General features: G+C 43.8%; 2 protein-coding genes, 1 non-coding gene and 1 pseudogene across 4 annotated transcripts; 1 reads left to right on the top strand and 3 right to left on the bottom strand.

Annotated features, from left to right (window-relative positions):
- The first annotated feature begins 21,585 nt into the window (after positions 1-21,585).
- Positions 21,586-40,384, top strand: CSRP3 (cysteine and glycine rich protein 3). Its single transcript, XM_037040370.1, has 6 exons — positions 21,586-21,679; positions 31,172-31,311; positions 35,450-35,618; positions 37,221-37,353; positions 38,464-38,557; positions 40,231-40,384. The coding sequence occupies exons 2-6, from the start codon at positions 31,200-31,202 to the stop codon at positions 40,305-40,307; spliced, it is 585 nt and encodes a 194-aa protein (XP_036896265.1). The 5' UTR covers positions 21,586-21,679; positions 31,172-31,199; the 3' UTR covers positions 40,308-40,384.
- A 6,306-nt stretch (positions 40,385-46,690) lies between these two features.
- On the bottom strand, positions 46,691-92,484 carry ZDHHC13 (zDHHC palmitoyltransferase 13). 2 transcript variants are annotated; one of them, XM_037040368.1, is made up of 17 exons: positions 92,317-92,484; positions 81,348-81,493; positions 78,295-78,417; positions 77,003-77,080; positions 75,616-75,760; positions 73,899-73,963; positions 72,373-72,535; positions 71,996-72,121; positions 68,635-68,768; positions 65,489-65,589; positions 62,757-62,881; positions 61,569-61,631; positions 60,773-60,866; positions 59,772-59,855; positions 53,789-53,946; positions 51,279-51,376; positions 46,691-48,051 (listed from the first exon to the last, which is right to left on the bottom strand). In XM_037040368.1, the coding sequence occupies exons 1-17, from the start codon at positions 92,341-92,343 to the stop codon at positions 47,913-47,915; spliced, it is 1,869 nt and encodes a 622-aa protein (XP_036896263.1). In that variant the 5' UTR covers positions 92,344-92,484; the 3' UTR covers positions 46,691-47,912. The 2 variants fall into 2 exon arrangements, with proteins under 2 accessions (XP_036896263.1, XP_036896264.1); XM_037040369.1 differs by having other exon boundaries at positions 81,348-81,488; positions 92,317-92,462.
- On the bottom strand, positions 64,806-64,912 carry LOC118983227 (U6 spliceosomal RNA). Its single transcript, XR_005065666.1, has one exon. It is a non-coding gene; the product is annotated as a U6 spliceosomal RNA (small nuclear RNA).
- LOC118983096 (CD2 antigen cytoplasmic tail-binding protein 2-like) lies at positions 86,800-88,111 on the bottom strand (annotated as a pseudogene).
- Positions 92,485-120,179: the final 27,695 nt, after the last annotated feature.

The raw sequence follows: 120,179 nt of genomic DNA, 5'->3' as shown, positions 1-120,179 counted from the left end.
ATAAGCTTTCTGATTCCCCCCACCCTCAAGAAACTACAGTAAACCCCAGGAGCTCCAAGGCACGAGCTACGGTGTGTGTCAGGTGTGCGTCTCCTCGACCCCTCTTTGTTAGGGGATAAACTGCATCTGGAGAATTGACGTGCATCCTCCCTGGCCAGGGTCTTAAAGGATCGTCATTGTATCCATTTCCTGTATGTTCACTATATGCTAGGCACTGTGCTATTCACTTTAAAGGCATTACCTCTGTGAGCTAGGACTGTGAGGTCACTGAGGCTCTCAGAAATTAAAGTAGTATGTCCAGAGTCACACAGCTAGTATACGCAGGGACTCAGCCATGTCTACTGGCCCTCTTTATGCATTACCCACCTGCCTCTAGATGCAAGCCTAGCAGCTCTGGTAGAAGCAAGCACATTGTTTCAGGATATCTGAGCATTTGTAAGGTTACCTCTTTCGAATATACTTAAATATGCATGCTTTGTTTGCGTAACCAAGTACAGCTAAGAGGGGAGAGGTTTTCACATTAACCTAGAGGCCCCCTTCTTCCTTCACACTACTAGAGAACCAACATGTGCTATTCCAAAGCACCTCTGCCTTTTATACTACTAGAAGGACATGTGAATGGTTCCTGCCTTTAGAAGCTTATTTATAATCCAAGGGGTGGGCAAAGGTAGGCTTACAGTTGTAATACAAACAAATAATACAATAAGTAATACAAGAATGGAGTGTCACATACTCACAAATGGAAACCTACTTTTGCCCACCCGTATATAGTTGAAGAAGACATGTACATGTGAGGAAATGAAGAAAGAATTTCCATACAATAAAAACAAAAATGTACCAGATGGTAAATACAGAGAAAAGATACAGTTCAGTGGAGCCCACTGTGTTCAGCTGCACACAGATAGCTTCGAGGGGAACACCAACTAGAAAGACAATCACATTAGCTCAGAGGAGGTGAAGCTCCTTCCCCCCTCCCCTCCCCCACAGCTGAGCTGGAGAGATGGAGCCTGAGGTTTTGTTCAGACCCCTCACCAGGTCTCCACATGAAGTACCTCCCCAGGGCTGAGGTTTAGAGAAGTCAGATGCGCAGAAAGGTAGTTTAGACTTCAAGGCAGCTCTGGAGATGGTCCCACCCAGTTTTGCGGCTATGACAGATTTGTGGGTTTGCCCCTAAAACCTGGTATTCATTCCCCTGTGTGACCCCCTCCCCTTGTTTGTATGTGGGGCCTATAAACTCCTTCTAACCAACAGGATACAGTAAAGGAGATGGGATGTGTGTGGTTATATGTACACAATTATGTGCTTTCATGAGATTGTAGTGCCTGTCTTCCTGGAGTCTCTTCCTTGCTAGCTTGGAGGAGTCCAAGTGCCCATGTTGGGGAGCCCGACACAGCAAGGAACTGTATGCAGCCTCTCAGAGCCGAGGGTGTCCTGCAGCCAGCAAGCAGCAAGAAACTGAAATCCTCAGTCCTACCTAGAACCACAAGGAACTGAACTCTGCAGACAGCCTGAGTGAGCCTGCATGTGGCTCTTTCTCCAGTCAGGCCTCAGATAAGACCACAACCCTAACTGATACCCTCACTGCAGCCTGATGAGATCCTACACAGAGAGCCCGGCTAAGCTGTCCCTGGACTCCTGACCCTTAACTGTGAGATAATATGTTTGTGTTGTTTTAAGAAGCTAAGTTTGTGGTGATACTGCTGTGCAGCGGTAGAGAACAAATGCAATCACTATTACATAGTGGTACAGTCATCACCAGCAGGACAACTGGTAACACACTAGTGCTCATAACTGCCCTCCAGTTTGTCTTATTATTGTCCGATGGTTTTACAGGCATTTGTAGTTGCAAACACCATGGGGACATGGCAACTCCAAAAGCTTTCATGGGAGAAGTCCCACCCATTTTTAAAGCTGGAAGCAACTTTAAAGATGCCAGATAGCACAGTGGTGGACACAATTATCTGCCCAGCATGCAATTTGTTTCCAAACTGCTTTCTGATTTCCTCTTAAGAAATTACTTGATGGAGCCCACCCAGTGGGCTATAACTGGAGGTCCCACCCATATCTATAGCAAGGGTAGGCTTGTCATCCAGGTGAGGCCAGCCTCCCTGGAATCTGATCTTTTGTTTCATCGTAGCGATGACCTCACCATTTTGGTCCTGTTGCAACCTTGTTGCTGGGGCTCCTACTTCCCATTTTCTGGAAAGGCCTTTGTACCTGCCCATGTTCAAACCGATTTTCAGCCAGTGGGCCTTTGCTGTCCCTCCAGTAAGTTTCCTTTGCTTGAAGATGCCAATCATATCTAAGCCTACCAACCAAAGGACTCATACAAATCACAGAGGGAAACCCAGAGCCAAGGCTTCCCAATTCCTACACCAATCTGTATTCTGTCCCCTGGTGCTGGCGAAATCCAGCCAGAGTGAACAGAAAAAGGCTTAAGAAATGCTTATCACACCAGAAAATGCAAGTAAGTCACCTATGTTCAAATGAATGTAAAGTGTCATTTAAAATATCTGAAAGGGGCCCTGACTGGTGTAGCTCAGTGGATTGAGTGCGGGCCTGCGAACCACAGGATCGTGGTTCGATTCCCAGTCAGGGCACATGCCTCGGTTGCAGGCCAGTTCCCAGCAGGTGACTCACAAGAGGCAACCATACATTGATATTTCTCTCCTTCTCTCCTTCCCTTCCCCTCTAAAGATAAATAAATAAAATCTTAAAAAGTATATCTGAAAGGGAAATAGTTGAAATAAAACACACAAAGAACCCAGTAAACTTAAGCAATAGAATTTGATGTAAAAAAATAAATAAAAATTAAACCCAGCTTCAAAACAAGTTTCCTCAGCCTTGTTCTTTTCAAGTGATTAGCGTTCCTGCAGAGAAAGGATAGAGAGATTTCCAAAACTTAAGCAGATAAGCTGTCTGATCAATCCTATTAATACTGTGGAAGATTACAGGTTGGCTGTAGATTCTTTACAGTATTTATCACCACCTGGAAGTTTTCAAATCTTGAGGTCCTAAAATAAGATAAGCTGGAAGGAAAAGTGTCATTATTATATATTAAACATGTATCAACCTTTTATTTCACTTTTAAAGAAGCGGTTTTGCATCTCGGTTTTCTGTTTGAATGCATTCAGGTCAACTACTTGCTCCATCAGATAAGCAATTAAGTGCAGACTCATCACGAGTGTCAACACTTTGTAGGAAAAATACAGGTAGGGAATATACTACCAGTGTCTTCCAGCAGGCAAGTAATTTACTGCATTTCCAAAAGTCTACAAGAGACTCCTCCACACTCTGTGAGTTAGGCTCGGAGTCTGACTTGCCCCATGTATAGTGAATTCTATTTTTATTTTTTAAATTTATTTTTAATATTTTATTTATTTATCTTTAGAGGGGAAGGGAAGGAGAGAGGGAGAGAAATATCAATGTATGGTTGCCTCTGCCGAGGACACACAATGTATCGTGTGTCCCCTGCCGGGAACTGGCCTGCAACCCAGGCATGTGCCCTGACTGGGAATCGAACTGCGATCGAGTGGTTCGCAGGCCCATGCTCAATCCACTGAGCTACACCAGCCAGGGCCTGAATTCTATTTTTAAAATATTTATTCAACTATTGTCATATGCTCAGCACTGTGTTCTGCAAAACAATGCCTATTATTCGACTTCAGATAATAAAAGATCCTCTGTGTATGAATCTTCTGGAAGTTTATCCTGAATGGAAACATTTTTATTTTAGTTACTATTGATTAAAATCTTTCTAAAATGATAAAATGGCTCCCCAGATTCTTAAACAGCGTACTTTGAATATAATTTAACTTTTTCTTCATACTCTAACTCAAGAGCACTATTGTCAAGTTCAAAGTCAACAAACGATTTAGGCCATCTGTGATACAGTGATGCCCTTGGCAGCTATTAAATGTGTAGGTCTATATCCTCCTAAAATGAATGGCTCCAGAATACTATACTTTTCAAATTCTGATTTTGTGGTTCTCTATCTCCAACTGTTGACATCAGCTTCAACATTCCTCTGCCCTCTACATTCATGATTAGTCTCTGTCTTCTGACCCAGGAAAGACATGGTCTGACATCAGATTCCAGCAGAGCCGAGGCCGCCATCCTCACTTTTCCAAGCCATTGCGAGTCAGTAGATTTATAACTACCTAAGCAGCACTCTGCCGCTCTGCTTCTCTGCAGGGGTGGAGCAGAGGGTGGTAAAAGCAGTGAGCTTCCTCTCAGGTGTTTTCCTTGCCATTCAGTGGTTTTTCTAACTGTCCACATGAATCCCAACTTGTTGATCCTGGAAATCTGGGACCTCATGAAATGCCTGAAATGCTGAATATAAATTATATACCCATGTTCATTATCAAAATCCAACACTTAGGTGACAAGAACATTTCTACATAGAGGTACTCTGTGAAACATGACATGACCTAGATATATTAGGGGAAAGGGTGAGACTTGAGATATGAGTAATTTTTATTGAATATCTACCATTATACCTACTTCAAAATAATAGTACACAGTGGTTACTATTGGCTGCTAAGGAGCGCGTCCCAATCACACAGTGTGTGTGCAAAAGCCAGCCCTTGCTGGCTGCAGAACATCACGGTCCCGAATTTCATCCCACTAAAGCTGTCACGTGCTTTCAGACTGCGGTGAAACGGGCCGATTCCAGATCGTTCATGACTAATGAGAACAGAGCTTCAGGATCATCACTGCGAAGGTGTGACAGCTATTTCTATTTCAGGCTCGCCACCTATAGTGATTTATACCGTCCAGTTGTTTAAGCCGGAACAACCTTTCCCCCAAACCCCTCTGTGTATGAAGTTAGCCGAAAGAAGAAGGCTTGACTTTTCCGACTGCCTGCTTGGTGGCAGCTCTATTCTCCGACTCGCCCTTTCAGACTTTCAGAACCCATAGTTCTGCTTCCTTGACTAAACTGTGACTACACAATACCACGTGGAGAAGACATGGGGTGGGGGGAGTTCCAGAGGTGACCCAGGGCTATCTGCTTCCCCATGCAAAGAGGATGGGGTGGGCCACAAAACTGGCACTTTATAAGCTGTGGCCATTTTGGCTGCCAATATTTCTATAGCTGCAAATCCAGGAGCTCAAACATTTTTAGGCCAAAGAGTCCTTTGCAAATGCATTGTATGGAACTCAGCCACTACCCACTACAGCTTTCTGACTCACGTCAGTTACCAGGCCAGGAGACGCTGCATCCACGATCCCACCTGGCTCAGCTCAGATACAGATGCATGGCCTGGGAGTCCAAGTCTGGCCGCTCGGTCTAGCTCTGACCCCCTAAAGAAGGCACTTAACTGCCCAGAGCTGGTTTCTTCTGACTTTGTAGAAACGAGCTCAAATAATTTCTGAGGTCTCTCATAAATAAATTTTTATGAAAAGTAAATTTAAACTCATTAGTGATTCCTAGCACATAAGTAGAAATTGCACTCGGCCAGAAGAATTGTATCCAACATATGGAAAGGGCTAATCCTAGGGAGGAAAGGAGGCTCCTAATGAAACCACTAATCCTCAGGCTTCAGCATACCTGGCATTCCTCCTGGCTAACGCAGTCCACGTGAAGCCGATTTAGAATCGACTGCTGTGCTTATTGCAAGAAGTTGCAATTTCCACAAAACTCATCTGACAGGTTCTAAGTCCACTCGGTCAAGATACAAGTTTTCCTACCAGTTGCATTTTTTTTTTGTCTCTTCTCTGTTACATTACTTTTCCTACGTGTTCTCTCTGTGGGTTTTTTTTTGTTTTTGTTTTTTTTTTGTCTACTCTAGAACTATGTGATCTAGAGCTTCAGGGGAAAATTGGAAGGAAGGAAATAGACTGGCACCTCCCTTAGCAGGCAGCTTTATGAACGGGATATTCTGAATAGTATGGAGCCTGGGGAACTCAGGGTCAGAAAGGACCTCGGAGATCATCTCAACCAGGGATTCCCGAACTTCCAGCCTGGACCCTAACGCTGGGCCCCCCAGCCAGTGTCAGGCTGGCTATATGTGAGACCCAGAAGCATCTTTTACAGGTTATTAGGTTCCCATCCTCAGAGATGAGCCCCAAGGTGGAGCTCTGGAATCTATGTTTTTTGAGTTTCCCAGTTAATTCAAATGTGTTGCTAGGTCTGAGAATGAGGATCTGAAAGAAATATCATCCAGTATCTAAACCGTCATCACAAAACTTCTGATGTGCCCTGGCTGGTGTGGCTCAGTAGATTGAGTGCCTGCCTGTGAACAAAAGGGTCACCAGTTCCATTCGTAGTCAGGGCACATGCCTGGGTTGTGGGCCAGGTCCCCAGTTGAGGGTGTGAGAGACAATCATACATTGATGTTTTTCCTCCTCTCTTTCTTTCTCTCTCTCTAAAAATAAAATAAATCTTTAAAAAAAAAAACTTCTGGAACTAATCAAGACAGAGTAAGCCTGTCACAGCCCACCTCTCCCATCAATTATAAATAAAGCCCCTACACAGACCACATTGAGGACTCTGAAGAGTAAATGGGAATAAACAGATTTAGAAGTCAAAACTTGGTCCTGGCTGGTGTAGTTTAGTGCATTGACCGTGGACTTGGGAACCAAAAGGCTGACAGTTTGATTCCCAGTCAGGGCACATGCTTGGGTTGCAGGTCAGGTCCCCAGTAGCAAGGTGCGAAAGGCAACCACACATTGATGTTTCTCTCCCTCTCCCTCTCCCTTACTCTCTCTCTAAAAATAAATAAATAAAATCTTTAAAAGATTTTAAAAAGGAAGTCAAAACTTGAACAACTCGTGTGGCAGTGAGCTCATTTGGTCTTTCTCTTTCTTTCTTTCTTTCTTTCTTCCTTTCTTTCTCTCTTTCTTCCTTTCTTTTTATGCTGTTGGCTTTCATCTGAGGGTGGGCTAAGTCCTGGAACTATGTTACAGGTTTAGACAGCAAAGTATCTGGAAAAAAAAACTTTTCAAGCTAGAGGAATAGAAAAATAGGCCCCTGACACTGAAGAGTATAGGGGAATACCTTGAAGTTTTCTATTTTTATTCCTTTTTTCCTCCTGAAGTCAGCCTTACTCCTAAAACTTCTTACAATGACAGAAGCAATGGACCCCTAAAACCATGAGACAAGCCATCAGTTTGCAGGAATTGGTGACAGGAGTCTCAATGGTTTGAAAAGTATGGGAAGGATTCCCATTATTTTTTTCTCTTTTTTCTTTTGAGTTGCCCTAAAGGCACCCCACGTGTTCAGTTATGTGAAAGCACATGGGCTAGAATTCTGAAACAAACACTGGTGTTGGGAACCATCCTGCCTGGTTTCAGAAGCTGTTACCCACCAAGGCTAAGGCTGAGTGAGCGACCTTGGGACCATAAGCCACTAATTAGGGAGACAAAGCTTATCTCCCTGGCAGGGGCAACGCCTCTGCTCCTTTTACTTCACCCTGTCTGGCCCCCAATGCATGACTGGTTAGCCAATGACAGGTAAGATTCCTCAAGGGAGGGACAACCTAAGACAGGCATGATCATGGGGGGACCCAGGGAAGAACTTTGGGGGCTATAGAAAAAGTGGGGGATGGAGCCTTGTCCCTCTGTTTTGACATAGTCTGAGTCCTCATTCTGTCTGCAAGAAGTCTCCTAATCTCTGGGCTGCCTTATTTCCCCTACCTGACTTAAGCCTGAAACAATGCTGGAGGTGGGTGCAGCCCTGGGCTGGAAAGGGCAGGTTCCCCTGGGTGACCAGGCCTAAGAAAGAATGTATAAAATTCTATGAAACCTACTTTGCTAATACCCTCAGTTTAAATGATAAGGGTCCAAGCCTGAAATGAGTTTGTTCCCCAAAGTTTTATGGTCCTTTAACTATCTGACCCTGACTGAGAATAAACCTCAGAGTTCTCTGAATGCTATTGTTTAATCATTTCTGCCTGACAATGATTGATGAGCTTTATGTATATACCCTTTATTCCTGTGCAAACTCAACCCAGTAAAAGCCTGTCAAAACAAGGGGTGGGGTGCTCTCCCCTTGAGAGAGTGGCCAAGATGCTCCAAGGCTTTTTCTCCTCTTGAGAGAGAAGCCATGCTGTCCCTGTTCTTCCGCAGGACTCCACAGTTCATGTGAATATCTCTAGTCTCATCCACAATGTGCCAGACCCCATGAGCCAGGGTCCGCATCACACTGGCTTTCTAGCCAGAAGGCTGGGAAAAAAGACCCTGGGAGCCAGAAAGTGCTGGGGTTATTTCAACGATGAGAAAGCTGCAGAAGGGAATCCCTTGATTCTGTCTGGACACAGTGTCAGATGCTCCTCTGAGTTATGCATGCACAGCAGACCCAAAAAAGAATAGAAAAACCTTAGTGAACTGAACTATGAGGTAAACCACTGCCCAAGCAACAGATTAACACCCGAGTGGTCCATGTGTTGGGCAGACACACCTGCTTGGTGTTCTGAGTGTCCCAGACCTGTGGTTTGGTGTCTGACGTGAATTTGGGGAAATTCTCAGTCAATATTGCTTCAAACATTTCTTCTCTTCCTTTTATCTCCTAGTATTCCTGTTATATGTATGTTACAATTTTTGTAGTTGTCCCACAGTTCTTCTATATTTTATTTCACTTTTCTCAGTAGTTTTTCTCTTTTCAGTTTTTGACCTTTCCATTGACATATCCTCAGACTCACTAATTCTTTCCTCAGTTGCATCCAGCCTACTAAGGAACCCATCAAAGTCATTCTTTGTTCCTATTACACTATCTTTTAATTCTGGCATTTCTTCTTGATTCTTTTTTAGGATATCCATTTCTCTGCTTACATTACCTATCTGTTATTGCATATTGTCTACTTTTCCATTAAAGCTTTTAGCATATTAACCAGAGTTGTTTTAAATTCCTGTACCAATAGTTCTAACATCCTTGCTGTATCTAAATCTGGCTGTGTGGCTAAACATGATGTATCATTTAGTACATCACGATAAACATGAGGTACTAAAGAAACCTAGTACTGGTTCCCGAAGAGTTTTATACTTGTGGGTTTCTGCTCCTAACTTGTGATTCTCTGTATCTACCAGTTTGTCTCTCCTGTTTGGGGGGCAGCTCTTTGTCCTGTGATCTCAGTTTTTTCTGACAGATCTAAGAAAAGTTGTTGATTATCAGTTTGCTCAGCTTTTACTTGTTAGAATGGAGTGATGGCCTCCAAGCACCTCCTCACATGCCACCATGAAAACTAGAACTGTCTGCAATATTTATTCTTCAGGTGTTGAGTGGATGGGCACTGTGGTAGATCTATACAGTGGAACATAACCCAGCGATAAAAAGCAACAAGCCATGGGTGAGTTAACATCGAGGGTGAATCTCAGTACATTTTGCTGAGTGAAAGAAACTTGGGTCAAAAGGCTGAATACTGTGTGGTTCCATTTGTATGCCATTCTGGAAAAATCAAAACTATGGATTTAGAGTACAGATCAGTGGTTAGCAGTGGTTAGGGGTGGGGTATATTTGACTACAAAGGGTAAGTACAAAATAATTTGGAGGAGATGGTAGAATCATTCTGTGTCTTGACTGTGGTGGTAGTTATGATTGTGCATTTCTCAGAATTCATAAAACTGTACATAAAAAGTAGATAAATTTTAAAAATTTGCCCTGTCTGGTGTGGCTCAGTGGATTGAGTGCCAGTCTGCAAACCAAAAGGTTGCTGGTTTAATCGACAGTTAGGGCACATGCCTGGGTTGCTGGCCAGATCCCTAGTTGGGGGCATGTAAGGGCCAACCAATTGATGTCTCTCTTGCACATCAATGTTTCTCTCCCTCTCTCTCTCCCTCTGTCTCTAAAAGAGTAAATAAATACATAGCATAGATAAACAAATAAACTTTAAAAATATAAATAAAAAATAAAAATTAATTACCATTATAACAACTCATCTGGGTTATTTTCAAACTCTGCTGGAAGGTTTCCTATGAAGAGGAATTAATCTTTTCAGAGACCACTGATGCTACTAATACAGAGCTTCCCAACGTCATGCATGGGTTACAGATTCCCAAGATATTAAACATGTCAGTTCCCAGGCAGCCAGGATTCATTTGGACTACTCTTTTCCACGGTGAGCTCTAAAAATTCTGTCATTTCCTATTATTGCCACAAAGTAAAAAAGGATTCACTAAGTTATTAGATAGCTCAAAGATTTTTTTTTCCACATGGAAACAATGTCAGCCTATCAGCAGCATCTACCCTCATTGGTCCTAGGTTTTGCCTTCCTTGGAGCCAATTTTCTTCCTCCTTATGTATATGACAATTCATCAGATATTTGGAGATTTGCTACATGTTTTCATATTCCCACTACCACCAATTTTTCTCTGAGTAAATGTATCTGGTTTCTTAGGCTATTCCTCACAGGGCATGCTTTTAAGATTCATCATTTCCCAGAACATGATCTTTATTGTCAATATTTCTTCCCAATTTCTAGAATAAAACATGATATTTAACTTTCTATTAGCATAGAATCTATAAGGAAACATTTTTGTTTATTGAAAACAGCCCCATGACATCTGCCTCCACACACACAGCAGAGAATGCATAATACAATCTTCCTTTGCAGACTACAAATACTACAGGTTCCCATGGATACCAAGCTTTGTGGTCTACATGCACGGGCTCTATAACCTTTGAGTTTTTGCAACACTTTCAAATCCTAGCATTTGGGAAGAACTCAGTAGAAGAAATTCAGACACTTGAAACATCACCAAACAAGTCAACAATAACTATAACATAGCCACCAGTACCATCTTCAGCATCTATAAAAGGATCTGCATCTATGAAAATATCCCTAGTTGTCATACCACATACTTGGCCACCCTCCAGCACTATGGGATTCTGTTAAGAGAGTTCCTTACTACGCTGACCACCTTCTCTCAAATACTCATGTGGCAAGTTCTTCCCATCTCCGAGTAAACAGGAGATCTTTCCTGGGTTCCAGCTAATCCTCTCAGGAAATTGTTTTTCACTCACAAAGCTCTTACCATCTGTTCACATCCCAGTGGACAGACATCGTCATTACAGTATGTATAGTCATTGAGAAATAAATTTTATCTCCTGCATGTTTATGGAGCAACTCCCCTGGTCTATGACTTCAGATATAGCAAAAGTTGGGTTAAGAAATTGGGTTGAGGCCTGCCAACCCTTGACATCCTCTAAATGGATATTTTGAAACACATATTACAAGTTACAACTCAGATTTGACCACAGATGATTTTTCTAACTTCTATTTCTATTAATTCCTAGGTCAAGGAAATACAAATAAAATGAAGCCTATTTCTAAATGCTAGCAAGACATTTATGGATAAGTGGATTTCTGCTAACATGACCTCATGAGTAGACTTTGCTTTAATGGGTTTATTAAAAACGAGAAGAACAGCTCTGCAAAAGACAGTGACAAAAGACTGAGAAGATAAACCATAGACAGAGAGGAAGCATTTGTAAAACAGAATCTGGTAAAGGACTGTTACCAAAATACACAAAGAACTCTTGAAACTCAACAATTAGAAAATAAACAATCTGATTAAAAATGGGCAAAAGACCTGAACAGACACCTCACCCAATAAGACATACAGACAACAAATAACATATGAAAATATGTTCGATATATATCTCATTAGGGAACTGAAAATTAAAACAATGAGCTACCTTCCTGACTGCCAGCCAAGATGGAGGCATAAGTAGATACATAACCAAAAAGACAACAACAAATTTAAAAACAAAAAAGAACCAGAATTGACAGAAAATCAAACTGTATGGACAATCAACAACCAAAAAGTTAAAGGAGAAACATTCTTTAGTAGAAGGGGTGGAGATGGGCAGCTGGGCAGAGAGGACTCACGGCAAGGTGGTGGCTGGAGGACCAGGGTGGGCAAGGTGGCAGCTGGCAGAGTCAGTGGTCCCACATTTGTGTGCGGATAAACTGGGAGGAGCAACTGGGGAGCGAGACAGACCATGCAACCCAGGGTTCCAGCATGGGGAAATAAAGCCTCCAAACCTCTGACTGAAAACACCTGTGGGGATTGAGACAACAGGAGAAACTCCCAGCCTCATAGGAGAGCTCATTGGAGATACCCACTGGGTCCTAAAACATCCCCTAAATGGATGTTTAGGGGATGTACACAAACCCACTCACCTGGGAATCAGCACCAGAAGGGCCCAATTTGCTTGTGGGTAGTAGAGGAGGTGATTGGAAGCCAGTTGAGAGGCAAGCAAGAGGCATTGTTCTCTCTTTGACCCCTACCCCACATACAGCATCACAACGCAGCTACATGGATTGCCTCACCCTGGCAAATGCCTAAGGTTCTGCCCCTTACTACATAACCGATGTGCTGAAACAAATAAACAAAAAGGCCCAAGTGGAAGAACAGATCAAAACTCCAGAATAAAATACAACTAAGTGATGAAGAGATAGCCAACCTATCAGATGCAGAGTTGGAAACACTGGTAATTAGGATGCTCACAGGAATGGTTGAGTATGGTCACAAAGTTGAGGAAAAAGTGAAGGGATGCAAAGTGAAGTAAAGGGAACCAACAGTGAAAGGAAGAAAAGTGGGGCTCAAATCAATGGTTTGGAGCAGAAGAAAGAAATAAACATTCAACCAAACAGAATGAAGAAACAAGAACTCAAAAAAATGAGGAGAGACTTAGGAACCTTTGGGAAAACTTTAAAAATTCCAACATCTGAATAATAAGGGTGCCAGAAGAAAAAGAAAAAGAACAAGAAATTGAGAACCTATTTGAAAACATAATGAAGGACAACTTCCCTAATCTGGCAAAGGAAATAGACTTCCAGGAAGTCCAGGAAGCTCAGAGAGTCCCAAAAAAGTTGCACCCAAGGAAGCACACACCAAGGTACAACATAGTTACATTCCCCAAGATTAAAGATAAGGAGAGAATATTAAAAGCAGCAAGAGAAAAGGAGATAGTTACCTACAAAGGAGTTCCCATGAGACTCTCAGCTGATTTCTCAAAAGAAACCTCACAGGCAAGAAGGGGCTGGAAAGAAGTATGCAACGTCATGAAAGGCAAGGACCTAGATCCAAGATTGCTCTATCCAGCAAAGCTATCATTTAGAATGTAGGGGCAGATAAAGTGCTTTCCAGATGAGGTCAAGTTAAAGGAGTTCATCATCACCAATCCCTTATTACATAAAATATTAAGGAGACTTATCTAAGAAATAGAAGAAGATCAAAAATGTGAACAATAAAATGACAACAAACACAACTATCAACAACCAAACCTAAAACAAACAAACAAACAAACAAAAAACTAAGCAAATAACTAGAACAGGAACAGAATCACAGAAATGGAGATCACATGGAAGGTTATCAACAGGGAGGGGGAGGGAGGAGAATGAGGGATAAGATACAGGGAATAAGAAGCATAAATGGTAGGTACAAAATAGACAGGGAGATTAAGAATAGTATGGGAAATGGGGAAGCCAAAGAACTTTTATGTACAACCCATGGACATGAACTGAGGTGGGGGAATAATGTTGGGAGGCAGGGTACAGGGAGGAGGGAAATAAAGGGGAGAAAAAGTGGGACAACTGTAATAGCATAATCAATAAGACATATTTTAAAAAACAAATAGCCCTAGCTGGTGGATTGAGCGTGGGCCTGTGAACCACATGATTGTGGTTCGATTCCCAGTCAGGTCACATGTCTGGGGTGGCAGGCCAGTTCCCAGCAGGGGACTCACGAGAGGCAACCATACATTGATGTTTCTCTCCTTCTCTCCTTTCCTTCCCCTCTAAAGATAAATAAATAAAATCTTTTAAAAAAGTGGAGAAGTCCTACTTAAGCCCCATTTATAAATAAATAAATAAATAAATAAATAAATAAATAAAAATAAAGCTGTACTGAAATAAATAAATAAAAGTATACCACCCTTTGTGGAAAAAAAAAAACAAAAACAAAAGAAAACAATGAAATACCATTACACACATTTGCTGTCAAGAATGTGGAGCAACAGGAATTCTTATTCATTGCTGGTGGGAATGCAAAATGGTACAGCCTCTTGGAAAGACCATTTGGTGGTTTCTTACAACACTAAACAAACTGTTAGCATACAATCCAGCCATTGCACCCCTTGGTATCTACCCAAAGGAGTTGAAAAGTTACATTCACACAAACACTTGTACACAGTTGTTCATCTGAGTTTTACTCAAAATTGCCAAAACTTGGAAGCAACCAAGATGTCCTTCTGGCTAATTTAGATGGCTAACTAAACTATAATACATCCAGACAATGCAATATTATTCAGCACTAAAAAGAAATAAACTGTCAAACTATGAAGAGAAATGAGGAACCTCAAATGCATATTACTAAGTGAAAGAAGCCAATCAGAAAAGGCTACATACTATGTGATGCAACTTTATGAAATGCTGGAGAATGTACAACTACAGGTACAATAAAAAGATCAGTTTTCATAATGGGGGAAAATTGGGGGAGGGTCAAGCCAGGGAGCAAGTATAAACGCCCCATAGACAAGGACAATGGAGGGGAGGATTGAATGTGGGAGGTAGGGGGTGGGCAGGACAGTGCAGCATAATGGGGGAAATAGGGACAACTGTAATTAAACAACAATGAGAAAAGAAAAGAATAACACCTATTGGGAAAAAAAGATCAGTTTTCCAGAGGTTGGGGTGAGGGAGGAGTGAATAGACAGAACACAGAGGGTTTTTAGGGCATTGAAACTGTTCTGTATGATACGATGATTATGGATACATGTCATTACACATTTGTCCAGACTCATAGGATATCAAACACCAAGAGTGAGCTGTGAGTTTGGATGATAATGCTGTATCAGTGCAGGCTCACTGACTGAACACCCCTCACGGGCACAGCACACTGAGGTTTGGGGAGCCTGTGTGTGTCGGGCAGAGGGTACGTGAAAATTCTTTGTGCCTTCCATTCAATTTTGCTGTGAACCTAAAAATGCTCTAAAAAATAAAGCCAATTTTTAAAAAAATGGGTAGAAGAGCATTTCAGAATATTGGGAGGCCGCTATCAGGTTTCTTGTTATACTGAAGGAAATTATCACAGCACCCAGTGGGAGCCAGTGACACAGGTCCCATCTTGAGGATTTCCAATTTTCTTTGCATCTGTGACATATTGTAAGAATGCCTTCCCTAAGGATCTGAGTATAAAACACCACCCAAGCATCTCTCCAAACTGTCTTCATGAATGACCTGACCTCTTTATTCTCTCTTTCATCGTGATGAACACAACAGATCAACTATTATTTCTGAGGTCTTTTTCTTACCTTAATGTGTAGCTTTTCAACTTTAAAGGGACAGAACCCTGATGTATTTTAGGAGGAAGGAGTTTTTTCTTAGGGTATTTTTTGTTTGTTTTTTCCCTGTATCGGGATCTCTCACATCATAAACATTTTGTACTCTTTCTCATGGCCACATTTTATGTAGTGGGGCCACAGTAAGACACACGTGTTTTTACGACAAGACAGAATGTCTGCTCTTATTCCTAAGGGATCATCACACCAAAAGGGAAATAAAGACTTAGTTTTTGTAGCTAGAAAAGAAGAAACATCAACTTTTAGAATTAGAAGGTACCTTCAAAGTTGTTTTACCCAGCATGGACCTTTGTAAATCAAGAATCAGAATTGACTTGGCAAAGGGTAGACAGTTAAGTGAGTAACAGAGCTAGAAAACCACATCTGCCCCTTCTAGCCCGGTGCTCCTTCCACTTTGGGCACAGCACAGAGTTTTGGGGAAAGCCGATGAAAATCTTTTAAGTATTCTAAATGGACACCCAATTCATACTTTAATAGTTTATGTGGAGTGACTCTAGGCTTAAATAAGTGATTTTTCCTTGCTAAATTTGTGCTTTCTCTCTTGCTGTTTCTCTCAGATCTGGTAGGAATTTAGTCCTTTCAAGACCTCTCAAAACCACTCAATTATATGAATAACTGCAACCCCAAATTTTCAAATGTCCACAAGGTGCCAACTCCAAAACCAGGAAGATAAACAAGATGCTCTCTATTCCCTAAAAGCCCTCTATCTCTTGAGTCAAAATAACATGTGAACAACCAGCCCAAGTCCCTTGCGTTGACGACAGAGGAGAGTGTTCCAGGGCCTGGCACAGAGAGGGGCACATCCGGTGGGGGCGGGGGTGTGTGCGGAAGGGGCAGCATCTGAGCTGCTTATGGAAAGATGAAGAAGATTCCACCAGAGGTGGGGGCAGGTTAAGGAGGCGAAGGACATTCCAGGCAGAGGATGGATCATGAGCAAAGCAGAGAGGCATGAAATTGCTCGCTATTTTTAGAGAACAGCGATTAGACTGGAGAGGTTGAAAGATAGGATAAGGGAAGGTGGGGCGGTGGGAGAAGAAGTGGGAAAGTTAATTTGGGGCAAGATGAAGAAACCCGAGTGCCATGTCAAAGACTTTGAACATGACCTCACGGTAATGGGGTGTCAGTGGCGCTCCTCAAGCTGGAGGGTGCCATCATCACATCTGTGTTTCGAGAGGATTTGGGTGACAGTGTGAGGCATGGAGAGGGGTGGGGAAACTGCCTGGGAGGCTTCAGAAAATGTCTAGGCAGACACTTGAAGCAGAGCAGTAAGAGGAGCAGGGCTAAAGGCAGGGGCTGGACTCTAAGAATTGTTTAAGTATCTATTGCTGATACAGGCAAACAGTCATGGACTCTACTCAATCCATGGAAATATCTTCTAAGAAAATAGTCTCACTGATCCACTTCTGAACCTCTGTGAGTTGATTTGCATTTGTCCATCTGCTGGCCTAGCCCACCCGTCAGGGGCTTGTACGTCTCTGGGCGTCTCCTGGAGGCTTCATACTGGCTGCGTAAGGAAGGTAGGAACAGCCTCTAGTGGACCCATGGGACCACCGACGTAAAGCTCTGCTAATGTCTCCATGCAAGAGGAAGCTGAGTGGGTACTCTGGCCGCGGAGGTGCTCAGACCTGCAGTGATTCCGGGTTTACAGTGTCCTCTCTCCCGACTGCATAATGCTGACCAGACCCTTAGCCTTTCCCACAGAGCATCGGCTCTGGAACAGAGACCCTGGTTCAAGCCCTGACTTCGCTGTTTCCCCAGCTGTGTGACCTAACCTCTCAAGTCAGGTCCTTTCATCTGTAAAAAGGAGCGAAGAACACCTATGTCCTCCCACTGCTTGAGCAAAAGACAGAAAGGGACACAGAGGGACAGAGAAAGAGAGGAAAGAGATCATACCCGAGAGGGAAACACGTGGTAGTGCTGGGAGGCTGAAAGCGCTACGTGAAGAACGCGGTTATCACTATAATCGGCAAGTGACGAATAGTCATGGAAACAAGGAGAACAATAGCAAAATCTGGATGATGCAAGTAAATCAACTGTTTGTTTCTGCAGGGCTCACTTCATTTCAATGAAGACGACATTATTTATTTTTACCTCTTGGGAGAAGGAACCACGATGATACATGGAAGTGTTGCTTTGCCCATTTCCCTGTCCTTCGTGGCTGGGACACATGGCCAGGAGCGCCCTTTGAATGAGAGTTTTAAATTAATTCTCTGAAATAGAATCAATGACAAATGTCACACTTTGGAGAAGGACTGAAAAGCCCTAGTAACTGGGAGGATGTGGCTGATTTTGAATACATTAAGGTCCAATCATGCTCCTTTTCAGAGTGGTTTGGATGAGCAGACGGAAGCCGAGGTGTCCAGGCCTCTAAGTTGGGCAGCCTGTTCCTTCTGGGTGCGGCCTGGTTACGGCAGTGGTTTCCGAAGTCCAAGGGAACCAGCCCCTGAGGGAGCATGTAAAACAGCACTGGGGTACGGGAAAACGAATGAGAGCTTTTATTACATTGACTTTTATATTTTTGGAATATAGTTTTGAGTATGTTTCATAATGTACATAATACTACAGTCGTTTTTATAATTTACAAATAAATATACTTTTACAATTTATAAATATATTTTATAACAAATATACACATGTACATAGAGGAAATGTACATGCGTACATGTGTGTATGTGTATACGGTGCTCAAACACGTCTACTTAGGGACCACGATCGAACAATTTGGGGAACCACTGCTGTAGAAGGGGTTTGGACTTCAATCTGGGTTTAAAATTTTCTGTCACCCTAGTGATCTGTGTTACCAAATGACTTACCAGTGTCTAGCTATTTTAGGGGGATGAAGAGAAAGCAGTGGATTTGAGGCCTTACATCGTTACTGACTCACAGCTGACTCTCTGTGTGGCCTTGGAGAAGTTACTCAGCCTCCCTGAGCTGCATCTATTTCATTTCTCATTCAGACAATGGCCATAATAATACTTCTTTACAAAGCTTTTATGGGGATTAAATAGAATAACGCTTATTCTGATTTGGGGTATGAAAGTAGTGTTTTAAGGCACGTGTTTACAATTGCCATCCTTGTCCGCCCTCACTCTCTTGCCTGATCTTCCTCCTGTCCTGTATTTCTCCATGGCTCACTCTCTGGGGGTTGTTCTGGGGAAACAATGGGACAGGAAGTGCGGGTTCTGGTCCAAGATCACCATTCACTTACTGCTGAGTCAACATTCAGCAACCTTGATTGAACACCCTGCTATGCACGTAACACATGCCTGATATTATCCATTCTTCATAGAATCGAAAAGGGATTGGCTTCGTTGTTCAGAGGAAGAGGACCTAGAGCAGTGTTGCCCGGGAGGACATCTGCAATGAGGGAAACACGCTACATCCATGCTGTTCGGGTGTGGGCCCCAGCCAAGGGTGGATATGAAGAAGCTGGAATGTGGCTACTGTGACGGAGGAACTGAATCTTTCACTTTATTCCATTGTAAACAACTCCATTGTGAGTAGTTACACGTGACTACTGGCTGCTGTACTGGACAGAACCACTCTAGAGACGACAGACCAGCCCTCGAGTGTAAGGCAAGATGAGGACAGTTGTGGGCTGACTTGTGTCTCCCCCAAACTCGTATGTTGAAATCCTAACCCCTAGGACCTCAGAACATGACCGCCGTATTTGGAGATAATCCTTTAAAAGTAAACTGAGGTCATGTGAGTGGACCACAATCCAACATGACTGGTGTCCTTATAAGAAGAGGTGACTAGGACACGGACACACACGGGGAAAGACCTTCTGATAACATATGGAGCATATGGCCATTACAAGCCAAGGAGAGAGGCTTCAGAAAAAAACAACCCTGCTGACACCTTGATCTTGGACTTCTAGCCTCCAGAACTGTGAGAAAATAAATTTTTGTTATTTAAGCCACCTAGTGTACGGTGTCTGTTACAGCAGTCTGGCAAACTAATAGAAAAACCTTTTGAATTACGTGAGAAAGTTCATTTACAGCAGAGTCTTTCGATGAATTCATAAAAAATGTATTCTCTCTCCCTCAGAAAATTTAAAATGTAAAATATAAAAAGTATACAAGGAACAGCAGCTGGATGAAGAAAGCAGTTCAAATAACCATTGATGCATAATGAACACAATTAATTACAACCTGAAACCAAAATCCCAGATGCTCTGCACATGGGGGTGGTGGGCAGCTGTGTAATTCCAAGGTCAAGGTGAAGGAAGAGGGCAATGTGGTGATGGTGAAAGTGTGCTGAGGTTATTATAAGTTTCTCATCCCCTGGAAGAAACAGAATATAGCTACCAATTAAATCTAGGTTTAAATAAAATATATATTTATTGTAGCATTAGTTTTTAAATTAGAGGAACAAAATCATTTCTAATTCATCAGAGAAAAACATGGCACAATAAAGACTATTGTTAAAAGGCAAACAAAAAGAAAAGAAACATTATAAAAATAGACCAAAACTAGATGAAAGGAATAATTCCTTGTGTATCCAAAATCATAATAAATGTGAATGCACTAAAATCCCCTTTAAAAAGATGATTCGATTTAGTAAAACCCAAACTATTTTCAGTTATTAACTCTAGGATGAATAGGATTATGAGTGGAAACTTTTACATTTTACCCTAAACACATCCTTATTGTTTATTCTTTCGAAATAAAAATGCATTCCTGTGTTGTAGAGTTGGAAACATTTTTTAAGAGTCAGGGACATTATAGTCAAACCCAGATTTTCTGACTCCAGAAATAATTCTACTATATACATTGTATCTTCCCCTTAAGCGAGTCAGATCCCTTATTTGGACCTGAATAGCTATATATCTGTAAAATAAAAGTGATGGGACACATTTGTGACTTTTAAATTTTGTCCCCCAAAAGTAATTTAGAAGCTACTTTGGGGGTTCAGGAAAAGGCTATGTGAATTGGACCATTAGAACATCTACTTATTTAAAGCAGGGAACTCCCTCTCCTACCTGCTTTATATACTGATGTTCCATTGAATATTATCTATGGTTAAAAGTTTATTATTATTCTAAAACATCCCACCAAATTTGAAATCTGCTATTCTAGGAGACTTCTAAAGTCCCTTATAAGTTTAACATCCTGGAGTACTCACCGTTCCCTGTTTCTATGATGGATAGACATTTGCATGAAAACAAGGACCAAGAATATCTCATAGGCTGTGCTGTGTTCATATTTGTGAAATTAACCCAACCTTTTTTACAGTGAAATATTCTATCACTCAATCAATTGTGTGTATGTGTGGTGGGGGGGCATGTAACTAAAGGGCAGGTATGGCTGATCTGAAGGCTGGATTTTATACACCCCTCAGTTAGGTACCACCTACATCTAACCTCAACATCCAGGTCAACACTAGTGGAAAGTGCCTGCGCCTCAGAGACAAATGACCTGAATTTCCATCTGGAACCTGCCAGGGACTCATTGCTTGGCCTCGAGCCTGTTAGGTGTCTCAGGTACCTCAGCCATAATGTGAAGAATTAGTGTATTAAATCTCTGAACTTCTTGTCAGCTATCAAATTCTGTAATTCATATGAGTCCTTGGTGCTTGATCAAAGCCAAAATACGTGCATACTGGGCAAAAAGGAATGAGATCTCCAAAGAAAATGTTTTACAGGGACTTACGAAGACTGGGCATAAATATCATGTGCTGTCGTGTTACATTCTTAAGTGGAAAAAGATGATGAATAAAGTAATGGAAGATCGTTGAGAGGGAACTTTTTGCCCGAGGATGGTGGGCCATGGAGTGACGGGTTGACGGCTTGATGATTACTGACCTTTCTTCCCCAAGCTTCTTTGAAGAGCTTAGCTAAGTATCGTGTCAGACACCCATCACTCTTATTTTTAGCTCTGAGTTCTCTTCACGAGTGCACTGACCTATGTCTCGGAGTTCAAGAGGGCTCCCAGATATGGCTCATGATTCATTTGCAGGTACCTCGCCTTGATTTCCAGAAAGGTCAGGGAAGTAGGAACCTGGAATAAATGAGTTCAGACATAAAACCCTTCTTTGCTCTTTTATTCCTGGTCCAACCACTTGATCAGAAATTTACACTCCACACATGGATCCCTTGGGGCCATAGGTGCTTGGCAATTAGAACAGAACCCAAAAGATATTGTTCTCCAAGGGCCCCACAGCTGGCGTGGGGGGAACAAAACTCAGGGCTTCAGTCACAGGCTATTTTCAGCCTCTGATAGCAGTTGTGTTACTCATGTCTATTCCCCCTCTCCCCTCAGCCTCCCTCCCACCCTTCCCTCTGCAGGCCAAGGCTGGTGACGGCCTCCATATATTTAAAAAGGACGATAGCCCCCCCTGACTCAGTTGAGCTGACAGAGACCTCACAGGCGGGTAAGTGGAGCAAAACACGTGCTTGGGGTGGGGATAGGCTGTGGGTTTGGTGGCTGGTCGGGACTGTGACAGGTCCCCTAGAGAAGAATGTGTTTTCTGACCCAAGCACTAGACACGCTGGGTCTGTGTGAGGAGACACTCGACTCTGGTGTGAATCTAACAGTTGTCCAGAAAATTCCTAAAAAGGGCAATTAACATTTGGGGGCTTAAGAGAACCTCATAGACAGAGAAATGGGTGAGGTATTATTTTTGGTCTAAAACTGTTTTCATGGTGGAAATGTGTTTCCTATTGTCCTTGACAAAAGCCCTGAATTCTAGTCCTAGAACCACCTAATGAATGGATGTGTGCCTTTGAGAAGTTCCTGCCCTCAGGGCCTCGGTTCCCTCTGCAAGGGTCAATATGGATGTGGTGACATTTTTCTAAACTGTCAGGCACTGTGCAGTTAGAAAGTGGTGTGACAGGTATGATACAGTGGGAGCCAGCTTTCCAGTGTGCAAAAGGCAAGGAACGGTGTGGTCCCCAAGCTGTGGGTGAGGGACTGCGATTTCCGTACTTCACCACACCCTGTCTCGAATATAGGAAAGAGTGACACTTGTTGGTTTAATACAGATTTCATATCCCAAGGATGTTTAGCAACAGGCTGGCCTTTAAACATTTTAAATAAACCAAAACAGTATCTGAAACAGACCCTGGTATGTTGAAAATCCATTAAAAGCTCTGCTTAGTTGGGGGATAATTCCTTGCCAGGGGTGAGGGGCTGATGCCCAGTGTCATCTCTGGGCTTCAGTCAAGAATATTTTCATTTCCTTTCTTTCCTTCTCTTTTCTTTCCTCTCTCTCTCTCCCTCCCACCTCCTTTTAAATTCCAGTGAATGGCAGGCACGAGTGTGACTGAGAATTGAGAATGGTTCTAAGTGGTGGTCTGAGTGGAAACGCTCCCCAAGGAACAGAACCGCCCTCGCCAGGTTCTGTTTCCATCCCTGAGCTGGGGCAGCGACTCCCCCGGGAGGGAGAAGTTGGTGAATCAGTCAGGAGAAACCTTGTGTCTCTGTGGTACGATTCAGCGCAATTGTAGCGGAGCTGCTGCCGACCATGTCCTGTGCCAGGGCTGGGGAGGGACACGTAGCACTGGTGCAGGGAAGGGTGGGCACGAGCAGCAGGAAGGGGGGAGAAATGGGGAGAGCCTGTGTCCTCAGTTTACTTTTGGGGCTGAATCTCAGTGTTGGGTGCATCCAATACACCACGATGTATGTAAAATGGGTTTATGGCCCAGGAAACGTAAGGACTCCTCTGGCTTGGCTTTGGTTCCCTTCTGATCAACTTTGTCGTTAAATGGACCCTGGCTGTTGGCAGGGCGGACAGCTGGTTCCCAGGGCTTGGTGTCCTCTCCAGCCCAGGCAGACAGGTGCGGCCCCTACACACACGCCATTCATTAGAGAGAAGGGAGGCAAGCCTGACCATCACTTCTCTGAGTTTTCATTTTCTGGGCAGTAAAATTAAGGTGAGGCCATCTATCCCAAAGGGATTTGTGAAAATCAAATGAGAGAGGGTACAGTAAAGCACTTTGCAAAGCTTAAGCCTTTGAGAAAAGGCACAGGGCCAACCCTGATGGGCCACAGGAGGATGTCCCGCTAGGCACACGTATGATGACAAGTCCAGAGGTCAGAGCAGATGACAAGCTGACCGGGAGTGAGAAGATGAATTTGGTTACAGAAGGACCCAGACTAGGAATACAGTACACAGGAAATACAACTCCTGAGGCAGGCAGGTTTCCAACTACAATCCAATCCAACCGCTCAGACGCTCAGATCTCCGGGAACTGAACGGGGCATTCAGGGTGGGGCCTCCTGGCCAAAGAGAAATGCGACACCTTCACCGTGAAAAGTACAGTGACTCACTGCAGTGAAGAAAAGCAGGGAGGCAAGGGCTGCCTTACGGGCCATGGAGAATGGAAGACTTTTCTGAGCCTCCTCGTGGGAAAGGGTTGATCATGATTTGGTGGCTGTTTCTGCCCTGTTTACTGTGCGCGCAGGACAATATTAGCTTGTTTAACTGTCCCAAAGAGTCCTGCGAGAACTTCAGAGGAAGAACCAAAAGGTCAAGGAAGCAAAGGAATTACTCAGGGTCGCACGGCCAGAAAGTGGCAGAGCCAATGTGACCTGGTCTTTAAAAACAAACCACAAACGTCCACACAGAACACAGTGAGTTTCTGAGAGTAAACATTGGCCACACTTCAGAGACAATTTCAGAAAAGGTGTAATACAACCCGCATGTTGCAGCCTAAGTGTAATGCACAGGCATGTCTTTCGTGTCTAAGTTTTAAAGGGACGCCCGCCAACACTCGGGTTTATTTTTGTGCTGGGAACAAGAGACCCGTGCTTCCCAGGCTTTGTGAAAGGGCCTCTTCACAAGGGACTTCATGTATCTGTTCAGAAGCTCAGGAGGGAGCTATTGACCTTGAGTGTCCTACGAATGGGAGCTGAAGGGCACTGTCTCCCTGGGCCGCAGGGAGGGATTCTGCCTGGGTTCCCCGCTTCCCTTCAAAGCACAGGTCACCGGGGAGATCAGCTGGTGTTAGCCATCAGAGCTGACAAAGTAAGAAAGTGGCTGTCCCAGGGCACAGGCTTAGGACCTTGCCTGATATGCCGTCTCTGGAACCAGGCACTCTGGGCCCCCCAAGGGGGCTAACTCTTCCCCTGGCTTGGCTGTGTCTGTTCCTGGGTGCAGCGCACTCTGAAGGCTGAGAACCAAAACTGGTTCAGCATTTGAATCAGAAGGGCCATGGAGATGAAGCAAGAAGAAACTTGTTTTAAGAAAATGGATTTAAAAACTACAGATGTAATAATAATAATAATAATAATAATAATAGTGCAACACAAATTATCAAACACCTACTACATACTAAGGATTTGTACATAGCATCTTTGCTATTATTATCTTATTTAACCTGAAAACAGCTTTCTAAGACCAGGATTCTCATTTTATCTTTACATGCATGAGGACCCTGGGCTCAGGGATTCTGAGCAATTTGCCCAAGGTCCAACAGATAGTGTTGTTTGAACTCAGGCCCCGTTCTTTCCAAAGCCCACATTTTCCCACCATGCAACGTCATCTTCCTCATCACCATCAGATTAGGAGCACACAGAAAAGGCAGTTTTGAGAGGGGGTGCAACAGGGCAGCATTTATGCAAAGTGAGGCTCCAGTCACTCTTCAGATCCCTGAATCCGTCTCAGAGCTTGAAGGGCCCTTGAAGGGGCTTTACTGCACTGCAGCCTCGGCTGCCTGTCCCAGCCTCAGCGAAGCCCACAGCAAGAGCAACAACTCTTCAGCTCCGAAGGAGCCCTTTCCTTGTTTGAATAGCACTGACTCTTCGAACAGACCAAACATTATGACTCAAGAACAGCTCAAAGCTCCAGAGCCTACAATTCTAAGTGACCAAGAAATAGCCAGCCTTTCAGATGCACAGTTCAAAATACTGGTGATCAGGATGCTCACAGAATTGGTTGATTTCAGCCACAAATTAGAGGAACATATGAAGCCTCAATGGATTGAAATGAAGGGAAATGCACAGGAAACCAATAGTGATGGAAAGGAACTGGGACTCAAATCAAGGGAGTGGACCAGAAGGAAGAAAGAAACAACCAAACAGAAAAGAAGGAAGAAACAAGAATTCAAAAAAATGAGGAGAGGCTTAGGAACCTCCAGGATATCTTTAAACATTCCAACATCCGAATTAGAAAGTCCTTTATTTTCCTGAATTGAATTTAGTCTCCCCGTTACTCCCGCCCACAGGAACGCTGTCCCATGGAGAGACGATGGGCTGATCATATCCCAATTCCCATCAACTGGTGGGAGCTGCACCTTGTTCCCTCTCCAGCCCATTTGTAGGGGGGATACAGAACCAGCTTAACTGGGGTTTGAATTGCAGTTCTGCCACTTACCACCTGTGTGACCTCAGACAAGTCACTTAAGCTCTGAGTTTCCGTTTTATTTATCTGCATGATGAGGATAATAAAATTAGCTCTGTACGGCTGTTGTACCAAAGGTACTTTATATGAGACCACTGATACACCACTACTTAATAATAAGTAGTGGTTAAGGTAAGAATACAGCTTTGGGGTCAGAGAGGCCCAAGTTTCAGTTGGCCAGGTGACCTTGGGCAATGTAATTTCCCCATCTCTAAAGCATATTTTGTAACATCGCCTACCTTGAAGGGTTGCTGTGCAGGTTAAATGAGACACGACACAGTATCTGGCCCAAGGGCTGGTCTCCGGACACACATTAGCTTCAATAATAATGTTATTATGTTAGTAACAATTATAATTATCACTTAGATTCAAGATATAAGTTTCTATGATCCAAAATTTTTTATAACAGCCAATGTAAGCAATTTAACTCACCATAGGACGATCGGACATCTAATAGGACAACTAAATGGCATTTTCACTTGAGGACTCTGCTCAATCGGGGCCTACGTTTCCTACCCAGGTACTTTAATGGACAAAGGAGAAGCAGAATCACTTGGCATCCATCGTATCTACCGCACCGCTTTTCCCAGGGATCACCTTTCAGCTCTATAGCTGGTAGTTTGAAAACAAAACAAAGTGTTCAATTAGAAAGAATGTGCCAAAGATACACAGTTAGTTTTTCTTTCAAAAATTCACATGGATGCACGAAAACTTAGTGTTATTGCAGAACTGATGAGCACTTACATTTTACAATACTCTAGTTTGCAAAGTGGTTTGATGTATATTTGCATTGCTACAATCCTGCCAGCAATAGTGAAACAGAGGGGACTCTTATGCCCATTTTAGAGCAGGTCTTGAAGTTCCGAGAGCTTGAAGAGCCTTCCCACATCAGGCAGCTTCGAAGAGGCAAGACAGAACCAGGACTCGCTTTCACCTTCCACCCAGTGCTTTCCCCAGCCCCCACTACAATGCATTCCCCAGCATCATGTCTTCCATGGCGTTGTTCATTAGGCAGTCTGCACACGTCGTCTCTCCCTGGGACCTGGGTACCTGGAAGCCTGGAGTCCACCCTGCCCCTAGCTGATGTAGCAGGGCCCTGCATTTGGTCTCATCCTCATAAATCTCAGGCTGTCCTACATTTCACTCCTGAACAACGACTTTGTCTGTAATAATGCAGCCGTCTCCCAAATTGGTCCAGAAAATGTGATGGAGATTGTGACCCAGGGAACAAATGGGGCTGAGTGACAGGCAAGCCTATATTTGGCATCCCACCTTCAACGATCCTCCCCAGTGCCAGGCAACACTGATAAACAAACGGCCCATCCTTTGGTATCTCACCAGAATAAGCTCACATTGTGGGTCTGGCTGGGGCAGCGCTGAGGCACAGGGATTCCGAAGCAATGCGGGAGGCTAAAAAGGTTATGCGTGTAAGCCAGGACCTAAACGTGCTCTTGAATCATAGCAACTCACTGAGCAATATGCTTCTATTTGAACACCCTGATATAAAGGAGGTAATAATGCCTTGCCTTTAAAAAGCTTCTCAATAAGAGCTTCCTTACCCATGGTTCTGTTTTCCCTGGTTTTAGTTAGGGGCAGTCAACCTTGGTCCAACAATATTAAATGGAAAATTCCGGAAGTAAACAATTCGTACATTTTAAATGGCATGCCATTCTGAGTAGTGTGATAAAATTACACAGCTCTGAGTAGTACGGTGAAATGTCGAGTTATGTCTCACCCAGGACATGAATCTCACCTAGGATGTGAATCTCGTATTCACATGGTATATGTCCCCCACTCACTGCCAACCACCCACTTAGCAGCTGAGTTGGTTTTCAGATCAACTGTTGTGGTATCCCAGTGCTTGTGGTCACCCTTATTTTTACATGATAATGGCCCCAAAGAGCAAGAGTAGTGATGCTGGCGAACCAGATACGCCAAAGAGAAGCCCGAAGCGCTTCCTTGCGTGGATCTATAACCACGCAGCGCTTCCTCTGAGTGAAACTGCGTGTATAGGGTTCGCTACTACGTGTGGTTTCATGTTTCCCTGGGAGTCTCAGAACACATCCCCCGCAGATAAGTGCGGGGCACTGTACCACTTTACATTCCATCACGTTCCCATGACTTCCACAACGGGCCTGTGAGGAAAGTGCAGTCGATTGTATTATCGATATTTTTCACCCACATTCAAGGTCACAAGGTCAAGGTTAGAACCTGTGTCTTCCATTCAGGATGCTTCACTACACTCTTCGCCTTTTGGCTTTTGAGCATTGGAAGAAGAAAGAATCACAGCTATCTTTTGTGTTTGGCCTCCACAGCTACAAATCCATCTTTAGAAGTGGAACTGAGCACCTGTTTAATAGAATGTTCATGGATTTCTATTTTGGGTTTCAAGTCTCGATATACATGTGTCAGATATTTAAGATCACTTTAAAAAACCCGTGTAGGATATGTTACTTTGTGAAGACGTTATTATCTATAATCTTATCCTCACAACGAAAAATATCGTGTGTAGGCAGCTTCTGAATATACACACCCCTAAGAGGTATGTCTCTCTCCCACTCACTTGCAGGACACGCCCATGAAATCTCCACTGGAGATCTGAAATGAGAAATTTGACCTGGGGCTGTTTTCGTGAAAATTTCCACATCATTAATGTCATAAGTGTCACTGTCACATTCCTGGATATATATTGCATTTCTCCTCTATTTTATATTGTGTTGAAACTTTGGATCAAAATGAACACAAGTAAAATTATGTGATTCTATTCTTTTCTGGAGAACATGTCATTTTTAATAGGAGAAAGATGGCTCCTTAGAAAAGGGAATTGACCAAAAAAATACTCCTGAATGCTTACTTATGCCTCCCCTTGTTTGGAAATGAGGAGGTTGGTCAATCTTCAAAATCTATTCCAATGCTAAAAATCCTAAAAATTAATTTTGGCTCCTTTAGGAAATACTAAGTCCTCTCTGCCTTTCTGTAGGCAATTTTCTCTGCCTGAGTGTTCCTCCCACTTTTCTCTACCTGGTGAACTCCTAGTCACCCCTCAAAACCCCATCTGGATGTGCCNCTGAATGCTTACTTATGCCTCCCCTTGTTTGGAAATGAGGAGGTTGGTCAATCTTCAAAATCTATTCCAATGCTAAAAATCCTAAAAATTAATTTTGGCTCCTTTAGGAAATACTAAGTCCTCTCTGCCTTTCTGTAGGCAATTTTCTCTGCCTGAGTGTTCCTCCCACTTTTCTCTACCTGGTAAACTCCTAGTCACCCTTCAAAACCCCATCTGGATGTGCCACCTTTTGTGATCCTCCAACAACTCACTGCTTTCCTCTCCAGTGGAAATGTGGGTTTGCAATGTAAATGCAAACTCCCTCCTTTGAGTTTGCATGCGCTTCTCGCAAGACTGTTCCCTGGTGCAGAGAATTATGGTTCCTGCCCACCTTCCTCAGTAGAATGTGGGCTTTTCAATTCTAGAGGACACAAATCACTCATTTTTGTGTTTTCCTCCCCTGACCCCTCAACAGTGCCTGCTGCAGTGCTTGGCATAGTAAGGTAATAAATACATGATGAATGAATGAATTCATGGATGAATGGGTGAATGAATGAATGCAGATTTGATCTCAAAGATTTCAACTTCAAATTCCATCACTTGCTTCTGCTATAGTAAATGACTTGACTATACAAATAGAAACACTAAATGTTTCTTTTAAAAAAGTTATTTTTGTCCTGGCTGGTGTGGTTCAGTGGATGGAGCGCTGGCCTGCAAATCAAAGGGTTGCCGGTTCGATTCCCAGTCAGGGCACATGCCTGGGTTGCAGGCCATGTCCGCAGGAGGGGGTGCACAAAAGCGAACCACACAGTGATGTTTCTCTCCCTCACTTCCTCCCTTCCCTTCTCTGTAAAAATAAATAAAAAAAATTGTTTAAGTTATTTTATACAATTTTATCGAATAAAAAGAGCCTGCTTCTATGAGAGGAAGGGTAGGATGTTCCTGGCTAATTGCACACAGTTTTTGTAAGTGGGAAAAGCTCCTTGCAGGGACATTTAGATGGGAATGTTCCCTTTGGTCCTAGTATCAGGTTTAGTGGTCTGTTTGCTATTTACCTTCTGTTTCTTAGCAAAACTGTCTTTGTTGTGAGGCCGGGATACACATTCCTGGCCAGTGCCCAGGAGGGCTTAGTGGTAATCGCCAACTCTTATAAGAAGGCGAACTGCTTCCCAGAAGGGAAAAAGCAGGTCAGAAGCAGCTGCTTGGAATGACCTGATAGTGCTTGGTGTCCATGACAAGATGACACGCCAGGTTTCTTAGGAACCAAAGGATCCCAGTGAACTTTGCCCTCCACCCTCTGCCCCAGGGCTGGGGGAATTGCAGAAATTTTACGGAGAATTGATGACTTATTTTAGTTTTGCTCTGGGAAAACTGAAAACCGGATCCATACTTACACGCAGACACAGGAAGAAAGAGAAAATATTTTGATGCTCCCTCGTGTCTAGTATCTCTTGAACTTAACTCTCTAGTGAGGAGACAATGATGGGCCAGGGCCAAGGGCATCAGCAGCTCCTTGCAGCAAAATGTGCTCAAAGGTGTGAGAAGACACATGGTGCCATCACCTGGCTCCTGGGATCACACCGGGCACTGTGAGCTCTGTCCAGTACCTTCCTGCACCTCACACCATGCAGTCCTCTAAATAGCCCTGCGAAGCAGCAAGGAAAGAATGACTCTCTTTATAGTATAGCCGGGAAGGCTGAGGTAAGAGAAGCTCCACAGCTCATCTCGATGCACACAGCAGGCTGTGGGTAGCCCCAAACGCAGAAGGCAGGTTTCCAGACCACTGATCCGGAGTAGTGCCAATGTGGCTTACTGCCTGAGCAATAACATGTCTTAAAGAGGGAACTAACGAATAGAGGGAAGAAATCTGAGTTGAATACTTTATATACTATCTACTTCTATCAGCAAGATTAGCTAAGGCTCTGCTACCCAGAGGGTGGTCCACTACTAGTAGCATTAGCACTGCCGGGAGCCTGTTAGAAATGCAGAACTTCCTGCCTCCCTCCCGATCTACCAATCAGAGTCCGCATGTTATCAGCAAAAGTCAAGGTGCATCAGGAAGCACTGAACTAGATGAGAAGATAAAATCATTTCAATAGGTTATTGCCACTCTGGTGGAATATTTAAAACCCTAGATGGAAAAATAATAATATTTAGTATTTGTATATAATTTTACATGCACAAAATAAGCTCATCCACCCCTTCCAAGAACCCTGTGGAGTCCAGAGGGGCAGGGCCTTTGAAATTTAACAGAAGGTGAAACTGAGTCCCCAGGTAGTAAAGTAACTTGCTCAGAGCGTTATTCAATGCCTTGCAACTTGCACATAGTATTTGCTGAATGAACAAATGAATGAACGAATAAATGAATGACCGAACAAGCTGGGGCAGGATCCAGGTCTTCAGACCACTGCTCTGCCAGTAACTGGTTCACTGCTGAGGTCACCTAAATTTGCCGTATTTGCTTTATATCCTGTTAGGCTTGACCTTTGTCGGAAAGTCTTCGAGATGCCGAACTGGGGTGGAGGAGCAAAATGCGGAGCCTGTGAAAAGACAGTCTACCACGCAGAAGAAATCCAGTGCAATGGAAGGAGCTTCCACAAGACCTGCTTCCACTGCAGTGAGTTGGGTGAACAGCGTGAAGGCCCCTTGGCATCCAGAGGGCATTTCAAAGTTCACACTTAGCTGCAGACATCTGTCTGTCAGTGGCCCTCAGAGTGTGGTCTGAGACCAGCAGCATCAGCATCCCCTGGGAATGGGTGGGTCCCACCCTAGCTAGGGAGGGCGCTCTTAGGAGCACTCTCTCTCCAACCACTTGCCCAGCTCAGAGGCCATTTCCCTGCAGCTCAGTGTCACAACAAGCTGGCCCGCCACTGCTCTTGGTGGTGAAAACTTAAACCCGGAGGCAACATTTACAATGTGTGACTTGGCGAAGAAAGACACCATTACTTATCTGGAACCAGGATGGATCTGGCTCTTGGTGTCTTTTGCACTGGCCAGCTGTCACGGAAGTCAGCTGCAACAGGCTTTTTCCAAAGAAAGAACCTGTATCAGACAGAGAAAGGCTTGCCAATTCTGTTTAAGAGTCAGAAAATGAAGAGGTTCAGGTCCCGGGCACCAGTCATTTGACAAAGGGAATGTTTCCCATCACCTGCCAGGCACAGCTGCATGAGTGTTAAAATTGGGGCAATTTTAAGATGCTGTGGTTCACCTGGAGTCCAGCTCTGGCCAGCTCATGCGAATTGGGACAAGTTGTTTCTCATCTTTGAGCCCAGGTCCCACCCACCTGTAGCCGAGCCAGGAATAGAATCTGTTTTTTCAGACTCCCAGTCTAGCCTCTTCGACATGAGTGCATTCTGGAATTTCTTAGTAGGCAGCCCGTTTGTTTTTGGCCACTTACCTTCTTTGCTTCCCTCCAGTAGATCTGGCCCAAGGGTTGGCTTCACTGGACGTTCGGCAGAGGCTCTCCCCACAGAGTCCCCCACCCCACCGCCATGCCTCAGCCTGGTGACCACAAGGCATCACACGGCCCCAAACGGTTTCAAACAGAACTTCAAGGGCTGGGCTCCACCTCTTAGGGCAGGGGATGCTCCATCCTTTAACTGTCAGAAATAGTAACATTTTGTCTGCTGCAGGCTTACCCCTGACAGCAAACATAAATATCATCGAAAAACAGGGGAAAACACTGTTCCAAGTGATTGAGGTGGCAGGTTTACTAATGCTTTGGGTTTTAATAATGCATAATTGTTTTTAAGTCACTGGACACACCCGTCTGATTCATTATTATTATTACAGCTATCCACCCAGAAGCTATTGCTGAAGAGAGTTTATCCCACAACCCTCCAGCTTTTGTCCAAAAACAGCCAGTTTTCTTTATAAAGTGGGGGAGGGTGAGGAATATTGGCAAGAACCCTGGAATTGGAGTAAAAATGTTAGGGTTTGAGTCTGCTCTGCCATAGACTGTGAGACCTTGGGCAGGTCATTTCTCTGTCAAGCTTCTGTTTCCCCATCTATAAAATGTCGAGCAGGACATACCTACCACACAGGTGGTTAGGAAAAGAAGACTGGAGTTCTTGGTATGGAAATCCAGCCTTCTAGGCCTTTATTCTCCTTCGGTCGGCTTTGATGCCTGAGTGGGAACAGGAAACGGCAGTGAAGCTGTCTGTGGTTTAAGGGGCTTCCTGTCTTCCCCAGTCAGCAGGAGGACGGCGCCATGGCAGAAGGGCTCTGGGTGTTTGGTGGCACATTCCTTTGACCCTTTGATGTTTTCCTTAGAACTCGTAAGTGGGCCGGGGAAGTGAGCAGTACAAGTTTCCCATGTGGTAGACAGAAAGATCCTAGAGAAGAACACACTTTTTATATTATCATCGCAAGACCTGCCTATTCACAGGAGACCCTGTAATTGCCGGAGATGGGGTTCAGAGAGGCACAGCCTACCTCAGCGTGTCCCCCACAACACGTTTGCCTGACTTCTAGACAGACCCTAATTCTCCTTACTAGCACGTCCAAAAGAAACATAAGGCAAGCCACATGTGCAAATTTAAATTTTCCAGTAACCATATTTTAAAAAAGTACAAAGAATCAGGTGAAATCCATTTTAAAACATTTCATTTTATCTAATATATAAAAGTATAATTTTAATATACATCAATATACAAATTATTCACAAAGTATCGTATATTCTTATTTTGTCTGTATCGAGGACTTTAAACAGAGTGCATCTTGTGACCCTCACGTGGCAGGCGAGAGCTGACAGTACTGAATGGCACTGCTCTACTGAGCCTGCGCACGGGAGCTGGCCAGAGCCCCAGGGGTGGCCATTGACTTGGCTGGGGTGTGACAGGGCACAGGCAGTCCTGGAGAGACGGGAATGGCCAGCGGAGTAGGAGTCGACGGCTCTGAGGCCAGTCCTGGCCCCACAGGGTCCTGTCGTATAATCGTGGACAAGTCACTGGTTTTCATTCCCACATGCGTGTGCGCGTCCCTTCGTCCATCTGTTCATTGGACAAATGTTTACAGGGGACAAATTCAGGGCCAGACTCTACACTCTGCTCCGAGGACAGTAAGATAAAAATCTCGCCCTTGAGGAACTCGGACTCTAGGACACCAACACACACTTGAAAAGTTGTCCTGAAGGTTGGTGACTGAGAGCGACAAGAAAGGCAGAGGTGGGTGTCTACCTCCCCCTTCCCAAAATTACTCCTCGTGAAAAGGGGTTCCCTTGTTTTCAAGGCCTTGTAAAGTCCCATGCTATACGACAGTTTCTCAGTTCCTTTTTATTTATTTATTTCTTAAACATTCTTATAGAATGTTTAATACCCGTAACACTGACAGAACTGCTTCGTGAGCTTCCACACACCGGTGCCCCTGCCATACGGCCACCAGCCCGTGGCCAGTCCTCCTCATATGCATCCTTATAGTCTACTCCCACCCTCCTATCCAATTCCTTTCTTTTTTAGACTAAAATACTGTTTAAGGAAGGCCTATGAGCCTGAAACAAATTCATTCAAGGCTGACTGACTTGCTTCTAGAGGTCGCTTGATGGAACGGGTTAAAATTTAAAAAGGGAGGCAAACAAAACGAATGCACGTGTATTCTTATTCCTGGGGCTGTGACCTCGCTACAATAAGCACTGAGCACCACCATGAACAGCCTCCAAGGATTATTGTTAGCAAGCAAGTCAGCAAGTTATCACGCTGTGGAAATCCTACGTGTTCTTTCAAAGCTGCCCTAATATTAGGTTCATAGGGGCTTCTGATTGAGACACAATTTCTGGGTGACAGCTTCCAACTCAGGTGCCAACAGGCTGTAGCGAGCGGTGATGAGCTGCTCAGGAGCTGGGCCAGTGGCCTCAGAAAGACACTGGTGATGCTGAAGACACAGAGACAGAATTTGGATACAGTCATTTCCTGAATTTGTATGGGATTAGAAAAAATAACACCTCCAAGTTCATGTGCTTTATATTATTAAATTAAATATATACGTAGGGATTTGACACTGTCATATACATCTGTATGTGTTTCTTTTAAATTCAAAAAATAACTCTGGTCATACATCTTCTCTTTGGAAAAATGACGGCTTGTCCTACACACTGACATCAAGAGGGACACTTTAGGTAGCATATGGTGATGGGGGAGTTGAGCCAATGGGAGCCTGAGGTTCTCTGAGGCAGGACTACCCTCTTCACTACGTCCTGGCTTCCAGAACCGGATCAAAAGGAGCCTCAGAGGTAGGTAACTGCCTCCTTGAACAGCACAGTGCCCTTCCAAGGTCATGATAAGTACAGAAACTGCTCAGTCTTAAATCTGACATGACTGAGAAAAAAATGTGTTCCTCTCCTGCCTCAGCTCCTTGCCCTCGACTCTCTCTCTCTCAATCACACACACACACACACACACACACACACACACACACACACACACACAATTCCTTGATGTCCTTTAGGGTGAGTCCCGCGGGAATCCAGGTTCTTCCAATTCAGAGACAATATTCTTAGCTGGTCCGAGACCTGGCTCCATCCAGTTCTGCCCCTTTCTAGCTGGGCACCGCTGCATGACTTCCCTTCCCTGTGCCGCGGTTTCCTTATCTGAGCAATGAGCACTGCCTGGGAATCTACAGCCCAGGGCAGATGGATGCACGGGTCAGGAATCAAAGCAGTGTTCTTGGCCGAGGGCCTCTTGGCCCTGAGCATGGCCTTGGAGGGGCAGGGAATGGGGAGGAATGTAACCCCAACCTCCTAACCCTCCTTTCTTCGGCAGTGGCCTGCAGGAAGGCTCTGGACAGTACCACGGTCGCAGCTCACGAGTCGGAGATCTACTGTAAGGTCTGCTATGGGCGCAGGTACGGCCCCAAGGGCATTGGATTCGGACAAGGCGCTGGCTGCCTCAGCACGGACACGGGCGAACACCTGGGCCTCCAGTTCCAAGAGTGAGTCACTGTCCCGCTTCTCCCAGCCCCGCATGGCCCCAGTTATCAGGGCGGCCCCGTCTGTTCCCATAGCAACATTTTCTGGAAGCGCAAAGAATGGACTTTATTGTTGATGTGCCAACAATAGGAATATTCAGTCTGATCAAGTTTCAACAATGTGTCATCTCTCCAAAGTCTCTCTTTAAATTATCTGCCTTTCTAAAGGGCAATTACTATTACACCACGGCCCTCGGTCTGCATGTCAAGAGAAAACGCAGAAAGTACAGATGTTCCATTGTCTGACCTTTGCAAAACCCCATGGAGTCTCTTCTCTCCCCTTTGAGCTCTTCTGTGTAAATCACATGAATACGGCAGGGAAGCAGTGGCCATTTGCTTTGAACTAGCCACCAAAGGCTTTCTTCCCTTGGGTTCTAGGATGACTCATGTCCTCAGGGGGAGTGGCTCTGTGGGGATGGGCTGGATGTGTGTCAGGAGTAAACAAGTACAACTGTTCTGTGGGTCTCCCTGGATGCCCGTTGCCAACGCAGTGCCAAAGTTTTCCCCGGCATCATATAGGGAAGCCGGGAGATGGTGCTGTGCCTCCTCCGTTTACCAGGCTGTCCCACCAGCCTTGACGATCACACCGACTCCAGCCCAGAACTGAGCACAGACTGACACCCACTCACCTGCAGCTGCTGCCTGGCCAGCGGGCATCCAGCTGCGCTCCGCGGTGGGACTGGCCCTCCCAGGGAGGGCCTGCCCCAGGGAGCAGCTGCCAGAAGGGTCATCTGCTCCCTCCCAAAAGAGGAGCCCTGGAAAAGTGCAAGGATGTGTGATTAGCCATTTTAATTTTCCCCATGACCCAATCCCAGCTGCATACTCTGTTTAAAGAAGATGACACCGACCGCAGTCTCTGCCGTGCATTACCCGAAGCTCACTCCCGATGTTAGGGCTTTCTTAACGGTGCTGCACACGGACGGGCAGGAGTCTGGAGACCTCGGTTTCATCCCGTCTCCACTGGTTAGGAGCTGCTTGACCTTGGGAAGCTGCGCCTCCCACCCTCCCTTTTCCCCAACTAGTCCTGCCTACTTTAGAGGTTATGGTGAGACTTGAGCAGTAAATGGACAAGCAAACACTGAAAGATGCGGGAACACAGGGGTTGTTACTGTGCCTCTGTCTTGGACACGGCTCACAGGGGGCAAGGGATGTGTCAGCTCATGATCCGTTTAGTGAGCTGTCCAGATCCCACCTTGTCCTGTAACATTTCCACGGCTCATGTCAGGAAGCAGGCCAGTAGAGTACAGCGTGACGCAGAAACGCCTACCCAGTCACCACAACCACAACACAATGTCAGTCACACACGCTAACACACATGGACACGAGTGCTTTACGGTAGAAAGGGAGGGTTTACACCTTACTACATGCCAGGCAGGTACTGCTTTACTTCTGTCGCCTCCCTTATCCACCCCAACAACTCTGGGAGGAAGGTGCCATGGCAATCCCCCTTTTCCTGATGAGGCGTCTGCGGCACAGAGAAGTTAGGCAACTTGCTTAAGGCCACACAGCTAGTACGATCTGCCAAAGCAGGTCTATAGGTTTCATTCATTCATCTGTTCCACTCAGATCCCCAAAGACAGCACGTTCAGCCACCACCAGCAACCCTTCCAAGTTCACTGCAAAGTTCGGAGAGTCAGAGAAGTGCCCTCGATGTGGAAAGTCAGTCTACGCTGCAGAGAAGGTGATGGGAGGTGGCAAGGTAAGGACCTCTGTGTGAGCCAGGAGAGAGTTGCTTATCCCCACCCGGTCGGCTGGGAGCGGTGAGAGAAGGAAGTAGGGACTGCGGGTGGGAGCCAGAGTCTTCATTCTCTTTAGCTCCAAGGGATCACTTTAGGGGCCACCCATCCTCACCCACTTTCTCAGGCTGTCACTGTTGCCTCAGAGCCCTTGGAACCTAGAACTGGTGAATTCGAGCAACAAGCATTAGCCCACTAGCTATGCCTGGAGATAAAGAGGCGAAAGGCCCCTGACATTCAGAGTCCGCAGTCCTTTCAGAAAGGCGTCAGCCCTGAGAGCCTTCCAGAAAGGTGTCACCACTACACAACTCAGTCTGCTGCTGGCACCCCCACCAACGGGAGAGCAAACACCTCGCAGCAGCCAGGAGCGCCTCACATGTGTCCTGGCAATGGGGAGAGTCCTCAAACGTCTGCGACAGTCACGCGCGGGTGCTCCACAAGCCCCCTTCTCAGGCCCGAAGCCAGGGAATTCACCACAGGATGTGGGTCTGACGAAAAAAAAAATCCTGCTTATACTGAATGAGGGGCGGAGGGCCATGGCGAGTGGCACCAACCTCAAATATCAGGACGGCGTCCACCCCAGGACACGAGAGCCCCTGGGCCGTGCCTGGTAGACAGGCAGATGTGCTGGAGGCAGACGATCCCCTGGACGGTCCCAGCCATGCATTCTTTTCTACCGGAAATATGGAGCTAAAATGAGGGTGAGCTCATTGCATAACTGCCCCATTCACTTTTTTCTTCTTTAACTATGTATTCAACATGTTACCCACTGCCCCAAGTCCAAGTTCCCCTCTCCAGTTCATTCCTTGGTTTTCTAGTCTGTTCTGAAGGGATACATATGGAAATCACATTGATCAGTTTATTTTTTAGAGGTTCTGAGAATTGCTGGCCAAGTCCACAGCATCTTATTTTCTTGAACTCCCTGGAGGAATTATTCTGGGAGCCAATTAGGTACATGAATTGTGAAGCCAGGAGCATGCCTTTATATGTGGCTGGTCAGGGCAGTGACCATGGAAACAGCACGCCGCTGCCCCCGACGCTATGTAACTCTCCTGTTCTCCTGTGCCCCTCAGCCTTGGCACAAGACCTGTTTTCGCTGCGCCATCTGTGGGAAGAGTCTAGAGTCCACCAACGTCACTGACAAAGATGGTGAACTCTATTGCAAAGGTGAGCGGTCATCTCCGAGACTCTCTGGAGATGCTGTTTCCTGAGGAGGGTCCTTAGGAGAAGCTGTGTCCTTGTGGACAGGCTTGGGCCTGCCAGGAGGCACGGCTGCTCAGTTGAGGATGGTCTGAGCTCTCGGGATGGGGAGCAAAACCACCCTAGGAGAAGAAATTCCCTGCCTGACCCAGCTCTAAGCTTCTCCATCAGAGCATGTCAGGGAACGATGTTTGCAAATGCTCAGTGGTTCGGAGCAGCTGGGTGCCTCGTGGGGAGAGAAGATGAGGAGGAAGCAGTGTCTGATTCTGCTTCCGGAAGAGAGCACAGGCCTGGACAAACAGCATCGCATCTTCTTCTGAAAACCCAAAAGGCTTCTGTCCACCTGAGTGGCAGCGAGGGGTGACGGGGAGGATGAACTCAGCCTAGTTCAAGACATATCGCTCCTCCCCTTCTCCCTCCACTGCTCTCTCCCTCTTTTCTTCCTGACGTTACCTTACCGTTGCTGATGTTGCACACCCTTTACTAATAGAGACAGAGTCAGCAAGTGGGTTTTCCTCCTGGTCCTCCCAGCCCTGCCCTAGCTGCCCCCATGATCCCTTCATCTCGTGGAGAGGTAGCAGAGCCGTAGCACTTTCCTGATGCTACAAAAGGAAAGAGGCGATGCACCCTCAACCCCAGAGCCTCTCCTAGGCCTATTGTTTCTCGGAGGGGGGGCCCCTACCCTCCCACTTAATGGTGGTGTCTCAAGATCTCCAGGTGGGATGAGAGGAACACTGAGGGGGGCCAGAGGGAGGGGGGACATTCCTCATCAAGACTGGAGGTTGCCAAAGCTTTTCCCGTGATGAGTGAGACACAGTGGTTGCCTTCTCCCGGCAGCAGAAGACACAAGAGTGTCCCCAGCACTCAGAGGCCAAAAATGCCTGAAATGTTTCTGTAGCAACAGGGAGATCAACATTAGACCAATCACTGCATATCCAAGTGAAAAAAGCCCTAGTCACAGACCGTAGACAATGCAGTAGCGTATGAAGAGGCAAGTGACCGGCTTGGGGTGTTAGGGAAGACTTCCTAGAGGACAAGCTTCCCCTGGGCCTTGAAGGATGAATGGGAGTTGGGGAGGGGGCACTCGGGAACAGGAAAGAGTGAGTGCAAAGGCCCAAAGTTGGCGCATCCCGCCATGTGCCTGGACAGGCGGGAGGCAGACAAGGCTGGGCAGGCAATCAGGAGCCAGATTATGTGACTCAAATGGGAAAATGTCAGTGAACACAGTGAGGTGCACAGAACTCTACAGTGGTACCTTGGTACTTATTAATTCATTCTAGAACTCATTAGGAGTGCCAAATGACGAAGCATTTTCTCTTGCGGGGCAGCATAGCAACTCATACAAGTTATAGGCAGTGTGATGAGTCCCGAGTGAATGCCTAATGCTGAAACATTTTTTTTTCTCATCAAAATGCACCGAGTACAGGGTTTGACAAATGTTGAAGCCCACAAGTACTGAGGTATGACTGTAAACTACTTTTATGCTAAAATAAAGTGTTTCAATTACTTACAAATTATCTTATGAACACATTCATCAAAAGGATGCTTCTCAAGGTGAAGGAACTATATCCAGACAGAAGGACTGAAATAACGGTGCTAACCAATCCATTCTCTCTCCCCTCTCCTGTTTTCTTTCACAGTTTGCTATGCCAAAAACTTCGGCCCTACAGGCATTGGGTTCGGAGGCCTCACACAGCAAGCAGAGAAGAAAGAGTGAACAGTGCGCCCATTCTCAGATCTTCTCAGGAAAATGCCTGAGACATTTTCCACATGACCCTGCCCCGATGGACACCTGTCCCCAGGCATCCTCTCGTTGGTAGCTGGACAGTATTCCTCTTCAGAGGTGATCACGGTCCTTCTAACCCAAAGTTGGAAGAGACCTTTGGAAGAAAATGATTAAGAGTTTAATCTGTAGCAAGTGTTCTATTATTTACGATACCTAGGATGGGAGAGGCAATAAACGCTTTATTGGTACCTTGCGTGTCTGGATCTTTTCTTTCAAACAGAGGGAAGTTTTCAAAAATGGAAATGTAGTTTGAAACACTTGCTGCAAAGAATATAAGACATTTTGGTGTCGAGTGGGGAAGGAATGAGGACGTGGGAACAAAGGAAAGCAATCTTCCAGAATCCGTCAGCTGAGCAGACAGAAAAACGGGGGTCCCGGCGGAAACAGACAACATGATAGCACATTCAAGAAGGAAAATCAAAACGGACAAAACTGCTGAAGAGTAGATCCTTTTGTCCCACCACAGGCTTTTTGCAACGCGACACATCCTGTGGAAACTCAGAAAAGGCACTGAAGTGTGACGTTGACTCCTGTCGCAAATGATATGCGGATGATTTTCTTTTATTCTGGAACAATCCTGAGGGTTCAGCAATTTTCTGAAAACTTCCTTCTTACGCCAAATTGCCAGGCTGGCAAACGAAAGGCAGCCAATTAAAAATGTCTGTTCTGCCTCCAAGTTCCCTGGCCTCCACTTTAAACACCACAGCTTTTCTCCTACCACCACGCAATTCTGAATTATTTGAAGTAAACGGAAAACAAATGAAAATTTATTTGTTTAAAATAATTTGTTTTATTTGTTTAAAAACCATGAAGCACTCCACTAAACCCCCGGCTTTTCTAGGCCCCAAGTCCCGAGTACCCTTCCTTTCAAATGGGCATTTACTCAGGGCTGCGTCCAGCCCGTCATGGTCAAGGCCCTGCACCGACTTTATTAGTTATTTATTTTTTGATGTTCCAAATGCAGTAACGCCTGATCATTTTCTCTCTTGGATCGGCTTTAACAGATTGGTTCAAAGAGAAAAAGAACAGCCCCCAAAGGCTGTGCCCCATTCCACTTTCAAAGGGAAAATGCAGAGGTAAGCCTTACTTACCCACAGACTGCACCGGGTGACTCAGCCACGGGGCTCCGCTGGAGAATCCAGAGGGTGCACATCTTACATTCTCTGGGGACAGAAGCATAGGGCAATGTGTCTTTAATTTGTGCACTTGTTAACTTTTTTTTTTTATCAGAGTGGTATAAGAGATCCCATCATTGTCAATTGAATAATTAATACCAGGGATCAACTGAACTCACTAAATCTAGTCCCCTTCAACCTGCACTGACTTTGAAAGCAATATACGACCCTGGCTCTTCGGGAAGAAGTCCCTCCACTGGAGACTTCCAGGCTCACAAAGGGCTAAGGCACCTGTGGGATGGGACTGCCAGACGATGCCACCTTCTCCTCTGCCACCACATTTCAGGGACTAGCCCCACCAGTCATCCACCCAGGGGACTGAAGCTAGAACCTGCCGTCAGCCTTAGCTTTGACCTCTCCCTTACCCCTCCAGGCCTCACTCCCTGAGCTTCCCTGATTCTGATTCCACAGTGTCTCTAGAACACATCCTCCCTGTTCTTATTCTTTGGTATCTACTCATACACTACCCTGCTAGGGCTTCCGTAATGAAGTACAGGGATCAGATATCTCACACGACAGGAAATAACATTTTCGCGGTTCCAGCAGCCAGAGGTCTGAGATCAAGGTGGCGGCAGAGCTGGTTTCTTCTGAGGCCTCTCTCCTTGGTGTGTAATTGACTGCCTTCCCCCAGTGTCTTCCTGTAGTCTTCTCGGTGTGTCTGTGTGTCCTAATAGTGTTTTCTTCTAAGGACACCAGTCATTCTAATCCAATCACTTCTGTAAAAACCCTATCTCCCAACAGTCACATTTGAGGTCCTAGGAGTTAGGACTTCAACATATAAATTTGGGGGGATACATAACAGCCCATAACAGCATGTCATAGAAGGACCTTCATGAATTGGACTTGAACTTATCCCTTCGACTGAGTTTTAGACAATCTCTTCCATATACGCTCTACCTACACTCGAAGACTTGAAGCTTTCCAAATATGCCAAGTGCCCTCAGGCCGTCATGCTTTGTCACTGCTATTCTTTCTGCCTGGAAATGTCTGGAAGATGGAACCCCTCCATCCTGACCCTCTCACCCAGCGCCTTAGCCTGGGGAACTCGAGTCACAGGTCAAACGGCATTTCCTCTGCAAAATCTTTACTGAACGGCCTGAGAATCAATCCACGTCTGCGTTCCCACAGCCGGTGTAGAACACAGCACTCACTGCACTGGGATTTTGAATTCCCACCTGCCGCCTTGTTAGAACATGGCACACTTGCCTTCATGGTGCTCAACAAACAGCAGGCACTTAACAGACCTTTGCTGAGGGAGTGAAGCGGAAGAGAGTGTAGGCAGGACTAAATGCAAATTCTGCAAGGATTTCAAAGAAGAGTTTACTGTCTAGTGGACTGAAGGAGCTTGGGGAGGAAAAAACAAAACAAAGAAAGAACCTTAATATGGTCCAGCAGCCTTCATGTCTCTCCTCTGCCTCGGGGGCACCGCTCCACCATGTCTCCCATGCTCCCCGCCACAGACTGGGACGCGGGACTCAGTTAGCCAACAGAGGTCGGACCTCCAAGACCTCTGGGAGAGTCTCCATTCTCTCCACATCAGTGAATGTAGAAGGCCCAGGGGACACCGAGGCCCTAGGAAATGGTGGGGCCACCAGGTATGAAAGGAGCTTGGGACCCTGCATGGAAGAACACCTGCTGACAGCGAGATGGACTGACACAAGAGGAGAAACACGCCTTGTGCTGTGTGAAGCCACTGAGATTTAGGGGATGTGTACCACAGCGCTAACTCCCTAGGCCAACACTCACCTGAAACACTGGGTGTGTTACGTCTGAGATATTCCACTTCTCACTGTTTGGTGCCCGTCCATTTGGTCCAGTCCATTTACATCAAAATTTTGTAAAAATGATTCAGTTGTGTTATCTCCTAGGTGACTATACAGATATTTGGGGAAGGACATTAAGTCACAGCAAGAGAACCTAACAGTCGCATTCCTCTGGTCCCAAATAATGTGACTGGGTTTGTCTCAGCTTTAAAACAGAACAAAACCATTTCTCTGTTCACCTTCAAGCTATGGCCTTCTCCTCTCCTTTCAGAGCCAAACTGTATGTAAGACTAGAGTCCATTTATTCCTTAGTATCTCAGCCTCTGGCTTCTGAGTCCCTTCCTCCCTGCGGCCCCACCCCACCCCACCCCACCTCCTAAATCATAAGCCCTCCAGTCTTCCTTCAGTTGTTTTTCTCACCTCTCTTGCTCCGGACCACTGACTGCTTCCTCTTTGAAATGAATTCTTCTTCTTGAATCCCAGCACTGTAACTTCTTGATTATCCTCTTACCCAGCCTCCCCCCAGTCCTCTCCTCCTCCGGTTTCTTAAATCCATATTCCATAAGCTCGCATTCCTCTCTTTTCCTCTCTCTCACACTTTTCTTTAATCCTCACCTGAGGATGTCAGTTTTTATTGATTTTAGAGAGAAAGGGAGAGAAACATAGATGTGAGAAACACGGATTGACTGCCTTCCACGTGCACCCCGAGCAGGGACCAAACCCGAAACCTAGGCATGTGCCCTGACCGGGAATCAAACCCACAAACTTTCAGTGCACGGGACAACTTTCCAAGCAACTGCGCCACCCGGCCAGGGCTCTCACACTTCGTTGTTTTCACAGACTGTCCCCTTTGGTCTCTTTTTCAAAGCGATGTTTTCATTTCAGGAAGGAAGCTCCCCTCTGACTTTCATCTCATTTTTTTACCTCTCTCCTCCATCGACGATCTCATCCATCTGTGCAGGTGCCTCTCCGCTCTTTCCAGCTGCCTTCTCGACTTTCCCCCTGGCTATCATCTTACAAGTACCTCAAACCATAGGCCCCAACCACCAAGCTCATCCCCTGGCCTCTCCACTGTTTCCCTTACTTCCCTCCTTCACTGGGTTCAACACCTCAAAGTCATCTTTGACTCCTCCTCCTCTTCCCCACATTCAGTCGGTAATCCAGGCCCGCCAGACCGCACCTTGGCCTTCACTACTTCTTGCCTAGCCCATTATTAAAAGTTTATCTCTAACACCCTCTATCTGTCAGGGCCCAGTCAGAAAAACAGAAAGCACACCAATTTTTTTTTTACATAAAGAAAATAATAGAGGGAGTTGGCTAAACAGCTGCTAATATTTTGGGGAATGTAAAGAACACTCTGACTTAACGCAGATAAAGCAGGAAGCAGCGACCACCTCTGGGGCAGGGAGAGAGAGAGAGCAGATGGGGCACCCTAACTTGGATGCCCCACGAGAGGTCCCCCAGGGACTAGGAATCAGACCTCTGAGGAGAAAGCCTTGCCTGGTTACTGCTGGTGCTTCTACGGGGGCAAAATAAAGGTGCTCTGGGGCAAACGCTAGGCACTGATTCCAACTGTCACTGTCAAGGTGAAGGGCCACCGAGAGGAATAGCTACCAAGTACCAAGGAGTAACTTCCTCCTCCCCTCTTCCTTCCTTCCGGTCTACTGGCAGAAGGTCATAGAAAGTCAGCTGGCAAGGAGACAGTTTTCAGAATCCTGGCCCCAGAACACACAACACGGAGGATGGAAGGGTGAATTTGACACATTTCCCTACCATGAGCTTCTCTCTCTCATTTTCCAAAGATTTCTGAATAATCAACATTTATGAAATTCTATGTGACAGTTATAATTCCAAGTACTTTATCTGTATGAACACTTTTAATCCTCTTCACATTTGGAGGTCTATACCATTATTATCCCCATAACACAAATGAGGAAACTGAGGCACCAGGAAGTCAAAGGGTCATTTGCCCAAAGAGTAAAAGCAGCTGGTAAGTGGCAGGTACAGAATTCAAACCCAAGGCGTCTAGCTATAAAACACTGATTCTCAAACATTTTTTTAAAACTTTATACTGTGTACCTTTGAGAAAAGCCAAAAATAGAATGGCAGAGGTAAGATTTCCTAAGCGAAAATGATTCCCAAACAATAGCATGTACACATCAGAATTACCTGGGGAACCTGAAGAAAATGTGCATTCCAGAACTCACTTCTCAGACACTGATTTGGAAGGTCTGAGATGAGGAATTTAAACTTGGAGCCCGTGATCCTGGACTCCTGGATGCCACCCCGCACACCCCACCCCACCCTGGTCTGCGATTTTAATGTAACTGTTTACAGACCACCAAGTGGAGAACACTCACTTGGTAGGGGCTGGTGAGAGAGGAGGAGAAAACAGAACTTGAAAAGTCCATCTAACCCACCCCCAGCGGAGAATCAGTCTTCAAATACAACTCTGATCATATCATGTCCTACTTTGAAAGCCTTCAATTCATTCTACATTAACTCAAATATCTATCGAACACATACTAAGTGCTAGGCAATATTGTAGGTCTTGGGATACACCAGTGAACAAAACGAAGCTCCCTTGTGGACCTTATAGTCTAAGGGTTGGAGAGGAAGACAGCATACAGTAGGCATAACACATTATATAATGTTAGAAGGTGGTAAGTGCTATAGGAAAAAAAATAGAGTAAAGAGGAAGAAGAGTCCAAGAGACAGACATTACAAATTATAAAATGTTGGCGAGCACAGGTCTCCTTGAGAAACTGACATGTAAAATACGCTGGGAAGCAAGGCGCTGGCCCCTGTGGATATAGCCCGGGATTCCAGGCACACAGAACAGGCAGGCAGAGGCCTGAGGCAAAAGCGTGCCTGGCAGGTGTGTGGGATCAGCAATGGGGTTGCAGGAGTAGCAGTCAGAGCCCGTAGGGTCCTGCCAGCCATGGTCAGGGCTTTGGCTCCTCTTCGGGTAAAACGAGGAGACAACGGATGAAGGTTCCACACTGAGGAGTGACATGATTCAACTTGCCTTTTGCAAGGATCACTTGGACTCCTTAGACCCAGGCAAGGGTGGAGGGAGACAAAACAAGAAAACTGTGGTAAGTCACAGACCAGAGGTGATGGGAGCTGGCACCTGTAGTGGCAATGGGGGCCCAAAGCATGCAATGCTGGGTATATTCTAGAGAGAGCCAGGGCTTCTTAAAGAAATGAATCTTGGATATTATGAGAAAGAGGGCGATTCAGGAAAAGATACTAAGGTTCTGGCCTGAGTAACTGAAAGGATGGCGTTTCTGATCAAGACATGAAGACTGAGGGTCGGGAACAGAGTTGTTCACTTTTCATTTATTTTAAAATGTATTATATGTTTCCATCTATTTTTTTCATCGATATGTGTGTGGTGGGGGGAGAAGACAGGGTAAAACTCAGAAGCTCAGCTTCAATTCTGGACATGTGAAGTCTGAGATATACATTAGACATCTAAACGAAGAAGGCGAGGAGGAAGGCCGGAGCTCGAAAAAGTCGCTCTTTCCCCCCGTTGAGAATCGGTCTCCAAACCCAATTCTGATCAGATCACGTCCTGCACTGATTCAACACATTCAAACAGTTATCGAGCACATACGTGTGAGGCAGTATTCTAGGGGATCAGGACTCCAGAGTAACCGCTCACCCCACTCTGCCGTTATGTGACCTTGGAGAAGGTACAGACTTCTTCAGATTCTTATCTGCTGAGCTTGGTTCGAGTTCGCCGCTGGGTCGGGGTGCGCCTGGTAAACCAAACCAGGCTCTGTTCCTCCGGGCCTCCTAGATTCTCCCCCAAGAGCACGGGGAACCTAAGGAAGGGTTTTCTAGCAGGAAAGTGACATGCCCAAGGGCATAAGTATATATATCTCTCCGAGAGTTGAAGGTCAATTAGCATTTCCTCCAGAACAAGAGAAATTAGCAATTAGAATCACAACAGTCTAATGTTTAGGGGTACTAGGTAAAAATAATAATTAACCTTTAAGACTTATGTTCAATTTTCTCAGTAAGATGGAAAACTAAAATAAATTTTGCTCATTGTTCTTAGCAGCGCTCTCAACTCAGGACTGGAATCATGAGTTAGTTCGTCTTGCATATACACCTTTCCTCAATTTAACATTCTAAAAGTGTTAAGTCTCAGAAACTACACAACTACAAAAAAAAATTTTATTAAGTGTGAAAGCAAAACAGTATATCTATTTAAATATTTTTACACATTTATAGACAAAACAAAGACAAATAATTTATCAAAAATTACAAGTTGAAAGAACAGTACTATTTTGAAACAGCCAATAAAGTATCTGAAAATACCACATTTTATCCGTAATTAGTGAATATTATTACCCCCTCAAAGTAACTTGCATTTGCAAAAAATATAAAAATTTTTTTTAGATGTTTGCCAAGACTGCTCTGGCTAAATCTAAAAAAGTATAATGCCTTTATCAAGAACTGTTTTCACCAAATGGCTTTAAAAACCACCTGTGTTTTCCTTTGGGCATAGGTGAACTCTGTATCTTCATTTTTACACCAGGGCATGAACGCAAACACAAACCAATGGGAGAGCTTGGAGCTGCTTTGCTTCACACCGAGCGAAGCACTTTCTCCTTGGCCGGGTGGAAGACCATGGTGTACTGGGCCGTCCAGTCCACGGCGGAGGGCTTCACCAAGCCAAAGCAGCCACACTGGAAGAAATCCGCGAGGTTCCGTGTGAAGCCCAGGCTGCCAAGACAGGAAGAGGACACGTCTCAGTACATTTCCTCTGGAGCCCCTGACAAACATGCACTCACACCAGAAACATTCACTGAGATTCTACAATGTGCAACGTCCTCTGAATATCCTACAGGAATCCAGAGGTGAATCAGTCCCTGGGCTTATGCGACCTTAAAAATAAAGGCCAGTTCCACTTCTGGAACTACGAATCCCTAGTTTGGAGAGTCTCTGGCTTCTGCCCAGCAACTAAATAACTTCATTTTGGCCCTACCACTCACTGGCATGGTCACTGCCATTGATCAGTTTCTTACCTTCCATCCCCACTTCCCCAACTCAGACTTTATCTCAAAGGCCAGATAGGCCAGAAAAAAATACAGTGAACAAGTTTTTTCCTAAACCTTCTATGCAGCTCTCTGAATGACATCCACCTCAGTTCCTTCCAATTCAACTTACACACTGGAAATTGTCTTGCCCTCCAAAACTCTGATGTGTTCATAGTCCTTCACCTCCCAACCAAAACCCCTTAAAGATACCCCTTGGCCCAGAAGCTCAACTGCAATTCTTCATCTTTGTACTTCGAGCCCCACCTGTTGGGAATTGCTCTGCCTGGTTTCAGAAATTGTAGTCCCCTATGGCTAAGGCTGAGTAAAGGATATTGGGACCATAAGCCACTTAGGAAACAAAGCTTATCTTCCTTGTAGGTGCACGCCTCTGCTCCCTTTCTCTTCACCCTGCTTGGCCCCAGCAGATGACTGGTTAGCCAATGACAGGTAAGATTTCTCAAGGGAGGGATGACCTAAGACAGGCATGATCATGGTGGGGGGGGGCAGGGAAGGACTTGAGGGGCTATTGCAAAAGGGGGTGATGGACCCTCTCCCCTCAGCTTTGACATAGCCTGAGTCCTCATTCTGCCTGCAAGAAGTCTCCTAAGCTCTTGGCTGCCTTATTTCCCCTGTCTGACTTAAGCCTGAAACAATGCTGGAGGTGGGTGCAGCCCTGTGCTGGAAAGGGCAGGTTCCCCTGGGTGACCAGGCCTAAGAAAGAATGCATAAAATCCTATGAAACCTGCTTTGCTAATACCCTCAATTTAAATGATAAGGGTCCAAGCCTGAAATGAGTTTGTTCCCCAAAGTTTTATGGTCCTTTAACTATCTGACCCTGACTGAGAATAAGCACTCAGAGTTCTCTGAATGTTATCTATTGTTTAATCATTTCTGCCTGACACTGATTGATGAGCTTTATGTATATACCCTGTATTCCTGTGCAAACTGAACCCAATAAAAGCCTTTCAAGGCAAGGGGTGGGGTGCTCTCCCCTTGAGAGAGTAACCGAGGCGCTCTAAGGCTTTCTCTCCTCTTGAGAGAGGAGCTGTACTGTCCCTTTTCCTCCACAGGACTCAGTAGTCCATGTGAATTCATCTCACCTCATCCATAACGCCGCGGACCCCAGGAGGCGGGACCCGAGTCACCCACCTACACGATGAAGCCCCCAGGCCCCTCAGGTGCTAGCTCCCGAAGCTCTACAAACTTGCTCTGCAGCTACTCGGGCTCTGGTTTTCCCACCATCATAAGAATGGGGGCCGTTCTCCCAGCCCGGAACCCTCATGCCACCACCTTCCCACAGGTAACCCCTCACCCTTTCCAGTCCTGCCAGTGGTCAAGGGCGGAGCCAAGGCACACTTCCCCTTTGGTGCCTTTCTGCCCACAGCTGTCTTCAGCATCACTTTTTCTCCATTAGTGTTTGAATAGTATTTATCCCAGTTGTGAGGAACATGGGTTTTGTGCATATGCCCCATCTTTCAAGTCTTGGACAACCCCCGCATGCACTGAAACGCAGCTGTGCACGAGAAGGACTGTGCCCTGCTGCTGTTCGGTGACAGGACAATGGTCAGGAAAGTCCCACTGCCACTCAGAAGGCAGTTTCCTCAGAAGAGCACTGACTACACGGAATCGATGGGTGGGAGTAGAGAGACATGCCTAGAATTTCAAGGGCCCAGTCAATGCATGAAAGTCATTTAGGGGACGACAGACAAGGCAAAACTCTGGTTTGGGCAGGACCTGAAAGTTACATTCAAAATGGCTCATAGGCCTTACTGTTAGTTCTTCTAGCTTAGGTTGCCACTACTCAGCTGTTCCCAAACACACCCAGCTCTCACTTCTGTCCCTTTATGAGACTCTTCTCCAGAGCACAGCACGCCTTTCCTTCCATCTCCATGGGCATCTTCATGCCCGTCCCACAACTCTCAAGGGTCAGTTTATAACTCTACCTGCACCACAAAGGCCTCCACACTTCAGTAACTACGTATTCCACTGGTTAAGACACCGAGAAAGGGACCTCGTCATTATCTCTGCCAGTCTGAAACAGTCATCACAAGCTTAACAATACTCTCCACTCTCCATCACTTTAGCCACCGCTTCCCAATTAGGTCATTTTCTTTCCCATTTAAACACACATCAGAGTCACATCCCAGAGTCTGATTTCCTGTCTAACAACCTAACAGTTTCATCTTGTACCACAAATGTGCTTTAAAATAGACTGCTCACGAGATATGCGGTGATCGCTCAAATCCACAGAGGATTCTGGGTCACCGCCGCAGCACTCCCAGCCTCCAAGACCCCAGTATATGTGACAGAGAGATAAGCTTCAAAGCCTGATTGTTCATATCATGATGATGACCTTCTCCAAAAACTCTCATTCTCAACTGAGGACAGGTTTTATACAACCAGTGCTTAGAAAGAACTCATCCCAAACTTGGGAAACTAGCTTCTCCCTGACACAGGTGGGCACAGTAAATAGGGCTAAAATAATTACTGGTGACAGAAAGCCAGGTTGAAATCTTGGCAAGGCTCACAACCTAATGCCATCTGCAGAGAGCCCGTGGCTGGCCTTCTCAGCCACATGCTTAACTATCTCACACTGACTTCATGCCAGCAATGTGCAACCTTGTGACCATGCAGCTTGACTGGAGAGATTCCCCATCTTGGCAAAACATCAAAATCACTTATCATTTGTGCTGAGTCCAATAAACTAAATCCCAAATTCTTACCACCTTGGGGCTCATGACCTTACCACTCACCTCCTGTCACTGAGGCTTCCAAGAAATAAGAGGGTCAACTCTACCAGACAGCAAGTTAGAGGACAGCAGTGTGGCCGATTGTGGTGGCACCGGCCTGGACAACCAATGGCTAGGCTGGCATCTCCCACGGGACTCAGTGGAAAGAAGAGATCTCACTTACTTGTATGGCGTCCTCCTGAGGGACAAGGGCTGTTTCATGTGCCTGCTCTGCTTCAGCAGGCTGGTCCTCTCGTGGGAGGTCAGGCCCAGAAAAGCAATCTGAAAAAGGGTGGGAGCTGCATCAAAAATGCCACATCAAGGCTACATCACTCTTAGCAGTGCCTCGCGGGACACTGGAAGACATGCAGCACTGCCCCCCAAATAATATCACCTTCTGACCAAGGACGAGGCGGGGCAAAGGTTCAGCAGGTCTAAGTAGACTCTCCCACGTGAAATGCAGTAGCTGGGCAACTTTTCTGTCTTATTTTATTAACCTTCAAGATAGCACAGTGTACTGACTTAATAAATCATAAAATAATTGCTTTAGCAATTCAAACCATGGCTTATGGCCATGTTTAGATTCTCGATAAATTCAGCATGCAACTTTTGGATAAATAAAATAACATAAAGTAAGTACAGTCAATTATCTCAACCTGTGTATTCATCTTGGTAGCTCTTTGAAAATAGCCAAATGAAAAAGTTAATAATCTGAAGTAAAGAACATTTAAATCCATATATTTGGAGAAAGGTAAGAATTAAGGTAACTTAAAAACTCTCAGATCACCCTGGCTGGTGTAGCTCAGTGGATTGAGCACAGGCCTGCAAACCAAAGGATCGCCAATCGATTCCCAGTCAGGGCACATGCCTGGGTTGCAGGCCAGTTCCCAGCGGGGGACTCATGAAAGGCAACCATACATTGATATTTCTCTCCCTCTCTCCTTCCCTTCCCCTCTAAGATAAAAAAAAAAAACTTAAAAAACAAAACAAACCCTCCCAGATCATTAAAAACGCTACTACTGAGTCATCTCATTTAATTCTCAAAGCAACACAAACATCAAGTTCCTTATCTTTAAAACAGATTATCATCTTCATTAGATTGTCTAAGGATTTGAAATCACACATTCAAAATACCTAGTGCAGAGGGGAAGTGACTGGTCGGAGGCCACGCAGCTGACAAAGTGGCAGAGCTGTGACCACAGCTCAGTGTGACCAGCCACTGTCAAATCCACGAAGCACCAGAGCACTCAGGAAATGAAAGGCTGAGTTGTTTTGTTATTAAGGAAACAACTTTGCTCTAAATCTCTGTATCTGAAAACTATCCAAAACTGTCAGTCTGTTTTCCTGCCTTAAAAATATATAAACAAATTATTAACCTTTCTTTTAAAAATTAAGAATTTTATAGTCTCATATAGACTTGCACTTGTTCCAAGAGTCCAGAAAGGAAGGAAGAGACTAAGAACTGCTGTCTCGAGTCTTAGGTTCTACATCCACCTCCTCTTACTGGCCCGACGGCCACAGCAAGGCACCCAACGCCTCCTGGGCTGTTTCCTCATCCGTAAAACAGAGGAGATAATACTTTGGCACAGTCTACATCTCAAATGGTTGTGCGGAAACAATGGCAGTGCTTTGGAATATGTATAGCACATATAAATATTAGGTATTATAAATGATAGTAACTACTACTAATAAGCACTGATGTTAATAGCTATTCTTACTGCTTACTGCCCAATACCAGAGGCATGGGAATAGATAGATACCAGAGTGATAGGAATTTAGGTGAAATGTTCAGAAACCTTAATTCTGTCTGTATTATTAGCTTAACGCCTTTCCTTAGCATTTTTTCTTTTTTAAGGGACTAAGGGATATTTTTCCTTTAAAAAAATGTATTATTATCATTGTAGAATTGGTTACTCCCCCATAAAAGTGGAATACATTTATTGAGCAACGCCCTAACTATCTGAGGTCTTGCAGGCGGTGGCGCAGACCGACCATGGCCGTCCACTCCACACAGGCAGGCCACAGCACCCATGAGAATCAGGTTCAGCTTACAGGGGACGGCAGGCAGCAGGGAAGGGGTGGAAATGTCATAGAAAGCGAAGGTGACTACCACCCTGGAGCCTGAACTTTCTAATGGCCATGACCTTCTCTGAGAGTGCAATTACCATGTCCATTGGTTAGTGATGTGGTTTTCATTTCGTCCCCACTTCTACCCACTGAAGTACTGCATAACAGTAACAAACAAGGTTGAAAAATTGAGGGAAGAAATCACCTTACACTTGCATAACGCTTTACAGTTTACGCCATGCTTTCACACATCATATCATTTAATTGTATGACAGAAAAAGCCCTTAAATGGGACTGTTAGAAGACCTAAGTTTCATGTTCTGATTTTCCCACTCACTGGGTGACCATGAACAATTCAGTTCACCTCTGCACCTCTATAAGATAAATAGGTTAGATCAGATAACTCCTAGGCAACAGAATTTACTCTTTTAACCTTTAAATCCTCCTGTGAGAGGAGACAGGCATTATCATCCCCATTTTATGGACAAAGAAACCAAAATTCAAGAGTCACATGACATGTCTAGACCCACAGAGGGAGTGAGAGAGGTGGAACTAGAAATGAAACCTTCTGATTTAAAATTAAAGTCTTTCTACCTTAGTACAGGTTATAATAAGAGAGGTAAATACCTGAAAGAGCTGATTTAACAATAAAAACGTTGACCATGAGAAGTGGAAGACTGCTAGCATGAAGATATATAAAACCCAAGGGGAACACGCCACAATCTGGTTGAGGTAGGTCCATAGTCCATCTTCTCTAAACGTTGTAGCGCAATGATTTGACCAATCTGTGAATACACAAAGAGGAACCCATTATTTAAAAAGGCAGCAAACCACAGATCATCGCGCAGGAAGATAAAATCCCTGCAGTTCTATTTGGGGAAAAGAGAATGGAAGACATGATGGCACAGATCAGAACCCAACTTTAAGATTTTATTGATTTTATCTCCCAAAGGCCAACTCAGCTAACAAAAATGACAAAACTGTTTCTTGGACTTCTGGTCAAGATGGAGGCATAGGTAGACATGCTTCGCCCCCTTGCAAAACAATGGAAAGAATTACAAGCACATATCAAAACTAGTAATATCCAGAACCATCAGAAAATTGAGCTGAATGGAAGTCCAACAACCAAGGATTCAAAGAAGCCACACTCATCCAGCCAGGTAGGAGTGGAATCACGGAGATGGGTGGAGAGGCGGTGGCAGTGGTGGAATGGGCAGTCCCGCATTCATGTACAGTGGATGAAAATTGGGAGGGATGCCTTGGGAGCAAGCAATCCCAGCCCCGGGCCAGACCACACAGCCCAAGGTTCCAGCACCAAGAAAATAGATCCCTCTTACCTCTGGCTCAAGAAACCAGTGGGGGGTTAGAGCCGTAGAAGGAATTGCCAGATTTTTGTTGCCTAAAGGGCCTGCATGGTCTTAGAACATATGAAAACCCACCCACTCCAGGATTCACTACCAGGGCAGCAGCTAAAAGGGCACCAGTCACACATGGGAAGAGGGTGAAGTGACCGGAAACAGGATGAGTGCCAGGTGAACATCCAGAAACCAGGTAGCGGCACTTATCCCTTTTCAAGCTCTCCCCACACAGCACAAGGCAATGAAGCAGTCTGCCCAGCCCTGGAAAGTACCTAAGACTCCGCCCCACACAATTTATAGGTGCCTTTTCTACACAGGCCACGCTACTACAACAGAGAGTAAAAGCAGCTCTACCTAATACACAGAAACAAACAGGGAGGCTGCCACATTGAGGAGACAAAGAAATAAGGCCCAAATGAAAGAACAGAACAAAACCCCAGAAAAAGAACTAAATGAAATGGAGATAACTAACCTATCAGATGCAAGAGTTCAAAACACTGGTGATCAGGATGCTCAGAGAACTCCTTGAGTACGGTGACAACATAAAGGAAGAAATGAAGGCTACACTAAGTGAAATAAAGAAAAATACACAGGAAACCAACAGAGAAGGGAAGGAAGCTGAGATTCAAATCAATGATCTGGAACATGAGGAAGTGATAAACATTCAACCAGAACGGAAAAAAGAAACGAGAATTCAAACAAACAAAAAAACAAACAACCCCCCCCCCCCACAACAACCAGAGGCTCAGGAACCCCTGGGACATCTCAAAACATGTCAACATCCAAATCATAGGGATGCTAGAAGGAGAAGAGGAAGAGCAAGAAACTGAAAACTTATTTGAAAACATAATGAAATAAAACGCCCCCAATTTGGCGAAGGAAAGAGACATACAAGTCCAAGAAGCACAGAGTCCCCCAAACAAGTTGGACTCAAAGAGGACCATACCAAGACACATCATAATTAAGATGTCAAAACTTAAAGAGAGACTCTTAAAAGCAGCAGGAGAAAAGCAGAGCATTCCCTACAAATGAGTTCCCGTAAGACCATCAGCTAATTTCTCAAAAGAAACTTTGCAGGCAAGAAGGGACTGGCAAGAAATATTCAAAGTAATGAAAAGCAAAGACCTACACCCAATACTACTCTATCCAGCAAAGCTATCGTTTAGAATGAAAGGGCAGATAAAGTGCTTCCTAGACAAAGTAAAAACTAAAGGAGTTCATCATGACCAAACTATTATTACAGGGAATGTTAAAAGGACTTATTTGAAAAAAAGAAGATCAAAATCACGAACATTAAAAAGGTAACAAATTCACAACTATCAACAACTGAATCTAAATACAAACAAACAAACAAACAAAGCAAATAACCAGAAAAGGAACAGAATCATAGATACGGAGATCATTTGGAAGGTTATCAGTGGGAAAAGGGAGGGGGGAGAATGGAGGAAAAGGTACAGGAAATAAGAAGCATACTTGGTAGGAACAAAATAGACAGGGGGATGTTAAGAACAGCATAGGAAATAGAGAAGACAAAGAACTCACGCACACGACCCATGGATGTGATCTAAGCTGGCGGAATGCTGGAGGGAAGGGGGGTATGGGTGGGGGGGGACAAAGGAGGAAAAATTGGGAGAACTGTAATAGCATAAGCAAGAAAATATACTTTAAAAAGTGTAGCTTACTGTTAATTAAGGCTATGATAACATTGCACGGCAGTGAAAGAATAAAAGCAAAAAAAGGTCCATAAAACCATCACTAAAATCAGCATATTTGGCATAATGCACTGGCCAGAGAAGTTAATCGTTCAAGGACTTGACAACTGATAATAATTATATTTAATAAATATTTGTCCTGGAAAATGCTTTGTCATATCCATGTTGCAGCAAGATATGGGCTTATCACAGAACTAAATATAAACCCTTATTAAGGTTTCAAATCAACATGCCATTGCTGCGGGCACAAGAAATCCTATAAGCACCCAGATACCACTGGAACACAAGCTAAGAGCACACAATTACTGAGTGTACCTCGGCACTGGCACCGTAATTTATTCTGCAGTGGGAGAAGGGCCAGGTGAGGAAACTCATGGGAAAGACACCCCTAAAAAAAGAATACAAAGCGAGATTCATGTGGTCATAGCTGTTTTTTTCTCCCCAGGAGAACCTATTTGTGTGCTAGTTAAAAAAGAGGACTTCACTATGGCCTCCATGATGTTGACCTCTAACCCATGTAGCTAAGAGCAGCAGTAAGGTGGACATGGGTAGGAAGCAGGAGAAACAAGGGAACAGACCTTCAAAGTTACATAAAGCCAATGACCTTTATAGGCGCCATGACTATTCCTAAAGGGCAGATTGATTTTGAAAGGAGAATTCTGTAGATTTGTGCCTGGAGGTTTCGTAAATGTCTCTGATAAGCTCATAAGTAATTTTAGACTTTTTTCCCAAAGCAATACTTAACAGTTCCTGAGACTGGAAGAAAGTGAGTCCATGACTTTGCTATCAACTTCTGTCCACTGTTGTCCCAAATACCTGTTTTTTTGAGTACCACTTAATGCCCAGCTATCTTTCATGATATATGCCAGAGCATTCTACCAACAATCATTACCGAGCAGTAATCAAGATAACAAAGCAGATTACACTCTTTAGAGCTTCTCATCAGGACCCCAAAGGCAGGCGCATTCCACACACCTGGTACGACATAAGAGATTATAACTTCCAACAGCAGGCAGAGAAAAAGAGCTGAGCAGGAAATAATACCGACTTTCTTTCACCTTATGGGTTTCAACTGTTCTCTTCTGGGAATTTTTCTGATTAACACAGCATGACCTCAGACTGAAGTTTCCATAGAACTGATTTCAGATTTAATATCAAAGATAGGGCCATAAATGGCCATACGAATTATCTCATGTAATACAATACTTTAATATGTACTTTAATATGCATTCTTAACAGGTGGTCACTGGCTAATGACAGGGAAGTCATACTGTCCCAATCAATGGCTTTCACCTTTAGATAGCTCCAGCAGTCACAATGCTTTCTAGCAATGATCTTAGACCTTCCTTCCTGTAACTTGTATGACACTGAGACTTTCGGTTACTTCCTGTCCACCCTGAAAACAGACCTCAGAGGATGAAACGGATGGTGAGTGCACGGAGCCAGAGGCAGCTGCAACTGGACCACGTGAGGGGGAGGGTGCACAGCAGGGCTCCAGCAACAGGGGTGTTAATGGTTAAACAAAGAAGGTGGGATGAAGTGAGGACTCATTAGAAAAATGGAGCACTTAAAGTTCATCTTTCCTGCATGTGAAATAATGACAAATGGCCCAATGTCCTCATTCACTGTAAAAAAAAAATGTTATCAAAATATAAATGGGATGAAAGTAGCAAAAATTGTTCAGCCTTCCTACACAGTTGTAAATGCATGTACAGGTAGGACTGTTACTAAGAAACAAAATGTAATACACAAATTGGTTCAGAGCCAGAGAATAAAGACAAAGAGGAGGAAGGAACCAATGCATGTAACAAGAAAGCAACTTGGAAAGAATGAACGTGATGGAAAATCACTTCTGTCCTTATCAATACAGTCTTATGCTGGACAGAGGCACCAGACAAAGGGGGCTATTTTTAGAGGAGAGAGAGAAGGGGGAGCGACAAGAGTGGTGTAAAGTCTGGCTCCTTTTCCCCAGGATCAAGTCCAAGGCACAAGCTGGTCCACGGGCCAGCTTAAAAAGGTTTTCCAGGAATATGCTTTAATGTCAGGCCTTCAAAGGGCAGCTCTTTCAACAGAAAGAAGCACTGTCAAAAAACCTTTTTATTTCTTTCACCACAGGACCTAATAGGAGGTTTTTAAATCCCAATGCTTAAGATTACTGATGGCTTTTGACAAGAACTGAGATCAGGGAACACAAACTTCTGACTATTAGATCCATTTGAGATGGTGACAGCTATGTTGAGCCACGAAAGCATTCCCTAGGGATCAGACACCGGAGGTGTGGGTGGGAAAGGGGCTGGCAAGGCAACCGAAGCCCTCTCCAAGCCTGCAGCAGGGTGAAAGAAAGACCGTTCCACACAGCTGTTAACAAGCTCTAAAAATGAAACCCCAAACCAGACAAAACTTGTCATTCTGGATGTTTCTGGGGAGGGGAGCTGGGAAGCTGGGGAACAGTGTAGAAGGAATTATCTTTCAAAAACTAAACAAAATTTAAACTAAAGAAAGCCAAGAAGGTGGCGTGGGGAGATAGGGAGGGGTAGAATTTGGGATGATAAAAGAAAAAGGGAAAAAAAGGTAAGAAAACCCTTTCCTAACATCTTCCTGAATCATTCCCAATTTTTTGTTCAAGCAACAAATTAGTATTTAACTGGCAAAATACAAGGCCTGAGCATAAATTTAACAGAAGGAGGGATGGAAACAGATCAGCCATGAAGCTTCTAGTGCCAGTCTCCCAAAGCTTTCAAAATAAATAAATAGTGAATGGTTAAACAAAGTCAGAGTAAACTACAAGCACTATAGGATTTTCCAGGTAGGTAACCCACCCAAGGTTCAAAAAGCACAGCCCTGCAGTTCTCAGGAGCTACCAAAATCCTTCTTGCTTCCATTTAAACCCTGTCCTTTGCCACTCACCCCGGAACCCTTGGGTGTCAGTCCCTACCTGAGACCCCTAGAGGCCGCCTTCACACTGCTACTAAAAAGTTGTTTTCTTTTCTTGGAGATGCAGAGTAAGTGATTTAATATTTTCTTTCAAATTATTATTTCCAACCTTTTAATGACTGTTACAGTTTTTTGCATCAGTTATAAGTTGTGACCTGAGATTTGTCAGAGAACATGTGCTTTCAGTTTTGTTCCTTAATTACTGTGACCACCTTCCAACCCCACCCCCAACCTCTCTACCACCAACCTCCCCACCACCTGTCTTATTACTTACCACTTCCCTTGCTGTGTACCTGAGCAGCTGATTTTTCCTCCTTTCACTGGGGCATAAATCCGCACTTGCCTTAAATGAATTTGTATTTTGGACCACTTTCCTAATTTATCAAGGCCATCTTAGAGTAAAACTCCCTCAAAGGTACTGACAACTAATGTCCTCTAGCATTTCGTGCAGCTGTCCAACACCCAGAGTTTACAGGCATCTGTTCTGTTTTTGTGCGGGGTACAGGTTATAGTCACCCAGCCAGAATGTGACATACAAGCACTTACAAGGGAAAGCGTATGTGCGTGTGGGTGCATCAGCTTACTATAAGAAAAATTTACACTTACACATGAAAGATTCATATATAATCCAGTTACACACAATGGAGAGGAAAAATAAGAAGAATATGAAATAGCGATGGTTGCCGAAACCTGCATCAAAAAAAATCAACAGTTAATATTCCTTACAATGATTTTCTAGCTCAAGACCTTATTAACCACTTTCTTGTCCAAAGTCTTCACCAAAGTAAAGAAATAAGCTGTCGTTTTGCTTTTAAATACCATTAAACAAAAATCAAACAACTCTGGTATGCTGTGGTCAGTTGTCCATGTTAACTGAACTAGTATTTATCCATTGCTTATTTAAAAGAGGTCATTTCACCTGTTCTCTAGGAAAAGTAAAGAACATCAAAGTACATCGAGGACACGTGACTGAGCTGGGGCAGCGGTCTGTTCATGCAGATCATAAAAGCATGTCTTCTCCCGTGAAAGCCCGGGTCTTCAAAAGACCCACTACTGTACTTCCTAACAACAAACCCCAGGGTTTTACTGTGATGGCTCAGAGGAAACCCAGGGCTGCAGATCAGGACGAGAAATATTCCCTGGATGGAAGGCAACCCCTAGATCTCTCCATCTCTGCCTCCACCTCCTACCTGAGCCCTGAGGAGGACGAGCGGAGAATGTGAATGAGGGACCAGGCACAAAACATGGAGAACGTGTTTGGGGCAGAAGATTGATGCTACTGAAGTGATTTCAAGCAAGTAATTTTTTACCTTTAAATTTTTTCACCTCTAAAATGGAGATAATAATAGCACCCTCATAGGAGTGGTACCTGATGATCAAATAGGATATGATACATGAAAGCACATTATCAATGCTAAAATACTATAAAGTGATATTATCATTATTCACATCAAAAGTCAGTCTTCTGAAAGTGTTATACCGTAGAGATGTTCCTCCAATGAGGAAGAGCTACCAAATGGATTCCCTTCCACTTTTCCTATGAGTCACACATATAACTAAATACAGGCTTAGCTTGGCGGTGGTAACGGAAAAACTCAGCCTCTCACCTACGCAGCGTCCAGTCCAGAGGCAGTGTTGATCGTATCGAGCGACACAGGAGTTGCACACAGGACAATGGAGTGACCTTAACGGCTTCCTTACCTAAGTGGGCAGTGAAGAGAGGCCCCAGCATAAAGCCGTGTCTCAAAGTGGCAGCAAATCACAAGCAAAAATCTTATTCTTAAATCAAAAAGACCCTGGCACAAATAATTCTAAATAGTAGATCATCGATTCACAAAGAGGCTCTGGAAAGCCTTATTAATACGATATTTACTTCTCTATGTCTAATTCGTTGAAGCCCTCACTAAAGGGGATTTGAATTCCAGAGCCTACTGACACCGACTAACGAGAAATAAGGCAGTACCCAATGCACCAGGAGCACTGGACTAGGAGAAAAGAAACCTGAGTTACATTTCCGGCTCTGCCAACCTTTTAGGGAAAGTTCCTTCCTCCCTTCAGGCCATGATTCCTCAACTGCAAAATGAGAAGTTTCACTAAATTATTCTTAGGGCCATCATGAGCCTCAGATTCCAAATTAGTTCTATTGTATGCTTTGTGGCAGGAAAAAGCAAACAAAACATACAAGGAGATTTTTAATCATAGGGAACTTCAAAAGATTATAAATATCCTTCTCCCATATGTTCAAGGCAGAAAATTGTTCTGACAGTAATGCAAAATTAGAACCCAGTAGAAACAAAGGTATATAAATATACCATGAAGATTTAATAAATGCTTACATGAGCAATGTAACCAAGAATTTGCTTTTACGATGGGAAAAGAATTATAAAGAAAAGACTCACTCACAAGACACGATGTACAGAATGTCCTGAGGTCCAGACAGCCAGTCTCTGCGAGGGTGATGATGTTCTAAAAGACATGGAGTTTGGCCTTACATTTGTGCTATGCAGGGGAACGTATAATGCATGGTTATGTACCATAATCACGGCTCTCTCTCCAGACCGAGGTAGCTAAAAAAGCAATTTCTAAGACTTGCCAACAAATCATTCTGTGCCTGAAACAATGAGACTTTTCAAGGGTGCATTTTCAACCACAGACAATAAATCAGAATGCACAAAAATTATACCCCCTTTTCTCCATCAATAGCAATGATCCCCAGTTATAATCTGCTGGAGAAGAATAAACAGGGACACTCCTAAAAAGAACCCAAACCTGTCGGTATACAACAGAACTAATCGCTATAAACACCAACAGCTGTTTTTGAGGAACACAGGCTTTAGGTAACGAAGATGACACCTTCCCCAGCTTCAAAACATTCACAAGCAATGGAGGACATGCCGTGCTACCTGACAACTGCACATCTGAGGAAGAGAAGGGGCATCTCCTCAGTCACTGAGGAGGAGGACTCACCCTGGCTCCTGCCTACACCATGTATTAGAGGAGGGCATTTAGGCTCTATGACCATTACCTAAGTATCTAAGTGTCTAACTATAAAGGAGTGGAAGACTGTACCTGCCGACAGAAATGACATGTGAAAAAGTCCTGGTGAGGTGTTGCTTTAATAGAAATTTAAATTTTTAGAAGATGAATCATAATTATTTATTAATATTATAAAACAGTGTAATTAACCTGGTAATTTAATAGCCAGTTAGTGTATTCCTTGGAGCTAACATCTGACAATAAATACATTTTCAGTAAAATAGAGGGAAGTCAAGTTTATGTTTCTAAAAGTCTCAGGCTGAGGACCTAAAAGAATGAGCATGCGGGTAGGACTTAATGCATATAGGTATAATACTCGTGCTCTTTTTTTTTCTTTTTTCTTGTTTTTATACTCATATTCTTATTTTGTTTTGTTTTTTTAACTTTCATGTAAGCAAATGAAAAAGTGTGACAGTGGAGAAATCTCATTTTGCTAATTTATTCATTTCACATTCATGATGCACCTATGAGGTGCCAGGCACTAGAGATGCAGTTAGGACGAAACCAACACGGCTGCAATCTTAAAAAAGCAGTAATGTCACAGAGAAAGCTCACCGTTTTCCTTTCTTCTTCAGAAGCCTTAGTGAAGCCTGGATCCGTCGCCCAAGTCTTGTAGAAGAAGTAGAGGAAGCCTACTATGCTGAGAATAAAAGCAAAATAAAAAGGAGTGCCTGCTAGATGTTAACGCCAGGTTAAGGAACATATCCGACTTCCCTTAAAAGCAGTTATGATATATGCAAACTTCATCACTGGTACCTAAGAATTTCTACCCTCCCCATTCTCTCCTCACCTTCCCTTATCTAACACATCCTTGCCCACAAACCTGGCCCCATTCTATGTTCTAATCCTATGGAAACTTGGGCATAGTTGACAAATTAATCCCTCAACAGATGAAACTCACATGAAACATTGATAGGGAGAGTTGCAATATATGAAGAACATCCTGAAGACTAAAAAACATTCAAGATCCAAATAAATTAACCTCTAACAGTATAATGTGGCTCTCCTGAGAGCATCTAAAAAGACATTTTCTGATCATTCTAACAAAATCATTCAAAAAAACAAGCCACTTGGTTCAGCAATTCAAACTAAATTTTTTTTATATATTAGATAAATTCTTGCCAAAAACCTCCTACTGCATAGTATATAATCTTAACTTATTTAGGCTGAGTTAATTTAGAAACAATAGAAATTGCTCTCTGTGCAAAGTGATTATAAACCAAATATTTGGGAAAGGCAGATGTTATAAACTCAGATAAAAAGTGTTTCAAGAATAAATGGCCCCCACTCTGAAATGTTTTTGAATTGGAACAGATTCTGCATTTAAAAAGTTAAATTTTGCTCCAGTAAAATTTTGTGCAATTACAAACCAATATACCAGTAATAAACCAATTTTCCTTGTCCAATTTAAATCATGATTGACACAGTAACTGTATTTGCTGTCCAAGATGTTGCCAAGATGTCTTGTACCAAACTCTGGAGTAGAAAAGGTGGCCTTAAGACTCTAAACCCTTGCTGTTCAAAGTGTGGAAGCTTCTTAGAGGCAGAACTTGAGACCTGCTCCCCGGTCTGCAGCCAGAATCTGCTGACTCTCGAAGACCGGCACAACCACAGCTGGTTCAGGAGAGCACTTCAGTTCACACCCAGGGCCTTCACACTGGAAAAACACCGATCTGACGGCGAAGTGTGCCACCTACTGACCGACATTCCCTCACCAGTAACAGGACACATACGGGTCCTAGATCCAACGGCTTTATGCTGCACATGTGAGTAAAGTACCCCATCTAGTCAACTCCAACATCTTATGATTCCGTCTAGCTGTGGAAATCAGTTCTTGTGATGTAATGGCATCTTCACAAATACTGAACATTTTAAGTTCTGCAGTGGAGGATTTCAAACTACGGTGGAGTTACATTGTTGTTAATATTGATTCTACACATTTGAAATAATTCAGTATCATTTGAAATAATGTAGATTGTTCACATTTTAAAAATTCATCAAGAAACACAACTGTAAAACTGTTGTTAGTCCATTGCCACATGGTCTGGTAAACAAAAACATCAGCCACCCCTTCCCAGGGTCATGTCAATTACCCTCGAATTTACCAGCCTTGGGACCCGCAGGTGATTCTGAGGGGTATCGTCGTGCTGTTACTTTATGCACTCACGGTTACTTGTAAATTTAGTTATTTTTATATCACATAACAAAATGCTTAAAGGTACATTTCTAGCCACTATATTCCTTCTTCTTCTATCTGTAAGGAAAATAACCTGTAATGGCTCTCTAGAGTCCAAGGTGACTTTCCAGGAAGGTGAAAAAGGATCCTGGAAAGAGGTAGGAAGCATGAAAATTGGAGAAAATGCTTCCCTCCTCTGGGCCCTATAAATAGATATAAACTAAGAAGGAACCCCTAGCCCCACTTCTAGGAGACTGGATTCCGTCAACCTAAAAGCACAGCATACCCCGAAGCTGGACTCTACCTGAGTCCTGCTCTTCCAGTGATAATCCCACTCCTTAGGTGAGTTTTGTCTTCCACCACGGGCTGCCGTCCATTAGCAGGCCATGGAAGAGTGCAGTGTGTGGTGACCAGCATTTTTTTTTTTCTCTAATATGGAACGCTTCATGAATTTGGGTGCCATCCTTGTTTAGGGGCCATGCTAATCTGATCTGTATCATTCCAATTTTAGTCTACGTGCTGCCGAAACAAGCACAGCATTCTTGAAAAAAGAAATACAATTGGATAACATAAAATTTCAGAGTAAATTACACATTAGAAGTACTGTTCTCTGAAATTTCTGCTTCCCATACGTTTTGGGTGGCAATGTAGGTTCATCAGTGCCTCCACTGTGGATTGAGAACCACACACCGCACTGACCATGGCTGAGGAGGGCCTTCCCCCAAATCCCTCCCACGTGGGGCACCCTGGAGCCCAGAAGATGCGTCAACCAACTATAACTGCTGCCTGAGTTCAAAGAACCATCGGAACTACGAGAGAAGCTCAAGGCAATACAAGAAATTTTTGTGGGTCCAAGTAAAACATTTCATTCTACTGTTTCCTTCTAACGAGTAGTAAATACCAGACATCTACTGTTTCCACTGTGTGCTCTGAGAATATTTCCGAGGTTGAGTGGATTTTCAACATTAAATATCTTCAACCAAGATCATTAAATAAATACAAATGTGAGTTGTATTCCCTGGATCTCTCTAGTATCTCAATTTCTAACAACGGCATTACTGTTCTTTTAAAGGCAAAGAGACAGGCATTTACATTTAAGCTTGAAGGATATGAGGAAAGAATAAGATGAACCAAGTCATGAACATCCAAAAAATGGAACTTAGCAGAAAGGCCATCGGTAAGTAAACAAGGCTCTTATACCCGACCAGGAACCTAAAGGAAAAAGGGATAAACACAAGGTATTAGTGAAAACAACTATAACTCATACCAATTTCAGTTCTAAATTCCCTTAAATAACAACAGTAATGAAAATGATCCCCTTAACCACCAACAACAGCTTCCACTCAGGGACGCTCACTGTGCACCACTTTCCACACGAGGAAACTGAGACACGGGGACTCTCAAGTGGGTGTTCTCGCCCTCACAGCTGATCTACACATGGCTTCACTCCCAACCATGTCGTGTTTTCAGTGCATCTTTCTTATTTCTATTGAGACACATCGTATTTGTATTTCTTTTGGGGGGAGTGGGGGGGGGTGCGCATATCTTCTATGTTCAAATACTCCAAAATGCAAAATTTTAAATGCCTGGAGATCCCCCTTCATGTCTATAAAGCTTTCTTCTCGAGTACATAGCAGTATGTTTCTGAAACACGCAGATGCACATGACCTTAAGCCCTTTCATCCCACAACCAGCCTGAGAAGCAGGCCCTGGACATAAAAAGGTACATAAAGGCTGGAAGTGGCACTTGTGGCCACTAACCCTCTCACTGAAGTAACAAAAAGCTTGGAAACCCATATATGACTTACTCAAATGTTAATATTGTAGTTTCAAAAAAAGAAAAAAAACCTGTCTTTCATACAAAATACTCCATATAGTGAATCTATGCATGAAGACAGTTTACTCGGATCTGTTTTAAAATTTGTGCCAGGAAAAAACAAGAGTTGATGATGGGCATGAAAAGGGTACGCTATCAAGATCATTAGCATATTATGATAAAATATTTGAGAAGAATTAAAATCCCAAACCCAATATGCTGCCTGAATAGGCCATATGGAGCCCACGTAACCTCCAGGGCATGACCTGTCTGCGATTTTACAGCAGAAATGTGTTTGAACTAATTAAGAACTACCTCATTTGTCAGAGACTGTCTACTTCTGACAGGGGTCACGCAGCAGCCTGTATCAATACGCAACGGCCCCTGGGGCCCAATAACAGTAGAAGTTTGCAGCTGCCTGCCTCCATGAAGTTGGGGCCCGACAGAGGAGTGCGGCAGAGATGAAAGCAGGCAGATAAAGTTGCCACATGCATGTGTCTCCCACCGGAATTGAGCCCAGATACCAAGCCTCCCATGTGAAGCCCTCAACTCAAAGCCATCAAAAACAAAAGCTTTCATGTATATGTTTTATAATGTAGGTTTTTACTATAATAAACAAAACCTGAAATGCCCCTATCCAAGGTTAGTAAATATTGCCCTTGCTTTCTCTCTGGGTGGGGAGGGAAGGAGAGGAGAGGGGAGTGATGACTGTGATAACTGATGATCGGGCTTAAAATTTATTTGGAGACTGAGCCAATCCAATTAGTGGAAAATAAATGACTATCTCTAAGTTACAAGTTTTCTGAGTAGCAAACAATTTAGGCACTTTGCTGTTTTTCAGAAATTTGAGCTTCTACTTTACATTAAAATTCTAATTCATTTCCAGCCAAAGGTCTTGCTCTTGAGTGACCAAATGGTTAAGAGTCCTCTAAGGCTTTGTTTTTTCTTAGGAATAAAGTATGCACATGCTTATTCCAGAAAATGCTGGCGAGCATAAGGAGGGCACAGGAATCTCATAATCATACCCTAAAGGAGCAACACTATTTCCTTTCAGGTCTTTTTCTGTGGATCATCATTACAGTTTTCATTCATTCCGGACAGAAGTTTCCTGCTTGTATTGGCCTTACACTGCAGGAAACAGTGATTAGTGCTGCCAAGAAAACAGATTAGGGCGTCAGGGAAGGCCTCACTAAGGAGGCGCGGCTGGCACTCAGGCCAGCGTGAGATGTCTCCAGCTACACAACAATCAGAACGTGTTAGACAAAGACACAAGTGCAAGCCAAGGACCTGGGTGGGGTGAGCTTGATGTGTTCTAGAAACAGAAAGAAGGTTGGAGAACGAGGAAAGAAAGAAATGAAGTCAGAGGGGAAAGAACAAATCACATAATACCTCCTAGGCAAGGAGTTTGGATTTTACTCTGAGTATAAGGAAAACCCGATGGAGGATTTGAGCAGGAGAAAAAGACAACAACTGATCTGCCTTTCTAGAAGATAACCCTGATTGCTAAGTGGGGATGACCTAGAAGAGGGCAAGAGTGGGAGTCAGGGGCCAGTTGAGAGGTCTGGTCCAGGGTGCCAGTCGTGTACACGGAGAGAGCAGACCCACTGGAGGCTGAGCAAGGACCCGGCAATGAGCCAGACGTGGGAAGTGAAGAGAAGAATCGAGGAAGACAGCAATCCAAGGAAGATAACCCCTTTTCACAGGAGGAACCAGATGCCCTTTTACTGAGAAAGAAGAAAGAGGTGGGCGTGATGAGATTATGGAGTATTGCGTATCAGCCATGGTTCGAAGCACTGTGTGTGCATTAACCGTGAGGCAAGCATTGTGACGATTATTATTCCCGTTTTATACACAAATAAGTTGAAGCACAGAAAGGTAAAACGAGTTGTCCGGGGCTGGCCTGTTGTATGGAGAGGCTTGACTTGAATCCAGGCAATCTGAATCTTAACCAATGACTATATATGATGTGTAAATGTTTTCCGAAAAACAGAACTGTACCATAGTTGCTATTTATAACCTCCTGTGATTTAATTACGTTGTTTCAACTCTATAACATTAAGAGCAAAAATAACTAGCTTAAAATGAATTCAGATTAAAAAAAAGAAAAAGCAAAATTTCTCAAAGTTGAGCAAAAATGCTTCAAGATGCAAATTAGTTACAAAAATCTCCCCATTATTCATCAAAATTAACATTTCAAAAAATAAGCTATATATTTTCCACTAATTGGCAGTTCAACTAAATTACTGGGTTGACCAAGTAAGTAGCTTTCAGTCCAATCACATTCCACTTAAGTCCTTCCCTCCCAGCAACCCTGAGGATGTTTCTATGTGATAAGTAACACAGCTCAATAAGAAAATTCTATGATTCCAACTAATCAACAATAGAAATAAGCAATCAAATTGGAACACAATCATCAGCCTTGCAAAGACTAATATACACACCTTGGAAACAAAGATGTCAGAAAAAACAACGTTACTAGAAGACATCCTTTTAAAAGCCAAGAATCTGAATTGAAGTCCAACACGTATCCAACAGCCCACACGGTAATCACAGAAAGCATCAGCAGCAGGAAGAGCTATTAAGAGATTCAGAATTTTAGAACTTTATGGATTTTACCTCCTAAGTATTTAATAATAATTAGCTCATTAGAAGAACTACTTTCTAAACATATAATAACAATACAACAGTGGAACACAAAGTTTTCCTTCAAAGTTTCTGACTGATAAATTTAAAGTTTGGGAAATTACAAATCTTGGAAACAATCTTTTAAAAGTCTTACATTTTCTAAGTGTTGCTGACACATACTTTGTTTTGCTTTCCTTCCCTCCAACAGTGGTTGTTTAGAAAAGTGTTAATGATAGCTCACATTTAAAGAAATAATAATTTCTTTCAAACGGTAGTACCAGAAAGTACCAAGCACAACAAACAGGTCACGCAAAAAGCAGGACACCCAGGATCTGATGAGGAGAGCACACGAGTTCCAACCTGGGCACCAGATGGTGCCATCCCCTAGTAAAGAGGGTGAGAAGGAACACGCTTACAGAAAGGGGGGGGGGGGTTAGGTGGACATCTAGAGCATATCCAGGAGGCAGTCAGAAAAGCAGGGCTACCTCTCAGGGGAAGGCTGGAATGCATCGCGTATAGGTGGTAGAGCCATGAATGAACAACATCCCAAAGACTGTGTGCAGGTACAAAGGGGCAGAATCTTGGCCAACACACATTTAAGGAGAAAAAGCGAAGTCGTCAGAGGTAACTAAGAAAGAGTGACCAGTGTGATCAGAAAGGCAGCTTCAGAACCAGGAGAAAGAAAGGTTCCACAGAAGCCAGGGAGGAGAGTTTCAAGAAGGGACTGGTTCTCAGTGTCAAAGTCACACAGATGCCAAAGACGGAAACACGTCCTGGCAAAGTAAAAAGGAGTTTATGAAGAAACAGTGTGACTACTGCACAGAAGCTGGGCACCACGATTTTATAACACAGCCCCTTACCTGCAACACGTACATGACCTTGGAAGCAAGCAGGGCCTTTTCAACAGCAAAGGAGAAATTGTATTCTGCCCTATCTTCTTCACTATTTACTTTTCTGAGCCATATTCTAAGGATGAATAATTTCAAATGATACCAGATCTTCAAAATGCTTCCAAATTAGACTGCAAGTTTAGCAGTCTAATGAGCAAGTTTAGATTTTTTTTTAAAAGGTAAACTTAGAATCTACAGCAATGTAATTTCAAAACACAAATTAACTATGAATCTCAAAGTAACACCCACAGACGAGTCATACTATTCACTTGTTCAACAATCATTCCAGTGCATATACAAGGTGGGGCAAAAGTAGGTTCACAGCTGTTCATATGGAAAATAATACAGTGATTAATAAACAATACTACTACAAGAATAAACTCTGTGTTTCATGTACTCACACTATAAACCTGCTTTTACCCCGCCCTGTATATATGGAGGCACTATCCTAGTCACCTGGGACATATCAAATGAATTTCAGGTCTTTCTCTCATGAAGCTTAAACTCTAGTAGGGGAAGACAGACAACTGTACCTAGTAGATTTTATAGTATATAAAAAGCTGGGCCACACGGGGCCCTGTAAGCCATTGTAAGGACTTTGGTTCTTATTCTGGGAGAAGGAGGTAGACAGGATTCCGAGGAGATGAATGATAGGACCAGACTTACATTTTTTTTTAAAGATTTTATTTATTTGTCTTTAGAGAGGAAAGGAAGGAGAGAAGGAGAGAAATATCAATATATGATTGCCTCTTGTGAGTCCCCTGCCGGGAACTGGCCTGCAACCCAGGCATGTGGCCTGACTGGGAATCGAACCACGATCGTGTGGTTCGCAGGCCCGTGCTCAATCCACTGAGTTACACCAGCCAGGCCTCTGACTTACATTTTAAACGATTCATCTGGCTTCTCTGCTGAGAACAAACTAGAGGGGAGTGGGGGCAGGGAGATGTCAGACAACTGCAGTGAGTCACATGAAGGAGAATGGTGGCTGAACCAAAAGGCCATTGGTGGACAGGTGAGGGTAGAACTAGCTAACAGGTTTTTTGAATAGCCTAGATACACAGTGTGACTGAGAAAACATACAGGTGACTGGAAAGCTGGAGTGCCACATACTGAGATGTGGAAGGCTATGGATGGAACAGTTAGTGGGATGCGGAGATCAGCAATATACTTCTGGATATGTTAAATGGGAGATGCCTACCAGACACTGAACTGGTAAGTCATGAAGGCAGCTGGGAGATACGAGTCTGGAAAGGTCTAAACTAGAGACCCCTTTGGGAGTCATCAATACACAGATGGCATTTAAAGCCATGGAAGTGCATGAAATCACCAAGGGAATGAATACAAGTAAAAGAAGTACAAGGCCAAATCCTAGGGCACCCTACCATATCTACCATATGGGGTGGGGGAGAAGCAGAAGGGCTGGCAAAGGAGACTGAGGAGTGACCATTATTTCCTTCTCTCTCCCTCCAAATACCCAATTGCAAACATGTATAGTATTCCTGATGACCCTCTCCATAGAAATCTGGTGCCTGTTGACTTAGAATTGTTCTAAAAGTATAGTTACCAATTATTTTTAGATAAGATGATGCTATCTATCATATATTCCATTAAAAATAGTGGAATCAATTCAAAACTCCATTTTTAACAGTTTAAATTATATTTACTATTATGACTTAGATTTTGCCAGCCATTTATAAGAACAAGCTGAACTTCATTTTTCCATTATTCACTTCACTTTTACATTTAGAAGAGCACCACTCAGAAGAATTGTCAAATTAAAAAAAGAAATAAAATTTGGATTTTACCTCTCGAAATTTCAGATTACACTCTATGAAATGACATTATATGCTTGAAGTTGGTTGCAACATTGCTATTTTTAGTCTAATTCCTCATGATTCTAACAAGACATTTTGAATGTTACTATTTTCCTTTTGAAAAAAATGTTAATAAGAAACAAGTTCTTTAACGAAAGTTTCCATAAAATTTCCTGAAAAAAAAAACAAACGTATCTTTCCTTTTACTTCCAAAAAATCTAAACCATTTGCATGGCAACTCACTGATTAAATAAATGTGGAAGTACACCCTGATGTCCGTCCACAAGGCAACATGTCATTGTAGAGCGATGGCTCAAACAACACATCGCCAATGAAAGTGCCAAATTCCCAACTTTGGGTTGTGGGAAGATACAATCAGAAGAAATGCAGCACTCCCTGGTTTCCCAGTGCCTCACAAAACAAACACGAATGAATAAAACAGTTCTTATAGCAGAGGGCCCGTATGAAAATACCTCGCATTTCTGCAGCCACCTCCAGAGCGTGAACTTTTTGTTGGCTCTCGTTTTGGCTTCTGTTTTCAGCATGTGAACAATGAGCTGATTTTTATTTTGTAGAGCCATCTCAAGAGGTGTTTCTCCCTGAAAGAAGAGAAGAGAAGAGAAGAGAAATCAATTACATTTTGGATATAGTATAGATACTAGACCTTTTTTAAAAAAAAAAACTCACCAGAATCATTGACTAACCATATATATTCTGGGGGTGGCCAGCTGTTACTGTTTACATCTCTCCGCTGGTAATCAAGTCATACATACAGCTTCCCGTTACGTTAATTTTCCAATCCTCCAACTGAAGCTACAGCAGGCTAAGGGAGATAAATACCAGGTCATACCTTAGCATTCCGGATATCCAGGCTAGAACCAGCTTCCAAAAGCTTATCAACTGCAGTGACATTTCCTGCCGACACCGCCCAGTGAAGCGGGGTGTTCTGCTGTATCTTATCAACCACGTTGAGGGAAGGATTAAACTTTAAAAGAAATCCAGTTGGTTCTGGCCTGTTTCAAAACAAGAAAATACCAAGGGGTATTAGAGAGATGAATGATTTGAGGGGTAAATGTAAATAACCAATTTTTTAAGCTAACATATCAATGAACAAATCAGGAAGCATTCTGAAAACAGAGGCACTTCTTTGTGCAGAGTTCTGTGTGACGCTAACAGGAGAGACACACATTATCTGACAGTCTACTGTACAGGTAACACAGTTTTCACATCGCTCCTGCCTCTGTCTTTCAAGCTTTTACTTTCATGTTGTTGTTCTACTGGTTAACATCTTTTTTTAAATCATACATTTAACTCTGGCCAATATTAAATTCTATGTTATTTATCTAATTAAAAACTAAATGTAAAATATTATATTTGAGGAGATAAACCAAAAGCTACCTTCACATTCTCCCTTTAACCTATTATTAAATAAAGCAGGTATAATAATGTCCTAAAATATATGTTTAAATTAGAAAATCATGGACTAGAAGGCAAAATTCAATCAAATATTTTTGCTTTATCAATACCTGCCCTTCCTTCATGACTACTTGAGTCTTCTAATAAAATAATATTCTACTTTACTTATTCTACCAAGACCTTTAAACACTCTGCCTGACTTCGGAGTCACCAGCAAAGAAGACAAGATGCTTCCTAACACAATTCTACCCCAACCCACTACTCGATGAATGAGAAGGAAATGGCATCAGAACTAAGACAGAAATTGTTCTTAGGAACCATCAGTTCCTAAGACAGAAATCCAAAGTAAAAGCAGAATTAGAAATTGAACATTACACTGGAAACTGATGAAGGGATAACTATAGCACATATCTGAAAAGAAGAAAATCAGAAGTTGGACTATACGGTGGTCATTAAAAAAATTTAAATATGCAAGTGCTTGATATGAACAGATGAACTGTTTTCAGACATCAGTTATAATTAGTATTTCCAGAGCAGTCAACAATGGCAGTGAACCTCAACATCTATTGTTTTCTGGAAAGCAGATTTATCATCTAGATTTCAAATTATGAGAACCTTTTAACTTGTCATTTTTTTGAAAATGAAAACTAAGAAATGTAAATCATGTTGATAAGTATATGCTATGAAATCTCTACCAGTTTTGGAAGGAAATTATTTTGTTGTAGTAGTTTTCAAACTTTTTCCATAAGCTATCAGAAGAGAAGAAATGTATTTCATGGGTGCTGTTCTATACACAACTACCTAAGAAGCCCCATCACAGTTACAGGGTGGAAAACCTTGTCATAGTCTTCAGAATGCAGCATCATTTCACACGGAGTAAGATACTTAAAATGATATACACATAGAAGAAATGATCAGAAGCGAGAATCAGAATCAGCCGATTTAATTGAATTCACTTACCCGAGTATTTTGTGAGCTGATAACATGAGAGGTGTCTGCCCATTTAAGTCGGTCATGTTCACACTCTGTTCAAACAGAAGAGTCAATCAGCCTCACTGCAGCCCCAGTCCGAACTCTCTTCTCTTAACAGAAGTCTCTCTTTAATACATCAACACTATCACTGTGTCTACAAGGAGGGTTCAGATATCATTTGAATAAAAGAACGTTCTGCTTCACAGCCACAGCATAAAAATCCACTGACTGATGGAAATATTTCTACAAGGAATATGTGAGTATGTGATTTAATTTAAAGTGTTAGATACTGTGAATGGAAGAGAGCTAAGGAAAAGAGAAAAACAATAATCACCATCAAATATGAGAGACTTTAGAAGTAGAGACCTTAGAAGTCATCTAGTTTAGCCTTAACTGAGACACTCATACATACCACCACCTCTCACACACAGTTGCCAGTCTCTCCTCAAACACTCCCAGTAACAATAAACTCCCTATCTTTTGAGGCAACTCACCATATTTTTTGGATTTATCATTTTGTTTTAAAAGGTAACACATGACAACTTCTTTTCTATTTTTCTAGAATATTAAAAAAAAAAAAAGGCCTGGGTTGATGTAACTCAGTGGATTGAGCACAGGCTGTGAACCAAAGGGTTACAGGTTCGATTCCCAGTCAGGGCACATGCCTGGGTTGTGGGCCAGGTCCCCAGTGGGGGCCATATGAGAGGCAACCACACAGTGATGTTTCTCTCCCTCTCTTCCTCCTTCCCTTCCCCTCTAAAAAAAAAAAAAGAAAGAAAGAAAGAAAATATTTTAAAAAAGATAAATATAGTAGAATTTAAAAAAAAAAAGGAAATCCTATCACCTCTTAATAAAATGGGCCCAGGTTCGAAGTACATAATAATGGTTCCAACAAAGCCAAAAAAAAAGTTTCAGTTATTAAAGATTCTCATGGGCCCTGGAGGAATACAACGTGGGAAGGAACCCAAAGAGAAGCAGAAAGGATTCCTCCTCAAACGTCTTTCCAAAGTGAGCCCCAGAAGGTTGTAATTATCCTACTTCAATCGACTGAGTCTGAGAGAAAGTGCTTATTTAAAGACAACACAGTCACTCCGACAGCGTTTGTGCAAACATGTTTCCACGCCTGTCACGGGCGAGCCTGCTAACATATAAACTACTTCACTATGAGAAAGCATATCCCAGACAAATACAGCTGACAGTGAAACTCCCACTGCCAATAACCTATAATTTAACCTGTGCCATAAATGGATGCCTCTGAAGGCAAGTCATTTTTTCATGGAATTACTTTAGAGAACAATAAGAAACACGCAGTCAAATTGGTCTCCCATTTAGACTCAAACAATGAACACAATGATGGGTTAATTCAGTGACCTGACTACCATTTCTACAGTCACCCAGAAGAAAAATACAGGCTGTGAAGTCATGTTTTTGAAAATCTCTGCAAATTACTAGGGTTGTGAGGAAAACTATTACAGGCTCACAAGTTTCAGAAACATCTATTATATGTTTCTGAGCTAAATGACCTGTGCTTGCTGCTCCACTGAAGCCAGGAAGGAGTCCTCAACACCTAGGCTTACAGAGCCTAATATCTGAGTATCTGGATACCTGTAACTTCTCCTTTAAACATGAGAACAGACTACTAATCATCCTCCCAATCTCTTCGAATCCGCAATAGCTGGAGTATAAAATACGTTTCAGAATATACCTGGCCCTTTGAGATGAGATACGCTATGATGGGCATGTGCTGGAATAACACTGCGAGGTGGATGCTGCTGAACCCTTCCCCGTCGATGAGAGTGGGGTCTGCACCGCACTGCAGTAGTAATATGACCATAGGCAAATGCCCTTGCCTGTAAATAGAGAGGAAAAATTATACTGTGTTCTGTGGCATGCAGAACAAAATAAACTCAGGGAGAAACTGGTATCTCTAAGACATAGGGGGTTTAGTTAGATATAAAATGTATTTCCTGACAGTTAAGATTTTTAAAGCCCTGGAGATTCTCTAAATGTCTTTTACTCAGATGCTCCAAACTTATATCTGGACAGTCCTCCTCGACTGCAGGTAATAAATAACCTTAACAACCTCCTAATCTACCTTAAACCTCATGTTGCTGCCCTGTACGAATAATCATTTTAGATGACTAATGCTAAAAATGTAAGCTTTAAAACCACTTGGACCTCACTGTTGCTACTTTACAGTAATCATGAGCCAGATATGATGCAATACAACACTCAGACTGCAGCTATACTGCAGCTATAAATAACATTATTCTTAAGGAACTAGATATTAGCACACGTGATTACGGCTCACTCTCCAAGGAAGGCACTGTGCCTCAGTAGCTTAATGATGCATTAACCCTAGACTCTTCATTCTTGGCTACGGAGAAAAGATTCCATTCCTTGTCTTAAATAAACAAGTATTCATTTTATTTCAGGTTCACCACCCACAGAGAATGGAGTTAAAATGAAAAATAAAGAAACTGTTAAGTATCAAGAAAGGCACTTACTAACTTCACCTTCAGATGGCTATACATATCAGAGAAAAGAACTGATTCGAGTTTATAGTTCACTGAACTATTGCTTTTATTCATGTGATCAAATATAATATTTATTTTGATTAAAACAGAAAGTAAAAGACACACATTTGAGTTTGAGCATCATAGTGAAGCCTTAAGTTCTGTCTTTGGAAATGCTTCAAAGCTGCATTCATTTATATACATATAAATGAATGACTACATATATAAATATATAAATACATACATATTCATTTATTGAAGGGGGAAAAAAGAAAAGAAAGCCTTTCAAATGGTCTGTAACCGCAGTTTCCAGCATTGTGGCTACTAACCATACATGTGGGTATTTAAATTCAAATTAGTTAAAATTAAATAAAATTTAAAATTTAAACCCTTACTTACATTAGCTCCATTTCACATTTCATATATGGCTAGTGGCTACCATACTGGATAGCACAGAATAGAATATTTTCATTATTACAGGAAATTCTCTTGGAAAATGCTGATTGTTAATGTTCAGAAAATAAACGTAAGTCACTTGACTTTGAAGTGCAATGTCAGTGTATAAGAAACCTTTACCTGATGGCCCAGTGAAGAGGAGTTGAATTTAAATCTCCACCCAACTGATCTACCACAGCACCTTTTGAAATATAATACCTGTTAAAAACAGACAAAGATAAAAATAAGATTTAAAACTTAAAATTCATATTGAGGAAGAAAACATTAATTTTTCTTAGCAACAAATATATAAAAAACCAGAAATTATAATAAGAACCTTCCCTGAAAACCCTAGATACACGGAAGTCTGAAAGAGTCACCCAACAGCATGAGACAGACCCCCAGGGAAGTACTCATAGCATGTAAGTAAGTGATCACTCCTGCCGTCAGGGGCATTCCATTAAAACGTGGTAACTGCTCTGTGTGTTCTAAGTACCACCACACTCCTGAAATTGTTTATATTCAAAGGGTTTGGATTCACACAGACTTAACTTGCAAGAAATTATGTCACTTTAAACAGTTTAAACTTAGAATTACTTATATGGAAATAAATTCTAAAAGCAGTAAAAAATTAATTCAAAATCCTTCCAGAAAAGTTAAACATTTTGAGTGTGTGGCCCTGTATTCGGGGGGCACAGATATGATACACTGTGTAAGCCAGTCTGTGAGGTAAAGAGACTTATTTTCTTCTGTGGTTTACAGAATTAATCTCATTATTTGAAAGTTGTGCTTCACAAGTCATACTGAAACAATACACCAATTTATTTGCACAAAGGGGTTTGCCTGTGAGTATATGTGTTTATTTTAAACTTTAGTATATTAATTTTGTTAAACCTCACGGATTAAAATATGTACCGTACCAATTATATATACATTTGCATACACACATACATTTTACATGCTGAGGTATAAAACAAAGAAACAAAAAACAATGGATGGGCAGTAGTGCTTTATAAAGAGAAAATATTTTCTACAATCCCTTACACGCCTACTTAAAAACATATTCCATATTTAGTTTTTAAAAAAGTTAAATTATCCCCCTATCCACCTATTCCCCAGCATTTACAATATAAATAAAGTATTTCACTGTTTCTTCTTAACTACATGAATCTTTCTCTTCTATCCTGAGAAAGTTTATCTTGTGCTTTTTCTTTTCAAAAAATGTTCAGTTTCATTGCCTAAACTTTATGATTTTCCTTTCTGGGCCAATGACAATCCTGGACCGATGCGCGTGGCACAAAGACTCGAACATTCACTCACAATAAAGGATCACAGATGGTTCAACATTCATAGGTGCACTTGAAGAAAGAGACAAATGAAGGAGGGGTCTAGAGGTATAAATAGACAATTAATACACATATATCCCAACTTACTTTACAAGATCCAGCCTGTTGTTAATAGCCGCCCAATGAAGAAGCGACACATTTTCTTTGTCTGGTTGCCTGACATCATATCCTGCTTCTACCAACTCTTTACATCGTTCAAAAATCCCATATCTCAAATAAGAAAGAAAAGGACATAACGGATACCATTAAGATTATTTCAAATATCAAAGTGTCTTCCTTTTACCATATCTTTATCCAATCTTTCAGTCAACAGAGAAATGCATTAACAAAGATATAAACAAACAGGCCATATTTGTAAAGCCAAACAACAAAAGTAAGTCTGGTGTATTAACTGATGAGATTAATACATGGAGTTGAATTTCATTTTTAAAAATAACTTTTAACATTCACATTTGTCCTCCTTCAATATATTTCATTTGATCTTCCACTGTATGCCAGGAATGTATGGTGCTGATTCTTGACTATATAGTCTTATCCTTGAATCAAACCACATCCATGCAATGACCTCACAGTTAGGGAATTTTATTATAAATTCAATAATAAAATATAAACACAGTATAAGGAATAAAAAAGGAAGAAATGGTTAGCTGTCCTGAGGGGATGAAACACGGCACGTGAACTGTGTTTTGTAGGCTGAAGGGAGGGCGTGGCAGGCACAGGGAACAGCATGTACAAAGATCAGAGATGTGAAACTGCAGAGATGTTCAGAGAAACATAAGCAATTTAACACCGAGGAAGGATAAAGCATAAAAAAGAGAAGGGCAAGAGATGAGGCTAGAAGAGCTAGGCAAAGACTGAATGGGCTTTCTGTGCCATGCTTTGAAGTTTATACTTATCTATCATTCAAAGGGAACCCACTGAAGGTTTTAAGAGGAAAGCACTAAGACTGAGTTTTAAGGATGGTCACGTGAGTGGCTGCACGGAAACTAGTTTGAAGAGAGTGAGGCAGAGACTGAGAGACCAGTTTAGAGGCTTTTGCAATAAATCCAGGTGAGAGGGAATGACAGCCTAAAATGAGAGAGGCAACAGGAAGGGAAAAGGAGGGATGGACTTGAGAAATATTTAAGAGAGATTCTAATTTAATATTTAATTGACTGACGGAATGAGAAACAGGAGAGAAACATCTCTATTTAATGCTGTAATAACTTTTAAAATAATTCATTAGCAATATTTCTTTTCAGCAGAAACTAATTAAGTCCCAACAGACTATTTAGCACTTTCTTTGAAACATTCCTATTTAGAGACCTGAAAAGCTTCCACAGGCCCTCAAGGGTCAAAATCAACCCAAAGCGCGGAAATAGGTTTCCTGTGCTATAAAATGACCATATTTCTAGGACCATAAGATGCACCTAGGTTTTAGAGGGGGAAAATAGGAAAAAAACGTTTAAAGCAAAAAATGTGGTAAAATATTTAATAACATAAATAACATAGGCCACTGCCACCCCAGGCCCTCACAGCGAGCCAGGTAAGTTGCATTTGGACTATAAGATGCACCCCTTTCCCCCCCAAATTTGGGGGGAGTATGTATTATAGTCCGAAAAATATGGTAAATCATTTTTGTCTCACCAAAATGTGCATATCCCTATCTATCTGGCGGTCTCTATAGCATTCTTAGAAGAGACATAACTGTCTGACAGTGCTAAAAATATTAATAAGAATAAATTATTGATAGATACATATATTTATATTTTTCATCTTTCAAATGTCAACTTTAACATTTTACTGGAAAAGAAATACTCCCTTCATGTAAGAAATAAGAGGACACAGTAATGAGGATTTGGTGGTTTAGACTAAAAACCCATACATGCACATATATATCCCAGCTCATTTTTGAGCTACTTACCTAAAGATATTCCCACAACCACTTAAGAAGGTCTAAGACCTCACAGGAAATTTTAAGATATAAACTGAAAGTTTTTAATTCCCTGTGAGTGTAACCTGATTTTTCACACTATAGAACTTTACCAGTACCAGAGAAACATTTAAATGTTTCCATTCTAATTAAAGCAAATATTTGCCTTAACACTCCCACCTTCGTATAAATATAATAATATAAACAATATCAAATAATATTCACCTAAAGCAGTAGTTCCCAAGGCCTCTAGAATTCATATAAATTAACAATTAGAATACCTAAATAACTGTTGATTATTTTTTAACTAACATAAATAATACATTAGTGTATGTCAAGGCCAAACAGGCTAATTAATCACCAACCTTCTTGGCTTCTGACAGAAATTATATCTAGTTAATGTGGTAACATTTGTTCATTTCATGCTGATTAGACACTCTGAGGGTCAGATTTATATTTGATTACTGAGAAACCGGATTATGAATCAATGCAGCTTGATAAACAAAATATTCCAAACTACATTCAATGGTAAGAGGTGAGTGGCTGTTAATAATCAATGAGATTCATAAGGGTAAAATGTTGGAAATGATTTTATGCAAATACATCTGGAGATCTTAAGTGATTACATTTCAAAACATACTTTCAAGTTTGGCGTAAGCAAAACAACCCACTGTATGTTTCAAGTGATCAGAAAACCTATTCCTACTGTATTTACTCCTTTCTAGTGCACCCAGCACAATAGGTACATAGCACTCCATAAATAAATGTTTAAAACATCCATAAATGTGTGAGCTGCTATTTTTCCATCCCACCTACGTATTTAGGTTGTAGTACACTTTAAAACACTCAGATGTGTATTTCAAACTCGGGGTCCAGTTTTAGTGTCACTCAACATCACTCATTCACTCAGCAAACATTTACAGGGCACCTAATACAAGCCGGGAACTACGCAAATGCATGGAGGCCGCAAAGATGAAAAAGACAGGCTTTTGCAAAGAAGCTGCTCACAACCTGTGGGAGAGACTAGCAATAAACAGCTACAGTGCCCTGTGTTAAGTTCTCCGAGGCTGGTAGGCCAAACATACTAGCACTGGAATATGAAGGCAATAGTTGCTATTGCAACTATTATAGCCGAGACTTGGCTATACACTGGAGTGCTATGAACTGCACATACGTTATTATAACTCAGCAGAACATAAGGATAAAACAAAGCACTGGGAAGACTTACTGAGTAGCTTTTACAATGTCACAGTTACTAGAGTCCTCTATGAGAGGAAGAATTTCTTTCGCCTTGGCAAGTTCTTTGTTTTCGTGTGCGCAGACTCCGTGTCGACCAAATCCTGAAGGGTGGGGGCCATGGCTGTGATTCCTGCACTGCAGAGTGGGAGCAAGTGGACAAGGCACAGGAAGAGAATTAATGTCACATTCAATTGCGCAATGAAGAATTTACTACTATCAACAATGTCTACGTTATTAAATCAGAATCTTTTCAGGGTCTTAGAGTTGTATCCACAGGGAGATTTTCATCTTAATTATCTTCATTAGGATTAGATGCTTAATACTAGAAAATTCCAAATTATATCTATGTTTTCTCACAAAAGTTATCTGCAAAGGCACAAAGAGATCTTGGTTATTTGAAGCAGGTGGAAAGTTTATTGATTACAAGCAGGAAGGTCAGCACGCCTCTGCTTTGGGAGTTGTGGCAAATACACCCTAAAGATATTTCCCAATAATCAAGTTCTTGAATATTTAGAACATGTGTCCCAGAAGATGAGGGAGAGGTATTTTTAAGTATTTGACTAAATAGCCAAAAATATTTCAAATTTGGTGAAAATTATACACCCACACGTCCTAGAAGTTCAAAAAACTGAGCAGGATACACCTCAAATTCTCATACTGAGGCATATCAGAACAAAATCACTAAAATACAAAAATAAAGAGATAAGAGCAGCCTAAGGAAAAAGATACATTATATTCAAAAAACAAAGATAAGAATGAATTCAGACTTCTTACCAGTAAGTGCAAATCAAAAGACAAAAGCACAATAGTTTTAAATAGTCAAAGGAAAAATACTGTAAACCCAGAAACACCAGCAAAAATCAATAAAATATGTATTTTTAAACATCTCAGACTATCAATACCCATTAAAAATAGAAAACTAAAGGCATTTGATGTAATGTGCCTACGTCAATTCTGCAGGATTCCAAAAAGGGTTTAAGAAATGATATTTTCACTAAGTCCATTACCTTCAACAGGTTACTCTTAAGAGGCAAATGCTTTTTTCTTTTTAAGTTAACTTACAGTGAAACTGACTTTTTGGTATGTAGTTCTACAGATTTTAACTCATATATAGCTGTGTAACTGTCACCCCAAACAGGATACAGACCAGGATACAAACAGGAAACCTCAAAAAAACTCTCTTGGGATACTCCCTTGTAGTCACACCCTCTCCCCACACCTCCTGGCAACCACTGATACGCTCTTCATCACCAGTTCCATCTTTCCCAGAATGTCATCTAATGGAATGATGCAGTGCATAATCTTCTAAGACTGGCTTCTTTCACTCAGCATAATGCTTCTGAGACTCATCTAAGTTGTTGCATGTTATTAACAGTTCCTTCCCTGCTGCATAGTATTCCATCGCATGATTGTATCGCAGTTTATCCATTCAAAAAAGTTTCTGACTTTTGGCAATCATAAATAGAGCTGCATGCTTTTGCTGCATTCTACATAAAAGTACACGCTTTTGTGTGAACATGTGTTTTTGTGTGTCTAAGAAGGAGACTGCTTGGCCATCTGTTAAGTGTATGTTAAATTTCTAAGAAATTGCCAAACTATTTTCAGGAGTGGCTTGTGCCCCTTTGCACTGCCACTTGCAACATGAGCGTTCCAGCTGCTCTGCATCCTTCCCGGCACTCAGAGTGGCCGGTAGTATGGATGTGTAGTGGTACCTAATCATGGTCTCAATGTGCATATCGACCAATGGCTAATAGGCTGAGCATCTTTTCAGGAGACCAGGAGACCTTTCCTGCTCTTTGAACCTGAACTAGAGGTCTTCTCCTGCAGCACTCTCATTCTACATGTTCACCTCCTGGGTTCAAGTTTAGGGAGAAAGGGGAGGGGAGGGGAAAGGAAGGGAAGGGAGGGCAGGGGAAGGGGATTCAGATGGAAAAACAAAAAAAAGGTAAATTACCCCCTGGTTCAGCACCTCGTCTTGTTTGTTATATTCTTGTCTTCTCCCCCAGGCTACCTGCTACACTTCATTTCTCAGAACCCCAGAGTGCAGCTGCTCCCAGCACTCTGCCCAGTGTGTTCGGTGGGACAGACAGGGCGGAGCACGCCAACTCCGTGTTACCCAGAACCAGAACCACAGATACTCCTCTGACCACCCAAGTTCTGATCTGCCTGGTGGATTCCACCTGAGTACCTGACACTCTTAGTTACACTCACACGCAGCCGAAAGTCAAGGTACAGGTTGTTAGATTAGGATGTAAATAAGAACATTACTTTAAAATTCTTTTCATCATATCACAGTAATCACAATATAGCCAACTGGAAGAAGACAAGGTGCAAGGAAAGAGTTGAACTACACCCAGAATTCCTGGAGTGTCAATAAATAGCAGATGTAGTTAACACTGACAGAGAAATCAGTCTTTTTATATAAAACCTCATTTTTAAAATTACAATTCACATTTATTTTAAAGATCTAGCAATACGAAAGTGAACAGACTTTCATTCCAATCTTACATCCCCAGAGAGACTATTATTAACATTTAGGTGTATCCTTCCTCATCGTGTATAAACGCTAACACATGTAACATTATACATACAGCATATATACATACAGGTTTTTTATCATATTCCTCTTACATTTGTTTTAGAAGAAACAATGGGGCTGCATTCATCAGCTTGCTTGTCCCGCCTAACAACGTGCCATGGACAGCCCTGCTGGTCAGCAAGAGTTGAATATGACTCCCCTGTACAGACCTAGCAGGATTTACTCAACCGTTTCCCTACTGTTAGAGGTACAGGCTGGTTTCAGTCTTTGCTTCCAAGAGTAACCCCACAATTAATGCCCTGGATATTCTGTAGGACTGATTCCCCCAACTAGGGCTGTTGGGCCAAAAAGATACATGCATTTTTAAATATAAATAGATACTGACCAATTACCTTCCCCAATTCACACTCCTAACATCAAATACATGTTGTCTCCCTACAAACCTTCCCGTAACTGAATATTATCAGGCTTTTTACTATTTTATATTCTTTTCTTCTTGATTTGAGAGAGACAGAGAGAGAATATTGATTTGCTGTTCCATTTATTTATACATTCATTGGTTCAATCCTGTGTGTGCCCTGAACTGGGATCAACCCACAACCTTGATGTATTGGGACAATGCTCTAAGCAACTGAGCCACCCAGCCAGGGCTGTATCAATGTCTTTTTAAGCTCTTACCAATCTGATGGCTTAAAAAATGGCATCTTGCTTTTCATTTGCATGCCCCTAATTGTGAAATTTGAGTTTGTCTGTTGCGTTGATTGGCTCTCATTTTCTCTTTGATGGACTGCCTTTGCATGGTCCACCGGTTTTCCAGTGGGCTGTGTGTCTCTTTCCATTTGTATGTTAGGAAAATTAACTTTTGTTTATATACAGCTTTTCATCACAGAAAGTTGACTCACTCTACAGACACAAATGTGTTCCCTCTAATAATGCATTAAGGCATTAAGGACATCAGCTTCATTTTTCGTGTAGAAAGTCATCAAGGATTACACATTTCAATGTAAAGAATATGCACAATTAAGAGCATTTATTTATTCAGCAATTAGTTACTGTGTGCTTATAATGTAGAAAGCATTATGCCAGGAGCACAGAAGATGTGGGCATCTATCCTCCAAGGGGTTAAGTTCAATAGGGCAGATAAGTTGGAGACAGAGTAAAGTGGAAGGCACTATGTGACTAAATGGCAAAAAGGGGGGGGTGGTAAAGACTATAGAACAGGAGTTCTGTTCATGTCATCCCCCCTAAATCCAGATCAGAGTAAAACCTAGACATGACTATATAAACCCAAAGCCTGCTTTCAGAGTCAATGGTCTCCAAAGTGAGGCAAGTGTACTCCAGGCAGCGCATGCAGTAACCCATTAGGTAATGGGAAAAGATGTTACAGCTTCTATTCTACTACAATGACTTTGATCTTTTTTTGTAAAGAGAAAGTCATGAAAATTCCCCAATTTGGCTCTTTCAAGCTTTACAGATTTTAGCACTGGCAGCCTCACCTGATCTGTGCAGCAAGCAGTCTGTGTGCCAGGAACCCGGGGCAGAGCAGGAGTCTCACAGCCCAGCGGGGCTGACAGGGGACAGACCTTCAGCGTACTGCGGTATACATCAGGTTACATAATTTTCAAGTTGTATCATCTGATTTTAACTAAGCTGCCCTCCCAAAATGAGCAGGCAAGTTAAACTATAGAGGAGCCATGAACTGAGACAATCATAACAGCGTAAGTGCATGCAAACAAGAACACGGCAGGGCTGCTGCTTCTCTTCACAGCAGGCACTCCTCATTAGCCACACAAAGCAAACACAGACAACCCAGTCTAATCTTCCCAAAAGCCAGCTTCCCTCCAAAGATGTTCAAAATTATTTAAAAGGCTAATATGAGGCAAGTTTACATTTACATCTTTAAATGTAAAACCTTACCATGAGCATGTATATACTGAGCTATTCATTAATATAACTTAGAACTATACTGTCAAATCTTACAATAACATGCCCTTTGAAAATAGGAGTTTGGAGACTGACCCCTGTCCCCAGGCCCCACGTACATCAAACAGAAGGGTGCTGCACTTTTTAAGTCCCAGCCAACCTCATAACAGAGAAGCATCCCCTCGCTGCGGAAGTTAGCGTTACCCACTCACTGGCAGCGAGTGGCGATAAGCTGCAGGCAGCAGCTGGATGGTTTGGACTTGCAACTGGAGCCCTGAGCTCCCAGCCACGCTTGCGGTGCAGGCTCCATTCTTTTTTCCGTTCAGCCCATAATACACAATATTTTGCAAAAATGAAAACTTTGGACCTTACTTGTCACATTACAGTTTTACTCTAGAGGGTGCAAGTTCAAAACTGATTTACTGATAGGAGTGCATGATCAAAAATGTTTAGAGAACAAAGCTCTAAGTTATCTCCTGTGCCCTATATTCACTCCTTCCCAAAATTTTCCACAAGGGTTAAAGGTGACAAAGGAGATGACCTGCACTTTGGGAGAGGTTAGCTTTGACTGGAGACAGGCCCATAAAGATTTTTAACAAAAACACCCATAAATTCTCATCACAAAGATTAAAGCAACACTTATGTCATGATACTAAACCCTTAGAAATTACTCTCCAGTTATCAAAAATTTTAATGTCTATTTTTAAGATTTTATTTATTTATTTTTAGAGAAGGGAAAGGAGAGAAACATCAATGTGTGGTTGCTTCTTGACCATTCCCCACTGGGGACCTGGTCCGCAATCCAGGCATATGCCCTGACAAGGAATCAAACCGGTGACCCCTTGGTTTAGAGGCCTCCTTGGTTCAGAGGCCGGCACTCAATCCACTGAGCCACCCCAGCCAGGTCAAAAAGAAATATTTTTATGGTAGCCTCTAGTTGTTTTATTCTTACCATTTTGAAATGTAAACTCCTCGAGAACAAGGCCAAAGTGTAAGATTTCATGCTGGCTGTATGATGGTGGCTAATTATCTACCCTATTTTTTTCCATAAGGGCTAGGAAGCCCTGCTTCTGACCATCAGCACAGCCAAGGACCTAACACACAACAAAAGGCTTTTATTGGGAAAGAAAAATTGACTGAAAAGTGGCCCCCCCAGTCCTCACTGCCTGAGGTGGCTGGGGCTCCCTCCAGGGTTCAGGAAGGAAGCGGCCACCAAACTGGCCCTCAGAAGGCTCAGGTGTAGAGGTCGAAGTCAGTATTTTTGGAGTTACAGAGCTGTCCACTGGGGGAATCAGCTTCTGGCAGTAAACACCATCAGGCAAGTAGCTTTCATGCACCCAGGTCTGCATCCGGGTGCTGGTGAAGGGCCGTACAGCTCAGTACCCCGTGCTCCCCCATTTACATTCCCACATCACACCCACCAGACCACCTCCTGGCAGCTCTGCCTCTAGTCTCTGGACAGGGGTTGGGGAGCTCTCCAGCTCTCCCTCTGCCACTTCCTCAGCAAATGTGTGCAGGGAAGGTTGGGGTCAGGGTGTCCCTGGGTCGGCTGCATGGCCAACCATTGTCTTGTCTCCTGATAAATGTTAAGGCTGCCCCAAGCCACCATCTGGCCGGCTAACCTGGACAGCTGGTCCTAGTGCTGGGGGGAATGGGCCACCCAGGCCCCTTGCTACCCTCTTTGCCTGGGGGCCAGATGCCTAAGTGGCCCAGCCACATCTTTCTCTCTCTCAGCAAAGAGCTCCAGAAGGCCCTGCAGGAGGGCTTGGGCAGTATTGGTATCGGTGAGTACTGAGTACTGAGTATTGGTGTCTGGCCCAGGCTGTCCTCCTCCTCTCAGTCTGACCCTCCTCTGCATCTTATCAGGTGAGCACTGATCAGGTGACTGCTCCCTGATCTTCACCGTGTTGTCCAGCCAGCTGTCTTGGATCTGAGCGTCCCAGTTCAGGAAGTAGCTGCCACCTGGCTGCTTCCTGACCTTCCACATCCTCTGAGGCCAGGATGTCATATTTGCTGGACCCCTCCTCTTCCTCATCACTGCCCAAAGAGTGTTTGCCTTTGAAATGACTTCCAGGACCTCCTGCCCCAGCCATAGGGTCCACTAGCCTCTTCTTGGGGACACTGATTTCATCCTCATCCTTACTTCCCATGCTTTGCAAGGTCACTCTCCTCCTTAGCATGACTGGACAGAGGGTCTTCCTCAAGCTGAGCTAAGAACCCAGGGGAGGCTGCAAAGGGCTATCTATCCTATTTTTGGCTTCAGGTCTACATTTGTAAAATGGAAGGAGCAGGTCAACATAGCTATAAAGTTCCTTCCAACTCCATGTTGTAGGGTTCTAAGAGGAGGTGTCTATTGCAAGGTGATTAATGACATGCGCACTGGTGCAGACTTCACTGCACAAACATGCACCCTTTGTGACAGTGGAAGCGTAACTGTTAAATGACTGCCTACAATGTTAATAAGGTAACAACAGACTAAGCAAATTCTCAGGATGCCAGCAAACTCCAGAGTTTTCATTAATCTTTCATTCAGGGGAATGTAAAGAACACGTATTACATACCAATCACAGTACTGGGTAACTAGGGATAAAAGACGAATAACACACAATTCCTACTACAATCCATTCAGTCATTCACCAGGTTTTTCCCAAATGCCTACTATGTGCCAGGCACTGTTCTAGACACAGGGATAGAGCAGTGAACACAACTGATCAGATCTACCACCCTCCCCAAAAAAGTAATACCAAGAAAGAGACATGAAACTAGCCAAATAATCTCCCCCCACAGAGGGTAATCGCAAAGTATTAGGAAAATTACATGAGAGCTACAGATACATCTGTGGTGATTTTTATGACAAAGTCCCCAACTTCTTAGACACTTCTCCACCAAGGGGAGAGGGTGTGTGGCAGGAGTGTCAAATTCGTTTTCACCAGGGGCCACATCAGCCTCACGGTGGCCTTCAAAAGGATGAAATCATTTTAGGACCGTATGAATATAACTACTTAACTGTTAAGGAGTTGAAATTACATTCGGCCCTTGGAAGGTAACCACGAAGCTGATGTGGCCCCCGGATGAACGTGAGTTTGACACCCCTGGTCTGGGGCCTTCCTCTCACATCAGAGTTCTGTGATGCTTCACTGCTAAATACTACAGAAGAGATACCCTGCTAGTTTGCAGGCCCAGACCTTAGAAATGGGCAGCTTTCTCTTTCTCTCTCGAGATGCTCATTCCTGGAACTCAGCCACCATTCTGTGCAGAGGCCCAGGCCTCATGTAGGTGTCCCGACCAAAAGTCAGCATCAACTGTCAGACCCACGAAGGAAGACACCACCAGATGATACCAGCCCCAGGAACTGAATCATCCCAGTTCACGAGTCTTTCCAGCAGAGGCTCCGGATATGAGGGAGCGGAAACAAACCATCCCTGCCATGGCCTGTCCAGATTCCTGCCACAGAGCCGTGAGCATGACAACAGCTGGCTCACACCACCGTGCTTTAGGGTGACTACTGCACAGCAGTAGATGAGAGAAACGTCTTTAAGACATAAGGGATCATATATTTCTCATGATATCTCATTAGTGTTTTTAACTTGATTAGTAGTCAAATTAGAGCTTTTCTAAATAATGAGTAAATACTTTTAAAGTTACAATGGGCATTAATTTAAGAGAAAACTAAAATCTACGAAACATATTAACTCTAATGAGGGTCACTGTTCTGCACGGTTATCAAGTAAAAACAAAGGAGAGATAGAGCTGATGGACAACCTTTAACATTCCTCAAGACATTAACAGAAGTACCAGAGTTCAGTTTCCAAGTTCATTCATTGGACAATTATTTACAGTGTACCCACAGTACTAGGCACAGAGCAGTAAACATAACAGATAAATATCCCTGTCCTCCTAGCGCTTAATTCAGTGAAGGAAAAGAGACGAACACGACAAAGAAGTGTGTTAAATGGTATTACATGCTGAGAAGACATACAAAGCAAGGAAGGAGACTAGGGAATGTTGCTGGCAGTGGTGATAATGGGGAGGGCTTGCCACACTGAGGTGATATTTGTGTCAAGACCTTAAAGAGGTGGGGAAATAAGTCACATGGGTATATGAAGAAAGAGCACTCCAGAAAGAGCAAATAGTAAGTACAAAGACCTAGAGGCCGGTATGGCTGTGGCTGGTTGAGCAAGCAAGAAAGTAATAAAGCCCTGACCGGTGTGGCTCAGGGGATTGGGTGTCACCCCTCGGTCCTCAGGGTCACCAATTCCATTTTCAATCAGGACACATGCCTGGGTTACTGGCCAGGTCCCCAGTTGGGGGTGCTCAAGAGGCAAACGACTGATGTTTCTCTCACACACTGATGTTTCTCTCCCTTCTCTTTCTCCTTCCCTTCCCCTCTCTCTAAAAATAAATAAATAAAATCTTTAAAAAAATAAAGTAATGAAAAATGAGGTCAGAAAGGAAACTGGAAGCCAGATGGTACCAACACACTTGGCAGATACCAGGGGTTCAGTTCGGGACCACCACAATAAAGTGAGTACCTCAATCAAGCGAGTCACAACTTTTTAATAAAAGTTATGTTTACATTATACTATAGTCTATTAAGTGTGCAATAGCATTGTCTTAAAAAATGCACATACCTTCATTTAAAAATTCTTTATTGCTAACAAATGCCAAGCATCATCTAAGCCTTCAGTGAATCATAATCTTCTTGCTGGTGAGGGGTCTTACCTTCACTTTATAAAAACGCAGTATCTGCGAAGCACAATAAAGTGAGGCACAATAAAACGAGTATGCTGGTAATTGCAAATGCTGGCAAAAACCCATGAGCTCTGAAGCTGGAACCAGGAGAACCAAATTCAACCAGAGCAGGAATGTTTTTGTTTTGTTCACTGACTCATCTCCAGCACCTGTAACAGCGCCTAGCAGAACAAACGAAGTCTTGGCTCTGTTACTTAGCAGCTACTAGACTTTTAACAGATGACTGCAATTTTTTGAGCCTCAGGTCTAATCTCTAAAACTAGAATAATAATCCTTCCCACCTCCCAGGGTCACAGTGAGGATGGAGAATGGGGAAATATTCTGCAAACTGTAGAGCACCACCTATAGGTAACATCTTTACACGATTATTGTAATAGCAATCATTATTAACAGCAATAATGTCTCTACCTTGCCCCATTAATTTCAACCTGCAAATCACTCTCTCCCTCCATCTGCCATGGAACTGGGGGCAGGACTATCTTCCCATCAGCATGAGGGAGTCAACTTAGAGCACCTAGGGATTTTTGTGCGTGAGTAGCAGTAATTAACATATGATAATTACTCCTACCAACTTTTCCTTCAAACTCTGGGGGAAAAAAAAACAATGAGACACAGTTCCCATGTGAGGATTCTACACCCTTTGTAAGATCCAGTCACCTTGCAAACCATTTTTTTCCCTGTCAAAATCTAATAAGAATGCCTTGACATCTCCCCACATGTCTTGTTCCTCACTTGAAGCTACACCAGACTGTTCAAAGAACGGAAGGGGGAGCATGAGAACACTCTCAAGGTTGGAAAGCCTTTCTTTTTTAGAGGCCAAGTAATCCAAACATCATTTCAAACTGCTTGAATCCCACTACAGACAGAAAATCCACTACCTAACTCAAAACTGGAGACAGCTTCAGTTTTCTCATCTGTATATAGAGATAATGCCATCTCCTTAAGGATGATTCTGGAATAAACTAATGCGTATAAAAGCATATGGCACATGTTAAATGCTCACTAAAAGTTGGATGAATCTGGATATTCTTCATTTATTCGATAAATATTAAGTGAACAGCTACAATATGCCACTCTGAGCTTTGGAAAAGGGCCATTAAAAAAGAAAGACAAAAATCTCGTTCTGTTGCAGCTAACAGGTACCTCCTGTGACCTCCCCTCACTAGTCCGTTCTGTTCTTTGGAATTACATTTGGCTTCTGCTAATTCCTCCTCCACAGAGTAGAGTCCTTTGGGATCTTGACAAACAGCCTGAATTCTTTCAAGGAGTGCGCAAGGAGGTGGGAACAAGCGCTAAAACTGGGCTGGGTGGGGCGAAGGCGGGTGCCCGGGCGCCTCGGCCGAAGGAGAAATCCAGGGAACCGCAGGCTCCAGCCCAAGGTCAAGTCGGGCTAGTTCAGCTCAGGTGTGTCACCCGACACTTCTCCCAGGAACCGCCATCCTCCGCGCCCAGGCCTCACAGCGGTCCCCACCATGCACAGGGGGTACAGGTCCCAGGGGGTACCCTGGAAGGTTGGAGAACTCAACCAGGCACCGAGTCCCCCGCCCAGGCCCCTACTTCCCGACCGCCTCAGAGAGAGAACTCCCAGCAACATTCTCGGTGTTTCCAGGCTTCCCCATAACCCAGCCCAGGCCCCTCCTCCTCCGGTGGCCCCTCCGGGAGCTTCATCAACCCACGCCCTCGACTTCCTGCAGCCGCCACCGCTCTCCAGGCTCCCGGGACAGCCAGCACCGGCCGCACTCACCTGCGAGCCCAGACCCGGCCCCTCCATCTCCCCAGTGACGGTGGCGCCTCGGCTAAGTGGCGGAGGCAGCCAGCTCTCCAGCCCACTCTCCAGCCCGCCTCAAGTCGCCGGTATCCCACTTCCTGCTCTCGGCCCAGCCTCTGCCGCAGCCTCCGCTCGCGCCTTTACCATCAATCGGCCATGGGAAAGCCAATCCCTGCTCTCCTCTCGGTTAGGGGCGGGACTTTCTTGCCACCGCGGAGGCCGGCAGGGAACTGAGAGTTGGAGGCCCCGCCCCCAGCCCTTGACGGCGGTCAAGTTCCAGCCTCCGGTCTGGACTGAGTTGCTTACCTAGGTAGGTGTCCTCCTGACCTTCATGCCCCATCGCGTAAAGCCCCTCAGACAAAGTTCGACGTCTAATAAGGACTCAACAAATGTTAATTATTAAAACATTTGCCACTCCACTTATGCGGTCTTCGGATAGTCAGTTCCACCGTCGCGGGGTCGGGGAAAGGGGGTCTGATTTCTTACAAAACAAAATAATGAATTCCGCAGCTCAGACTAGAGGAGGATTGGGCAAAAGACGCCTATCTGCATTCCCACGCCCCTTTAAGGTCTACACTGAAAGAGGTAGCATCCAAATTCTGCTAAGCCCAAAGGACAGCTATGGGGATAGTACAAGGCTTGGTCCCTGCCCTTGCGGAGCTTCAGTGGTGCAGTGGGGCTCTCTTACTGAGTCCCCGGAAAACGGGAGCTTTTCTAACCCAGCACTAACACAGTCTTTGTAATTAGTTATTCCTTATTGTATCTGTTGTCAAGCAAAACCAGATTAAGACCTTTAGAAGTTAGATTGGAAAAAAACCGAAAACATGACTCCCTTTATACAATTAATACTAAATATAATATGTGTCTAGAAATCTAGCAAAGTGCTGGTTTTTCCCATGATAAATGCTACAATACAATAAAATCATTAAATTATTATTTTTATTATTATTATTACTATTACATGCTGCCTATTGGGCACACCAGCCATGAGTTGCCCCAAAAGCCCATCACCCCCTGCTTGAGGGCGGGATGTCATATTCCATCTCTGAACTCCCAGTACCCAGCACAGCACAGGGACATGGAAAATGCTCAGTAGAATTTTATTCAGAGGACAGGTGAACAGATAGATAGGTGTGTCATCAACTTCTATGATACAAGGAAGGACAAATTGAGTGACAAATTGAAGTGTAAGCAACTTCCTTGGAGAGCCAGAGGAGCAAGGCAATTAATTTGGACAGGCTAGGATGAGACATCGGGCAAGGCTTCACAGGGGAGAGAGCCCTTGGGTATGGCCATTTTGCTTAGCTAATAAGAGCTCTGTTTATCGATCACTTCCTGTGCATTGGCACCTGTGATGGTGTTTTTACATACACTATGTATAATCTATAAGATATGTGTTATATTTCCCATATCCCAGAAGAAAAAAACAGGTTCAGACTGATACCATAAACCCCAAGTCAGTCAGCTGGTAAGTGGTGGAGAGAAGATGCTAACCCATTTCTCTTACTGCCCAGTGCTTTGACTGAAGTGGTTTGGTCGTTTACTTTCAAGGACTGAATTAAAAGATGTTTTCGGGCTTGAGGAAGGCTTCAGACCTGCTATTTCAATGCTTCTGTACTGATATTCTAACACATCAGAAGACTCTAGAACAAATAAATCCTAACACTTCCCTCTGCTTGTTTTATGCCTCCATTGAGCTTCCGATTGGGATAAGTGTATGCAGAACTAATGGCTGTAAGAAAGCAAACCAGTGACGCCTGCAGTGCCATCATTACCGCTCATCTTTGAAAATGCCTTTGGCTTGTACACATACCACAGCAGAATGGCATGAGAAGTGGAGCAGCTCCCGGAGAAGACTGCATGGCCTGAATCTCAGCTCCAGCACTGACTATGCCTTGGGCAAGTTGCTCACTGTGTTTGTGTTTCAGTTTCCTCTTCTATACTCAGAAGAGTGCCTGGCATATGATAGGCACTATATGTGGGTTAGCGTTTATCACCAGGAGTGAGTGTTGGGGAGTGCTGAGTGAGTGTTGGTCCACTGATGGACCAGCTGAGTGGTGTCATACAGCGAACTTAGGATGGAGATGCAGCAGACCTGGCTTCCTGTCCTAACTTTGCCTTCACTCACTGTATGTGTCAGTCGGCTGGGGCTGCTATAACAAAGTACCCAGACTGGGTGGCTTGCAGCAGAAATTTATTTTCTCACAATTCCGGAATCCAGAAGTCCAAAGTCATGGTGTCCACGGGGTGGTTTCTTCAGAGGCTTCTCTCCTTGGCTTGTAGATGTCCATCTTTCTCCTGTGTCTACACATGGTCTTTTCTCTATGCATGGCATCTGTGTCCTAATCTCCTCTTCTTACAAGAACACAAGTCATAATGGATTAGGACCCTCCCATATGACTTCATTTGAACTTTCCTCTGTAGAGAGCCTACTTCCAAATATAGTCACATTCTGAGGTACTAGGTGTTAAGGTTTAAACATGTGAATGTGGAGGGGTGAAATTCAGCCAGTAACACTGTGTGACCCTGGGCAAATCACTTTCTCTCTCTGTAACAGTTTCCTTAGTTGTAAAATGGGGCCGAGAGCAGCAGCAAGAACACTAACCTAGACTGTCCCTCTCAGCTTCAGTCATGGAATTTCCCCAGCTGAGACTAAGCTCTACCTCTCCAATCCCCCCAGTACTTCCTTTTCATCTCTTTTTAATGTCACTATTTCTCTTATTCTGCAAATGTATGAGATTGAGTTCCTACTGTGTGCCAAGCAACATTCAGCACTGAGGGCTCAACACTGAGCAAGACAAAAAACACCTGCTCCTTGGTTTCCTGCGGTTACTGTCTAGCAGCAAGGGACAAACTGGAATCAAACAGACTCACAAATACTGACCTCTTAGAGTCAGCCTTGTTGTTCTTGGGTAGATCCTCTTTCCTCTATTTGGCACACATGGTCTCCTGGCACACATCCATCTCAAGGTCCCTCGCCATGCTTTGCACAAGACCTGGCATGTGCTAAAGCCTAAAAGTGCTGTCCAAACAAACAACGAATGAAGACAGCTAAAGGGATGGTTCACAAAAGAACATCAAAGGTAGTCCAGCTCCATAAATTGCTCTAAGAACTACTGACCACAATGTTTCACAATTCTTGGCTTTGAAAAAAAAATTCTACATTAGGGTTTGCTAATTCCCACTATCACACTAGGGGCAGCAACCGACTCTGTGTTGACTGAGCTTTTGATTCCAGCCTTTTTCTCCCACAGCTCTGGAAAGAACGGGGACTTTTTTTTCTTTTTTTGAAACAAGGGCTTTTGTTATAATCATGTCAATGTTGGCACCAAAATGGCCATTTGAAATGTAAAAACAAAACAAAAGCCCCACACATCTGTCAGCACAGAGCTTCTCACAGACACAGGTCAGGAAACCCCAGTGCTCTTCAGTACCAAGCCAGTGGGGCTGGGGTGGGGATGAGCAGGTGCGTGCTCACTGGGAACACTTTAGGTAAAAAATGTTTATTGAGCTCCTACTATGTTTTTGCCAGGCACAGGCAAAAACATAAAAGTACAGTCTTTTGGGAGTTCAGGTCTTTTGGGAAGGGTGAATACTGACAGAGATAGATAGTTTTTTTTAAAGAAGTATAAATGATAAGTGCTGACCAAGAATATAACACAGGGACCCACATTAGCCTGGGGAAATACAGTAGGGTAGAGGGTCCTTTTCATAACTCATAACACTAGGTCAAAAGGATGTTTCCATTTCCATATATATATCTATATATATATATATATATATATATATAGATATATATATGAAGATTTTATTTATTTATTTTTAGACAAAGGGGAAGGAAAGGAGAGAGGGAGAGAACTATCAATGTATGTTTGCCTCTCATGCGTCCCCTGCTGGGAACTGGCCTGCAACCCATACATGTGCCCTGACTGGGAATCAACCCGCAATCCTTTGTTTTGCAGGCCTGCGCTCAATCCACTGAGCTATACCAGCCAGGGCTCCCTCTATTTATAAATAGGGAAACAGTCACGAGGATGGAAGTGACTTGTCCAAGATCGCCAGGCCAGTTAGTGGTGACGGTGGGGTTCGGACAACTCTTCCGACCTGCCCTATGGCTCTCACACCAGCCTTCAAGCAGCCTCTGCTTTCTAACCATAACCACCCTCCCAGATTCTCATGGCTGGGGCGTGCAGGAAGGGTCAGAGGTTGCTTGGAAGTCTTGCACCATCTCTTGCCTGCTGTCTACGAAAATGCTTCGCAGTTAAAAAGTGAAAGAGAGCCTTTCCCTTCATTTTATATACAAATCACCAAGATCTGCTAATGAGAGACTCTAGGAACCACAGTTAATATGGGCTGGCTATGGGCTGATCATGGTGTACAGTTCCTTATAGTTTACCTGCCAGACTAACTGGATTCTCAAGGGTGTGTGGGGCAGTGGGAGAGGCAGAAGGAGAGGGAGAGGGAAGGTGAAGCAGGAAGTATTCCTACCATTTTTTTGGTGGTTGCGGTTTTGCGTCTCAGTTACCCATCTGGAGTCACACATTTAGATACCAACTCCTATGGAAAATTTTCTGGATGTGTTCAAATTGTGACAGCAACACTCCAGTCTAGGTAATAAATCTACCTTGACTCTGATATGGGTATCCAAGACTTCCCTCTCTGTCTTCTGTGTCCATCTATCAAAGCTCTGCATTGATTGGTTTACACATGAATCTCCCCCAGGCCTCTATGCTCCTACAAGATACTTAAATATCACTTCCTCAGCTAAGCCTTCCTAGACTCCTGGATCAGATTAGGACTCCCCAGTAAATGCCCTGATAGCACCTGTAATTCTTCTAACAGCACCATAAAACATGATTGAATTCAAGTTTTGAATATCTATTCTCTTTGCACAGCATGAGCGGAGAACCCGGCCCCACCTCAGACACAGATTGATTCCCAATGCAGAGCCAGTACCTGGCCCATGGAGCCACTCAATATTCAGCTGTCGAATGAATAAACAACCCTATATTATTCATTTTAATTTATATCCTTAGTGCCTGGCACATTTCCCAGCCCAGGTCAAGTGCTCAAAAAGTGTTGACTTGAGTTGAAGAATCCCATCTGTGTCTCTAGACAGTTTGCAAAACACTTGTGCTTCATTTAGACTGAGATTCATAACATGTTTGCAAAGCAGGCAGAGCATGGATTGGCATCTGGCTTTATAGACTGGCTCAGGGAAGCTTCAGCAGCTGCCCCAGGGCATCAGGCTAGACAGTGGAAGGGCCCGGACCCAGAATATCTGATGACAAGGGCAGGACTGTCTCCTGTGTGATAAGGCCATGGCCTTTCTTGCCAATATAGTCACTGACAAGAATTAAGTTCAGGGCCTAGGAATTAGTGACAGGATCAAGGCCTTTCAAATTTTCATACAGGTATTTTTTCAAAGGTGTTTTCAGATTCTTCCCTACTTGAGGGAATCAAGGCAGGACCTGAGTCTTCAAAGCTCACTTTCTATGTACTCTTAGCAAGAGACCTTACCACTTTGAGCCTCCTGGCTCTTCTCTGTAAAGTGGGAATAGTAATAGAACCTACTTCATAAAGTAATGGTTGTAAGGATTAAATGAAAGAACGCATCTAATTCAGTTAACAGTGCATACAGTTAACCCTGTATAAATGTCAGCTGTTACTAGGTAAAAGGCAACTGAGAAAAACTGAAAAATATTAGGGGAAACTCAGCCTTAACCTTGATCAGGACCCCGCTCTGGAATATTCATAACTTTATAGGAAATATAATGACCAAGGTTCTGCTGGCCAAAATTTATTCCAAGTTTCGACGAGGACATTGATTTGTGACACTTAATAGGAATTCTTGTTCTTCTCTTTTCACCACCAGCCTGCTCTTCACACCGAACTATTTGTGTTGATGCCCCTTAGCTTTGCCATCAGCAGAGGATAAAACACTGGTTAAATGTGTCGGTAAGTCCTGGCGGTCTTCGAATATAGCGATAGAGTGGTTGTCCACGGTCATGGCCAACCTGTGGCCACAATCTTGCTGTGGTGCCAACTGTTCAAGAATATAGAAGACAGGACGATGGGAGGCCAAACTGGTCAACTGACATCTCAGTCTCTAAGTGAAAGAAATGCACACTGTGCTGTGGATAGATGGTGAGTCCAGACAAGGTCTGGATTTCCCAAGTTGAAGGCACTGAGGCCACTGAGTTCCTGACGAGCGTGACTACGCTGGAGGTGTATCATCAGTAATGGCAGCAGGTGACATGGCAGGGGAGACAGAACGTTGAATAAAATGGTAGAGTGAAATTCTGCCGCGCCTCCCAGCCTTCTGTGGGCTGTAGACTTCTCAGTGGGACTGGAGTTGAGCACTGAGACGCCCTCTAACACCAAGGCAGCTGTGGTCACTATTTTCTCTCTCTAGCCTCTGTGCCTCTGGACATCTGTCCTGTCCTCTTTGTAATGTGGGGCCTTTTGCTCACAGTTTCTGCTTCCTCACAACTTTTGTTCACACATGACATTGACTCCAGCCTTGGCTCCCTCAGATTTGATGGGCCTGGCACCCACTACCTGCTTGTCCCTGTTTCTGGGCCTCTTCATTCAGACGACCGAAAGAGAGAATCCACTTGGTTGTCATTATTTAGTGGGTGAGATGGCCCTCAGTCACTTATCTGGGATGGAGCAGCTTGATTTTGCCACGATCACCAATGGGTTTAGCAAGGACTGCCAGTGGGCACAATTCACAGAGAAGGGACCTACATCACCGGAAATGCCGTGAATCAGAGATTCATTTGTCCTTAGGAGTAAACACAGGCAGCAGGATGGATGCTTCCTAGGGCTGCCGTAACAAAATACCAAACTGGGTGACCTAAAAGAACAGAAATGTATTCTCTCACCATTCTGCAGGCTAGAGATCCTGAATCAAGGTGTTGGCAGGGCCACGCCCTCTCTGAAGGCTCAAGGGAAGGACCCTTCCTTGCCTCCCGGCTTCTGGTGTTTGATGGCAATCCCGTTGTCCCTTGGTTTGTGGACACATCACCCAACCTCTGCTTCCGTCACGGCGTTCTCCCTGTACGTCTCTCTGTGTCAAATCTCCCTCTTTTTGTACAGCCATTAAGTTAGGGTTCACCCCGATCCAACATGCTCTCATCTTAAGTTGATTACATCTTCAAAGACCCAATTTCCAAATAAGGTCACATTCACAGGAGGCAGGGGTTAGGCAGGGAGTGGGCTACTGAAGTCTTGCCCATTCCCAGCTCTTCTGGTGCCCGAACACAACTTGAACCTTGATTCCCAAGGGTAACTGGTATAGGGCCTAATGAGCTAGATCAACATGCTATAAACAGTAGTTTTTTCTTACCCAGCCCAGTATGAAATGACCAGGTTCTTAATCCCTCCCAGTAAGTGCCTGTTCAACATACCCTCACTCAGGAAGTGCAGGCTGGCGGCGAGGCACTGGCTTTGACAAGGTGCACAGCATCTGTCCCAGGAGGCAGTGTGGTCATGGGAAGGGGCAGAGGCCCAGGACTAAGGTCCCCACCACACGTGAACTCGCTGTAGACCACTGAACTTAGGTTCTCCAGGCCTCAGGCTCCTCACCTGTGAAACGACATGGGCAGGGACTGGGTTCCGTGCTGCCAGGCCCAGCAGGGCACCCAGAACTACTGGTCCGTCATCAGGGAGGTCCAGCCTGGTGAGTCTTTTGACAAAAATTTTTTCTAATTAGGCCACGTCTTCTGCATCTTCTTGCAGCAGGAGTTTTGTCCCGAGTGTGGCATGTGTAGAATATTAAAAAAATAAGCGGCACAGTGATTCATAATTTACTATTTGCATTGTGATTACCTGTGACATCCGTCTTCTGAATCCTCAGATATTAACATTCCAAACCTCTCCCACACCATACTTCATAACCGCTCCAACGCACTTCCATCCATGAATGAGATTTCATTATTAAGAATTTCATTTCTCATAATGGATTTTTTTTCTAATTTCAGCTCCATGGGCAATGCGCTGAGATGACATGATTTATTGCTTTCAGTGTGCTGGCCTTGGATACTAATTCTGCCTGTGTGCTAATTTTATGGCAGGCTGAACTTCTGCTTCTTTATCAGCGTCTTCCCAGGGGAGGAAAAGTTGCAGCCCCAGCACCGTCCAAACAAAATAAGACAACGACAACAATAACCAAACTGTGGAGAGGCAAACGTTTCCTTAGAATGAAAGGGTCACATTTGTTCAAAATGCTATTATCCCATCCGTGCACTACTGAAGATGGGCTGAAGAAAATATCAGACAAAGAATGTTCTTGTAAGAAATGGAGCAGACTGATTAATTCTCAATTAGCATCCATGTAGAATAAGCATCCTTGTATAGTAAACATCTAAGCATGGTCTTAATACGCATTAGATTCTGCTTCAGACATTTCTGCTGATAATGGGGCTCTTTCTTATGGTTAATGAAATAATATATATGGAAATATGTATTATTTGTTTTATATATATGTGTGTATATATATATGTATGTGCACATGTGTATTTTTCAGAGCTCAGAGAGATTGTGAAGAGAGGAAAAATTAATACTGAGGTTACTAGTTTCCAGTGGCTTCTATAACAAACTGACATAAACTTGGTGGCTTAAAATAATACAAATTTGTTCTCTCATGGTTCTGGAGGCCAGAGACTCAGGATCAGTCTCACTGGGCTGGAATCAGGAGGTGGGCAGAGCTGCATTCCCTCCAGAGACTCTGGAAACAAATTCCTTCCTTGTTACTTCCAACTCCTGGTGGCCATCGGCGTTCCTTGGCTTGTGGACACATCTCCAAATCTCTCTCTTTATCTTTGTTTCAGCTTCTGCTCTGTGTGTATGAAATTCTTACAAGGACTAGGACACAGATATCTTCTGGAGGGCCATTCTCTTCCTACCGCACTGAGCAGTCACACCGTACCATTTCTTCTTAGTGCGATGCTCATCGAGTGTCTGCCCGGGGCACGGAAAAGGAGTGGTGGCACCCCTGCTGCTGAGTTAAAGGACTCAGGTCCCTCATTTCCAGTGCAGGGTTTCTTCCAACTGCGCATTGCTCAGAGTGGGCTTGTGGGAGGAGGCTCAGGTATACAGACACAGGTAGGAAATCAGCAAGGATAGCTAGAAAATCATATCACTAAGAACGTAAATCTCGTGCCAGTGTTTTCTTGGCTCCTGATGGCCATCTGGTGTGTGTCAGTCTGAAGTCAGAACCATACACTGTCCAGGCATCCAAGAACCACCAGCTCTGTCTGTGCAAACTATGTGAACCCTTCAAGGACTACTGAAAATAAACCCCCTTAAGACGTCTTCCTTGATATGACAGGAAGTGCTCCTTCCTAATTCCTATGCATCTTCTCACATGCATTTGAAGGCTCCCTTAGATAGGGACAGAAACAAGTCATCCCCATCTCCACAGAGGTTTCATGGGCTCCTACCAAAAAGCCTTTAAGTGAATTCTCTAAACTCCTGCTCCACAGTTTCAAAGTGTCTCCTCTTTCCCTTCCCACTTTTGAAGTCAGAAGACTATTCCTCATCATTTCAATGACCCCTTTGGGTGACAGCTTCAGCTGGGCTGCTTTTACTAGGATATGGTTCTTGGCTTGGCTCTGCTACTGACCAGCCAGCTGTGTGATGTTGACTTGCTCTGGAACTCAGCTGTTCCTCTGTAGAATGGAAAAGAGGTTGAACACCCGCCCTCCCTGCCTCTCTGGGTTGTTGGCAATGACTAAGAAGACAGATTTTGCTGCCTATACACTGGTTCAACTCCTGGCTCATTCACATTCTAGCTGTGTGACCTTGGGAAAGCTGCTAAACCTGGCTCAGCCAGTTTTTTCCATCTATAAAATGGGAATGCTAATGCCTACCTCCTAGGACTGTGAATGGGAATAACACATGTATAATGAATGTTTAACATAGTAGTGGACATCTAGTAAGTGCTCAGTATATGTTAGCAGGAGTTGTTAAAAAAAAAAAGTACTCTAGTGAAAAAAATGGAGTTGTCACACTGAAGGAGGTGCAGCTAGGCAGGGCAGAGGCAGCTGGGACCAGAGAGGGAGCCCAGGAGTAGGCAGGTGCAGGAAGGAGTTCTTACAGTGTGAGGCTAAAGATCAGGCGGGTAGTGTTGGAATCATACTAACAATAATAATCAACACACACGATGGAATTTTCCTAAGCAAAATTATTTAAATCCTGAGCAAACTTATCAGTAAGGTATTATTCTCTTCCGTTAACAGAGGAGGAAAAAGAGGCTCAAAGAGGCTCAAATGACTCGCCAGGGTCAGATAAAAGATCAGGGCTTCGAACTTAGGTCTGTCTGTTGTCATAGCCCTTGCTCTAAACTGCAAGGTAAAAATGGCATGTGTACGGTGCCTGCCCGTGCTAGGCACAGAACAGGTGTCTAACACTTGTCATTTCTCTGTCCCCCCGGAAAGAGCGAGAGTGTTGCTGGTGGCATCCTGGGCAAAGCCAAGTTCTAACCTCAGGAGGAAAAACTCGGGGAGGTGGATGTTCCATGGAATGGGCAGAAGTGAACATTTAAAAAGTATGATCCTCTGACCCTTTTTGTGCAAGAGAGGAAATACAAAGTGACACCATTTGAATTTATCTGTAATTAGCTGTATTTTCAAACCCTTGCTGAGAATAAAACCCCCCAATTGTCCCGTATTCTAAGTTCAAAGCCAGCCCTTTCCCACACCCCCAGTGTTGATTGAGAGGAGCCAGGCTCACAGAAACAGTTTTACCTCCCATCCTGCCATTACCATCCTCTAACTTGTGCGAGATAAGAGGAGGCTTGGGAATAAGGATAGGGTTGGCTTTTGGAGAACGTAATGTTTGAAAAGAGAAGTTGTCCCCTTTGCTCACCTCCCCATGGGGAAGTGGGCAGGACTTTTGGTTTATTTCTCTCTCTGCAGCAGGGTTCCCATGTATTAGCTGTGAATGCATTTGGATGCAAGTAACAGAAAATATGCCCTGAAGTACCTTGAGCTGGTGGTTGCTGTATTATTTCATATTGGGCATGCTCAACCATGCCATCAATGACACAGGCTAATTCTTTTTGTTCTACCATCCATGTGTTGGTTTTTATCCTCTAACTAATCACTTTATAGTTGCAAAAAAGGCTTTTTCACTTCCATGTTTTCTAGCGTCCAAAGCAGGAAGTGGGGAGGGGGGGAAGCAAAGGACACTCTCCTTGCAGGTGTGGCCTTCAGCTCCTGCTTCATCAAAGTTGGGTGACTTGCCTGCCCTAAAACTCATCATGGGCCAAGGGGCAAGCGAGTACTGTGACTGGCTTAGACGAATCAAAATTCATCTCTTACAGCTGGAATGAGGGTCGGCCCTCCTGATTACAGGGATCTCTGCCCACACCTGTGGGAAGTACAGAATGGGAGGTGGAAGGCTGCTGGGCAGCCAATGGACAGGACGTACTTCACCTCAAAGGAATTGATGGCAATTCTGGTGTCTACAAAATGGGGACACTGACCCCCCTCATTCCCTGACTGGACACTTGCCAGGTCCTAGTCTTGCTTGCCTGCCCAGTGCCATCAGGTTTGGACAAAAGGACATTGGAGAGAGCTGACTGAGCAGGTGGAAAGGGGACAGGGACCACTCCCTGGACTTCTGGACTATTGAGACATGAGGACAATGACTCCCACCCATGACAAGTATCTCAGTGTCATGGACCAAAGGGGATAGATGACACTGGGGTGGCGAGCTTGTTGGGACCATCATTGATGCAGCAAAGAGCCAGCTTGCATCCAGGGTATGCAGCATAAATTGAGGCTGCACAAAGATGTTACAGTTTGTGGAGGAAGAAGCAATTTTAGAAGGCTCCACCCTCTGTGCCCTCCTGGACAGTGTCACACCATTTCCTTCAGTGCCTTTCCCTCCCATTTCTAACAACTATCACATCGACACAGTACCTTTGTAGTCAGGGAGCAGCTCTCTCTCTTCCTGTTCCCCTCACCCTCCACTCCAGTCTCTGGCTGCTTCTGGACCCAGCCTGACAGGAATTGAGAATATGGACAACGTCATTATCAAGTGCCCTAACCACAGTAGCAAGCAAGGGCTTGTTCTTAGAAGTTAACAAGACCCGAGTTATAAACACAGAAGTCCAAGGTCAGCTCCTTCCCTGCTGAGAAAGCAATTCCCTGCTGAGGGTCAGGCTACAACAAGTCTAGCTGTATGTAATGCAGGGCAGACTGAGATGATAATGCTATTTTATAGATGAAGAAACTGAGGCTCAGAGAGGTTAAATGACTTGCCTAGAGGTCATAGAACCCGTAAGTGACAGAGGTCTCTAACATGTCCAGGTCTTTCAGGGTCTCATCCTTGGCTCTCTCTGCCACACCATGCTGCCCCGAGATTCTGCAAAAGGAAGAGGCCGTTTCACTGCCCTGTCCACCTTCCCTCCCACATTTTCTGTCTCTAATGGGTTTATCACTGTTTGGCTCACTTGGCCTCTCTGTGGGGAAGCTTCAGCTGATTCTTCAAACCTTTTCCTCCTCAGGGTCCGTATTGCTCACCAGGAGCCTGGGGAGGAGAAGCAGCCATGAGGCCAACAGAAAGACTTGGGAGTTACGTTCCTGGAGGTATAGAAATTGATACAGATTTTCTGGAGAGTTGGTAGAAATGTGTATCAAAAGTCATAATAATAGGGGTATGCTTTGATTCAGTAATTCCTACAAGAAATGTATCCTGAGAAAATAATCAGACAAGTGTATAAAAATGCAACAAAATGCAGAAGTAAAGAAAAACAAAGCAAAGTCTAAAAGTTTTTAGTAAAAGATTACATAAAGACAAAAATATCCATATAATGGAATACCATGCAATCAGAGTGATGATGTCACCTATATTTATTGTTATGTAAATAAACATGATAAACCAAAAACTAGGCCATGTGTATAGTAGGTATGGTAAGACCTCACCTTTTGTAAATATGTGATATTGTGTGTATCTATTTCCATGCAGTGTGAACTCCCCTAATTGACATCCAGCCTCTTAGCTGACTCACCAGCTGAGTCAGTCCTCCCCTTCCATCAGAAACCCTCCGGCTGGCGCTGGGGTCACTGAAGTTTCCAGGAAGAAGGCTGGGGGCCTTTGCACCCATCCACTTCTGCTCCCACCAGATAGCTCGCGTGCTTAGCAGGCTTCAGTTGTGTAGTTCTCCTAACTCTTCTTTCCAGTTTACTTGTTACTGTAATTTCATGGTTAAATAATCTATAAATTGAAAATAAATTAATAAAAGGCAAAATCTACTTAAAAAACTAAGGGAAATTCTTTGAGTTTAATTGCTATTATATTTGGAATAGGTAACATAGGTTTATAAAAATTCAAGATTCTCTCTCAGACTGCTTTACAAATTTTTTTTTGGTTTTCTTTCTTCTTCAAAGAAGTCAAAACCAGACAAATTCTGGGTCTCATTCCAAATGAGACCTGGTGTTATAGTGTCTCTACAAGAAAGGCAATGGTGAACACCCTTTAGCAGAGTGCAGTGACAAAAAAGGGCCATATTAAAACATTGACATATTTTAAGTTAAAATTAAAGATTTAAAATACATATTTATTATTATTATTCCTTATTTCAATTTTTTTTTTGCTTAATGTACTCAATACTGGCCTTAATACTATCAGATGAAAAGACTTCTGCTGTATTAAGTCTAGATGTAGCGGAAGTCTTTTCACGTGGTAGTGTCCATATAGTACACTGAGTGCACTGATGTATCTGAAAAGATGTGGTGAGATTCTCGTTGATTTTTACGCTCATCCTTGTGCTTTTCTACACGTTTAAAAGTAAGAGTGACTGTTACTTCCATACTCAGAAAATACTGCAAAGTCATCATCATTTTGGGACAGGAAACAGAAAGAGAAACTTCCTGATCAAGGAAACGACATGTTGACGATAGTGGGGCGTCCTGGGGCGATCCTGTCTGTCTTCCCCTGATGACTGAAACAGTTTGAATTGTGTGTGTGTGTTTTTAAATATGTTTTATTGATTATGCCATTATAGTTGTCCCATTCCCCGGCTTCATTCCCCTCCACCCTGCACACCCCCTCCCACCACAGTCGCCCCCTTTAGTTCATGTCCATGTGTCATAAGTTCTTTAGCTTCTACATTTCCCACACTACTCTTGCCCTACCCCTATTTTCTCTCCCCTTTTCTTCCTCACACTCCCCTGTTGCTAACCTTCCATGTGATCTCCATTTCTGTGGTTGTGCTCCTGTTTTAGCTGTCCACTTAGTTTGCTCTTGTTTTAGGTGTGGTTGTTAATAACTATGAGTTTGCTGTCCTTTTACTGTTCATATTTTTTATCTTCTTTTTCTCACATAAGTCCCTTTAACATTTCATATAATAAGGGCTTGATGATGATGTACTCCTTGAACTTGACCTTATCTGAGAAGCACTTTATCTGCCCTTCCATTCTAAATGAAAGCTTTGCTGGTTAGAGCAATCTTGGATGTAGGTTCTTGCACTTCATGACTTGGAATACTTCTTTCCAGCCCTTTCTGGCCTGTAAGGTTTCTTTTGGGAAATCCGCTGACAGTCTGATAGGAACCCCTTTGTAGGTGACTGTCCCCTTATCACTTGCTGCTTCTAGAATTCTCTCCTTCATTTTAATCTTGGCTAATGTAATTATGATGTGCCTTGGTTTGTCCCTCCTTGGGTCCAACTTCTTTGGGACTCTCTGAGCTTCCTGGACTTCCTGGAAGTCTATTTCCTTTGCCAGATTGGAGAAGTTCTTTATTATTTGTTTAAATAACTTTTCCACTTGTTGCTTTTCCTCTTCTCCTTCTAGTACCCCTATAATTTAGATGTTAGAATGTTTAAAGATGTCCTGGAGGTTCCTATGTCTCTCCTCATTTTTTTGAATTCCTGTTTCTTCATTCTTTTCTGTTTGGTTGTTTCTTTCTTCCTTCTGGTCCACTCCATTGATTTGAGTTCCAGTTTCCTTCCCATCACTATTGCATTTTCCTTCATTTCACTTAGTTCAGTCTTCATTTTTTCATCTAATTTGCAACCAAAATCAACCAATTCTGTGAGCATCCTGATCACCAGTGCTTTGAACTGTGCATCTGATAGGTTGGTTATCTCTTGGTCACTTAAAAATATTGGCTCTGCGGCTTTAATATGTTCTTCCATTTGAGCCATTTTTTTTTTGGTCTGGTCACACCTGTTATGTATGGGGGCAGAGCCTTAGGTGTTCACCAGGGTGGGGCAACCCACATCACTGTGTTGTGACACTGTATGTGGGAGCAGAGTCAGAGAGGGAACAATGGCACTTGCTCCACTCTGTCTCAGATTTCAGTCTCTTCTGCTGCTTCCCACAAGCAAATTGGGCCCTTCTGATGCTGGTTCCCAGGTGGGTGGATTTGTGTACATTCTAGGACCCTATGGGTCTCTCCAATGAACTCTCCTGTGAGGCTGGGAGTCTCTCCTGGCACCTCGACCCCCACGAGTGTTTTCAATCAGTGCTCTTAGGCTTTATTTCCCAGTACTGGGGCCCTGGGTTGCACAGTCTGTCTCGTTCCCCATTTTCGCCTGGTTTATCTGCACATGACTGTGTGTCCATGGTCAGCCAGCCGCCTTGTATGCCTCACTGGGTCTGCTTGTTGCCTCCCCATGCCTGGGGTCTGCTAGCTCTGTGCTGCCTGCATTCCCGGGTCTGCCAGCCACCACTTTCTCCTGCTGCGACCCCTCTCTGCAGGCCGCCAACTCTACCCCTCTTACCAGTCTGGATGAATGGCTGTCGGACTTCCATACAGTTCAATTTTCTGTCAGTTCTGGTTGGTTTTTTTGTTTCTAAATTTTTGTTGTCCTTAATTTTGGTTGTGCAAGGAGGCACAGTGTATCTACCTATGCCTCCATTTTGGCTGGTGGATTGTGTTTATACAAATTCTAACAGTGATGACAAGTTTGGCTGCTTGGTTCTGCCCCATTCTAAAGCTCCTGTGACGTCAGCACCCAGACATTTCAACATGCAAAATTTCCACCAGAAAAGGCACAAAAAACTCAGGCTGAGTGAGTGCTGGGGAGGAGAGATGGGCATTCCGAGGTGGCCCAAGCAGAGGGGACCATGAGTACTGCCAGATCCGAATCAGGATGCAAAACAAATTGTGGCACATTTACACAACGGAATTCTATGCAGCAGAGAAAAAGGAGGAGCTCCTTCTCTTTGTGACAACATGGGTGGAACTGAAAGCATTATGCTAAGTGAAATAAGCCAGGTGGTGAGGGACAAATACCATCTGATCTCACCTTTAATTGGAACTTAATCAACAAAAGAAAAAAGCAAACAAAATATAACCAGAGTCATTGAAATTAAGAACAATCTAACAGTAGCCGGAGGGGAGTGAGGAGGGGACAGAGGGGAGAAGGGTTTTCAGGAACTCATGATAAGGACACATGGACAAAACCAAGGGGGAGGCTGGAAGCAAGGGAGGAAGGTGGGTTTGGAGGGGGTGGGGAAAAATACGGACAACTGTAATTGATCAACAATAAAATAATTTAAATTTTTAAAAAAACAGCAGGAGCAGTTCTGGGCATCTCAAATTACTTCAGTCACAGAGGTTACACGAGTTAGTAAAGTCATGTGCTTTAGCAAGAAGTCATGTGCTTTAGCATGTGCTTTTGCAGGAAGACAGGCTTGACTTTCTTGTATAAATAAAGCCATAATCTTTATTTTTTAATAAATAAACTCTTCCCATAGAAATTTGTAAATGATTACCTATTCTTGGCTTATAGAAATATCTAGTGAAAATTAACTTTTGACCATTATAACTAATCTAAAATTATAATAAAGCTGTTCAAAGCCTTACATACATAAAATGGAAACAAAAAAATACCTTTCTACAATGCACCCTGCTTCGGACCATCAGACATGCAAAACAAAACCAACCAACCCTGACAAACTGAAGTCCTGCCTCTGGAAATAGGATTTTTAATTATGCAAGGACATTCTGGGGAGATGGAATTTGCGGCAGATCCAGCAGAAAAGACATGGAGCCTTTGTTGAAATGAACAGTCAAGGTGGGGGCTCACTTATGAAAGCAAAAGGAAGCTGTCGTTGCACCCAGTGTAGCTGTGACCGGCATAGGGACTGAGCTTAAGGAAGTCATTGGTCAGGCTGGGACATGGGGACCTGCAAAGGAGCAGAGATGCAGCCGGATTCCACCTTCCCTTCCAAACTATCCCACCAGTTTGCTGGTGAGACAACGGCAGGTGTCTCTCTGAGACTGGAGCCCCAGGAGCAGTCGATCCCCTTCTGGGAGGTATTTGGTAAACTAACTTCACTGCAATGCAGAGTGATGGGCTTTAGAGTCAGCTAGACCTGAATTCACACGTTAGCTCTCCCACATGGAAGTTCTTTAACATGAATGTTAGAACCAATTTAAACGAGAGGGCGTGCTAGAAGGCACTTGTGCTAACATTCAGTCAACATGTCCCTGCAAGGTGGCATGCAAAGCAAGTGCTACATTAAATGTGAGGGCGCATTCTCCTTCCTCCCTGCCCCTCCCACCCCCTCTTCCATTCCTCTCCCCTCTTCTCACTCTCTGTCTCTCTCTCTCTCCCTTTCTCTCCCATATTTATACACACACACATACAAATCAACGTAACCTAGAAGACTCAAAGAGAAAAAATACATCATCTTTCACATTTTTCTAAATGAACACAAATATTGTTCAGCCCTCACCTGCCTGGTGGGCAGAGTCAGGGGATACAGTCTTGGTCATTTTGAGGGCTGCTGCCGTCCCTTGTCACTGTACAGGAATTTGGACCTTGCACAGTCCAGAAATTCTGAGGAGGGACCTAGGCCCTCAGACAGCCGTGCTGATGGCCAAGCCTGTGAGAGCCATCCATTTTAGGGTGGTAGCTCCACTGGTGGCAATCGTACCACCTCACGTTCACTTGGCTGCTGGGACTTCATGTGGCTCCAAGGCCACATGCTTTGTGCTTAGTCCACCACACGGCCAGCCCCACGGCCCTCCTCTCCCCCCGGATTTCTTGCTCCCTCCAGGGGAGTGAGTGGAAGTCAGTGCCGGGACTTCTTGATCCTCCATCATCCTAGCCCTATCATCCGAGTTTCCCCAGGCTAGACTTTGCACCCTTGAGGCCTCTGATTCCTCTCTTATGGACCCATCTACCTTACTCCCCCATCCTGGAGCTAGAACAGAGAAGCCGTCACTTCCCACAACCGACCAGGTCAGGGGGAGCCCAGCACTGCTAACTGAACATGTGAGTGACCTTTCTGGGAGGAGAAAGGGAAAGTTTACCTTTCTTTTCTTTTGTTTTTACTTTTCTTTCTCCCTTTCTCTGTTACTGAGTCCATAACAACAAAAAGGATGAGACACTGATTAGTTAGTTTCTCAAGAAGTCAATGCCTTTTCAAACAAAACCCGGGAGCAAGCCCTGTAACACAGCAAAACCAGCCTCTAGAGATGTAATTAATAATCACCTCCCAATATAATTCCTTTGTGAATAGTTTTTTTTTAAGTGACAAAACCAATAGTATAAACCTATGATGGCCACATGGTGCTTAAAATGTTCTAGAGGCAAGCCCTGGCTGGTGTAGCTCAGTGGATTGAGTGCGGGCCTGCAAACCAAAGAATCGCAGTTCAATTCCCAGTCAGGGCACATGCCTGGGTTGCAGGCTGGTTCCCAGCAGGGGATGCACGAGAGGCAATCATACATTGATATTTCTCTCCCGCTCTCCTTCCCTTCCCCTCTAAAAATAAATAAATAAAATCTTAATAAAAAAAAACATTCTAGAGGCAACAACGTCTTTGAGGTCAGGGGCCACGGATTAGAATCTAATTCCTTCACTTACCAGTGTGTAATCTTAGGCAAGTCGCTCAGCCTTTTTGAGCTAAACTGTAAGTATCAAAATGACTGTTTGTTTACTTTTCTTTTTTTTAAAGGGGATGCTGTAATAAATCATAAATTCTTTTTTTAAGATTTTATTTATTTATCTTTAGAGGGGAAGGGAAGGAGAGAGGGAGAGAAATATTCATCTGTGGTTGCCTATTGTGTGTCCCCTGCTGGGAACTGGCCTGCAACCCAGGCATGTGCCCTGATTGGGAATTGAACTTCGATCCTTTGGTTCATAGGCCTGCATTCAGTCCACTGAGCTACACCAGCCAGGGCTGTTTGTTTACTTTTCTATTCTAGGACACAGTGCTTGGTATAGACAAGGCATTCAATAAATGCACTGAATTAATGAGCAAATTAAAAGTACCTCGTACCTTATTAAACAAACTACATGTTTAATAAACATGAGATTCCTTTGCCTCCTCCTTCCCATTCTGTTTTGTTTTTTCTTTTTACTTTTTATTCTGAAACAATGAACAGACACACAAGAAGTTCCAAAAATAGTATAGAGAGGCTCCATGTACCCATCACCCAGCTACCTGCAGTGGAGACATTTCACATGAATATAATCCACTACCAATTGCTTGGCCCCATGCAGTTTGGTCAGTTTCTGCCCAGGCACTCGCTTTTGTTTATGTCCTCACACGTGTAGATGTGTATGCCCACTGCCAGTCGAGACACAGAACTGCCCATCCCCACAAAGCAGCCGTCCTGTGCTGCCCCCTCAGAGCCCTGTCCCCTCTCTCCTTCCTGAGACTTGGCAACCACTGACCTCTTCTCCACCTCCATAATTATGTCAACTTGAGAATTTTTAGAAATGAAATCATAGAGTATCGAACCTTGTAAGATTCCCTTTTTCCCACTTAGCATAATGCCCTCATGGCACACCCAGGTTGTTGCATGGATCAATAATTCACTCGTTTTTGTCTCTGGGTAGTGTTCCATGATATGGACGTACCGCAGTTTGTTTAATCCCCACCCACCCCAGAGCACTTGGTTGTTTGGGGCCACTACGAGTGAAGCTGCTATGAAGACTCGTGGCCGGGACATTTTTGGAGAACCATGCCCAAACCGTGCTGTGACGATTTTGTGTGAACTCAGTTCGTGTGGGGAACGTGTGCCATGAAGATTTCGTGTAAACCTAAGTTTTCATTTCTCTGAAATAAATGCCCAGGATTGAGATTCATGAGTCAGACAGCAAGCATGTGTTTAACTTTGTACAAAATTCCCAGACAGGTACCCAGAGCGGCTGCACCGTTTTACATGCCCGCCAAGAACATACAAAAGTCCCGGTTTCTCCACATCCTCACCAGCGTGTGTTTATCAGTAGTTATGTCAGCCGTTCTAATAGGTGTGTAGCGGTATCTCACTGTGGTTTTAATTTGCATCTCTCTGATAACTAGTGATGCTGAGCATCTTTCCAAGTATTTGTTTGACATCTGCTTATCTTCTCTAGTAAAGCGTCTAAGACTTCTGCTCATTCTCGAATTGGTTGGTTTTATTACTGTTGAGTCGAGAGGGTTCTTAATTCTGAAAACAAGTCTTTTGTCAGGTATGTAATTTGGAATCTTTTTTCCTAGTCCGTATTTGTCATTTTATCCCCCTAGCTGAGTTTTTCACAGAGCAAAACTTTTAATTTAATAAAGTCCGATTAGCTAATTTTCTTAGAGATTGTGATTTTGGTATCATGTCTAGGAATTATTTTCTTAATTTTAGATGATGAAGATTTTCTCCTATGCTCTCTTCTAAAAGTTTTTTGGTTTTATGTTTACACTTAGAAATCTGATCCATTTTGAGTTTGTTTTTGTATAAGCTGTGAGGTGTACAGATCATGTTTCATTTCATTGGCTATCGATGTCCTCCTGTCCTTTTGTTTCTGTCAAATGAGAGAAGAGCACCAGGGTCTACAGAAGTCACAGAGGGAAGATGATTCTCAGGGGGCCTGGGTGTCTGAACAGGCCCTCACAGAAAAGTAATCACCCTTGCGTGTATACCCAGCATTAACTCGATGCTGTGGAAACCAAACATTTCACCAGTGAGTCTTTTTTCTGCAATCATATTGTGCAACTAAATACTGTTCATACTGGATCCCTGAGGAGACTCCAGCTGCCTCTTGCATCACAGCCTAGAGTGAATTTCTGTTTGAAGCAGGAAGTGAACATCGGAAATTCCTGTTGCACATGACAACATATCATTTAAGGGCAGGGAAGGCGTGTCTTACGGAAGCATGGTCTCCGCGGTGACAGGAGCCCAAACCAGGAATCTCTCTACAGCCTTTTTGCAAAGAAGAATAATCTTTCATTCAACAAACATGTATCGAGCAGTTACCATGTGTCAGGAACTAGGCAGTGAAAGATGCAGTGAACAAAGCAAACGTGGTCCCTGCCCTCTGGTGGAGGGAGAGGAGTAGAGTACAGGTAATTACATAGACACACAATACTGTTTGTCAAAAGTTAGAGACAGAATGCTCAGGGAATATATGGCAAGGACATCTAACCCAGACGTGGGAAGCCTGGCAATGCTTCCTAGAAGCGACACTGAACTTGAGACCTTAGAGATGACTAGCCAGGTAGAGTGGAGTGCATGGGAATGGAAATAAGAAGGAAGAGTCTTCCAGGTGAGGGGGAAGAGCATGTGAAAAGGCCCAGAGGTGTGGGATGCATGTAGTGGGTGTGGATCTAAAGCATCCAGTATTGCCGGTGTGTAATGTCCGGGGGGAAAGGACAATGGATGAGGTGGCCCAGCTCAGACCACGAAGGGTCTTGAAAGTCACTGTGGAAGTTGTGGCTAGAGGAAACTCATGGCCAAGGAATTCAGCCATTTTATGAGGACACCAGAAATCCACTGGCGGACTCTGAGTGGGGGTATAATAGATCCAATTTATAGTTTAGAAGTCTCTCTGGCAATGTGGAGACAGACTGGAAAGAACCTAGGTGGATGGCAAGGGTATTGGTTAGCAGCTTGTTGCAAGAGATGATGGGACCAGAATGGGGGCAGTGGAGAACGGTTGATGCATTTACACTGGAATAGGATGTGAGGCTTAAGGGAAGCTGATGAGGTTTAAAGGTCACTTTGAGAAATGGGGGACAGAGTTGCGTAGGGAAACAAAAGCAAGTTCAAGGATTATTTGCAGTTGGAGCCGCTGGGTGGACACTCCTGCTGAGGAAGGGCAGGCTTATTCCTTCCCCTTGTGGCCCTTCCACTTGTGACAGTCCCACTGGAGAAGAAGTCTGCTTCCCTGCGACCTCCTTGCCGTGGTCCAACTCTGGCCCTGAGGGACCCCACAGCACTAGTGGTTCTACCTCTGCTGGTTCGCAGCAGCGCTTTGGCCATTTCAAAGACGTGGGTCAAGTTCTCTCAAGCTTTCTTTTCTCCGACTTACTCATGCCCAGTTCCTACAGTCACTTCCGGTTTGGCACGGTTTCCAACCCCTCCTCTTCCAGGTCGTCCTCTACCTCCTGTCTTTGATTTAATCACGCAGTGCCTGAAACCTGGATAGAGTCTGCTCAGCCAGAGAACAGGAAGCCTGCCTTGCTGGAGCCTGGGCACTCTACCCCTAGCACCCCCCTTGTGTCCTTGCTAGGGGCATTCTACCCCTAGCACCCACCTTCTGTCCTTGTTGGGAAAGTTGCCTCCCTTCCCCGAACATTTGAGCCAGCATCCCCCAGTGAGACCTGTGACGGGACTGGGCCCAGAGCCTGGGCTGGGGAAACAGGTCTGACAAGGGCCTCACTGACTCACCTCCTACAGTAGGCAAGCTGGGTCTGCGAGTACATGACCCAGCCTCAGCTGGAAATGGATTTCCTGGCCTTTTTTCTGTTGAGAACCAAGACACCAGCAACTATTCACTGACCAAGGTGGTGTGTGTGGTTTGTGAGGAAAACAGAGCTGGGACACTGGGTCCATCTTCAGGAACCACGCAGCCTTTTCGGGAGAGAACAGAGAATGGGGGTCAGAGAAGAGCCTTTACAGAGGAGATGGGGTCGCAGCCAGGCCTCGCAGGGCAGGTGAGAAAAAAACAGTGATGCACTAGGGTGGAAAAGGGAAAAGGTCAGAGTATCTAAGGTGGGCTTAGCAAAGGAAAAGAAAAAAGATACTATGGTCAGAGCAGAGATTCGATATAAGTGAACAATGTGGCAAAGGCAGGTTGGAATATGTTGCAATGCCAGCCATAGAGGCTAGACTCCCCTCCAGGCAGGAAGCACCAGGGGCTTTCGAAGCAGAGAAGGAGATGATTGAGGTGGTGGGTGGTTTGGTTTCTAGGTCTGATGAAGCAGACGGATGAATCCTACACACTCTGTGATGACCCAGGGGAACAGAGCTCCATGATGTCTGGGAAGGATAAAGCCCTTCAGGAAGTGGTCAGGAAATCCAAAAAACTAGCTGGCTTAGTTCCAACTCACCTATAGGTGATCTTTCCAACATCCTTTCCTAGGGGCATAAGCACAGGGGGAAGAGTGAACTATTCAAATGAGAGACCTGGGAAGTGGTTTGAACAGCAACAGCAAAAGTTGTAATCTAAGAGTAGAACTGATTACATGTTTTGTGGCCCCCTTGTTCAACAATTATTAAGAATTTCAAGATGGCAATATTAAACCAAACATGGGGCCCTTTAACCACAGAGATCTGCGCCCATGATGCCAGCTCTGTCTTGGGGTAAAGAAGAGGGCACACAGTGGGTTCTCAGGGGTTGCACTCAAGCTTGCAGCCAGTCGCTCCCTCTCTGCCCTGGGCAGGCAATAGCCCAGCATCCCAGCTTAGGCGGCCAGCCAATGGCTCTTGGCTCCATGGAAAGACCAATAAAAGGACAGGAAATCTGAGTTCCACTCCTGGGTTAGCTTCAAAATTGATGTGAGTCACTTAACTTCTGGGCCTTGACTTTATGGTTCATATTAAGTGTTCAATACATATTGTTTCTCTTCCTTTTTACTAAAAAGCTCCAATTTTAGGATCTCTACTATCTGGCCTTTTGATGGAGTATTTAAAGGAAAACACAGCTTCCAAAGATGTGTCTTTGGTTGCAGAAAAAAAATCTATGAAATGCATTTGTGTCTCAGAGCAAATCCAAATATTCTTTGGCATCCCAATACCTTTTATAATTGACTAAAGAGGTCTTCTCTGGCCATTCTCAACAAGAATGTATTTGGAGAGATGTAAGGTCTACTCTTAGTTATTCTGCCAACTCTCTGTGGGAACCACAGGCAACTGACCTCCTCTCTCTGATCCTCAGTTTCCTCTTCTATAAAATGTGAGAAATAGACAAGCTGATCACCAGGGTCCTTGTCCACTCTCAGTTCTGCATTTCCTTGAATGTGGGAAGTAACTGGTCCAGCATTTGTCATTACACAGTGTTGAGATGAATTTACTGGGCTCTACCAATGGGAAGTAAGAACTGAGGAGGTAACACTGAGGTTAAGAATGGTGTGATCCATCTCTGCATCTCCAGTTCCTGACACTGCCCCCTGCTCTCAACTAAGTGTTAGATGGACAGAGCCATCAATGGATGAGCCAGGTCTCTGAGGAAGTGACATAAAACAAATGAGCCAAGGAAGCAAAAACAGGGCTATAATTAGAAGTAGGCCCCACGAGGAAGAAAGAGAATCTGGGAAACATCATACCAAGAGAGATTGAGTTCTGGGTGATCAACATCTTAAATAATACAAAGGAAACAAGAAAACTGAAGGCTTTAAAGAAAACACATTTCCCAATTGGGAGGTCATTAGTGACTTTTGAGAGAAGTCAGGCTGCTGAAAGTTAAGGAATGGATGGACTATGAAGGAGTATGGATAGTGGGCATAAGTGAGTCAAGACATCTGATGAAAGAAAAAAGAAAGATAGGAGTGTCACTAGGCATGTGGCAAAACTGAAGAATCATTGTGTATTTATTGTTTTTTTTCTTTGCTTTAAGAGGAAATGCAAAATATTTGTTACTTAAGAGGAAGAGGGAAGGAGGAAGACATGGATGATTTTAGGGATTGAGAGAGGAGGAAACTAATGGATTTATATCCTGGAGGTCTCATGAGAAAGAGAGGGGACCAAGAGCACAGGTCTTTCTCCATCACTCTTTGCCACCTGCAGATCTGACAAGTGTATCACCAGGTGCTGTAGCGGGAATCCAGACATCAGAAGGGATTTGGGCAAGGTGACCTTTAAGGTTCCCTACCCCTGAGTCTATGACCACTGTGTCCATCCATTCTCATGGTGCCAGGTGGCACATGAGCAAACAATGGCAGACAATGTAAAGAACACCTTGGAAGTAGAGTCTAGTATAGCAGTGTTCCATCGCCTCCCAACACCAGTACCCAATGAAAGAGGAAATGAGCCAAACTCCACCTGTTTGGGAATGTGGCCCAGGGAGGAGAGAGGCACAGTAGGAGTACCAGATTAGGAGTCAAGAACCTGGATCTAGTCTCTCCTTGTAATTCTCTATGTGCCCTGGGATGCATACATTCCTTATGCTTTGCAAGTCACAGTTTTTACTGGACAAACACAATTTTGATTTACTGCCATGCTCTCTGACTCCTGAGAGTTACAGAGTCATCCTGAAGGAGCTGGCACTTGCCTCAGTGGTTCTTAGGCAGGTCCACACCCAAAGTGGTTACTGGGGTACAAGGGGCAAAACGGGACCCATGAAGCAAATAAGTCCTCTGTGGCAATTCACATTCGTGCCACCACAGAGCTCACAGCTTGGCATCTGCTCCAACGGGAAAACCCACATGCTTGTCAATGACATTCTGGACCCTCCCACTTGGGCTGTGACACCAGCGTGACCAAACCAATCATGTTTGGCAAAGGAAAGATCGTATCCGGCTGTGGGCTGATGACACTGATGAAACCCCATATTGCTTTCAGGACTGAGTTTTTGACTGAGTTCCAAGTTCTGAGTTTAGAACTTGGTTTGCTCCTTGTTGACCCATCTCCACTAGGATTAGAGGGAGCATTAGTGTACCTTTGTCATTAAATACATCATGACAATTAGCCATTCACTAATTCCTTTAAAAATGTGCATTGAACTACTGCTATCTACATTAAATGTATTTTTATTGGATGGATGGATGGATGGATGGATGATGGATGAGGAACCCCAGGATCTGGTTCCCAATATCACTTACCAACTGGATATTTTCAGTTACAAGTGACAGAAACATAAATTTAAGTGGCTTAAGAGGCAATTAAAAATGTATTGACTTACATATTTGAAAAGTTATTAAAGTCCCTTCAATAATTGAAGAGGGGATTGACAAAAGTCTCTTCTTATCTTAGCACCTCTGGTTTCTCCTGTGTTAGTCTCATCTTTAGACAGTCTTTCTCCCACCCAGTGGCCAGGTTCACAGCCAGTGCCTCCAGGCTTACATTCATCCAGCTTCGCAACCCCAAAGGAAAAAGTGCCTTTCCCCCAGGAGTTCTAGGAAAAGGTCTCAATACAGTTCTCATTGGCCCAGCTTGGGTCATGTGCTCACCCCTAGACAAATCTGATAACCAGGAGGATACAGCACTCTGATTGGCTGGGCCCTCCCCCATGGTCTAGAGGTAACATCAGCTCCAGTGAACCCTATGGACAGATTCCCTGTCCTCACTCTGGTGACTGTAAGGCAGTCTCTTTGCCACTTGGAACCTCTGCTTCCTCCCTGGTTGTCCTCACTGCACAGGCTTCTTGTGAGGTGAAAGCCCTTTAAGAAGGTGGGGTTGTTCTTCTCGCTAGCCATTTATTAGCAACACCATGCCTCCTCCTCCTTCTCAAAACTCTCTCCAACATCTTGTCCTACAGACTCCTCCCTTTTCTGACCTAGGCCACTTAACTTTTCATGCCACCCATTTGATGACTAATCATCAAGAATATCTAGAGCAGCAAAGTGCCTCGACTCTTGTCAGTCCCAACAAGAAATACTACAATGAATAAGACCCCCTCTTTCCACACACAGAAAACTCCCAGTGCAGTTAGTGACTAATCTTGCACTGTTTTCTAATTGATTTGTGTGTAAGGTTCATCTCCAAAACAAGCTTCTGGTCCCTTTGAGGTCACATCACTGAAATGGTTGGAGGGCTCACCCCGTAGGTCCCAACCTTCCCCTTAAAGGACCCCCATCCTCCAGCAGCCAGGACAGTCCTCTTCTCTGCGGCCTCACACCATGCACTTTGCTCCCCCAGCATATCATGCTGGGCCCTCAGCCACCACAGCACTGGTGCCCTTGCCCCCAGCTTAACCGTGACCTCCATCCTTGGCTTCTGTAGCCATTGGAGCTGTGTGGCCCTGGCTGCCCTTTTGACCCAGCCAGTTCTAAGCTGAGGAGGAAAAGGATCTTTCTCTGGCTTGTGTCAGATCATCTTGCAAGGCCAGAAACAGAGTGGTGGCTTCGGGATATGCTCCATTGGTCAACAAACATCTGCTGAGCATTCACCACACTGTGCCTGGAACATGTGCTAGGGAAAGTGCTGAAGAGGCAGGCAGAGTCCCACCCTTCAGGAGCTCACAGGCAATCAGGAAAGACCGTTGGCCCTGTACTCAGCCCTGGGAGGGGGAACCTCCTCATGCAGCATGTGACCCCTTTTATTCATTCACTGGGGCAGAGATGGAAGGAACCTGGTACAAGTACCCCAGGGGGCTTGGTTGTGGTGCAGGGGAGTGGGGAGGGAAGGAGATGAATGACCCTCATGATTAGCAACTCAAAATGGCCCTTCTATGTCATTTGTCAATCATGTTCCTGGACTTAGCACATGGACTCAAACTCACCCCCTCCACCTACTGCCAGGGAGGTGTTGGGGCAGCCACTGGCCACCAGCTGGAGTGTCTTAGCGTTGACATCAGTCATTCCTTTAAGGTGGCCATCAGGGCTCTCCTGGGAGGTCCTTGTGCTTATTACACCCATGTGCCCAGTCTGCAGCGGGGAACACTCTAAAAGCCTTGCTTTCCTTACATGCTTCGCATCACCTAGCACAGTCCTGTGTGCTGGACACCAGCTCAAAG

Source organism: Sturnira hondurensis, unplaced genomic scaffold (assembly GCF_014824575.4).
Source record: "Sturnira hondurensis isolate 20B ecotype Veracruz unplaced genomic scaffold, ASM1482457v3 Scaffold0002638, whole genome shotgun sequence".
Lineage (NCBI taxonomy): Eukaryota > Metazoa > Chordata > Mammalia > Chiroptera > Phyllostomidae > Sturnira > Sturnira hondurensis.
The sequence above is the reverse complement of the archived record's forward strand: the minus strand, read 5'-3'. Positions and strand labels throughout refer to the sequence as shown.

Coding starts and splice junctions, on each gene's coding strand:
- CSRP3 (XM_037040370.1), top strand. CDS start 31,200: ATGCCGAACTGGGGTGGAGGAGCAAAATGCGGAGCCTGTGAAAAGACA. Junction 31,312..35,449: donor CAAGACCTGCTTCCACTGCA/GTGAGTTGGGTG, acceptor TTTCTTCGGCAG/TGGCCTGCAGGAAGGCTCTG. Junction 35,619..37,220: donor CTGGGCCTCCAGTTCCAAGA/GTGAGTCACTGT, acceptor TGTTCCACTCAG/ATCCCCAAAGACAGCACGTT.
- ZDHHC13 (XM_037040368.1), bottom strand. CDS start 92,343: ATGGAGGGGCCGGGTCTGGGCTCGCAG. Junction 72,536..73,898: donor TCAGCTCACAAAATACTCGG/GTAAGTGAATTC, acceptor GTTTTGAAACAG/GCCAGAACCAACTGGATTTC. Junction 60,867..61,568: donor CATTCTGTACATCGTGTCTT/GTGAGTGAGTCT, acceptor CTGCCCACTTAG/GTAAGGAAGCCGTTAAGGTC.